The sequence below is a fragment of the Capricornis sumatraensis genome, chromosome 7 (genome assembly GCF_032405125.1).
Source record: "Capricornis sumatraensis isolate serow.1 chromosome 7, serow.2, whole genome shotgun sequence".
Classification (NCBI taxonomy): domain Eukaryota; kingdom Metazoa; phylum Chordata; class Mammalia; order Artiodactyla; family Bovidae; genus Capricornis; species Capricornis sumatraensis.
The window spans coordinates 74,126,724-74,266,748 of NC_091075.1; the positions used below are offsets into that span (position 1 = coordinate 74,126,724).

The 140,025-nt window shown below is 39.3% G+C and overlaps 2 protein-coding genes, 1 non-coding gene and 1 pseudogene across 4 annotated transcripts; all 4 read left to right on the forward strand.

The window, feature by feature from the left end:
* Positions 1–2,087: 2,087 nt before the first annotated feature.
* Positions 2,088–2,189, forward strand: LOC138082459 (U6 spliceosomal RNA). The gene has a single exon (XR_011145089.1). It is a non-coding gene; the product is annotated as a U6 spliceosomal RNA (small nuclear RNA).
* A 16,246-nt stretch (positions 2,190–18,435) lies between these two features.
* Positions 18,436–34,255, forward strand: EXOC1L (exocyst complex component 1 like). Its single transcript, XM_068974814.1, has 3 exons — positions 18,436–18,556; positions 27,682–27,812; positions 33,989–34,255. The coding sequence occupies exons 1-3, from the start codon at positions 18,436–18,438 to the stop codon at positions 34,253–34,255; spliced, it is 519 nt and encodes a 172-aa protein (XP_068830915.1).
* Positions 34,256–47,555: 13,300 nt separating this feature from the next.
* On the forward strand, positions 47,556–102,030 carry EXOC1 (exocyst complex component 1). 2 transcript variants are annotated; one of them, XM_068975007.1, is made up of 19 exons: positions 47,556–47,673; positions 52,694–52,827; positions 56,266–56,396; positions 60,366–60,525; positions 65,110–65,297; positions 67,482–67,709; positions 67,907–68,039; positions 68,645–68,754; positions 73,466–73,615; positions 80,085–80,190; positions 84,242–84,286; positions 85,558–85,721; positions 86,289–86,396; positions 87,762–87,838; positions 88,353–88,581; positions 92,129–92,312; positions 96,139–96,338; positions 98,721–98,915; positions 101,270–102,030. In XM_068975007.1, the coding sequence occupies exons 2-19, from the start codon at positions 52,704–52,706 to the stop codon at positions 101,420–101,422; spliced, it is 2,685 nt and encodes an 894-aa protein (XP_068831108.1). In that variant the 5' UTR covers positions 47,556–47,673; positions 52,694–52,703; the 3' UTR covers positions 101,423–102,030. The 2 variants fall into 2 exon arrangements, with proteins under 2 accessions (XP_068831108.1, XP_068831109.1); XM_068975008.1 differs by lacking the exon at positions 84,242–84,286.
* Positions 102,031–103,358: 1,328 nt separating this feature from the next.
* Positions 103,359–105,481, forward strand: LOC138082061 (zinc finger CCCH domain-containing protein 14 pseudogene; annotated as a pseudogene).
* Positions 105,482–140,025: the final 34,544 nt, after the last annotated feature.

The following is a 140,025-nucleotide window of genomic DNA, read 5'->3' on the forward strand; positions in this document are numbered from 1 at the left end:
AAAGGAGTAAAGATGGTCTAATGGAGCAAAGATAGTCACCTCAACAGACGGTGCTGGCACAGGTACACATCCACATGCAAAAAAAGGCGTATAGACACAGACCTTACACCTTTCACAAAAACTAACTCAAAATGGATCATAACCTAAATGTAAAACACTAAACTATAAAACTCTTGGAAGATAACACAGGAGAAAACCTAAGTGACCTCGGATGCAATGCTGTCTCTTTAGATACAACATCAAAGACAAAATCCATGAAAGAAAGAATTGATCATCTGGACTTCAATAAGATTAAAAACTTCTGCTCTGTGAAAGACAATACCTAGAGAATGAAAAGATAAGCCACAAACTGCAAGAAAATACTTGCAAAAGACACATCTGATAAAGGACTGTTATGCAAAATATATGAAAACTCCTAAAGATCAACAGTAAGAAAAAGACCAACTCAATTTAAAAATGGACAAAAGACCTTAACAGACACCTTATCAAAGAAGATATACAACCAACTCATAAGTATATGAAAAGATACTCCACATCACATGTCACCAGGGAAGTGCAAATAAACAGTGAGCTGCTACTACACACTTATTAGTGTTGCCGAAATCCGCAGCATTGAATGAGAACATGAGATGCCAACAAGAATGTGGAGCAACAGGAGCTCTCATATACTGCTAGTGGGAATGCAAAAGTGGCACAACCACTTTTGAAGACAGTTTTTTCTTGCAAGGTTAAACATATTCTTACTATACAATCCAACAACAATGCTCCTTAGTATTTACCCAAAGCAGTTGAAAACTTATACCCACACAATAACCTGCATAAGGTGTTTATAGCAGCTTTGCTGATAATGGTCAAAATTTGGAATCAACTGTGATGTCCCTCAGTAGGTGAATAGATAAACTGTATGTAGTACATCCAGACAATTGAATATTTTTCAGTGCCAAAAAGAAGTGAGCTATCAAGCCATGGAAAGACATAGAGACATAAAGTAATCAAAAATGCATAATACTAAGTGAAAGAAGCCAATCTGAAAAGGCTCTATGATTCCAACTGTTAATATATGACATTCTAAAAAAGATGAAACTATGAAGGTAATTGATCAGTGGCTGCCAGGGGTAATGGTGGGTGGGAAGGGAAATGAATAAGCAGAACACAAAGGATTTTTAGGGCTGTGTAAATACTTTGGACAATATTACAGCGATGGGATTTGTCATTAAGCATTAGTCCAAATATAGGGTATACAACACCAAGAGTGAACCATAATGTAAGTTATGGACTTTGGGTGATTATGATGTCAATGTAGGATTATCCTTGGTTACGCCAAGTACCACTCTAGTAATGTTGATGTTGGGGGATTATCCTTGGTAACACAAAGTACCACTCTGGTAATGTTGATGTGTGAGGGCAGGGAGTATATGGAAAATCTCAGTACTTCCCTCTCAATTTTTTTGTAAACTTAAATCTGCTCTAAAAAATAAAGTCTTCTAAAAAAGACAATGTTAAAAAAAAAAAAGTTCTTTTGAAAAAGAAACATGAATGTTTGATACAATCAACCAAAATTTCTTGGAAATTACATGTATAGTTCAGTTCAGTTCAGTTCAGTCACTCAGTCGTGTCTGACTCTCTGCGACCCCATGAATTGCAGCACGCCAGGCCTCCCTGTCCATCACCATCTCCCGGAGTTCACTCAGACTCACGTCCATCGAGTCCGTGATGCCATCCAGCCATCTCATCCTCGGTCATCCCCTTCTCCTCCTGCCCCCAATCCCTCCCAGCATCAGAGTTTTTTCCAATGAGTCAACTCTTCTCATGAGGTGGCCAAAGTACTGGAGTTTCAGTTTTAGCATCATTCCTTCCAAAGAAATCTCAGGGTTGATCTCCTTCAGAATGGACTGGTTGGATCTCCTTGCAGTCCAAGGGACCCTCAAGAGTCTTCTCCAACACCACAGTTCAAAAGCATCAGTTCTTCGGCGCTCAGCCTTCTTCACAGTCCAACTCTCACATCCATAGTAGCAGAAATGAAAGCTCAGTAGAAGGGCTTAAAATTAAGGAACTCTTCCAGAAAGTAGAAAGCAAAAACATACAAAGTGCTCATGTCAGCAGCACATTTATTAAATTGGAATGATATAGAGATCAGTATAGTCCCACACAAGGACAACACACAAATTGGTGACACTTCTAATTTTTTTTTTTAAAGGAAGAACAAGTAAGGATGTGGAGAAATTGGAATGCTTGTGCATTGCTGGTAGCAATGTAAAATGGTCCAGCCACTATGGAAAACAGGCTGTTAGGTCCTCAAAAAAAATTAAATGTAAGTGTTACCACTTAACACATATGATCCAGCAATTCCGCTTTCACATTTATACTCAAAGAATTGAGAACAGGACCTAAACCAGATATTTGCATATTCATGTTCATAGCAATATTATTCACAATAACGAAAAGGTGGAAGCAACCCAAATGTACACTGACAGATGAATGGGCAAACAAAACATTGTATATACAAACAATGAAATATTATTCAACCTTAAAAAGGAAGAAAATTCTGACACATACTACAGCAGGGATAAACCTTGAGGACATGATATCAAGTGAAAGAAGCCAGACACTAAAGGACAAATATTGTATGGTTCCACTTACATGAAGTTCCCAGAATAGTCAAATATGGAGAGATAGAAAGCAGAATGGAGATTTTACTAAGGACTGGGGGTCAAGGAAGCTTACACTTTAATGGGTACAGAGTTTCAGTTTGGGATGATGAAAAAAATTCTGGAGATGGGTACTGATAATGATTGTACAACAATGTGAATATACTTAATTCCATTTAACTGTATGTTTAAGATGGTTAAAATCTCAGGTATATTTTACCACAATTTAAAAATGAGAAATTTAAGCATATAACATAGAGACACAGGGGCAAATATAAAAGAAATAGAAGTTGGAAGTGTTTTCCTTTGAAGATGGAAAGTGGTAGGGGAAGGGATGCTGTTTTCAAACAAGCTTTGTAAAACTATTTATCTTTAAACTATGTGCATGTAAATTTTTGATAATACTTTAAACAAAAACCTTAACTAATTTGAAAAAAAAAATTTAATTCTTCAATTTTACAGACAACCAAATCATAGAGAGTAGAGTCCTTGGCCAAGGTGATCTAAAACAGTGAATACCACATTAAAGAGTTGAACCAACATGTTCTAAATCAAAGTTCAGCATCTCATCATCACAGCACAGTGCTCAGTATTCAGTCATGTCCGACTCTGTGAGACCCTTTGGACTATAGCCCACCAGGCTCCTCTGTCCATGGGATTTTTCAGGCAAGAATACTGAAGTGGGTTGCCATAACCTCCTCCAGGGGATCTTCCTGGCCCAGGGATCAAAACTGGGTCTCTTGCATCTCCTGCATTACAGGCAGATTCTTTATCTGCTGTGCTATCGGGAAGCCCATCACAACACATGGTACCTTATGATAGCATCTCCCTGAATATCTTAAACTTCTGGGAGTCTTGACTTAAGCCTTCCTAAATTATTTTTCTGCATGTTTTATTGAATGTACAGTAATACTACAGATTTTCCTGTTTTTCCTAGCATTATTTGTTAAAAGTAAATTTTTTTCTAATCCAAACACACATTTGAAATAAAACACATTTCCAAATCTGCTCCTCTATCCTCATAATTCAAACTGAACAGGATTTTTTGAATCCTGCATTCAATGTTGTTCTGAATAGCCAGAAAGGCTTTGCTATTGATTAAAACAATACCATCCTTTTTTGGTACTGAGTCTAAAACCTAACCATGGTGACCTTTATGGAAACAGAAAACATTTCCACTTCAATTAAACTCAAATCACCTGTTTAATGTTAATTTTAATGTTAATTTTTTCTCATTAGAAAAATGGTATAATTAAAAAGAGTAGCTACACTAAGCAATGATATATAATTTACCAGGCTTCATTCACACTTTAGAATAAAACTGCATGTGGACACTTCTTCCACAATAATCCATCAGTTATAAGTTGAACACATACTAATGAGTATGTTTAAAATAATTTTTTAAAGAACTGTAAAGATCTGTCATAAGCATGTCCTCCAACACTGACAAAAGTGCCTTTTCCCAGAATAATGTATTTGATAGGTCATCAGTCTTAGAACTCTATAAATAAAATGTATTATGATTTTAAGGTATCACTCTTTGTTACAGTAGTGTAAATTATTGTGTGTGGTTTCTAATCTTATGTGACTGCCTCAACCAGGTTGGATGGGCCTGAAGGCAAGGTGGCCCAGACTGCGTATGTAATAAATGCTCATTAAGCATTTAGAGTGGCTAAACAATGAATCAGAGTATGGAATCCTGGAATGTTAAAGTGGAATGTGTCCCAGGGATCTACAGATCTAACTTCCTCTGTTTACAATTAAGGAAATACTAAAGAAACACTTGAGTGTGTACACTTATGTCATACATTTCATGTGCATTTGCTCATGGCAGCCCTACTAGACAGAGAAGGAAAAAGAGTCAGAGAAGTTCAGTAACATGCCCGAGGTCACACAGGTAGTCAGTGCTGACACTGGGACTCTAACCAAGGTGATAGGAGACCAGAGCATGTGCTTTGATGAAGCCCACAGACAAATGTCTGCTGATTTATGGTGATCTTATAGCTTTGTCAGCAAATTTGGAAAACTCAGCAGTGGCCACAGGACTGGAAAAGGTCAGTTTTCATTCTAGTCCCTTAGGCAATGCCAAAGAATGCTCAAACTACCGCACAATTATTCATCTCACACGCTAGTGAAGTAATGCTCAAAATTCTCCAAGTCATGCTTCAGCAATACGTGAACTGTGAACTTCCTGATGTTCAAGCTGGTTTTAGAAAAGGCAGAGGAACCAGAGATCAAATTGCCAACATCCGCTGGATCATGGAAAAAGCAAGAGGGTTCCAGAAAAACATCTATTTCTGTTATATTGACTATGCCAAAGCCTTTGACTGTGTGGATCACAATAAACTGTGGAAAATTCTGAAAGAGATGGGAATACCAGACCACCTGACCTGCCTCTTGAGAAGCCTGTATGCAGGTCAGGAAGCAACAGTTAGAACTGGACATGGAACAACAGACTGGTTCCAAATAGGAAATGGAGTACATCAAAGCTGTATATTGTCACTCTGCTTATTTAACTTATATGCAGAGTACATCATGAAAAACACTGGTCTGGAGGAAGCACAAGCTGGAATCTAGATTGCCAGGAGAAATATCAATAACCTCAGATATGCAGATGACACCACCCTTATGGCAGAAAGTGAAGAGGAACTAAAAAGCCTCTTGATGAAAGTGAAAGAGGAGAGTGCAAAAGTTGGCTTAAAGCTCAACATTCAGAAAACGAAGATCATGGCATCCAGTCTCATCACTTCATGGCAGAGAGATGAGGAAACAATGGAAACAGTGGCTGACTTTATTTTTCTGGGCTCCAAAATCACTGCAGATGGTGACTGCAGCCATAAAATTAAAAGACGCTTACTCTTTGGAAGGAAAGTTATGACCAACCTAGATAGCATATTAAAAAACAGAGACATCACTTTGTCAGCAAAGGTCCATCTAGTCAAGGCTATGGTTTTTCCAGTGGTCATGTATGGATGTGAGAGTTGGACTAGAGGGTTGAGCGCAGAATTGATGCTTTTGAACTTGAGAGTACCTTGGACTGCAAGGAGATCCAACCAGTCCATCCTAAGGGAAATTGATCCTGGATGTTCATTGGAAGGACTGATGATAAAGCTGAAACTCCAGTATTTTGGCCACCTGATGCGAAGAGCTGACTCATTTGAAAAGACCCTGATGTTGGGAAAGATTGAAGACAGGAGGAGAAGAGGATGACAGAGGATGAGATGGTTGGACGGCATCACTGACTCAATGGATATGAGTTTGGGTGGACTCCAGGAGTTGGTGATGGACAGGGAGGCCTGGTGTGCTATGGTTCATGGGGTCGCAAAGAGTCGGACATGACTGAGCGACTGAACTGAAGTGAACTGATAGCTTTCTGCTGACAGAGTCAGACCTAGAGTCAGATTGGCTGACTGCCCAGGGCAATAGCTCATTGTCAGATCCATTAGTACATGTATTAAGTTAAAAATGAGTTTCTGTCTGGTGATGCTCTTGACTATAATTCCTCATTTTTATATAGTAAAATTTGAGAAGACTGTACATGTAAATTACTCCTGCAAAATGGTTTCTCTGAAACACATATCTTGGAATTGAAAAGTGTCAGCTTTGATTCTCTTTCATTTCTTAAATAAGGCAACAGAGGCTCAGAGGGAAGAAACAAATTCAAGATCATACCACAGCTAAGGGAAGACGGGGCACTGGGACTGAGTCTCCTGTCTCCTGAAGCAGGGCTGTCCTGCCCCTCCATGCTCCTTCATCTAGCACAACACACTCTTGTTCCATGTGTTAATAGAGACCTCTGTCTCACATGCTCTATAAATCCATGTTCCAGACATATGGTCCTGGAACTTTTCATCTCTCCAATTACTTTCATTTGTAATTACAAATACTTCCAACCTCTGATTTACTCCTTATCATTAATAGATGGGAAAATGGAAACAGTGACAGATTTTATTTTCTTGGGCTCCAAAATCAGAACAGACAGTGATTGCAGCCATGAAATTAAAAGATGTTTGCTCCTTGGAAGAAAAGCTATGACAAACCTAGACAGCATATTAAAAAGCAGAGACATCACTTTGCTGACAAAGGTTAGTACAGTCAAAGCTATGATTTTTCCAGTAGTCATATAAAGCTGTGAGAGTTGGACCATAAAGAAGGCTGAGTGCCAAAAAATTGATTCTTTCAAATTGTGATGCTGGAGAAGACTCTTGAGAGTCCCTTGGAGAACAAGGAGACCAAATCAGTCAATCCTAAAGGAAATCAACCCTGAATATTCATTGGAAGGGCTGATGCTGAAGCTGAAGCTCCAATAGGTTGGCCATCTGATGGGAAGAACTGACTCATTTGAAAAGACCCTGATGCTGGGAAAGATTGAAGGCAAAAGGAGAAGGTGGCAGAAGATGAGATAGTTAGATAGCATCTCTGACTCATTAATAGCAAATTAATAGCACATTAATATGAGCAAATTCCAGGAGATAGCGAAGGACAGGGAAGCCTGGCGTGCTGCAGTCCATGGGGTCACAAGGAGTCAGACACAGGTTAGTGACTGAACAACCACACTACTTTCTACATCAAATGCAATTCATGTGCATTCTCACATGGTCTCTTTGCAACTTGTCACTTGAAAAATCTAGCCCCTGCTACCATTGCCTCTCCTCCAAGCACTGCTGAAGTCACATCCTTCTAAGTGGAAGACTGGAGGCTAGTGTGACTTCCATCATAGCAGAGCCATGGCAGCTCTTACAGACTTACAGAGGCACTGGGCTGCGAAGCATGGGATACAAATTTCCCATTGGATCTACAATGGGGTCAAGCAACACAACAAAAATGGGGCAGATTTTGACCGATGGGAGTCCTAAGGAGGAAACCAACAGATAAATTCACTTCTTTCTCACAAAGAACTGCTTCAACATGCAGGGGCTCCAAATGGCCTGCCTGGAGACAGCTAATGGGACCATAGTTCCAGCTGTTTTCTGTTGAAGCCTGTGGCCAGGGCAGTAATGATCCACCCTCCTTCTCTGCCTCACACACCCTTTCCCTCACTCTTGCTGTCCAGGGATTGCACCAGCCTCCCCCTAACCCTGCCTCACAATAAAACATTCACATGAATGTCTTGGGCTCTGTATTTCAGCCAACTCATATCATAAGAGTTAAAATTCTGGAGAAGCAAATTTCTAGAAATTAAAAATATCCTTTCACAATGTCAGCTGGCAAGTATTGGGGGTAAATGTTTTTTGCTTTTGCTTTTTTTTTTTTCCTGAGATCTCCTGGTGGAGAGGCTATGGTGTGGGGGGACAGAGGAAGCAGAGAAGAGATAGAAAGTAACTATGATGCTCATCACAGGCCCCCACTTTTGTCTCCAGTTTAAAAAGTAGTTTCATATCTTTGCTATCCACAGATTTATGATATTTAATAATGAACCTAAAATCTAGAAGAGAAAGTCTTCAAGTGAGATAAGGAGCTAGGTATGTATATTCTTTTAGGATATCTAGAATACGTAAGCAATCACTTCTATTATAGAGTCTTTGAATTGTTATTAAGTTCAGTAAATAGGGCAGAAACTCTCTTCTCTTTGAAATGTATATGTTAGCTACCCTCTCTGACCCCAAAGGAGGGAGGAGGTTTATTTATAGCTCAGAAAAGCAGCTTGAGGCCCTTGGAACTCAGAAATACCAGCCCAGCTATATTTTTTACCAATAAATTATACTTCATTATTTTTTTGATGGAGATGTGTATTTTTTGTAAGTACAGTTGATTTACAACATTCTGCTTGTTTCTGGTGTACAGCAAAATGATTCAGTTATATATATTCTCATTCATATTCTTTTCCGTTATGGTTTATTATAGGATATTGAGTATAATTCGCTGTGCTATACAGTAGGACTTTGTTATCTTTTTATATATGGTAGCTTGTATGTGCTAATCCCTAACTCCTAATTTATCCATCTCCCCCCTTCCCCTTAGGTTACCACAAGTTTGCTTTGTGTATCTGTGAGATTGTTTCTGCTTCATAAATAAGTTCATTTCTGTCATATTTTAGATTCCACATATAAGTGATATGATGTGATAGATGTTGCCTGATTTCCTTCACTCCATATGACCATGTTGCTGTGAATGGCATTATTTATTCTTTTTATGGCTGAGTAGTATTCCACTGTATTCTGAGATGTACACCACGTCTTCTTTGTCCATTCAGGGACATTTAGGTTATTTCTATGTCTTGGCAATTGTAATAGTGCTGCTATTGGGGTACATATATCTTTTGGAATTAAAGTTTTCTCTGGACACATGTCCAAGAGCGGGATCACAGAATCATGTGACAACTCTATTTTTAGTTTTTTTTAAGGAACCTCCATATTATTTTCCATATTCAGCCCAGTTGTATTAATCATTATTTTTATTTTTTATATTTTATGATGCTTTGACACTGGAGTGAAGGGCTTGCAGACCCGAGGACTGCTCTTCCCAGCGTTAGCTAAATTCGAGAGATGGCAAACAACTTACCATGAACATACCTTTATATACAAAACAACCAATCCAGAGTCCACACCCCAACAACCTCCTTTATCAAACTCTCACACCCCAGCCAATATGCCCCCTGCCCCAAATCACCCCAGAGCCAGTACTTGATACCTAGGAACCACTCCTATAGCCCAGGGCCTGAATAAATTATTCAAACTACTCAATCCTAAACTGTTTAAGGTGCCCTGCCTTGCCCTTCCTGAAGAGATCACAATAAAAGCTTGTGCCCATGCTTTCTCCTCTTCCTCGGGTCCCCTGACCCACCCTGGTGCTTCCCTACGTGGCCCTGCATAGAATGTTGCGCTGTCTGTTCCCAGACATCTATAAGTGTAAACTTCCTCCTGCACGAAAATCATTTCTGTCTGCATGTCTTACCATACCCGATTAAAAACAACCCCAAGTACACTTTTCAACACACAAGTCTAACAGCACCCGTCCTCAGAGACCTGACTTTCAGCTCCAGGGGCTTCTCCTCTAAGTTTCTAGGTTTTTAATAATTTCAAATTCTTTACTTCGTTCCCTTAGTTCTAGGGTAGCCATTGCTTTCCTGCTGCATCCATGAGGCTGAGTGCTTCTTTCATCTTTTGGGGTAAAGATTCTTTATATCTAGTCAACAGTTGTTCATATTACATTTTTTGCCATAAAAATAACCCAATGTGTTTTCTGCCTCTTGACTAGACCCTGATGAATACACAGCTTTATGGTTAATCCTGGCACTTCAGTTTGTTTCAGAGCTTAATAATTTATCAACAGCTCATGAGATATTGCCAAGGTAGGGTGGGGGGAGGGGGTGTGGAATAAACCCAGCCAGTAAAAATTCTGGGAAATCAAAATGATTCAGATCAACTTACAATATGTTATTCTCAAGAAAATAATGCTAAATTCTTCATAACTGCCAATTCCTCATCTTATGCAGCAACGCTATTCTAAATCTTCACTCTTTACTAGATCGATAATGGAGAAATATCAAAGTATCTGTTGTCAATAAAGGTCATGATATATTTCTAATCTTATGAAAATCTAGAGGGTTTCAAACACTCATGTCATTGTCAATTGTTGCCATTATAACAAAATGCTATAAATTAGATGGCTTATCAACAAGCATTTAACTCTCATCATTCTGGAGGCTGGAAGTCTGAGATCAAGGTGTCAGCATGGTCATTTCTAGTGAGAGCCCTTATCTGGGTTAGAGACAAGTGACTTCTTGTGTCCTTAAATGATGGAAAGAGAGTAAGCTAGCTGTTCAGTTCAGTTCAGTTTCTCAGTCATGTCCGACTCTTTGCAACCTCATGGACTGCCGCACAGCAGGCTTCCCTGTAACCTCTTTTAATAAAGTCACTAATCCCATCATGAGGGCTCTTCCCTCATGATCCAATTACCTCCCAAAGGCCCTACCTCCTAATAGGATTTAACGTAAGAATTTTGGGTTGACATAAACATTCAATCCACAAAAACATAATATTATATTATGTTATATAATATATAACATATATTATATAACATATATATTATATATTATGTTATATATATTATATATTATCATATTATATTATTTTAAATATAATAGAGAATGAGATCTTGCCCCATGAAAGGACATCCTTAACTCCTAGGATGTAAGAATGACTCAGGAGTGCCAGCTATTACTGTGAGGGTAGGTAGTGAGAAGCTCTGGTGGAGTAGGTGGCAAAGTGCCTGGTTCTAATTCAGCTACACTACTTCACACTAACTTGGTGACCTTGGAAAGAGCATTAACTTCCCTAAGTCTCAGTTTTGTTATCCTTCAAATGGGATTATTAATACAATCTATTCCACATCCCTTACCTTCTTACTCAACTCACTAACTATTTATACATCAACTATAGGCAAGATCTTGTGGCAAGTATTCCAAGATAAACAAAGAGAGCTAAAACATGGTCCCTGACTTCAAGGAGTTTATTGTCCAGTATTTTTCTATACTGCAGTCCATGGGATTTTTCAGGCAAGAATGCTGGAGTGGGTTGCCATTTCCTTCTCCAGGGAATCTTCAGATCCGGGGCTGGAACTCACTTTACTTGCAGCTCCTACATTACAGGTGGATTCTTTACCACTGAGCCACTGAGGAAGCCCGGGAGCTAAGAACACAGAGGTGATCATGGCTCTCTCCTTCAAGGGGTTCACAGTCTGATAGAGAGCTAAAACAAGAACACAGGCGACTAGAACAAGAGGTTAAGCATGTGATTAAATTTGAAAAAAGTCAGTGTGGCAGTTCATAAAAGGGAAGACCTACACCTAGTTGAGAGGGTCAAGGGAGGCTTTGTGGATCTGGTGCCATTTGAACTGACCGTGAACAAAAACCTGAAAGAAGGAAAGATGAAGTGGGTGACCAGAAAAGTGAGCCTAGGTGAAATCAGTAAGAGCCTGAAGTAGGGTGGAGTTGGTAGAACTCAGATAGAAGCAATTAATATAAGCAATAGGAGATGAATACTGCTTGGAAATCCAGGGGGATAAATAACTGAGTTACTGATAAGGATACAGAGGTGAATAGGTGGGCATGGCCTCTTTTCCAATGATTAGTTAAGACTGGGAAACATTTTTTAATATTGCCCTAATATGGTGTTGGAGAAGACTCTTGAGAGTCCCTTGGACTGCAAGGAGATCCAACCAGTCCATTCTGAAGGAGATCAGCCCTGGGATTTCTTTGGAAGGAATGATGCTAAAGCTGAAACTCCAGTACTTTGGCCACCTCATGCAAAGAGTTGACTCATTGGAAAAGACTCTGATGCTGGGAGGGATTGGGGGCAGGAGGAGAAGGGGACGACTGAGGATGAGATGGCTGGATGGTATCACTGACTCGATGGACGTGAGTCTAGTGAACTCCGGGAGGTGGTGATGGACAGGGAGGCCTGGCGTGCTGCGATTCATGGGGTCGCAAAGAGTCGGACACGACTGAGCAACTGAACTGAACTGAATATGGTGTCTGTTTTTAAATATAATATAGAAATAGGACACTGGAGGTTCAGTAAGATCAGTAGGTCAGGAGATAATTGCCACCAAAGAGACACGGTTTGTAATATTCACAGATCTCAAGAGGAGGGGTCATGCCATGCCGCACCGCAGGGGGCCAATTCAGAGACGCACCGAGCTCTGTCAGGAGGCAGCGGGGGAGGGAAAAACCATGAGCTAGGATGTTTATTGTAGTTTTCAAAGGAAGGAACAAAATAGGGTAAGCAGGCTTAAGATTGGCTGGCTTGATTACTTACAGCAGGCGTTGGGGCTAGCAGCTATTCCTGGTGGATCAGACGGTAAAGAATCTGCCTGTAGTGCAGAAGACCTGGGTTTGATCCCTGGGTGGAGAAGATCCCCTGAAGAAGGAAATGGCAACCCATCCCAGTATTCTCACCTGAAGAATTCCATGGACAGAGGAGCCTGGCGGGCTAGTCCATGGGGTCACCGTTGGACACAACTGAGTGACTAACACTGACAGCTATCCCTAGATGTCTGGTACATGGCCTCAAATGATTATGCCAGGTGGCCCAGAGTATGAGAACCTGATGAGGAAGGTGATGGGGGTGTGACCCTTCTAGGGTCAGCAAGGCCGCAGATGTCACACCAAAAGAATACAGAAAATAAAGCACATAGTTAATACAGTCTCCTTTAAAATGTGGGAGTTTATTTAGTTTTGTGTCTCTAACATCCACCATGATCCTTCATACATAATGTGGAGAGATACTGTAAAGGTTTGTTAACACATCCCCTCTTTTGACTCTTAAACTGTTGTAGTTGGACAACTCCAATATATGATTGTGTGTCATTTGTGGTGGTCACTACGGAAGGTTCTCAGACTAAGCTAGGTGTCCCTGAGATGGACACTGCAATGCATGCCCCAGTCCCCCTTCAGTGAAGAAGGGCTCACAGCAGACACCTTCTGAGTCTGCCTTTGGGAGACTGTGAACAAGAGTTAAATGAGTGATCCTTTTAAAAATTAAAGATACTGTTAAAACCAAAAAATGAATGAATGAGTGCTTACTTCCTAAGTGGTAAAACTACTTTCTAACATAATTAGTGTTCTTTCAATTTCAAGAGACATAAATCTAACTCAAACTTGCTTAAGAAGAATAAAGGAAATTTACTGATAATATGACTGGAAAACTGTCTTCAGGCAAAGCTGGTTCTAAGGAATCAAATGACTTCATCAGAATTCTCTCCATCTTCGTTTGTCTCTCACATATATTTATCTCTATGCATGACCTCATCTTTGTGTTTGTGTGTGTGTGTTTTTCTTAACTCAAAATAGCTTCTCTGTGTTTGGGAACCATGGCCTCAAGCTTATTTTATGCTTACAGCTCTCAATTCTGTAAGGAGAGAATGACGTTTTTTACTAGAATCCCTATGTAAAATTTCAGAGAGGAAACTGATGGACCTTTTCATCAGTCAGTATCTAGTCTGGAGACAGAAACCACACTGGCTATTTGAACAGAGAACAGTTATAAAACAGCAGTTATTAACTTTAGATTAAGGATGGCTGAACAGTAAAAGTCTAAGAATTACGGGAATTCCCTGGCAGTCCAGTGGTTAGGGGGAGAAAGCAATGGCACCCCACTCCAGTGTTCTTGCCTGGAAAATCCCATGGACGGAGAAGCCTGGTAGGCTACAGTCCATGGGGTCTCGAAGATGGACACGGCTGAGCGACTTCACTTTCACTTTTCACTTTCATGCATTAGAGAAGGAAATGGCAACCCACTCCAGTATTCTTGCCTGGAGAATCCCAGGAATAGAGGAGCCTGGTGGGCTGCCGTCTCTGGGTTCGCACAGAGTCGGACACAACAAAAGTGACTTAGCAGCAGCAGCAACAGCCAGTGGTTAGGACGGACGCTTTCATTGTCAGGGGTGCAGTTCAATCCTGATCAGGGAACTAAGATCCCAAAAGTCTACCAGGCTCCTCTGTCCATGGGATTCTCCAGGCAAGAACACTGGCCTGGATTGCCATGCCCTCCTCCAGAGTATCTTCCTGACCCAGGGATCGAACTCAAGCCTCCTGTGGTTCCTGCATTGCAGGCAGGTTCTTTACCACTGAGCCACCAGAGATCCTGCATTCTCATTCATTTAAGAGACATTTATTAAGCACCTACTATGAGAGGAGCTCATCTTTACTAGTCCTAACATCTTTGTGGACACAGGCTAAATTAAAAGGTCTAAAAATGAAAAGGCAGCTGGAAAACAGGCTGAGACAAGAAAATGATACCTTATTTATAGATTAAATGTCCTAAAAGATAGATCTACACCTTTGTAGCAAAGTTTTAAAATACTACTCATGGTCAAATCAGAACAAGGCAGCATGACCCTATGGTTCAGAGGATGAATCTTGAGCACAATTGTGGCCATTCAAATCTAGTCTCATTAAAATGTGACATGAGGCAGGTAAGCAGTTACTTGTATGAAAGCTTTCTTAAATGTAAAATTTGAATAACAATAATACTTACCTCGTAGGACTGGTGGGAAGATTACATAAACTAACATCTGTAAAGCTCTTAGAATAGATCCTGACACTGAATAAATAATCAATATGCATGTGTGCTAAGTCGCTTCAGTTGTGTCCAACTCTTTGGGACCCTATGGACCGTACCCCACCAGGCTTCTCTGTCCCTGGAATTCTCCAGCCAAGAATACTGGAGTGAGTTGGCATGTCCTCCTTCAGGGGATCTTCCCAACCCAGGGATCAAAACTGCGTCTCTTTTGTCTTCTGCACTGGCAGGCAGGTTCCTTACCACTAGCCCCACCTGGGAAGCCCTAGTAATCCCTATATGTTAGCTCTTATGAAGTTGCTATTCCTAGTTGGATATCAAGTAAATGCGACTTTCTCTCTGTTAACTAATTTGAAATTTCTTCATCTCAAAAATTAAAAAAAAAACAACACCTTCTTTGGAAGCATCTAACTGCTATATTTATTTTAGCACTCACAAAAGAGGCCATTCTATAAAAAATAAGTTTATTATATTCATTACCTCTGACATTAAAGTAGTGTTTTTATGAACATAAATCATGTATTCCATGGAACCAAACTTAAACAAAACAAAAACTGGTTCCTCATGTTATTCTATAGCCTATGGAAGAAAATACAAACCTTCCCTTTTTCTTCTTTCTTTAAATGTTTGTGAAATTATATGAAAATACAAACTCTTTCCTGAAAATGGAACTGTATGTATATCTTGTCAAAAGAAAATTTTTTTCACAGAGTACTTTTAGAATTTCTTTTTCACTTCTAAAAGCAAACTGCCTCTGTAAATCCAATGCTTTATAAAATGACACTAGAGTATTCCGAGCAAGAAATGTACTCCCTCTCTGGCTGAGTCAGAGAAGCCCTTTCCTAATGAGTACTCTGGCACTGATTGTGAACTGCCGAAGCCTTCCTATTCTAACACATTCTGCAATATTAGTGATAAACCAAAGTCCAAGGTACCGAGACCCTCAGAGAGTCCTCATCGCAGAATGTTAAGAGGTCAGGGAAGAGCGGGCATGAAAAGAAAGAACTACATTTCTCTTCCTCTCAGGGACAGGGCTATGCTCTCTAGTAACTCTTACAATAGTCAGAGTTAGGGGACTATATGGAGTATCTATAACCAGAAAAAAGCAAATAGAAACAAAAGAAAATATCTTACAAAGCACATCCATTTAGAATCTATCCTAAGTCATCAAAGCATGTACACACACACACACACACACACACTCACTCACTCACTTAGCCTGTGCAAGCTGCCATAACAATACCACAGATTGAATGGTTTAAACAACAGAAATTTATTTCTCTTAGTTCTGGAGGCTGGGAAGTTTAAGTTCAAGCCAACAGATTCAGTTTCTGGTGAGGAATTGCTTCCTGGTTCTTTTCCTTCATCCTCCTCACAGAAAGGGCAAGGGAGCCCTCTGAGGTCTCTTTTTTAAGGATACTAATCACATTCATGAGAGCTCTACTCTCATGACTGAATCACCTCCCAAAGACCTCACTTCCTAATTCCTAGTACCTCCTAGTACCATCACACAGAGGGTTAGAGTTTCAACATATGAATCTCGGGACATAGTAAATATTTAGTCCATTGTACAAACTCATGTACACACACATGCACACACACATACAATATTCCTAAACTAGAATTACCAAGCAATACCTTGATTAAAGAGCAAATATTTGCTGGATTCAATAAAATATGATATAGTATAGTAATAAAGGTTTGTGTATAAAAAGGTTAAATATTTTAGTACCAACATGGTCCTCATTCCTTCAAATAAAAGTTTAAGAAATATAAAAGATTGGCATTTTCCAATCTGATATATAATCACACACAGGAAGGTATTAAGTTCAGGGTCTATGAATGGATATTTAGTTGCAATAACATTTACTACTAAAGATATTCTTACCAAAGATAGAAGCAATAAATATGAGACAGAGATGCATCATCTTCCTCACCAAGCTTTGAGGAGGGCTACCACGCTTCCACAGAGTACTCTGCTTCCACAGAAGAAAACATGGGGACAATCACACCTCTCTCTTAGCTTTCTTGAAAGATTAGATGACCTATATTGCAAAAGCCAACACACAGAGTCTGGCATTTATTCCTGCCAATTAACAGTATCTTGTCTCCTCTCCTGAAGGCTACTCCAAGACCTACTTGTATGAGGATGGACAAAACCACGACATTTTGCTGAAGCAAAAGGGCTTTGGGACGTGAATCTGATGAAGACGCAGAGTTAGGGCCACGCCTGTATTCACAGTGTTTACCACTACCTTCTCCGGCACCCACAGAGCAGCCCTGAGAAGAGCAGAACTTTTGTCAGTATTCTCCCAACTAGTTCAGGCCCGTAATTCCAGAAACCAATGAGTTATCTTAGCCCTGAGCTCTGTGGAGACCTACCCTCCTGTAACGTGCCAAAGGGAAAAGTCCTGATATCATCTGAACATTGTGATCCTGCTACTTATGGACAGATAGGCACTTACTCCCTGATTTCTTCAGCAGATAAATAATTCTGCGGTTGCAAGAGAATGTAAAAATTTTAATGACTGTGTTGGGAAGTGATTGAAGCAAGATTCCAAAACTGAAAATTAAAAGGAAAAGACTTCCTTGGTCTATGAAAAAGAATCATAAGAATAAAATAGATCTGGACATTTCATAGACTTAGAAATCAGACCCTACTCTTGTGGGTCTTTTAGAATCCAAGCTACAGTTCCTCAGTTAACACAAAAGTTCATTAATCTATGAGTCTTATAGGCAAGGAAGTCTTTTCTTCTGAGTAATTCGTCTCCCTATGTACCCGCTGGGTTATATCTACATGGACACAGCTTCACAACATTCTTTCCACAGAATATGTTCCTCCATTTAAATACTTTCCTCTCCAGATCTTCTACCCACAGCACTCTCTGATATTCTCCAGGTACAAATATCTTCTCTATATTCATTTTCCTCTTGTGCCATTTATCACTTTTATATATTTACAATTATTTGGTGTGCCTGTCTCATTAAATTACAAGCTCCTCAAGGATAGGAAATTCAGCCTCCCAAGAAACAAATACCATGTTTTGCCCCAGTAGGCACCTAGGGAATTCTTTGGGAGTAATGAAATGAATAACATTACAGGGAGCCCATTTTAAAAATAATTTGGACCCAGGAATTGATGGTGACTCTCCTGAAACAAAGGTCTAGAAGAATTGCAAAAGGGGAAAGAGAGGAGGGAAAAAGACTTGTTGGAAGTGTCAGGAGCAAGCACAGAGGCTTTTTTCTCACGAATGATAGCAAATTTCTTAATGGAAGATGATCCCAATCAATAGAGCCAGACAGCTGATTTATATAATGGAATCACGCTGAAGGAGTGGTCTTCCCCTGCAGAGCCATCTGAAAGGGGAAAAGGGTTACTAGGCTAGGGAGACCAGGGGACTCCACAAGTGTATCTGCTGGTGTTCATAAATATGTTCCCCATCAACAAACCACAGGAGAGCTCCAGAGAGCAGCCTCCTTGAGCCTGGATGCTGGAGAGTGACGGTGGGGCTGGTGCGGCTGATGTATTTTGGCTGCCGCTGCCGCTGCCGCTGCTGCCACTGGGCAGATACCGCAGTGAGGGGTCTGACCGCGCTGAGTGCTCTCAAGAGCCTGGGTCTGGCCAGGAGCGAGAAGTTGAGAGTGAGGGTTGGGAGGTGGGCAGGACTCACCGAGGAGCTGCAAACCAAAATAAGAAATCTAGGGAGCAGAAGGAGGAAAGAGAGTGAGCTGGAGCCAAGATCTCAGGCCAAGTGGAACTGGAGGAAATGTCATCATTGGTAAAGGAGGACTTGGAGAAGAAACTGTTTAAGCCACTCTCACAGAATCTGTACGAGTTTATTGAAATAGAGTTCTCAGTCCAGGACAGGTATTACCTCTGTGTGTCAGGTAATCTGTTCTTTCTGTTATCATTTCAAAATGTAAATAGCCCTGAGAGGCTTAGATGATAGAGGGGAATTTGAGGGTGTTTACTTTTCTACACAGTAACAGCACATGTATCTTCTTGTGATAGAATTTAACTATGCCAAGATATAGAATTTGGATTTTACAGCATTTTTATAAGTGCTAAAATGGAAAGCAAAATGTATTGTATTAGTATTTTGGTTAATTGTTCAGAAATGAAACTGGATATGTGCTTTTTCTGATCTGATTAGTCTCCAATCTTTTATTCAATTCACTTGCATGGCAAACAGTTTTATTTGTGTATGAGCTCATTTTAAAAATTCAACAGAAAGCTCTCTGTATATTTTTAAACATATTGGATAACTGAGTTATACAGCTCTATTTCCAACCAGTCTGTAAACTAGTGTTCTCTCTTTTCATGCTGGGACAGAAAAAAAAAGACCTAAGATTTTCTTCTGAGGTTTATTTAGACTTCCTGGTGGCTTATTTTGAAAAGAGAAATGATCTTTTAAAAATTCTTTCTCACAGTATGCTCACAGAAACAGTATTTTAATGGTAGAAATTAGTTCATGAAGATGGAACTTTAAGGAAATATTCTCTAAACTATTCAACTAAAATATTTGTCCTCATGTTTTAAACATTCGTGAAAATTGTTCAAAGGTAGGTATAAGCTTTTTCACTTATGTATGATTTACCTAACCTGCAATTATTGTGCTGAACTTAGACAAAAATGTGTGTGCCACTATTGAATTTAATATACAGCATTTTCTTTTTCTAATCCATGATTTTTAATAGTTTTCAGGGGCTTAAGGAAACAGGTTAGAAAATCTAACTTTCATTGTACACTTTGCTTTTTAAGGCACACTGTTCAACATTTTCAGAAAGTCTATTATTCTTCCCTTCCTGATACTTTGCTTAAAAGAACTTGCAAAAGTTGTCAAGAGAGAGTGCTGTAAGAGAAGTAGAACATCTTTAAAGAAAGTGCTAAGAACGCTTTAAAATCCTATCATTTCTAACAGGTATCCTAATATTTACTTAATAATAAGAATAATAAGATTTATCTTATGCTTTACCTAGTATATTTTGCCAAATAAAATGTGTGAGGCTTGGCGTATCAGCTAGGTACAAAACTTCCTCAGTCCAGGAAAAAGTCAAATTATGGAAAAAGATCAAATGAAAACATTTTAGAAACTGCATTATATTCAAACCATCAGATCACTCTATCTTAAAATATTTTGACTTAATGTATTAGAGAAAATGCTTATTCCAACATTCAAATTTAATAGCTAATTTTATTCCTATTGAAAGTCTTTATAAAGCTAATTACTCATCATGTAACATTATAGTATATACACATTGTTTTAAATCCTATGAAAATAAACCAATCATAATAATGTTTATGTATTTACCAGAAATCATATAAATCTAATTTACTAGATGTATCTTAATGCCCCCCTCCAACAATATAATTAACTAAACTTGTTCTATCTGGCATGAGGAAAAAAACACTCCTAGAATTAAATTTTTGGAAATGGATGTAATTTTTCTCCCCAATATTCTCAAGTTCTGAGAGACACTGTCGGCTGGGGTCACCTGCTGTCTTTTTTTCATAAATAACATGAATCCTTTTAATTAAGATTGGTTAAAAGGTGTTGGCATTGTTCACATGTGCGAAGGAAACCTCTTTAGGGGTCAAAGTTTTCACCTGATAAATGATCAAATAAAGTAAGTGATCACTTTCATTAGTAAAATTCAATGATTCTCTTATGTAAGAAGTAAGGGAAAAACAAGATTATCTCAGAGGTGAAGAGGAGATGGTACTGTGATATTCCTGGTAAACGTTAACATTAAAATTAATTTTCATTTACCAGTTTCATGACTCTCCTCTGTATCATGTCCATCAATTTGAGAGCACTTTTCCAAATGTAGCATCTCTTTACGACCATCTCAAATGCATTTAGACAGAACAGTAATTTAAAATAAAGTCAGAGCGATGCTTGCTACTTCTAAACCCTTGGCTGTGCTTTACTCAGAAAATAACTCCATTGAGAGGAATCAAACAGGCCATATCTCAATTGTGGAGGCAGATAACTCCAGATTTTGAAAGTTGGCCACCTTCTGGGAGTAGAGAGACACATAGTTATGATTTCCCCTTTATAGCTTCTAATCCAGCAGTTCTAAACTTGTGAGAGCCAAGAGTTAGGGTAGTTAAATCCCATTATACATTTCTCAGATTAAAGAAGGTATATTTAAATAAGTTACACTTTCTGTTTATCTGATCTGAGTCTGTCTTTTGCAGGGGTCTCCCAACCAGGTGATTGCAATTTACTGTTACCTGGATACTTTACTTCATCAAGGTCAAAAAACAAACATTACAAATTCCTCTCCCTCTCTGTAGTTTGCTAATACTTACCTTGGGAATTTCATGGCACCTCAGGGTTTACACAGTCATTTTCCCTTGGAATTGGCTTCACCTAACCCAGAATGTTATTATCCTTGGAGTTAAAAGCAGCATTTTCTTATGAAGGAGGGAGGGGCTCCATCATGTGTGGGAACAAAAAGAGACAGGTTACTTGTGCAATGATGAGAATGCAAATGAGTTAAGGAAATTCTGAAAGACTTGAAATTGCATAGAAAGCATTAGCCATAATTGGATGGGAAGTAGCATTGCATGGAGGGATAGACATTGGAATGCTAGGAGTCAGACCGAGCTGGAGTGAAATGTCTGAACTTTGCCCACCTGCCAGCTATGAAATAGGGGGCAACACTATTACTTATTCAATCTAATATTCAGTTAATATTCGATAACACCTACATTTGCACATGGACTTTCCTGGTGGCTCAGTGGTATAGAACCCACCTGCCAGTGTAGACGGGTTCGATCCCTGGGTTGGGAAGATCCCCTGAAGAAGGAAATGGCAACTCACTCCAGTATTCCTGGGAAAATCCATGGACAGGCAAGACTGGCAGGCGGCATTTCACAGGGTTGCAAAAGAATTGGACACAACTTAACAATTAAACAACAACATTTGCACACAGTGTTCTCTCTTTTTAAAAAATTTATTTTTAATTGGAGGGTAATTACTTTACAATGTTGTGTTGGTTTCTGCTGTACAACAGTGTGAATCAGCCATAAGTATACATGTATCCCCTCCCTGGTGAACCTCCCTCCCACCCCCCTATTCCACCCTTCTAGGTCCTCACAGAGCACGGAGCTGATGCTCTCTTCTTAAATCCTAACTAGGAAAAAAGCAAACTTGATCAATTATATTCCAAATAAATAAAAGCTAGGGTTATATTGTTAAAATATATAGAAAAAAATGTATTGTGAAAACATATGCCGAGATGTAGAAATATAGTATATACTGTAAATAAATATTTACAATAAAAATAAAATATACAGTAAATGCATAGATGTATATTTGTTATATAGTTTATAAATAAATTATATACATATTGCAATACAGATTATTTTTTAAGTATTCACATATATTTTGAAAAATATTCTCCATAGATAATTAATTTGAAAATAAACAGTATTTGTTAGAATTATGGAAATAGTATGCATAAATTCTCCATACATACTATATTTTGATGCCAAAAAAGAACTTCTCTGTGCATCAGAGAATTGAATAATTTTGTCAAATCATTTATAATATTAACAATAAGAGTGTCAAATAAGAATGTTAACAGGAAAAATAAACAAAATACTAGAGACTAGGTGTTTTATGAAGCACAAACATTAATTTCTCATATTCCTGGAGGCTGGGAAATCCAAGAACATGGTGCTTGCAGATTCAGTGTCTGGTGAGGACCTTTGTCCTCAGAGACCACTGTTTTCTCCCTGTGACCTTGTAGGGCAGGAAAGGCAAGAGAGCTCTCTGGGGTCTTTTTATAAGGGTATTAATCCCAATAACACCTTCCAAAGACCCCACCTCCTAATACCATAGACTTGACTTGAGGGATAGATTTCAACACAGGAATTAGAGGGAACAAACATTAAATCTGTAGTACCCAGTTATTGCCCCCAAATCAATCTGATTAAAATATTTCTAGATAATTTATTTGAAAGCTACCTTTTGATTAAAGCAATAATAACATTCTCAACAATCCCAAGACATAACTAATACATTAAAACATTTTCAGTGAGGCTTCTTGTCTTTAATATCTCACAGTAATTTCCCCCTATTACTTAATTTCAATGATGAAAGCAGTCATATAACTCTAGGATTATGAAATGATGGTAGTTTATGTGTTTAAAATATTTCTGTGCAGCTTACTTACAAGCTGCTTTTTTTTCCTCTTATCTGCCAAATTATATTGGATCATTGGCCAATTTCTTTCCACTTAGCCTCCTGAATGACACTTTTACCATGAGTGACTATTTTACTATGATAATAGAGGTAATTATTAACAACAATGTTTATTACAAAATTAAAAGTGAAAATCAATGGTTGGCATGAAGTTAAGATGGTTATTCTGAAAATGCTAACTAAAATAATAATATTGGAGTAGGTTCATTCTGGTATCTATAGATATCACCAAATCATAATTGGGCAGTAATATATCTGATGTCACTAAAACCAACCGTGCAACATTCTAACTACACAAACACATTTCTGTTTTAAGACCATATGATAAGTTGCCACTTTGCCACTGCATTAATGTGGATATGGCCACTTAATTTTAGCTGGCAGCAGAGCTCAAGCATGGAGATGAGGGGTTGGGTCCACTCCAGCCTGAGCAGACTTCTTCAACTCTTGGCTAAAGACAATTCTTGGAACCTCCTTGACTACAGAGGAGATCGTTTTGCCAAATCAAGGAGGATATACTGTCACTGTGCTGCATCATTGTATCAAAAAGTTAAATTTTAAAGCATGATTGCTGTTTTCTTAGTTTGTAGTTAGTGGGATAGTGATCACTAATGTAAGAAAACTTGATAACCAGTAGATCCTACCTTCTTATCTCTTTCTTCACTCCCTCCCTTAGACCCATCTTTGCAGCGGTCCCCAACCTTTTTGCCACCAGGGATTATTTTGTGGAAGACAATTTCTCCATGAACCAAAGCAAAAGAGGGATGGTTTAGGGATGATTCAAGCACATTATATTTATTGTGCATGTTATTTCTTATTATGATATCAGATCCAACTTCACATCATCAGGCGTTAGATCCCAGGGGTTGGGGACCCCTGCTTTGTAGAACTGCTGAAGAAAACTTTCTAAAATATAAAGTTCAGCTTGACTGTTTACTTAAAGTCCTTCGGTGAGAACACAGCCCTCTGTAAATCTCCCAACATATATAACTTTCAGGATGATATTTGAACTCCTTAGCCTAGCATTCTAGACCATTCATGAACCACGTCCTGCCTTCCCCATTTCCTATCACCTAGTCCCCCTACACCTCATGCCAACATTGGTAGATTCCTGTGAGGGCTAGAAGATTCAAGGATCTTATGCTTTTGTGCACACGCTGTTTCAGCACTCCCTGTACCCCTTTATTCATTCTGCTGACTCTCGTGGCCCTTTACAACTCAGAAAACCTGTCAAGAAGTGCTCTCAGACCTCCAGTGGGATGCAGATACCCCTTCCCCATGGTCCTATAAGACCTGTTCATTCCTCGTTCACAGGACTGTAGCCATGCGTTTTCTTTCTGAAGCCCCACACTCTGTAATCTCAGTGGGAACATGAATGGTGCCGCAGAGGAATACATTTTTTCAATTCCTAGCCCAGGACTTTGTACAAAAGGGGAACTCAAATATCAAATTAATGGAAAAACCCAGTGGGTCTGCACTTGATGAGCTGGTTATCCTAACAGGTCGATGAGACCATGAATTTGCTTCAAATGACATTTTTATACAGTATCCAGTTATTTCTCCCCATCCCCATCCTCTCCCACTTTCTAAGTAGCCAGTGAGACAGCTAGTCAGAACAAGAGTGTCATCATTTGATTCTGAGGTAGAGCCTTTGTCTGGACAGACAACTGCCTTCTAGTGGAAGCAACCACCTCTGAAAGCTTGTCCTTAGCAAGTATGACAGAGGCTACTGTGCTTCCACGTCAACTCACCAACCAAATGGCTTCTTTTCTTCTCTCTTCCTTTCCTCTTCCCAAAGCAAACATCTAGGCTGGTGGAAGTAGATCTTTTTAGGGCTGGAAAAGTATACACGAGCAGAAATCCACCAAGTTTTGCATACAATTTCAGGAGACTCACAGACTCTGAGTCAGTTTTCTTGCTGCTGCTGCTAAGTCGCTTCAGTTGTATCCGACTCTGTGCGACCCCATAGACGGCAGCCCACCAGGCTCCCCCATCCCTGGGATTCTCCAGACAAGAACACTGGAGTGTTCCTTCTCCAATGCATGAAAGTGAAAAGTGAAAGTGAAGTGGCTCAGTCGTGATCAACCCTCAGCGACCCCATGGACTGCAGACTTCCAGGCTTCTCCATCCATGGGATTTTCCAGGCAAGAGTACTGGAGTGGGGTGCCATTGCTTCTCTTACCCAGGATTAAAACCTTTCACTTAAAACCGTCCACTCTAGGTCCCCTCAGGACATGCCCCTCAATCATTCTTTTGTCCTCAAAATATGCAGTCCCTCCTCTTCCAAACTCTTGGAATACTTGCTCTAAATCATAGTCTTTATTCTCTTCCTATTTCTTGTTCTAAACCCTACATAACATAGAAACTGGTACACAGTAGGCATTCAGTGTTAGCCAGTCCATGAAGGAGGCTTCTGCAAGCTGTCTTCTACACTCCCTGTTATAGAGGAATTGCCCTCAGGGAGGAAATCAATGATCTTCCCCAAGTCAGACTGAGTGGCAGGACTGAACTCTGCTTTTTACCCAACAAAGTAACTTCACGGGATTGTCTGCAAATCTTTGAAATTCTCTGTCCTTTTCATTTCTGTAGCATCACACGGTTGGGCTTGTCTCTTTTATGATGGCTCCTTCTTAGACCTCTCTGCTGGCACCGTTTTTTTTTTTCTCTACTCCATCTCACCTTTTTCCTCTGCTTTTTTCCCTATAAACCTAGTCTTGGAAAACTGTCTACACAGAAAAGTCCTAAGTCCATATCTCCATTCCTAACTATCTCCATCTCCGTATCTCCATCTCGTTCTCCTTCCAGAAACTTTATGGATCTCACCTGTATGTCAAAAACTAAACTCACTATGCTGCCCAACCAGTCCACCCTCCATACTTTTGTGTTTTGGTTTCCATCCAGTGTTATTTCCATCAAGTGTTGTCAATGCCTCATTTAAAATCTTATTTAGATTTGCTACTTTTATTTTTACTGCTCACGTCTTATGCCTAGATTCCAACAATTTCATAAAACAAAACAAAGACAAAAACAATTACTATAAACTAGGCACTATCCCACATCATTTACATACTTTAATCTTTACACCCCGTGAGTTTGTATCACTCTGATGTCCACTTTACAGCATGAGACAGCTGAGGTTTAATCTCTCTATGATTAAGTAATATGCTCAGACCACAGTGTAAGAAGTGATAACTAATCTCGTCACCAGCCCCAACTCTAGAGCCCCCAGGGTCCAGGCCAGACTCCCATCCTTCCCACCAGAGGGAGGGCTCAACACACAAGTCCACAGTGGTTTCTGTCACTTTTCAAAACTTTTCACAACCTGGTTAACCTTATCCTGCATCAAGTCCTAACACCTATCAGTCTATACAATCCACTGTCTCTAATCCTACCTGGTGAAGTCCAGGGTCAATTGTCCTCTCAGGTTGTCATACTGTCCTTCACCTGGAAATGCCTTCAGTATCATCCCTGCCTTTCTGAAACTGGACTAATTTAAAAGCTCTATCTCCAACTCTATTTCTTCCATGATTCTTTCCTTAACTTTTCCAATCCTCTTTCTTCTAAGAACTCCTGTTGAGCATATAGTCTGTTCCAAATTGCTGATCTATTACTGTGACTATATTGTAATATATTGTTTTCATCTTAACTAGGAAGCCATGCCAAAGTGATACTTTCTAGAACCAAAAGACAGTCTTCCTCAAAGACAAATTCCAGTCTCACTCTGAGGAGACAGAACCAGCCTGCAACACTCCAAGTGACATCAACCGTCTTGAAAGCATAAGATATTCAATTCCCACTGCCACTCCTCTATGAGATAATTGTGTACCTTCATAATACATATTTTATATGACATGTCTGTTAGCCTTTTCTCTTCAACAAAACCAGAAGTTACCAGAGGGCAGGCAATCATTTACCCCCACTGGCAATCGTTAACAGTTCTATCCAGCAAATTGTGGATATCTAGGAAATACTCCCTTGATAATTCCTTGAGAACTTTCAATTCAAGAGTTCTAACATCAAGTGCTGATTCTTCTGGTGTGTTCATATGAGACCAAACTCAATGATTTTAAAGGCCAGAAAATTATTTCCCTTATGTTGTCACATAAAATAAGCAATGCTTTTCCCCACACCCTTCAAAGTATAGTAGTAAAGTTTTTGTCTCAATGGTGCATTTCAAGCACTAGAAGTTTACATACACTCTGGAGAAGATTAAAAACCTCAAACAATACCAAATAGGTTAGTAAAAGCTGTGTTACAAGCTGTCCTACATCCAAAATCTCAGAGCAACTTTAAAAGAAAGCGTGCATATTATTTGCATGCTCTCTCTTCCACAGTTGGTTGCTGGGTGAGCAGAATGATTTACTTTCCTGACCTCATTTTCTTATATTGTCATAAATTAAAATTCCAACTTGTTCTGGTAAACACTTTGGCACTGACTGTATGCTCACGCTAAGCCTCTTATTTCCTGCCCTGAGTTGAACTCCATCCTCCACCACAAAGCTCAGAGCTGAAAGCACAGAGCTCGGTGTTCTATCTGGCAGACATTACCGCAGCTGTATGTGACCACAACTATAGCAAAAATAAAGTTAACACACTGATAGAAGAACAGTGAGCAAATCTGAGGGAACATTCATGAAGCTTCAGATACCTCAGAGTTTACAGTTAGGGTGCAGATATAATGTATGTTCAGGTTCATTATATGAAAAGGAGATACATAAATACAGAAAACTATGATTTGGTGAATAATTTATTACCTTGCAAGAGTCTATGTAAACGAAGTCTTTTTCTGTCCTACAGTGACCAAAAATGAAGAAGTAAAAATAATTATGGTGAAACACTACAGAATAGGTTTAGATGAAAAATATGAAGTAACCAAAAAGTGGTCTTTGAATGATCTGCAGATGATCGATGGAAAAGAAGCAGATACAGTAAGTGTTATGTTTTGTAAGGGAGCTATGGAATCAGTATGCTGGAGATCTTAATGGTCAATATCCTACTTCATACATTTTTGACATATACTGAGTGTTAAGATGACATATTGTTCTTAAGTAGTATGGTTTAATCTATTGGGATGATCTACTGGTTTGTTTTTTCTGTTTCTATGAGTTTAAATTTGAATTTTGTCTATTAGATTTAAAAGCATCTTTCCCAAGTGCTTCCTAATAGGTAAAACAAAATCTTCTGTCTGTTTTGAAACTTTAAATATCTGACACTTTCACACCACTCTATCCCCATCCCAACTTCCTCCATAAGTTGTGGGAATGTCTTTCCTCACCTTCTTCAGATTTTACTGCCAGTTAGCCAGTTGATCCTCCAGAAGGACTGATAACTCTAGGAAATCCTACAGCCTTGGTGTTGAAAGTAAAGTGTGTAATCTCTCGTGTGACCACTTGAAAGTGGTTCTCCCAGTTTCTCCTTAAATTCTGCTGATGGAAAACTCATTACCACATGAAGAAGTCCATTCTATTTCTAAATTGCCATCCTTTATCTTTACATGTCCTACTTATGTTTTATTATTTGTTTATATTTATGTGGCTGTGCCAGGTCTTAGTTGCAGCTTGTGGGATCTAGCTCCCTAACCAGGGATGGAACCCGGGCCCCCTGTGTTGGGAGGATGGAGTCTTAGCCAGTGGACCACCAGGGAAGAAGCCCCTCCTACTTATATCTAACCCAAATCTGCTTCACTATGACATCTACCCATCAGTTCTAGTTTTTCCGTTTGGTACAACCAGAACAAACCAAACCCTGCTTTCACATAGCAGCCTTTCCAATATTTGAAGACAACTATAAGGTTCCCTCAAGTTTTCTCTTTTCTGGGTTAAATGTAACCATTCATTCTTTAAATGATATTCATATGAAAATTAAGATAATATGACAGGACCATACAAACACTAAGAGGGAATAGCACTGTTGTTATTTTATGCAATGACTTTGCTACAACACCTTCCACTATGCTATTTTCTCTCCTCTGAAATGCTTGTTTCTCCAGAATTAAATACAGTACTTTGGAGTTAGTGTGACCTGTTTATAATTCCTTTGATCTGAATTCTTGTTTCTATTAAACACTCAACTGAGCCCTCAGATCTTTTGGGCATGAATTGCCTTTTAACCTGATCCGTCCATGGGGTCGCTAAGAGTTGGACATGACTGAGCGACTTCACTTTCACGTTTCACTTTCATGCATTGGAGAAGGAAATGGCAACCCACTCCAGTGTTCTTGCCTGGAGAATCCCAGGGACGGGGGAGCCTGGTGGGCTGCCATCTATGGGGTCGCACAGAGTCAGACACGACTGAAGCGACTTAGCAGCAGCAGCAGCAGCAGCAGCAGCCATACCCTCTATGTACCTAGGATAAAATGTAAATAAAGGCTCTTGATCATCTGGCTTCTTTATCTCTGGTTATTCTCCCTAAAACTTTATACAGTGAAAGTACTTAGCTAGTGACTCTCGGGGCTTAGAATGCCAGTCACCTCCATCCCTCACCCCATTCTTAGATTCTCCCTGAAGTAAAGTCCTACTCATGTCCCCCAGCCCTACAACCCCATTGCATTATGGATTTAAATAATCCAACAAACTGCAGTTGTTGACTTACTCTGTCTCCCCTCTGAATAAAAACCTGCAACCCTTACTTTTCATCTTTTATTATAGCCTTCTGCCTAACAGATATTAGGGACTCAAATGCTTCTGTTATAGTTGGATGAATTAGAATTTAAGCTCACTTATTCTTCATCCTATTCAATGTCATACTCTTAGTTTGGTCTATTATTCCCACCTATCAAATCTCCTAATATTTTGATTCATTAACATTCACTGTAGTATGGTGCAGATTTAATTTGAACAGCATTTAGTACTTCATTCAAGTCAATAATAAAAATGGTGAAGCAGGCAGACCTAAGTATACCTTTGGGTAACTGATAGGTTATCATGACTACTACTATTATTACCATTACTACTAGTACTGCTACATGCTACCATCTCACACTTAGTAAACAGTTATAAGATGACAAGGACCAAAAAAGCTCTTTCCAGACATAATTTCATATAATTGTCACAACCCATGAATTAGATTCTAGCATTACTCCTAATTTACAGATGAGGAACGTGAGACATAAAGAGACTAACTGACTTGCCCAAGGTCAAATACTTTAGTGATGGAGGTAGATTTTACCTCCAAATCTATTAATTCATCTTCTTTGGACTTGTTGTTTACCATTTATACAAATTTTTATATTTGTTCATTCACTGAGAATTTATGGTATATTAGGTCTTGCTAGGCTCTGATGATAAGTGGTAAGTTAGATGGACACAAGCACTTAATTCTGCCTCACTTATCTAGTCTGAATATCTAAATTTTACCCTTAAGATCTTTACTGAAATCAATATGTTATCTACTGTTATCTTCCAGGAATCCTATTTTTAAAATTTGGTATATTTGACAGGACTTCTTGGTGAAAGTATGCTGGATTTCATTACTTTCTTTCCTAAGTAATCACATAGCATTTTTTTCTGGCAAGACATTCTACCTAAACATTCAACACTTTAGGGAATATTTTTGGCATGTCAACATGCTGGAACATTACATGGCCATTAAAAATCATGTTTCCAAAAGAATACCTCAGAACACAATTGTTCATCATTTAATACATTTTGTAAAAGTCATCTGATACAAAACTTTTCTATAGTATTATCTTATTTCACATATTTAATCTATCATAGTATCAAACACTTGAAAGCTGAACCTTAAATTTTAACACAAAAATATATAGATGTGTGTATATGCATATATGAAGCTAACCAGTACTTTAGCAATAACTATCCCTGTGTGATAAGATTATTATAATTTTTAAATTATTATCTTCTTTCTACTTTTATATATGTGCCAAAAGTTCTGTGTTGCATTGAATTTTATCAGAAATTAATGTCAACTTCATTAATATGTAGTTTTAGAAATTAACCATTCCCATTTCTTTTTTTTTTTTTTTTTTGACTATTTTCTTTTGTTGTAAGTTCTCAAATATTTACTGATGTCACAATTATTTTCTACAAGCTTGGTCAGTGCCCAGGAATGTATTAATCAAGCCTGTCAACTCAGATACACTGGAAGCAGCTAACTCTGCTCTATTTTATCCTCACCTGTCTAGCATTTAATTTCATCTCTATGTTGTTGATTCTTCCCTTTCACATTTGAAGATCATTATATTTCATAGTGAACTAGATAGATACAAAAGAGAAGTTGAGTATTTCTAATTTTCTCATCTCTTCAGGACCTAAAATATTAAACTGTCAGAAGAAAATCTGTAATATCCAAAGTGTAGTTCTTTTAAATATTTCTTTCCTGTGGATGAAGTAAAAATATTTCAATTGTTCTGGGAATTTCCACTTCTCTTCCCTCTTGTAATCAAATCCTCAGGAGTCAGCATTTATTATATTTTTCTCAATAGCAATGATACAGTTTTAAAGAGAGCTATTTCAAGCCAGAAAGTTGTCAACTTTAATATGGAATAGAATTGAAACTGAAGCCAATTTATATTGCAGAAATCAAAATAATGGGGGACTTGGAGACTGTTGTGGTGCAACAGGAGAGAGGATGATGTAGCAAGAAATGGGGCTGGGCTGACTGAGAGCTTGGTTCTTATCTTGGCTCTGCCAGTAACTACGTGTGACCTGGGCTTTAACCCTCTGGAAACTATCATTCACAATTAGAGTACATTATATTATAATCTATTATAAACAAGAGATTACAGAATGAACTATGAGATTCCCTTTTAGCTCTATCAAAAGAAAGAAAGAGAGAAAGGGGAAGAAGGAGAGAGGAAGGAAGGAAGGAAGCAGGGAAGGAGAGGGAGGGATGGACAGATGTGTATTCTATGTTCATGCCTGCTTAGGCTTCAATTATTAGGCTAATGGAAAAACTTAATCCTCTCCAAGTATTTCAAAGGTATAAAGCATATTTTCTACATGACAAGGAGCAAATGGTTCTGTGAGAAAACCACATAAGTGTGATTAGTATCTGGTGATGGAATGGGTGTGATTTCCTTTCATTGAGATTCTCTATAAGTATCTTTCAACTGGCAATTATGACAGAAAACATTTTGCATGGTGTGAGTTGGGGAAATGCACTTAAAATCATATCACTCTTGTACACTTTTTAAATATTGCTTTGTTTTTTAAAAATTGTAATAGTGCAAAGCAAGGTGGTATTACCACCAGTATCATAATCTCTGGCGGCAGATCTGGGAAATGGAACTATCATTCATTAAGCGCATTAAGCTCCATCCTAGTGTCACAGTTTATATGATTAACCTCATGTAAACTTCATAGCAACCCTATCTAAAAGTGAAGGCCAAATCTGATAAGGATCTTGCCCATGGTTATATCAGTGTCTAAACAGTGGTCTAACTTCAAAACCCTTGTTCTTTTTCCTGCCTGCTGCAAGAATCTTCCTATTTTAAAAAAAAATTGCAGTATATAAGTTGTTTATAAACTTTACACACTATACAGTAACAAATTATTAATACTGTTGTTTGGTTTTGTCTCTCTCTGCCTCCTTATCATTTAGGACAATGTTCACCTCCACTTCTCTTTTTCCCTTGTGGCTCAATTAGTAAAGAATTCGCCTGCAAGGCACAAGACCTGGGTTCAATCCTCAGGTTGGGAAGATCCCCTGGAGAAGGGAATGGCTACCCAATCCCGTATTCTGGCCTGGAGAATTCCATGAAATGTATAGCCCATGGGGTCCCAAAGAGTCGGACATGACTGAGACAACTTCACTTTCACTTCACTTTCAGCTCAGTTCAACACATGTTTGTTGAGATGGAGAAGCATGGATAAGCACCAGGAACACAAAAGATAAATGATTCAAAAACTCTGCCCTCAAGGAGAGTTAGAAGTTAGGCAGATAACAAATTTGAAAGCGTTTTGTAAATTGAAAAAGCACTTCATAAATGCAAGGCATTGTTGTTACTACTGTTAGTGACAGTAGCAGTTATTATTTGGAGAAGGAAATGGCAACCCACTCCAGTACTCTTGCCTGGAAAATCCCATGGATGGAGGAGCCTGGTAGGCTATAGTCCATGGGGTCGGGAGGAGTTGGACACAACTAAGTGACTTCACTTTCACTTTTCACTTTCATGCATTGGAAAAGGAAATGGCAACCCACTCCAGTATTCTTGCCTGGAGAATCCCAGGGACAGAGGAGCCTGGTGAGCTGCCGTCTATGGGGCCGCACAGAGTCAGACACGACTGATGGGACTTAGCAGCAGTAGCAGCGGCAGCAGTTATTATTATTTTACCATGTAGACCTAGATCAGATTTGATGCCTACTTTTTCCCAAAACATCTCCACTAGAAGTACAGAGCCTAAACTCAATCCAATGAGTCAGTGTCAAATTGTCAGTTTTAGTCAAATGATTTAATGATCCTTGTCATTAATTTTAAAAGTAATTCCTTGCTATTAACTTCAAAGCCAGCAAGTTGGTGACCTGCCTACCTGCTGCCTTCCTGCTAAGTCGCTCCAGTTGTTTCCGACTCTGTGCAACCCTATGGAGTGTAGCCTGCTAGGCTCCTCTGTCCGTGGGATTCTCCAGGCAAGAACACTGGAGTGGGTTGCCATTTCCTGCTCCAGAGAATCTTCCTGACCCAGGGATCGAATCACTTCTCTTGCATCTCCTGCATTCACAGGTGGGCTCTTTACCACTAGCACCACCTGGAAAGTTAGAGACTTAGCAAATATGCATGCATGTATGCCAAATGGTGATTCTGTATTTCCCCCTTCTACTGCTGAAATAGCAAAAAGGACCAACATACTAGTTGAGAAAAGGTTTCTCCTTTTCTCTCCTGTGGAAGTCTGCTAAGTGGGTTTATTCTCCATCCCCTCCATCCTCTCAAATTCACTACCCTAGAAAGACTTGATAACTACACATTCTAACATATGTTTTATTAAGCAATATGTTTGAACCAGGTAGCTTTGGAAAGCTCACTTCTCGAGTCTTTGAAATATGTTTGATATCTTACAATCAATACGCATACAAAAGAATATGAGAGAATCCAGGAAATCTAGCTACTTTCTTAGCTACAAACAAAATCTTGGCTCTCTTTTTTTTCTAGGACAATCCATTCTTTGATCTGCACTTCAAGAAAGTGTACAGTTTGGAAGCATATAGTTGTGCTTCGAAATACGCCTTTGCCCGGACTGTAAACAAGCTGAATCATGCATACCTCAAGAAGGACTTGCAGATCGTGAACTTTGATTCTACTTACATTAATGATGACTCCATTTGGTCCTCCAACAACAAGGATTGCTTGGTCCTTATGAGAATATGCTTTTATGCCTTCAATTTAGTGTGCTTGTCCTTGTGTCCTCTGCCACTCTGAATACATACACTACGTTCCTTCATCAGCGTTCTACGAAAATGGTTCCCTAAGTAAACATCGATAGTCATGATTTTGTTTCTTCCCTTTATCGGTGACTATTATTTATATGAAAATAAAGTGATGCTTTGTGAATTGCCATGAAATGTGCTTTAATGCAGTCATTCAATATTTGGGACTCTTGCCTATGTGTTCTTTGGTAACTTTGGAAGGTGTTAGATGGTTTTGCCTAAATTAGTATTCTACGAAGGGGTATCAAGAAGTATCTTGAAAGACCAAAATAAGTAGAAATGCATTCCATGTTCCTGGATAAGAAGATTTAACATTTTCAAGATGTCAATACGACCCAAAGCAACCTGCAGATCAGTATAATCCCTATCAAAATTCCAATGATTTTTTTTTTTTTTGCAGAAATGGAAAAGTCAATCCTCAAATTCATATGGAGTTACAAGGGGCCCAACATTTCCAAACAATCTTGAAAAAGAAGTACAAAGTTAGAGGACTTACCTCTCCCAGTTTCAAAACTTGCTACAAAGGTACAGTGATCAAAGCAATCTCCTTACTGGCATAAGGACAGACATAGACCAATGGAATAGAACTGAGAGTTCAGAAAAACTCTTACATCCATGGTCAACCGAATTTTGACTAGGGTATCAAGTTCATTCAAAAGAGGAAAAAAAATCTCTTCAACAAATGGTGCTAGGGCAAAAGTGGATATCTGCATGCAAAAGAAAGAAACTAAACTCCTATCTTACACTTTAAACATCCCTAAAATGGATTAAAGATTTGACTGTAAAACATGAGAGCATAAAACTTCTAGAAGAAAACATAGGAGTAAAACTTTAGAACCTTGGATTTGGCAACGGATTTTATGACATCAAAATGAACAACAAAAGAAAACGGATAAATTGGACTTCAACAGAGTTCCTTTTGCATTAAAGAACATTATTAAGAAAGTGAAAAACAAACCTACAGACTGAAAGAAAATATTTACAAGTTATATATCTGATAAGGATCTAATACAAAGAACTCCTACAACTCAGTAACAAAAAGACAAATGACCTAATTTAAAAATAGACAGGAAACTCGAATAGATATTTCTGCAAAGAGGTTGTACAATAAGCACAAGAAAAAAACCCTCAGCATTATTATTCATTAGAGAAATATAAATAAAAACCGAAATGAGATACCACTTCACCACTACTAGAATGGCTATTTATTTAAAAATACAGAAAACAAGAAGTGTTGGGAAAGGTGTGGAGAAGTTGAAATTCTCTTATATTGCTTGTGGGAATGTTAAATGCTATAGCCATGGTGGAAAACAATTTACCTATTCCTCAAAAATCAAAACACATAATTACTGAACAACCCAGCAATTTTTCTCCTAGGTATATACCAAGAGGAATTGAAAGCAGGGATTTGAATAGATGTCTCTACACCAATGTTCATTGCAGCATCATTGCTGCAGTCCATGGAATCACAAAGAGTATGACACGACTGAGTGAGTGAACTGAACCAAATTTAACATGTAAGGTACATATAATACTAAATAGAACATAATAAGTGAGTTGATATGAGTACTAGGAACTGGAAATATATCAGCAAATTAGACATAAGTCCTTGTCTTCATAAAATTTCATTCTGGAGAAAGGGAAAGAAAAAGTAGACAAATTAGCAAATAACGCATATATCAGTTCAGTTCAGTTCAGTTGCTCAGTCGTGTCCGACTCTTTGCGACCCCATGAACTGCAGCACACCAGGCCTCCCTGTCCATCACCAACTCCCAGAGTCCACCCAAACTCATGTCCATCGAGTTGATGATGCCATCCAACCATCTCATCTTCTGTTGTCCCCTTCTCCTCCTGTCCTCAATCTTTCCTAGCATCAGGGTCTTTTCCAATGAGTCAGCTCTTCACATCAGGTGGCCAAGTATTGGAGTTTCAGCCTCAACATCATTCCTTCCAATGAACACCCAGGACTGATCTCCTTTAGGATGGACTGGTTGGATTTCCTTGCAGTCCAAGGGAATCTCAAGAAGTCTTCTCCAACACCAGAGTTCAAAAGCATCAATTCTTTGGTGCTCAGCCTTCTTCATAGTCCAACTCTCACATCCATACATGACCACTGGAAAAACCATAGCCTTGACTAGATGGACCTTTGTTAGCATGTAATGTCTCTGCTTTTTAATACGCTGTCTAGGCTGGTCATAACTTTCCTTCCAAGGAGTAAGCGTCTTTTAATTTCATGGCTGCAGTCACCATCTGCAGTGATTTTGGAGCCCAGAAAAATAAAGTCAGCCATTGTTTCCACTGTTTTGCCATCTATCTGCCATGAAGTGATGGGACCGGATGCCATGATCTTAGTTTTCTGAATGTTGAGCTTTAAGCCAACTTTAAGCCAACTGTCCTCTTTCACTTTCGTCAAGAGGCTCTTTAGTTCTTCTTCACTCTCTGCCATAAGGGTGGTGTCATCTGCATATCTGAGGTTACTGTTATTTCTCCTGGCAATCTTGATTCCAGCTTGTGCTTCCTCCAGCCCAGCATTTCTCATGATATACTCTGCATATAAGTTAAATAAGCAGGGTGACAATATACAGCCTTGAGGTACTCCTTTTCCTATTTGGAATCAGTCTGTTGTTCCATGTCCAGTTCTAACTGTTCCTTCCTGACATGCATACAGATTTCTCAAGAGGCAGGTCAGGTGGTCTGATATTCCCATCTCTTTCAGAATTTTCCACTGTTTATTGTGATCTACACAGTCAGAGGCTTTGGCATAGTCAATAAAGCAGAAATAAATGCATATACCTGGTGTAATGCTGTAGTATTTCAGGATGTAATAACCACGAAGAAATACAAAGGAAAAATGGGAGATAAAGAATGCTAGATTAGGGTACTCTTTTAAATAGGGCCTTCATGGAAGGCTTCGTTGAGATAACCTTAAGCAGTGACATGAAATGGATACAGTAGTGAGCCATGCATATATTTAATGGTAAAATTTCCAAGCAAGGGAAAAGCAAGAACAAAGGATCAGTTTGCCTGAAACTTTTTTTTAACTTTTTATTTTATTTATTCTTAAAATTTTTTATTTTGTATTGGGGTATTGCTGAAAAACAATGTTTTGATAGTTTCAGGTGAACAGCAAATGGATTCAGCCATACATATACCTGTATCCATTCTTTCCCAAACTCCCCTCCTATTGCCTGGACTTTTCAAGGAACAACAAGGGGGTCTAAGGAACTAGAGTAGAGTGACCAAGGAGAGTGGTAGAAGATGAAGTCCTGGTGAGCGGGGAAAGGGGGAGATTGTGCAGGATTTCATAGGTCATTGTAAGAAATTTGAGGGTTCTGAGCAAGGGGTAACATTATATGGCTCATGTTTTTAAAAGGATCCCTCTGGCAGCTGTGTTAGGAATCCATGGTAGAGAGAGCAGCAGTAATTCAGGAGAGACAAGATCTTGGCAATAATCAAGGAAAGAGTAGCAATGGAGATAGTAAGCAGTGGTCAAATTCTGGAAATACTCTAAATGTAGAACCCCGAAGATTTCTTGAGAGATCAGATGTAGAATGTGAGCGGAAGACAGGAGTCAAGGACTGGCCTGAGCAGCTGAGATGACAGAGATAACATTAACTGAAACGGAGAAAACTCAGGGAGAAACCGTGTTTAGAAATCTTCTGCATATCATTTTAAATCCTTTCAGCCTCACCATAGTCCAGGTGCTGCTGCAGTGATCAATTTTGTGCAAGCATCAATCTGAAGATCATCTCTCAAGAGCAATATTCCATCCAGCATCTTCCCTCCCTCCCTTCCTGCCTCTAACGTGGGATACTGCAGAAACTAGCCCTCCATACACATGTGCAGTTAGAAGCATGTGGTGGTTCTGACCAATGGCAGACAGGAGCCAATGGATAAATGCTTCCTCTTTGTTCTTCTTCACTTTAGTAGAAAATATAAGACACATTTCATAAGGATTCTCAGAAAGTTCCACAGTATCAATCAACACATGGCATTTGTTAACTCAATAATGCATCCTTGTATTGGCTTTTGTGACTTCATTATTTTGTTTCCCCTGAGCCCCTTATTCTATTCCCTGAACTCATATTCTCAAACCAACCACCAGCACATAAGCCTTTGTTGGGGCTCTGCTTTCAAGGGAAGGCTTCTCTTGTGGCTCAGCTGGTCAAGAATCCACCTGCAATGTGGGACACCTGGATTTGATCCCTGGATTGGGAAGATCCCCTGGAGAAGGGAAAGGGTTATGGATTGTATAGTCCATGGGGTTGCAAAGAGTCAGACACGACTGAGAGACTTTCACTTTCACTTTCAGGGGAACTCTGGGCATCAAAAGTGACTCCAAAAAGCAAAGCCTCAGTATGAGATTTTGGAGGCAGTTCTTACACTGATTACAAGACAATAAGGACCCCTGCTGGTGGTTAAGTGGTTGTTGATAAATTCCAAGTGGTGACAACTCCTGCATACAGTAGTAGCAAAGCTAATTATAAAGACTTCACTGTAGTAGATTAGAATGAAGAGCAGACAGAAAATGAAGCATTGAATTACATGGTGGTTATGGTACTTGAGCACTGTGGAAGCAATGATACTGTGGGCTAACAATGATAGGGCTGCTGCTGCTACTGCTGCTAAATCGCTTCAGTCGTGTCCACTAATAATAATCAAATCATGGCCCATTGTGAAAGCCAGAAGCCTCTAGGGCACAGTAACCACCGAGCAGACTATGCTAAAAATCAGCTTCAGTATATAATCATAAGGGTGGCAGGGCTGCAAAGCAGTCTAAATGCACAGCCTTGAAATATCACCCACGTCAAAACTATAGCCCTAGTAGGAAAACAATGGAGTCTTGAGATCTAGAATGGGGATATTTGTGTGCCCATGTCTTATAATCTTAAATGCTCAGATTTTTTGTCATCCTCTCTGTCAACAGTCTTTCTTTTGATAAAGGAAAGCAGCCTCTCCTTGTCAGGAAATACTGCAAAGAGTATATCTGAGGCAAGTGCCTTATTTATGACCTTATTTCCCCCAATATCCTTCCAACTGTCACTGCTTCAAGCCTGTAACCAGCATCAGATCTCAGCCCAATCTACATGGGGATTGCAATCCCTGCTCCAGGGAGAATCAGACCAGAATTATTCAATCTCAGTACTAGTGACATTTGGGGCTGGGAAGAAAAGTTATGACCAACATAGATAGCATATTGAAAAGCAGAGACATTACTTTGCCAAAAAAGGTCTGTCTAGTCAAGGCTATGGTTTATCCAGTGATCATATATGGATGTGAGAGTTGGTCTGTGAAGAAAGCTGAGCACTGAAGAATTGATGCTTTTGAACTGTGGTGTTGGAGAAGACTCCTGAGAGTCCCTTGGACTGCAAGGAGATCCAACCAGTCCATTCTAAAGGAGATCAGCCCTGGGATTTCTTTGGAAGGAATGATGCTAAAGCTGAAACTCCAGTACTTTGGCCACCTTATGTGAAGAGTTGACTCATTGGAAAAGACTCTGATGCTGGGAGGGATTGGGGGCAGGAGGAGAAGGGGACGACAGAGGATGAGATGGCTGGATGGCATCACCGACTCAATGGACGTGAGTCTGAGTGAACTCCAGGAGTTGGTGATGGACAGGGAGGCCTGGTGTGCTGCGATTCATGGGGTTGCAAACAGTCAGACACGACTGAGTGATTGAACTGAACTGAACTGAATTCTTTGTTGCAGAGGCTATCCTGTGTATTGTAGGTGTTTAGCAGCATCCCTGGCCTCTACTCATTAGACGTTAGTAGAACTCTCTCAGTAATGACAATCAAAAATGTTCCTGTTGCTGCTGCTGCTAAGTCGCTTCAGTCGTGTCCGACTGCCACCCCACAGATGGCAGCCCACCAGGCTCCTCTAGACAGTACCAAATGTCTCTTGGGCATCAAAATCACCCATTGAGAATAAGTGACCTATAGATAAAGAGCTGCAAAACTGTATAACATAACCAATAGAAACCAGGGGATTATATGCATCAGTAAATATTTAGAGTGTTAAAACACAGGAATGAAGTTGTAAGGCTAGGCAGGAAAGAATTTATGACATGGGGCTATTTACTTGTGATTCTGGATTTAAAGTTTGACAAGGATACCTGGAGTCAGTCCTAATACAAACCCTTCATGCCTCCTTAAAGCTTGACTATGCTGATGGCCTGTGCTAAATGAGATGTTAGAACAACTCTGAACGAGTATTGAGAAAGGAATCAGAAGACTCAGGGGAGCAGGAGTGTTAGAATGAATTTATTATGTGAGACAAAAGAACCACCAGAATATGTTTCCCAGAAGTAAAGATGTTGAAACAAACTTATTGTAAAACTGAAGTACCTATCAGCTGGCTATGTGGCCCAGAAGGGCCATGATGCACGTTGCCTAATGTTCGGACTATTTGTTCCTGCAGATCTAATGGTACTTGAGGGATCTGTGATGGATAAGAGCCCTGTGTGAAATTTCTGGAAAGCTCCCAGTAAGAGAGTTGCAGCACAGATCCTGAGTATTCTGCAAGGCCACGTCTGAGCCAGAAAACTATTCTCCACTGGGAACACTAGAGCTATCTATCATGAGCTGGATGTTATTGGATCCACTAAGTCATAAGTGCATGAGGACAGCAGCAATCAGTTGAAGAATATAAACAGTGTAGGGCTGAGCCTGAACAGGTCCAGAAGACACAAGTAAATGACATGAAAGGGTGACTCAGACTTCTGTGGAACTTCCATAGCACTGGCACCTCTTCCTCAACTCACTCCTTTTTCCTCCTGGGGCTCCCTACAACTACCCATCTCAGAATAAAAAGCTTAAGTGTGGTTCACAGATGTGTTGGTGTGTAGGAAAAACTGAATGGTGGCTGTGCAAAGCCCCACTCAGGGATGGCTTTAAAGAACAAAGGTGAAGGGACATCTTGCCAGTTGGCAGAGCTTGGGGCAGTATTCTTCATCGCATGTTTTTAGAGAGAAGTGGCCTAATGTACAAACATCCAGGGACTAGTAGGTTTGTCTTTCTTGCCTGAGGTAACTCTGCCAACATCACCAGAATTATAGCATTCCTGACTGTTACCCTGACCGAGGAATATATTTTACAGCCGAAACAAAACGTGACAATACACACATGATCATAGACTCCACTGATATGGTCGTATCCCCCATCACTCAGAAGCAGCCAGCTTCTGATGTGGTACATGCTTCCAATCAACCAATAAAGACATAGCTAAAGACATAGCTCTGGAAAGCCCTGAATGGGAGCAGGATTGGCCCATTTTATCATCACTTCCAGTGACTCACAGAATTTGTGTTTCCTGCCTCTCAAATCCAGGCATTGTTGGATTATAATAATTAGCTCTCCAGGGGTTGGGTGGGGGCTTCCCTGGTGGTCAGTGGTAAAGAATTCTCCTGCCAATGCAGGAGACGTGCGTTTGATCCCTGGGTCGGTAAGATACCCTGGAGAAGGAAATGGCAACTCGTTCTAGTATTCTTGCCAGGGGAATCCCATGAACAGAGGAGCCTGGTGGGCTACAGTTTGCAAAAGAGTCACAAAACAGTTGCATACGACTTAGCAATTGAACACCAACATAAGCACAAGGGGTTGGGTGGAGGAGGCTTCACTGAACTTGAAACTCCCTCACTATCATTTGGTTGCTTTGAGTTTCTCATGATAGTAGTCCAGCCAGCAAAGGGAGGAGTGACTGCACTGGTGGGAGTAATCAACTGCGATTAGCAAGTTCAGTTCAGTCAGTCGCTCAGTCGTGTGCGACTGTAACCCCATGAATCGCAGCACGCCAGGCCTCCCTGTCCATCACCAACTCTAGAGTTCACTCAGACTCAGACTCACGTCCATCGAGTCAGTGATGCCATCCAGCCATCTCATCCTCGGTCATCCCCTTCTCCTTCTGCCCCTAATCCCTCCCAGCATCAGAGTCTTTTCCAATGAGTCAACTCTTTGCATAAGGTGGCCAAAGTACTGGAGTTCCAGCTTTGGCATCATTCCTTCCAAAGAAATCCCAGGGCTGATCTCCTTCAGAATGGAATGGTTGGATCTCCTTGCAGTCCAAGGGACTCTCGAGAGTCTTCTCCAACACAACAGTTCAAAAGCATCAATTCTTCGGTGCTCAGCTTTCTTCACAGTCCAACTCTCACATCCATACATGACCACTGGAAAAACCACAGCCTTGACTAGACAGACCTTTTTTGGCAAAGTAATGTCTCCACTTTTCAATACGCTATCTAGGTTGGTCATAACTTTTCTTCCAAGGAGTAAGCGTCTTTTAATTTCATGGCTGCACCATCTGCAGTGATTTTGGAGCCCCCAAAATAAAGTCTGACTCTGTTTCCACTGTTTCCCCTTCTATTTCCCATGAAGTGATGGGACCAGATGCCATGATCTTCATTTTCTGAATGTTGAGCTTTAAGCCAACGTTTTCACTCTCCACTTTCACTTTAATCAAGAGGCTTTTTAGTTCCTCTTCACTTTCTTCCATATGGGTAGTGTTATCTGCATATCTGAGGTTATTGATATTTCTCCCAGCAATCTTGATTCTAACTTGTGCTTCTTCCAGCCCAGCGTTTCTCATGATGTACTCTGCATATAAGTTAAATAAGCAGGGTGACAACATACAGCCTTGACGTACTCCTTCTCCTATTTAGAACCAGTCTGTTGTTCCATGCCCAGTTCTAACTGTTGATTCCTGACCTGCATACAAATTTCTCAAGCGGCAGGTCATTAGCAAAGGATGATTAACAAAGGATCTGGGATTGTTGCTATACAATAGCAATGGGGGGAGGGGGTAAATCTAGAATCCAAAGAATTCAACAGAGGCTTATCTTGGGATAAGTTGAACAGGCAGTCACACAATCATGGCCCAACGAGAGGGAGGGAAACAAAAGCTGAAGATTCCAGTTGCCTCACTGAGCCAACAACCTAGATCAGGTGATGTGCTGGCCAAGGGTGAAGGGAGGTAAGGGTGGGGAGTACAGCGGGGAGCTCATAAGAACAAGCACAGTCTTGGCATCAGTGTAGCAGCAAGGACTGAAGCTGTCCAGTCCTTGAGTTATTGCATCAACTTTCTTATATTAAGTCTTTGCAGAGATTGCAGGTGTCCATCACCTTGAAGGGGACTGTAAAGGACTAGACTTAAATGGCCAAGCAGGTATGAGTGGTACAAAGACTGGACTGATGGACACCATCTGTATATCTTCTGTCACCATTTCAAATCCTTCAGCCACTTATTCCAACCACTGCTGCAGCAACTTGTTCTAAACAGTCCGATGAACTGTGAGCAAGTACAATATGGCAATGCCTTTCCTCTTCCTTCTTGCCTCAGGACTTCTCTGATGTGGGAGTCAGCTTGGCATTCACAACTGTGCATTTGGGAAGTGTGGAGTAGTTAATGGCTCGGGGCCTTAACGTTTGATCAAAGGTAGACTGGAGCTGACAGATAAATGCTTCTCCCACTCTTGGTTTCAGTGGACAGTTTTGAGACTCACCTCATGACTTTTCCAGAAGGTACTAAGGGATCAAGAAAACAGACATGGTGGCAACCAACCGAACAACACATCCTTATACTGCCTCTCTCTCTTCCTTGTTTTACTTCCCCTTCCTCATCTCTCACTCTTGCTGCCTGGGATCAAAACCCCAGATATAATATTGTGCCTCCACTTTGAGAGGAATCCAGGAGAGGAAGTGAGAAATGGCAATTCACTTCTCAACTCTGAAGGGGGCTGTAAACATACAAGATAAAATAATAATAATAATATGACAAAATAGCATGTGCAATTGTCATATAAAGAGTGACTACAGTAAGTGTTCTTGGACTGAACAGGAAGGACCCAAGAGGCCTTTTTAAAGATCAGATCAGATCCTGCTCTTAAAAGGGAAGTCATTCAATGAAACTGAAAAGCATTTCAAGTAGTATTGACCAGAGTATATTGATCTCAGTAGCAAACAGGTCCCTACTATTTCTGCAGATTTTTCTACCAAATTATATCTTCAGATACACACTGAAAGATACTTTGCATATCTCATTTTGTCCCTTTCTCAGTGAACCCATCTTGAAAGAGTGAGTTACACACTCTTTTGCATTTCCATGGTGTTTCATCTCTTTTTCTCTACTTTTATTGTTTGATTCACCACAGTAGACTGTAATTTATCCATCTATTTAATTCTGTCTCTCCAATGACAGTGGGAGAGACAGACCCCCTTCTCAGTGGGATCCCCATCTTTGTATCTCAAGTCCCTGGCACTTAGGTGGCTCTGTTTCTCAAATAAACAAATGCTTGCACCAAAGGGTTCCTGCAGAACCCTTGCAAAGGATAGTATTGAGCTGAAGTAAAGAAATCACTCCTTTGAAATACCAACACATTTATCTGGCCTGTAACTCTTCTTGGTCATTTATTTTGTCTTATTTTATATGTATTTATATGTATATCTTATTTGGCCCTACCATACTATGAACTTCTTCAGGGTAAGAGTCATATCAAATCACCTCCACACCTCCATCAAAGTATCTGGCATAAAATAGGTGCTAGGAATATGGACTAAATAAATCACTTGCCTTGCAACCAACAACATTGCCATTATCTATGCTTCCTAAACTTACACCTGCATAGGTGTCATCCTGTTAAGACACAGATTACCATTCAGTAGATCTGAAGTAAGCCTGAGAGTTGCATTTTCTAAAGAACTTTCAGATGATCCTCAAGAAGCTGCTCTCAGTTCAGTTCAGTTCAGTTCAGTCACTCAGTCGTGTCCAACTCTTTGTGACCCCATGAATTACAGCACGCCAGGCCTCCCTGTCCATCACCAGCTCCCGGAGTTCACCCAGACTCACGTCCATCAAGTCCGTGATGCCATCTAGCCATCTCATCCTGGGTCGTCCCCTTCTCCTCCTGCCCCCAATCCCTCCCAGCATCAGAGTCTTTTCCAAGGAGTCAACTCTTCACATGAAGTGGCCAAAGTACTGGAGTTTCAGCATTAGCATCATTCCTTCCAAAGAAATCCCAGGGTTGATCTCCTTCAGAATGGATTGGTTGGATCTCCTTGCAGTCCAAGGGACCCTCAAGAGTCTTCTCCAACACCACAGTTCAAACGCATCAATTCTTCAGCGCTCACCCTTCTTCATAGTCCAACTCTCACATCCATACATGACCACAGGAAAAACCATAGCCTTGACTAGACGGGCCTCAGTCGGCAAAGTAATGCCTCTGCTTTTGAATATACTATCTAGGTTGGTCATAACTTTTCTTCCAAGGAGTAAGCGTCTTTTAATTTCATGGCTGCAGTCATCATCTGCAGTGATTTTTGGAGCCCCAAAAAATAAAGTCTGACACTGTCTCTAGAAGCTGCTCTACAGAACAATTTTTAAATGTCAATGTCACTACATCAGTGGACCTCTACAGCACATGAGACTCTTCCTGGAAGATATTAAATGTGCTGGTGGGGACTTCCCTGGTGGTCCAGTGGTTAAGACTCCATGCTTCCACTCCTAGGGGTACAGGTTCCTTCCCTGATTGGAGAAGGAAGATCCTGCATACTGTGGGGCCTAAAAAAAATTAAGAAAGAAAGAAGAAAAAAGTGCTGTTATCTTGGCTCCAGCAAGATACCTCCTGCCCCCTCCCCCATTCTGATTTAACTCAATTAAACTCTCCATGCTATAACCTGCAAGTATCTAGATTTAGATTTAAAGCAAGAGAGTCTGAGAAAAACATCTACTTCTGCTTTATTGACTACACCAAAGCCTTTGACTGTGTGGATCACAAAAAACTGTGGAAAATTCTTCGAGAGATGGGAATACCACACCATGTTACCTGACACCTGAGAAATCTGTATACAGGTCAAGAAGCAACAGTTAGAACTGGACACGGAACAACAGACTGGTTCCAAATTGGGAAAGGAGTATGTCAAGGCTGTATCTTGTCACCCAGCTTATTTAACTTATATGCAGAGTATATCATGTGAAATGTCAGGCTGGATGAAGCACAAGCTGGAATCAAGAGGGCAGGGAGAAATATCAGTAACCTTAGATATGCAGATGACACCACCCTTAGGGCAGAAAGCAAAGAGGAACTAAAGAGCCTCTTGATGAAAGTGAAAGAGAATGAAAAAGCTGGCTTAAAGCTCAACATTCAGAAAAGGAAGATCATGGCATTCGGTCCCATCATTTCATGGCAAATAGATGGGGAGACAGTGGAAACAGTGGCTGACTTTATTTTGAGGGGCTCCAAAATCACTGCAGATGGTGACTGCAGCCATGAAATTAAAAGATGCTTACTCCTTGGAAGAAAAGTTATGACCAACCTAGACAGCATATTTAAAAGCAGAGACATAACTTTGCCAACAAAGGTCCATCTAGTCAAGGCTATGGTTTTTCCAGTGGTCATGTATGGATGTGAGAGTTGGGCTATAAAACTGAGCACCCAAGAATTGATGCTTTTGAACTGTAGTGTTGGAGAAGACTCTTGAGAGTCCCTTGGACTGCAAGGAGATCGCACCAGTCAATCCTAAAGGAAATCAGTGCTGAATGTTCAGTGGAAAGACTGATGTTGAAGCTGAAACTCCAATACTTTGGCACCTGCTACGAAGAACTGACTCACTGGAAAAGACCCTGAGGCTGGGAAAGATTGAAGGCAGGAGGAGAAGGGGATGAAAGAGGATGGGATGGTTGGATGGCATCATCAACTCGAAGGACATGCGTTTGAGCAAGCTCATGGGAGTTGGTGATGGACAGGGAAGCCCGGCAAGCTGCAGTCCATGGGGTCTCAAAGTCCATAGGGACACGACTGAGCGACTGAACTGAACTGAACTGGTCTGATTTAGATTTAACTGAACTTTAGGTGTGCAAAAAAGAAAACATTTGATTAGATCTCTTCTTAAGTGAACTGTTGAAAATAGCTGAATAAATAAGTCTTCTAGAGAAAGGAATACGCACACCAAATCCCCCAGGTCCGGAGTCAGTCGCCAGGGGCAAGGCCCGCTCCTGCCTGTCCTAGACACGCCCCTCCGGAGAGACCTGACCCCACCCCCTTCAGTTCAGTTCAGTTCAGTTCAGTTCAGTCGCTCAGTCGTGTCCGACTCTTTGCGACCCCATGAATCGCAGCACGCCAGGCCTCCCTGTCCATCACCATCTCCCGGAGTTCACTCAGACTCATATCCATCGAGTCCGTGATGCCACCCCCACCCCCTTACCAAGGCCAAAGCCGCGACTGCTTCCTTCTCAACCCAACCGACTTCCGGCAGGGAGGTGTGTCACGTGCCCGGATATAGGAAGTGGTGGCCGGACGGCTGCTTCCAGTTCACTGCTTAATTGAGGGGTTCATCCTAGTAACGGTGGCCGCCCCAGTCCTGTCCGGTCTCCGTCTTGGAGGACCCGCCTCGGCACAGCCGGGCTCGGTCCGGCCTTGCGGTAAGCCTTCGGCCGCGGCTGCCGGGCGGTCCTGGCGGCGGCGGACAAATGAACGGAGGGGTGGACGCCAAGGTCTGAGGCGGCTCCTCAGTCCCGGTGCTGGTCTAGCGCCGGGGGCTGGGTACTGCTCCCTCCGCCGTCAAAGCCCCCTTCTCTTTCCCAGCCCTTCTGGGTAAGGCGGAGAGGCCGGTGGGAGGATCCCGTTACCCCCTTGTTATCCTGGGGGGCTGGGAGGGCAGCCCAGACGTCCTTTTCCGGTTCCGCCCATGAAAATCAGATTTCATCGTAAAAAACGGTCTTGAACAGTTTGTTCTTTGGCTTGGACCAGGAGGGGAGGGCGTGGCAGTACCTTCCCCTTCTTTGTCCAAATCCTCATTTTCTACTTCCCTGGTAGCTCAGATGGTAAAGTGTGTGCCTGCAATACGGGAGACCCGGGTTCAATCCCTGGGTCGGGAAGATCCCGGGTTCAATCCCTGCGCCAGGAAGATCTCCTGGAGAAGGAAATGGCAACTCACTCCAGTATTCTTGCCTGGAAAATCCCATGGATGGAGGAACTTGATAGGCTACAGTCCATGGGGTCGCAAAGAGTCGGACACGACTGAGCGACTTCACTTTCTTTCTTTCTTTCATTTTCTTCTAAATCTCATAAGTGCATTTCCCTGTTGCCATGCTGTGGCGTGTTATCTTCAGTGCTCCATGTACTAAGGTGTCTGCATAGCAGACAGGGTACTTAACCACACGCACTCACTCTCATGACAGTACTGCTTACAAGTTATCTGCCACATCCTGTAGTGATCCGGCTGGATTTAAGGAAACAAGGACCGACATAGAGTATTGTGGCTGACTGTCTCTGGAACGTGGTCAGACATGGGTTCTTATACCTGGAAAATAGTTTTAAAGAACTTCTAATGATTTATTCACTGACTTACCAAAAAAGTATTATAAACACTGGAGAGTTACTCACGCCATCTTTATAAAGTAGATGCCGTTGGAGGCAAGAATCTTCCTGTCTTCGTGGATGAGGAAGTGAAGTGAAGTCGCTCAGTCGTGTCCAACTCTTTGCGACCCCATGGACTGTAGCCTACCAGGCTCCTCTGTCCATGGGATTTTCCAGGCAATAGTACTGGAGTGAATTGCCATTTCCTTCTCTAGGGGTTCTTCCCAACCCAGGGATTGAACCCGGGTCTCCCGCATTGTAGACAGACGCTCTACCATCTGAACCACCAGGGACGTCTTCCTGGATATGTCTGTCATATTCACCATGGTACCTAGAATTTTGCCTCACACTTAGTAGGCATCAGTGTTTGCTGAATGTGTAGTGCTTTTCATTCTGCCTAACTCCTTTATCAACTGTGCCAAATTCCTCTCTTGTTTTTACCACTTAACCATATTGTCAGTCCTTGCTTTTGACCAAAGAGGGATTGGGTGATAGATGCTGACCACTAATAGTCATTTATTCATTTAACCAGTTTTTATAATTCAGCTTAGATTTCCTCAAGAGGTATTTGTTTAGCACTTACAAAGAACATGAAACTGCTAAAACACCTCCTCCCCCAGCCATCCCCCCATCCCTTGAAGAGAGTTCTTGAGATCCAGGAACTTGTGACTTTATGAACCAGTTGGACAGCAAGTGCTGTATGTTTAACAAATGCAATAAGTGGTATAGCAGTTGAGAGGAGAGATCAATTTGGATTAAGGTCTGTATTGAATCAGTTCAGTTTATTTGCTCAGTCATGTCCGACTCTGTGACCCCCATGGACTGCAGCGAGCCAGGATTCCATGTCCATCACCAACTCCCAGAGCTTGCTCAAACTTATCTCCATCAAGTCAGTGATGCCATCCAACCATCTCATCCTCTGTCATCTGCTTCTTCCTTCAACCTTTCCCAGCATCAGGGTCTTTTTCAAGGAGTCAGTTTGTTGCATCAGATGGCCAAAGTATTGGAGTTTTAGCTTCAGCATCAGCCCTTTCACTGAACATTCAGGACTGATTTCCTTTAGGATTGACTGTGTTGAATCAAGTTCATGTAAATTATGGAATGTTGTTAGGATTTGGGTAGATGATACCCTCTGCATGGAAAATATCCTAAGCAAAGATTTAAAGGCTAGAATCATCAGAGGGCTTGGAGTGAAAGGTTTGTCTTTGGGAGCATTAGGAAAGTGTCGAGCAAGGGCATATTATGATGAAAGGTATGTTTTAATATTATTTGTTGAGAGTTTTGGGGTTATGGAAGCTTGCAAAGAGGTAACCAGATGCTATGGTGTTAAATAGACGTAGTTGGTGTGAACCTGGATTGTACTTTGGCAGTAGGACCAGAAAGGATAAATTATGTGTAGATGAAGGAAAATTAGGAAAATGCTTTTAGCTGTCAGGTTATTTGGTACCTTCATTTTGTTGAATTTATTTACTGTCTGCTATGTCTTTGCCAAGTTCTGGGAATATAAGGATGAATAAGACACAGGCCTTGCCTGCTAGGAAATACTCTTAATGGGGAAAAGAATACAACTAGCTGGACAATATGATTTGTAAGTGCTGTGTTAACAGAGTAGAGGGGAAATGTTAGAGAAGTAGGAAAGGATTTTTTTTTTTTTTTTTGGGCGTGTGTGACTATTTCACAAAAGAGGTCTTATTTTAGCAGGATGAATTGGAATTTTCCAGGGAGAAAAGAATTTGAGAAAAAAAGAAATTGCATGAACAAAAGCCTGGAGTTAGAAAAGCAAACTGGCCAGTATCCAGGGTGGCTTCAGCAAAGGATAGAGTTGAGCTTTTAGCATATGTGTAGGATCTAGAACATATGAAGAGATAGTAACATAGACAGTTTATAATGGGTGGAATGGGGGTTAAAATGGAATGTAGCAAGATGAAGAAGTGTTGAGCAAGGGCATATTATGATGAAAGATATGTTTTAATATTATTTGTTGAGAGTTTTGGGGTTATGGAAGCTTGCAAAGAGGTAACCAGATGCTATGGTGTTAAATAGATGGTGAAGGGTAGATGGTGAAGTCATTTGCAGAGAGGGAGTAGACTGACAGAATTAGGGGTTGAAGGAGAGAAGTAAGCATTTGCAACACCGATGGAGTAGGAAGAGGGATCATCAAAGGAAGTGTTAAGGAATTGCTGAGCAACATTGAAAGTTTAGCATCGATTGGATTTAAAAGTTGTAATGAGTACAATGGACAGGGATATGAGACCTTCTTAAGTGCCATATGGTAGCCCAGGAGAAGGAGAGAAAAAAAGACAGTTGATGGAGATTGATGAGCAGGGTGAACTGGTCTACAAATGGAGCAAGATCATTGAAAGGAATGGTGTGGGTGTATGGAAATAAACACTGCCTCCAGGCTACACTGGGAAAGAAATTAAGCTTGGAGAGGCCAGATGTTCTAAGAGAACAGGATGGAAGGGGAGATCAGAAGACTGGAGGCTGAGATGAGGGGGAATAGGGATGGAAGTGGGAAGATGTGGTTTTTCTGAGAAAAGCAATTTTTTTTAGTTGGAGCAGAGATAGAAATGTTACAAATTGAGTAAAATAGAGGAGTTTTCAAAAGAGTCATTGTATTATAAAAATACATTCAAAGTCATTTATTTAAAACTCATAATTTCTTCATTTTCCCATAGAAACAGTGTTAGGAGTAGAAGTTAATTTTGTAAGCCAGCTCACATGTATTAAATACTATACACCTGCATTGGAAATAGTAATACACACACACACACACACAAATATGTATTCAGTATATTTAACAAATAAAATTGAAAAGAGATGTTAAAAAATATTTAAGTTGATATTTGAAAAAAGGACGTTGAATTAGATGAGAAAAGGAAGACGAGTAGAAAACTATTCTCTAACAACAGCTTTTTTGAGATATAATTAATATACCATAAAATTCACCCTTTTCGAGTATATAATTCAGTGGTTTTCAGTATATTCACAGGGTTATACACCCATCAATACTGTCTAATTGAAGGACATATTCATCACCCCCAAAAGAAGCCCCATACACATTAGCAGTCATGCCTGCTTGCCCCCTACCCCTAGCAACCAGAAATCAGTTTGTCGGTGTGGATTTGCCTACTCTGGACATTTCATATACATGGAATCATGAAATATGTGGCCCGTTGCAACTGACTTCTTTCACTTAACATAATGTCTTTAGGATTCATCTGTGTGTCAGTAGTATGTATCAGTACTTAGCTCCTTTTTATGGCCAAATAATATGCCACTGTATGGATATGTTTCATTTTGTTGTTCCCCAGGACGTTTGAGATGTTTCCACTTTTGGCTATTGTGAATAATGCTGCAGTGAACATTTATGGGCATGTTTTTGTGTGGACATACATTTTCAGTTCTCTTAAGTATATACATAGGAATGGAATTGCTGGGTCATGTGGTAAATTCACATTTAACTATTTGAGGAACCGCCAAATTATTTTCCAGAGCAGCTGCAGTATTTTACAATCATCAGGAGTATATGAGAGTTCCCTTACCAACACTTGTCTTTCTAATTTTAGCCATCCTAGCAGGTGTAAAGTGGTAGGTATCTCATTGTTTTAATTTATGATTCCCTAATGGCTAATGATGTTGAGCATCTTTCCATGTCATTTTTAACCATTCATATGTCTTCTTCCTTGGAGAGATGTCTTCTTCCTTGGAGAGATGTCTCCCAAACCCTTTGCTCAATTTTTAATTGGGTTATTTGTTTTTCTGTTGTTGAATTGTAAAAGTTATTTATATAGGAAATTTATATTTAAATATTGGGAATGGGCCTTTTAATTTTTCTTAAATCTTTTAAAAAAATATTTGGTATTTGGTGAGCACATCAAAAGATCTTAGAGTTTGATAATACTGGTTCTCTAATTTCTTTTCCAAACACACAGCTTTTTATCTTTATGATGTAGGTGTACAAATGTGTGAAATTATTTCCCCATGCTTATTAACCATAAATAAGGTCTTTTCCTAATCCTAAATGGAACAATATAAGAATGATTTTGACAAATGTAATAATCTATACTCTGAATTTTTCAGCTGAGTAAAGATGACAGCAATCAAGCATGCATTACAAAGAGACATTTTTACTCCAAATGACGAACGCCTGCTGAGTATTGTCAATGTCTGCAAGGCAGGAAAAAAGAAAAAGAACTGTTTTTTGTGTGCCACAGGTGAGTGTTTAATAAGGAAGGATTTCTTTTATTCCTTGGAGACAGTTCCTGGTTGTTTATAAAATATTCTCATTGTCTCTGTGATTGGAAAAACTGTTGGGCCAGCAAACTCATTTTTTTCAGTTGTCTTTAATTAAATCTTAAAAAGATACAAAAGCACTTCCGTAACATATAAAGGTAGGAACACTTGGGTAGCCACCACCCAGAATAAAAGGAATATTACCGTTGCCTTTGAAGCCTCTTGTGTGCCCTGCCCTGCTCCCATTCCCTTCCCTCCCTCATTAAGAGGTGACGAGTGTCCTGAGTTTTGATTTACTATTTCCTTGCTTTTCTATATCATTTTGCCATATATGTTTGTAATCTGAAATCATACATTGTTAGATTTGCTTTAAACTGAGCATAAATTGCATTTTAACACACGTATTCATGTGTGACTTCCACTCATCAGTAGGTTCATGTTAGTGAGTGTTACCTGTTTTTCTCCCATGGCTGGTAAGTGTTTTATTTCCACTGCTATGTAGTGTTCTCTTCTGAGAGTAGAACTGTTTACTTACCCATCCTACTAGTGATGACCAGGAGATTTGTCTCCAGGTTTTTCTATTTAGGCAACAAAACATGTTTGTCCTTGTCTGCCAGTGTATAGGCAAGAATTTTCTGGGGTAGATAGCTAAGTATGAGATTGCTGGGTCACAGGCATGTGAATGTTCAACACTATAATCACAAATTATTTTCAAAAGTAGTTGTACTGATTCCACTCCCACAGGCAGTGTGTATTTTGGGTTCTCCACATCTTAGTCTAAACTTGGTTTTGACACTGGGTTTTGACAGACTATCAGTTGTTTCCAATCTGGCAAGTGTAAAATAGAATCTCATTGTGGTTTTAAACTGTATTTCCCTAAATAAAAGTGAAATTAAGTCTCTGCTCATGAATTTATTAGCCACTTATTGCCTAAATTTGCCTGTTTAAGCCTTCTGTTCATTTTTCTACTGTGTTGGTTGTCCTTTTTGGTTGGTTGATTCTTTGAGGTCTTTATATAATGTGGGTGCTAATTTGTTGGTTATATGCATCCTGGTTTGTGGCTTGTGGTTTCACTTTTTATGATGCCTTTTGATGACATTTATAATTTCAATGAAATCAGATTAATCAATCTGATCATTTATGTGACCATTTATGGGCTTTTTGTCTCTTGTTTAAGATGTCCTTCCCTACCCTGTCATGTGTCATGTCGTGTATGAGTTGCTCAGTCGTGTCTCACTCTTTGTGACCCCATGCATTGTAGCTCACTAGGCTCCTCTGTCCAAGGAATTCTCCAGAATACTGGAGTGGGTTGCCATTCCCTTCTCCAATGGATCTTCCCTACCGAGGGATGAAACCCACGTCACCTGCATTGCAGGTGGATTCTTTACCATCTAAGCCACCAGGGAAGCCCTTAAAAGTATTCTGTATTACCATCTACAAGTTTTATAATTTTACCTTTCATATTTCAGTTTTTGATTTACCTGTGTCCACGTTTGTAGTGATGAGTGTTTGTTTTTTTCTGGGCACTTTCTTATATCTGGTTTTTATGTTGTCTTGTGGGTATTTTGTTGTTTTATCTAAATTTTATAATTAACCTGTCATGTTCCAAATTTTGTTAGGATTTTTATTGGATTTGTTTTGAATCTATAGTTCACTTTAGAGAGAACGTGCATTTTTATATAAAATCTTGTTCATGCATATGGTGTGGTTCTCTTGGTCTTCTTTAATACCTTTCAACAAGGATTATAGTTTTAAAGACTTTCCATAAAGGCTTTTGCACATGTGTTGTATTTACTCCTAGGCATTTGTTTATTCCTAGATTTTTTATACCCTCATAAATGATCATTCTTATTAGCATTAATACATTTTAAGACTTTATTATTTTTTTAGAGCAGTTTTAGGTTTATAAGAATATTGAGAGGAAAGTACAGAGAATTCCCATATACACCTTTACCCTTACATGCATAGCCTTTCTCTACCACTCACCACAATGGTACATTTGTTACCAAGAATAAACCTACATTAACAAATTATAATCACCTGAAGTCCATAATTTACCTTAGGGTTCAATCTTGGTGTTGGTTTAGACAAATGGATAATGACATATATCTATCATTATAATGTCATACAGTATTGTCACTGCCCTAAAAATTCTCTGCTCTGCATGTTCATCTCTTCCCCAGTTCCTGGTGACCACCTATCTTTTTACTGTCCCCATAGTTTTGCCTTTTCCAGAAGACCAAATAGTAATTGGAATCAAATAGTATGTAGCCTTCTCAGATTGGTTTCTTTCATTTAGTAATATGCATTTAAGTTACCTCCACTGGTTTTCATGGCTTACAGCTTTCTTGTTTTTAGCACTATGTAACATTCCATTGTCCAGATATACCACAATTTATTTATCCGTTCACCTACTGAAGGACATCTTGGTTGCTTCCAAGTTGTCAGTTTTGAATAAAGCAGCTATAAACATCTGTGTGCAGGTTTTTGTGTGGGCATGTTTTCAGATTCTTTTAGTAAATACTATGGAACATGATTGCTAGACTGTATGGTATGAGTATATTTAATTTTGTTAGGAAATTGCCAAACTGTCTTCCTAAGTGACTATACCATTTTTAGTTCCCACCATCAGTGAATGACAGTACATGTTGCTGTACATCCTCACAAGTGTTTGGTATTGTCAATGCTCTGGATTTTGGCCATTCTAAGAAGGAAATGACCACCCACTCCAGTATTCTTGTCTGGGAAATCCCATGGACAGAGGAGCCTGGCAGGCTACAGGCTATGGAGTCACAAAAGAGTCAGACACAACTTAGTGACTAAGCAACAGTAGGTGTGTAGTGGAATCTCACAGTTGTTTTAATTTGCATTTTCCCCATGAGAAATGATGTGGAGCACCTTTTCATATGTTTATGTACCATTTGTATATTTTCTTTGGTTGGATGTCTGTCAAGGTCTTTGGCCCATTTTTTAATCAAAATATTTTATCTTATTGTTGAGTTTCAAGAGTTTTACTAATTAAGGAATCTGCCTCTGACCCTCTAGTCTGATTTAGATTCTTCTTTTAGTAATCTGTGTATTCCTCAGTCATAGCATTTGTTATGAAATACTATTCCTGCTTTAGTATCGTGTGGTGGCAATAAAGAATCTGTCTGCCAGTGCAGGAGACAGGGATTCAGTCCTGCATCAGGAAGGTCCCCTGGAGAAAGAAATGGCAACCCACTCAAGTATTCTTGCCCAGGACGTCCCATGGACAGAGGAGCCTGGCAGGCTACAGTCCATGAGAGTCAGAAACCGCTAAAAGGGTCAGAGTCCGCTTAGCAACTAAACAACAATAGGCATCTGACAGCTATTTGCAATGAATGAAGAATGAGGAAATGAATAATGTCTCTATTGAAAGTGTATGTTTTATTCAACAGTGACAACTGAACGCCCTGTACAGGTGAAGGTGGTCAAAGTCAAGAAATCTGATAAAGGAGATTTCTACAAAAGACAGATTGCTTGGGCCCTTCGAGACCTGGCTGTGGTAGATGCCAAGGATGCTATTAAAGTATGTTTTTCTTTTTTTATTTGACGTCTTTCATTTTATAACATAGTATGTTGACTTCTAAGATGATCTAAACTTATTTTGTGACCCAGTGGTTCACCACCTAACATTGAATTAGTCTACAGTGTATTGTCCAGCCTTCCATTCTCCCACTTCTCAGTCTCAGGCTACTAAAAATAAGTAAATATGTAAGCTTGTTTCATTGTTGGTGGGTTTTTTTGAGCTGCAATTGTTTGTTCACAAGCTACATAATTAGAGCAAAATAACCTTGACTGTTGGACTGCAAGGAGATCCAACCAGTCCATTCTAAAGGAGATCAGCCCTGGGTGTTCTTTGGAAGAAATGATGCTAAAGCTGAAACTCCAGTACTTTGGCCACCTCATGCGAAGAGTTGACTCATTGGAAAAGACTCTGATGCTAGGAGGGATTGGGGGCAGGAGGAGAAGGGGACGACAGAGGATGAGATGGCTGGATGGCATCACCAACTCAATGGACGTGAGTTTGAGTGAACTCCGGGAGTTGGTGATGGACAAGGAGGCCTGGCGTGCTACAATTCATGAGGTCGCAAAGAGTCGGACATGGCTGAGCAACTGAACTGAATTGAACCTTGACTGTACATTTCTTTGTTTAAATTAGGTATACTTAGTATAGAATCCATGAATTAGTATGAATTTTAAGGTGGTTTGTAGTGTGAGTTTTTTTTAAAAAATCGTTGTTTTGGTAAATCCTCATTCAAAATCACGTAAAATATAATCAAAGTGAATCTTCCTCCCGTAGCCCTCACAAATTAATGCAGAATCATCAGCTGAGGCAGCTGAGCTGGCGCTGTGAAGCCATGATTTGAATATTGTGGCTCAAGTGATAGCACTGAGTTACACCCCTTATTCTAAGGACTTTAAATGATATGATTGTTGTTACGTCACTAAGTCATGCCCAACTCTTCTGCAACCCCACAGACTGTAGCCCACCAGGCTCCTCTATCCGTGGGATTTTCCAGGCAACAATACTGAACTGGGCTGCCATTTCCTACTCCAGAAAGAATAAAATATATTAAAGAATAAGATATCACACCTTTCACTTAAGTCACTCTCAAATTCCAAGAAGGTTGAATAATATGATAATCATGATAAAGGAGCACCTTTATTCCTGACAGTTCAAGGCTTTTCACAGCAGTACCCCTTAAATTAAAAAAAAGAAATCAAGTAGAGCTCTTCAGGTTAAAGCATGTGCTTCGTCCTCCTCAGCCTCTCTAACCCTGCCCTCATCTTCCTCCACAGCCCAGGGGCCCTTCCAGAGCTCTCAGGGGTGCTTTGCAGCATGTCCTCTGTGCTGTGGATGGGGCTGTAAGCAAGGCTTATAGTATTGCAACTGCAGGTGCCCTTTCAGTGAGTTCTTCAAGTCTTGACATTGATTCAAAAGGCACAGAGAAGTGAAAACTACCTTTGTAGAGCAGTCTGATAAAATAAAAGTCTGGTTTAGGCTGACCCTGATTCAGACCTCTGAGAATCTAAAAGCTGGACAGAATGACAAGCAGTTGAGTCAGGTGCAAACAGAAATTTTTTAAAGAAACAAAAACAAGTCTAGGAGAGTCCTGCGTATCTGTAGAGTTGTGATTTCTTTCAAAGTGGAGAGAATGCCTTTTCTTTAAGTATTTTAGGGAAAACTGGGCCTTTGTTGATTCCTTCAAAGCACCCAATTTTTAGAAAAATGTGGAATGTAGAAAACGGGGTCTGATAGGTGCTTTGAGTGTGGGTGCATGTGTATATATTTGAAAAGAACACAAAAATGAGATTTTAAAAAACACCATGCATTATATAATAATTTCTGTTATTATGGGAAGGATCAAGAGGAAAGATTTTCTGTTTAAGACAAAATACTTTAAGGGCTTTTTAGAAACTCACCTTTATTAAAAAGCTTTCTTCTCTTCAGTAGTTTTACATTTCATTGACTTGTGTAATTCACTAACATTGCTAAATGCTTATTTGAATGCGTTCCTCAGCTGACACCTCATTGCTGACTTGCTTAATGGATTTTTTTTTTCATTTTATGCAAGCACCTTGGTGTATGTATGCTATATATGGATATAAAACATAAAATTTTTATACATAGCCTAACAGCCATTTAGCATCACACATTGATTTGTGTGAGTGTTGCTGCTGGAGCACTCAGCTTCTTTTATGGCATTATGGGAAATATTCCCAGGAAAGAGATCATTTCCCATCAAGTTTCATGTTGGTTGCCAAGACTATTAGATTTCTTTATAGATACTAATGCAATTACCTTTTTTTTAAAGTGTATTTTACTGAAGTACAGTTGATTTACAGTGTTGTGTTAATTTCTGCTGTACAGCAAAGGAATTCAGTTAGACATATACGTACATTCTTTTTCATATTTTTTCCATTATAGTTTATCGCAGGATACTGAATATAGTTCCCTGTGCTATACAGTTGGACCTTGTTTATTCATTCTCTCTCTCTATATATATATATAGTTTGCATCTGCTAATCCCAGACTCCCAACGTATCGCTCCCCCACCTTTCCTCCCCCTTGGCAACCCCAAGTTTGTTCTCTGTGTCTGTGAGTCTGTTTCTCTTTTGCAGATAAGTTCATTTGTGTCATGTTTTATATTCCATATATAACTGATACATGGTATTTGTCCTTCTCTGACTTTCTTCACTTAGTATGATAATCTCTAGTTGCATCCATTTGTTGTAAATGGCATTATTTCATTCTATTTTATGGCTGAGTAGTATTTCAATGTATATATATACCATATCATCTTTATCCATTCATTTGTTGGTGGACATCTGGTTGTTTCTATGTCTTGACTATTGTAAATAGTGCTGCAGTAGACATTGGGGTGCATGTATCTTTTCAGATTATAGTTTTGTCCAACACATGCCCAGGGATGGGATTGCTAGATCGTATGGCAACTCTGTTTTTAGTCTTTTGAGGAGACTCCATACTGTTTTCATAGTGACTGCAACAATTTAATGCAATTACTCTTTCATTGTAAATGAAAGTTTTTAATCTCTTGTCATTTTAGTTCTGCTTACTGAGCTATAAACTAATTAATACAACCATCCTACTATAATATGTCAAGTCTTAATCCTTAAATTATCTCAGATCTTCATAATAAACGTCTGGTATCACTTTTCTTCCATGTTTGTGGTCTTTATTTACATTTTATTCCCCTAAACAACACTTTAAACTAATCGAATGTATGATTAGCCTTCTATAGAACATTAAAAACATTTGAGACTGTTTTTTAATTCCATAGATGTAAAGAAAAGTATACATCTATATGTTTTCATTTTTTATATAGTAATCAAGTAGTTCTGCATTCAAGGGAGAATATCAAGGCATGAAATTATGTCTGTAATTTGACTTAAAAGACATATAGAGAGCATACTGCAGTTCTCTCACATCAGTTGAACTTTTTTTTCATTAAAATAAGGCCACCAGTATTTTTTACTTTTGAAACACTCTTAATTATTCTGTGTTTTCGGAATTGAAAACAGGAGCAGTCCCTGCTTTCCACCTCATGTGTTCTTGGAAACCACACTCGGGTATATATTGTATTTTTTCTCATATGTTGTAAGGAATTAGGGTCAAATCACAGTTAAGAATAATAGCACATTATTAAAGAAAAAGTGTAACTCTGAAATCCCCAAAGGCAATTTAAAAAGAAAAATCAAAACTCAAGACCATTGTCATCTTATAAATTAGGAAGCTGAGACACATGCCATTAAGTAGACATCCTGTACTTTCACATATAGACCTAACGGATATAGAAGGGAAATTGCCAACTATGTTGTTTTTAATCCAGCTTCTTTTGGGAGGCAAATACATTTTTGCTATAAATTGAATTTTCTGAACCATTTTCTTCAAGTCACTTAGTTGATTTTTAATGGTGATTTTAGCTTTCTGTTTTATTGAAATATAGATATCTATTATGTATTTTTATTGCAGGAAAATCCTGAATTTGATTTACATTTTGAAAAAATATATAAATGGGTTGCCAGCAGCACTGCTGAAAAGAATGCATTTATTTCATGCATTTGGAAATTGAATCAGCGATATCTTCGGAAGAAAATTGATTTTGTCAATGTCAGCTCACAGCTTTTGGAAGGTAAAGTTAAAATGTATATGTAAAATAAAGTATATCTAAGTGAATATATAACTTGGCATTCTTCAAAGTAATTAAAACTCTGAAAGATCTTTTTTAAAAAATAATTTTCCTTATTGCAGAAGTGATGCTTATTTGTTATAGAAAATTGATTCAGTCACTTAATAAACTTAATCCTGAAATATAACTACTGTTAAAATTTTGTTAGATGTTCTTCTGGTCTTTTTTTCTATGCATATTTAAATACCTGTTTTTAAATAAGTTTATGTTGTTACCTCCCGTTCTTTTTCATATAATGTATCGTGAACATTTTCCTTATTAAATATTTACTCAACAGTATTTTTAATGGCACCATAAAATTCCATTGTATTGGATATTTTTTAACTGGTCACTTTTTTAAAGTTTTCCAATCTTTGCTTATTTTAAACAACTCTGAAATGAATATCTTTATAGCTGTATTTTTGTGTAGCGTATCGGTGTAGTATTTAAGAATACAAGTCTGGAGTCAGACTGCCTGATTCAAATCTTGCTTTTGTCCCTTACTATAGTTTTGTGACCTTGGTTTACTCTTTGTTTCAATTTCTCTTATCTCAGAAACAGAGATAATAGTATCAACTCCATAAGATTATTGTAAGGATTAAATTACTTAATATATGAATGTGATGAGAACAATGCCAAAGCTGTAGTAAGTACTCAGTTGTATATTAGCGATTATTATTCTTTTATCCAGGGTAAAGTCCTTAGACATGAAGTAAATTAAGGTATTTTAGATCATACATCTTCAGGAATATTACTAGGGATTATTTTGTGTTATAAAACAAAAAATCTGCTGTTACTGAAAATGTGCAATGAGTTTTTTTTTAACTTTAAAATTTCTTTTATAAGGGCACACATGTTGTGAGAAGATGCTTCTTTGTGTCTTGCAGATACAATTTGTTGTATTCCTCATCTCAAAGAAAGTAACTGAAGTAGCAGCAGGTGGACAGAGTTGTAGCCCCTCTTTACTAAGGGGAAAAAAATAAGTAGATTTGTCCTAAGTTGTATATTAGTATTTAAAAATAGAAGCTTCTGTTCTGTCAAGTTGAAATATCTGAAATTGCCAATATTCAACCGTTTTGACCTATAAAAATGTCAACTTCAGGTGCTTCAGACTGTTCTTTGGCTTAGCTACTGGCCTCTGTCCTTTCTCCATTTTGTTTTACTTAATTCCTTTGCTGTTCAGCCACCTGTCTTTCTCTCCTTAAATGTAGTATTCTTGTCCATCACTTATTAATTAGTGAGCTCATTACTGGTTTCAGGCTTGATGCTTGGAACTGGCAGGGGCATCTCTCAGGCCCTGTGCTCCTCCCTACAGTGGGGCTGGCCTTGTGTCCGAGGCCTCAGGGCTGCCATCTTGCCAACATTAGCCTCTGATGATCTTTAAGAAATTTATGGTAATTTTCCGTGCCTTGAATAATAGCCCAATGTGCTCTGAGTGAAAGTGAAAGTCATTTAGTTGTGTCCAACTCTTTGGAACCCCATGGACTATACAGTCCATGGAATTCTCCAGGCCAGAATACTGGAGTGGTTAGCCGTTCCCTTCTCCAGGGGATCTTCCCAACTCAGGGATTGAACCCAGGTCTCCCACATTGTAGGCAGATTCTTTACTAGCTGAGCTACCAGGAAAGCCCAAGAATACAGAAGTGGGTAGCCTATCCCTTCTCCAGCAGATCTTGCTGACCCAGGAATCAAACCGGAGTCTCTGACATTGCAGGCAGATTCTTTACCAGCTGAGCTATTTAATTTTTTTTTTTTTCCAACATTTCAGGATTGAACATTCTGGTCAGTGAATGATTCATAAGCTTTCTGTTCCATTTTCAAATATTATATATTTCAAGAAGTTACTTATTGCCTAAAATGTATTTTAAATCAATATATTTTGTTCAGTCAACAATATGGGAAAATACATACCCTACCTGTATTTATCTCATTGAGGAATAGCACCAATATCAATAAGAAGAGTATTGCTGTTTATTGAGAATAAGGTGACTAGCTTTAAAAAAAGAAAAGACATTTAATTTTTCAGAGTCTTAAGCAAAGGTGTAGATATTTTTATAAACATTAACCTAATTGAGATCAATTTTAAGAATACTAAGATCCTTAAGGATCTCATTTTGAAAATCACTTTCTATAAATTAGTAAACATTGCTTTGATTTAATGGAGTTTATATAGTAGCTTTATTAATGACTATAAACTAGTTTAATGTCTTACTGGACTTTAAAATCATGACCACTAATTTTTTTTTTTTTAAGTCTCTAAGCTTTGGGTTATGTTAGAAAACAAATGAGAAATTGTCACCATTTCCTTTTAAGAGCTAAATAATCATTCAAGTAAGACTGTTCATTGCAGTAACAGCTTTAGTAGTTTTCCTTGGTGACAACTGAATGTTCATGCTAGTAACTGGGGCTTCTTGGTAGAATAATATTTTTAAAACAGGGCTTGGTTAACAGGTTAAGTTGGAAAATTTTGTTTGGCCTTTTCTTTTTCATTCTTACAGCTTGATTTTTTTTTTTTAATCTTTGACTTGAATTCTTAAAAGCCACCTTGAACTGATATCTTGTGTGTTTTTTAAATTGCTTCCATCTTGTCCTTTCTAACAATGTTTTATGACTAATCCATTGGGAGGGAGTGTCTGGGTAAAGGTTTTGGGTCTTGAGTGAAAATAACTAGACTAAATACATGAGTCACAACTGACCTAAAAATAATCCCCAGGACGTAATCTGTTTTCTAGTTTTCTCCTCCAAGGTCTCGGCAGTACTGTATGTTACTAAGAGAAAATAGAAAGATAAATGTATTTTAGTCACTGTCAGAAAATGAATAAGAAAAATGAACTCTGGAAATTCAGCTTCTTATGAATATTTCCAGTTGGTAGTTGTATTTGACATTGTCTTTTAAGCTTTAATTTAGCATGAAGTTCAAATGAGATGTGGGTAGTATTTTTAATATTTAAACCTGTGTACATTTCTACCCAGCTAATATTCTTTGCTTACTTTCCTCTGCTTTTTTCATACCTTTTTATTCTCCAGAACTGCCTAAAGTTACAGAAGGTGCGTAACACCTTTTCTTCTTATTCTATTCCATATATTTTTATTACTTGCCATTGTTCTTTACTATTGGTTGCATATTTTATGAAATTGTATGCAGGGAAAAATGTATTACAACAAAATCAATATGGTAATAAAAATTAATGATAGTATTCATTATTGACTTCCAAAGAACTTTTATGGAAGAGAAAATACTTCTGAAATAATTATGATCATTTAAAATATTTGTTTATTTTAAATATTTTCTTGTGTAAAGAGTGTACAGAATGATTTGGGCATTCCCTGCCCCCTAGTGGCTAAAAGGCTGCACACATGACACTTCACCATTTCCAGAGGGACTGTTTCAAAGGACTAGGAGCTTGATGATGCTACTCTAAGGAACTTATATTTGTATACTGCAGTCTGTAATTGCCTGTACCAAAAGTTTTAGCCCCTCCCTTTTTTCTGGTATGTTATCTAAACCTGCCTAATTAACATTCTTAAGAGTAAATCATTTGTTACTTTGAATTAAGTGTGTTTTGTTCAAGGACAAGTTAACATATGTCAAGTCATGCTGAATGTAGATTCTCATTTTCATACAAAATAATGAATATTTAAAACACTTGGAATTTGTGTTTTAAATCGTGTCCCATGAATTATTGGAAATAAGTAACTTTGTTTTGAGGTTTATTTAAGGGTAAAATTATTTTTTTCATTTTATCTCTCTTAACTTCAAGATTTATATAAAATCCCATATGCTGAGTGTATTCTTTCCAGAAAGTGAACTGAGACATTTATCTAGAAAGCATCTCAGTTCTGACCTCATGGTCTTTTGTTTTGAAGCAGGAAGACAGTTGAAATTTTTGTAGTTTTACACAGCCATGTTGTTGTTCTTACTATACAGATATTGAGGAAGTTTCTATTAGCTGATCCTTAGAAATTTTATAAACGCATGTGAAAATTTTTTAAAGAAAGAAATGGAAAGTTCAGTTAATATTTTCATTGCCCCAAATAAATTATGAATTGTAGATGCGCTTTTAAAATTTCAATTGAAAGTTATTTGGAGGAAAACATAAAACATAACAAAGACAAAAAGAACAAAAATAACAGAAGAAGATGTTACCTAGAAAAAAAGGGAAAGCAAATTGTTGCTCATGAATCTTGAATTAGAGCAACAGTTACCTCAGGTAGGAAAAAAAAAGGCTAGGCTTGTGCATGTGTTTCATTTCTGGTTTTATATTTGTTTTGTAGTTTAATTATGTTTTAGGAAAGTGTGACTAAGGCCTGTTTTAACACAAGTCAATAAATTAGACTGCATGCTTTTGTTATAATAGACATTATGTTAATATAAGCAGTTCTTCATAAAAATAAGGCTTTTTTTCCATATATTTTGAATCATTTTTTTTCCTATTTTTCAGCCACTAAATGTGACCTGTGCTTATAACTGACCTTACCTATAAGTACAGTGCTGTTATCCTTCCTAGTTTTTTACTACTTTATTTTTAATTTTTACCCTCTTTTAAGAATCTGTTCCAAGTGGAGAAAATCAGAGTGTGACAGGAGGTGATGAAGAGGCAGTGGATGAATACCAAGAGTTAAATGCAAGAGAAGAGCAGGATATTGAGATAATGATGGAAGGCTGTGAATATGCAATTTCCAATGCCGAGGCCTTTGCAGAAAGGTTGTCCAGAGAGCTGCAGGTGCTAGATGGGGTAAGCCTTTCTTGTAGCGTGTGACTAGTGATGTGCGGTAAACTGAGGAGACTGGTGATGTCCATATTCTACGGCCTCTGCACTTAAGCCTGGATAGTGTGATTATTGCTGTATTTCCCTAAAAGTGCATTACCAGCTGCCCTCCCTCCATCTTTCATTGTTCTTGTTCCAAAGATAGAATCATTCCTATTAGGCCAGTGAAGGCAGTTGGCTGAGGTTCTGGATTTGGGGAGGTTCTTGATATGAAGTGATGGAAGTAGAAAGTAGCCAACCTGAAACCACCCTGGGGGTTGATTCTCCCAGCCTCTGAAACACTTCAGAATAGTTCAGGGCAAGAGAATAACGTTTTTGTGGTTTGGGGGAAAAAAATAGGTACAAGTTAGAAAGAGAGAGAGTGAGCTGAAAGAAGTGAATCCTTTACCCAGAGAGAGCAAAATAGTGTAGTGAAAACAGGAGAACCAGGGCAAGAGGATGTTCGACTCCTTCTCTGAACTGTGGTGTTGGAGAAGACTCTTGAGAGTCCCTTGGACTGCAAGGAGATCCAACCAGTCCATTCTAAAGGAGATCAGCCCTGGGATTTCTTTGGAAGGAATGATGCTAAAGCTGAAACTCCAGTACTTTGGCCACCTCATGAGAAGAGTTGACTCATTGGAAAAGACTCTGATGCTGGGAGGGATTGGGGGCAGGAGGAGAAGGGGTCGACCCAGGATGAGATGGCTGGATGGCATCACCGACTCGATTGACATGTGTCTGAGTGAACTCTGGGAGCTGGTGATGGACAGGGAGGCCTGGCGTGCTGCGATTCATGGAGTTGCAAAGAGTCGGACACGGCTGAGCGACTGAACTGAACTGAACTGAACTGAACTGCTTTGGAATACATCCTGTTTATTTGTGTGCACATATCTGAGCTGGTATCTAAATGTACATCTTTAGGAAATAAAAAGCTACAAGTAGTACCTCTCTTGTGAGAAAAATCTAAAATGAGAATATTTTGGTAGGGGGTGGGGTGTTGTTTTGTTAGGCAAAGTATGCATTTAAGAAAAACTCAGAGAATAAAGAATGTTTTAAAGACTTAAAACAGTGTTGGCATTTTATACATGAAAGGTACAGAAGTTGTAAGGTTGAACTGAGGTTCAGAGATTACACCAATAGTCCAAGCTTACAAATTTGTAAAACTCTCAGGAAGTAAAGCCTAGAAGAGACTTCAAGATGTTGAAGTGAAAATTGTCCTGAATCAGTTCAAGTCCCAGCGCTGCTGCTTAAGATGTCAGTGGGTCTGAGCTCTGCTGCCTTTACAGTTGGGCTGCACTTACAAGTGAGTTATTATGAATAGTATATAAAATAACATGTGCAATTTTAGCATCACTCATACAATGATACTATTTTAATTCTTTATCCAAATTTTTTCCTCATATCATGTTATCTGCCTTCTTAATGTGGCTTTGTGGTTTGTGTTTTCTAGTTAATGTTGCATCTATGTTCTAAGTCATCATATTACTTTGCAGTTTAATTTTGGATTTAAAAGCTTCCATTTTTCAGGGAATTCAGAATCAATAGTCAGAATCTTTAGGAAATACTAATAAGAGGTTGGTGGTTTGTTGCTACTTTGGGGAAAAAAAGTAGTTGCAAATGAAAGAGAAAAGAAAGAATACTGTAGAAGGAGCTATCTTATGGCAGTAGGGTCTTCCACATCCTATTAGTACAAATCATGCTACAGTTATAAATTAGTTCTATGTATCCGTTAAAGACTGGCATGCTACTGCTACCCTCTTAACTAAGGTAGTAACATAGATGATTATTATGCTTTTGTTTAGGGTTTTATGTAAATATTGCAGATTATAGAAAATGTTTATAGTTGATAGAGCTGAAAGAAGTGTCAGAGATGATATAACTTAATGCCAGTTAGTCTACAGAAATGAGAGTACACCATTACTGATGATACATCATGGGGATACCCTAAATATGCAGTATTGAGGTCTGGTCCCTAACCTCCATATAAGGGAAAGTGTGCTTCCCTGAAATACTATGTAAAAAAAGTGGAATGTAAACACAAAGTAGCAAATTAAAATAGATGTGTATATCAACCTTTGTTGCTGCTGCTGCTAAGTCACTCTGCTGTGAAAGAGATTTATGGATATTTCATTTAAAGCATATGAAGTATTACTTCTCTTTTTAACTTTGTAGGCCAACATCCAGTCAATCATGGCCTCCGAAAAACAAGTCAACATCTTAATGAAGTTACTGGATGAGGCTCTCAAGGAGGTGGATCAGATTGAATTGAAACTGAGCAGTTACGAGGAAATGCTCCAAAGTGTAAAAGAACAAATGGATCAGATCTCTGAAAGCAACCACCTAATTCATCTTAGTAACACTAACAATGTAAAACTCCTATCTGAGATAGAGTTCCTTGTGGTAAGCATGATTATAAAGTATTAACAGCAATTTTTTAAAAATCTAATGATCTCTAAAGCCCATTTGTAAATATTTTCTAATTTCCTTAGGAGAGCAAGATTTAAAAATACTGAAGTTTCAAAGACCCAGTAATAGGATTGAGTAGCATCTTACCTGTAAACTTCCTAAGACAAATGGTGTGTTTATTTACATTCCAGAACCACATGGACCTGGCCAAAGGTCATATAAAGGCACTTCAGGAAGGAGATCTTTCTTCTTCCAGGGGCATTGAGGCCTGCACCAACGCCGCAGATGCCCTGCTACAGTGCATGAATGTGGCTCTTCGACCAGGTATGACCATAAAATCTGCCCAAGAACCTGGGACTAAGCTTCTGACTTAGTGTAAAGCTTTTGACAAGAAGTCCACCAGGCAAGTGGTTTAGGGTTAGATTATTAGCTATTGAAACAATTTTCACTTACTATCAAACATAATTTATATTGGGACGAAGAAATTTTTTGTTTCAGTACCTTCTGATTGACTGTGGTGACTCTAAGTTAACACCAGGATTTTTCTTCAGTGCTGTTCACAGGACCTAGCACAAAGTAGATGCCATAAGGCTTTGCTAGACCAGGTTCTAAAACTTGAGCTTGTATCAGGATCACCTGGAGGGCTTTTTAAAACACAAATTACCAGGTGCCACCACAGAATCAGTAGGTCTGGTCTGAGGCCTAGAATCTATGTCTCTGACTGTTCCCAGGTGATGCTGAGGTAAGACCGCATTGTGAGGATTGCTGAGTTATACTGTTTGTTCCCCCCTTACCTTTCTTTTATAAACACACGAATAAACCAGTAAAACTTTGAGTTCTTCAAAACTGAAATACGGCTTCCGTTATAAATGTACTCATTAGACATCCAGGAGCTCTTTTACCCATTAAATAAGTTGTTACAATTTCAGGCCATGACATGCTTCTGGCAGTTGAACAGCAGCAGCAGCGTTTCAGTGATTTGCGAGAGAATTTTGCCCGGAGACTGGCTAGTCACCTCAACAATGTTTTTGTTCAACAGGTAATTTTATTTTATTATAATACTGTCATGTTCCTGTAGCTTGAAATGAAATTGTCACAGAAAAAATTTTGATGTATTTAATTGGGAGCACAGTATGTTCCTTTATATATTTATTTGATTTTAATATTTTTAGATATGTGTATATTTGCTCATAGATGTATTTGCAGCCTCAGTGGTCTTCTATGAAGACAGTTCCTTTTAGCTAAAATTCCCTAAGTTTTAAATAATTAGGCTTCATATTACATATACCCCATTTAGACAATCTTGTTTATAAAAATAAGTCCAAACTTGTTATGTGTTTAATGTTTGGCCTGTTTTATTTTTCAGTATTTTCAAGTGAGAACTAGGACTTGATTCCATGTTTTAAGTGTTTCATTCACTCCATGTACTTATAAGTACGAGAAAAATGGCTAACTCAAGTGTAAATTCTAGTTGATTTAATCTTATATAAAACTTTTGTCTCAAAAAAAAAAAAAAACTTTTGTCTCTATTTTTCTATGGAAAGGGTGTTATAATTAAGGTTGTGGCAATGATATAAATGTTACTATTAAGTATACCTTAGAGGGATTTGAATAGAAGGTGTTTTATTTAATAAATAATAAATTAGACTTAATATTTATCGAATAAATTAGGTGTAATAAATTAGATTTTGTGTATTTATCATCTCTTTAATAGGGATTTGGGGCAAAAAAAAAAGTTTGGTGAAATTTTGTTCATCAAGAAATTCTGTCTGAAATTCTAGGTTCTTATTTTGTTTTCACTTTGTAGTATTCTGAAACAATTGTGTTTACTCTATTTTATTTCTGATTAGTTTACTCAGGCCCTCCTTCAACTCTATAACAGGTCCTACTTTCTTTCGGTGCCTGTGAGTACATCAACTTTGGCTCCAGCTTCTCTGATTCTTTTTTTTTTTTTTTCCTGTAAAGTTTACTAAGCTTAATAGCAGCAGAATCTTTATAGTTATAATTTACTGATTTAAGCTACCTGTTAACCATATTTGTAACAGTTTATTTAGATCCAAAAGGCATTTAATCTCATTCTGCTTGCCTTTCTTTCTGTCACTCACTCACTTATTCTTTTATTTAGAAGTCATTTGCCAAGTGATTAAAGACGCATTCCTGACATTGCATTGGAATAGACGAGAGGCTGACTCTTTCCTCTAGTTGCTCACCAGTCTAGAGAAGGGACGCAAACAGACTGAGGGAGGGTATATGTTATGGTGGTACCATGGGAGCATAAAGGAAGATCAGCTAGCTGAGCATGCACGGGGGAAACAGGGGAAGACACTCTTAACATTCCACTGGACTTAAAAAGCATCAGGAAAAAAGTAAACCTAGGAATCACATAGGAAATACTAATGCACATTTTTCTTACACTATTATTTCAATAATATCTATTTCTACACAGTTCCCTAGTTTTTTAAAATAATCCTGTTGGCAGGGTTGTAGTCCACATTTGTAGATGGTACTGAAAATACCAGTCAGTAAGTGATAATCCTTTCTCCACCCGTAATTGTTTGCTATAACATGCTGCTATTTGTGATTTTGCTTCCTTGCCTTATAAACTAATGGCTTTGTTTAAAATGAATGCTTCCCAGTTCTGAAAATCTAATATGTGTTGTTACATGTGAATAATGCATGTTAAAAACCAGAATGTTGCAACAACCTGGAATGTGCTGAAGAAGATGAAAGATGATGTCCCAAGTACAGAAAAGAGATTTTCTTTATGTTAAATTTAATGCTTTGTGTCACCTAGCAAAGAATTGGGAAACAAGAGTGTTTCTATTCCTGGTTGTGGGACACACTGTCTGGGAAGATTTGATTACTGCATTGTGTTACATGTCTTTGTCTGTCATCAAATTTTGATTGTGCGTCTGACTTGTGTGTCACATTGTGTGACAGTACTCACTGTCCTCCATATGTAAGAATAAGAAATGGCTCCTACCCTCAAGATGCTTGTGAGGATGTGTTAAAAGTAATGTACTTAAAACTCTATAGCAGTGTATACGGGATACCTTGGAGACACCACGATAAACTGAATGTGTCAGTAAAGCAAGTCACACAAATTTTTTGGTTTCCCAATGCATAGAAGAGTTATGTTTACACAGTATTGTAGCCTATTGTGTGCAATATCATTATGTCTAACAAAAGAATGTACACACTTAAAAAATACTTTATTACTAAAAATTGCTACCCACCATCTGAGCCTACCATCCGAGTCACAATCTTTTTGCTGGTGGAGGGTCTTTCCTCAGTGTTGATGGTGCTGGGAGACCAAGGCACTGATTACTGAAGATTGGGGTGGCTATGGCAGTTTTTTAAAATAAGACAACAGTGAAGTTTGCTGCAATGATCAACTTTTCCTTTCTCAGACAGTTTCTCTGTAGCATGCAATGCTGTTTGATAGCATTTTACCCACAGTAGAACTTTCAGAATTGGAGTCAGTTTTCTCAAATCCTGCCACTTGGTTTATCAACTAAGTTTATATATTAATTATAGTCTAAATCCTTTGTTGTCACTTCAGTATCCTTCACAGCATCTTCACCAGGAGTAGATTCTATTTCAAGAGACCAGTTTCTTTGTTCATCCGTAAGAAACAGTTTCTCATCCATTAAAAAATCTGTTACATGAGATTATAACAGTTCAGTCACGTCTTTAGACTCCACTTCTAATTCTGGTTCTCCTGCTTTCTACCACATCTATAGTTACTTCCTGTACTGAAGTCTTAAACCCCTCAAAGTCATTCATGAGGGCTGGAATCAGCTTCTTCCAAAACTCCTGTTGTTGATATTTTGACCGCTTCTCATGAATCACAGTGTTCTTAATGGCATCTAGAATGGCCAGTCCTTTTCAAAAGGTTTTCAGTTATCATTACTAACTTATTTATCTATAATAAGAAACTTTAAACAATGTCTTAATTTTTAAAGTATATAAAGAGTCAAATTCTTAGCACAATTGAGTTCTAGATATGATAGTTATCTATATTATTGATTGAATGAAGCAATTTAAGTATTTGATTTTCTTCCTTCCTATATATATTTTGGAACCAGTTTCTCTAAAATCTTTCTGTTAACACTAACAATATTTAATATATCTTAACAGTCTGAAGGTAATGATGTTCTTTATATCAGTGAATTTTCAGGTGATGGTGATCTGAAACTGCTACTTGCAGTAGAAAGCTTTGAATAATAATAGATGTAAAAGAGCTTTGTAAACTGTAAAATTCTCTATAAATGTTGATTCTTCCATTTTGCAGAAGAGATGAAGGTTTTTAATTGAAGAGCTTTCCTGACATTAAATTAAATAATATAACTTAACATTCAGTGACCTGAGAAAACAGCTATTGAAGAACATAAACCATGATTTTGAGTCTTGAATCATTGAAAAAATTAATTAGGAAGAGTGAGATAATGGAAATATATCTAATATTATTATTGATAAGGGCAGAATATTTGAAAAACATTTATCAGCAATAGTAAGTTTGTCAAATACTCCTTCCTTTTAGTCAGTGTAACTTAGTTAAGACACATTTTGGAGACATTAACAGACTTAAAACTAATCTCTATCTGTGTACAGTATCTGATATCTGTGGTTCAGTGGAATCTCGGTCATCCTGATGTGGCAAACATTTCTGAAATGTAATGTTTGTATTGACCTTCAGCAATTTTTGAGTCTGGTTAAAATGATTTTGTTTGGCATGTTTTTAAAAGAAAACAGAAGTGAGACTCAGGCGACTAAGGTTCAGATTCTAGCCTTCCTCCTGTGTGACCTGTGTAAATCACTTAACCCTTTGAATTTCAGTTTGTTCTACTGGATCAACTGATCTGCTGGATCCATACACTCTAAAACAAAGTCAGGATGCATCGTCTGTCTCAGGCAGTTTGAAAACTTACTAATTTATATAAGTCATGTCAAGGATTAAAAACAAAATTATATAGTTGCTTGTTTAGCAAATTAATGGAAAAATTAAAATTACTTTATTATTATTAGGGATTATTAGGGCTTCCTGGGTGGCTCAGTGGTAAAGAATCCACCTGCAGTGCAGAAGACATAGGTTCAGTTCCTGGGTGGGGAAGATCCCCTGGAGGAGGAAATGGCAACCTACACCAGTATTCTTGCTGGGAAATCCCATGGACAGAGGAGCCTGGCAGGCTTATAGTCTATAGGGTTCACAAAGAACAGGACATTACCCAGCAACTGAGCACCAAGTGCTGTCCTGGAAAGCCCAGGAAATAGTCATCTGTAGTCCTTCCTAGTTCTGAAATTCTGTATCCTGTGTATTTTCATCTGCTGTTTTAAATACTGTAGACTCTAATGGAAATATCATAGATGTAATTAATTTGTTTTGAATGACTTCCCCTGTTTGGTGGGTATTTCTTAGTAACAGTTTATATCATGATATTTATTTGCTTAGTAAATTGTAAAATGATAGGGGAGAGGTGAACTTGATTAAAGCATTCATTCTCAGCTACTTTAAAAGATAAAATGAGTCAATTTATGAGAGAGTCATTCTTGTGTGTTTATGACTATTTTATGGTGGTGGTGTTCAGTTTGTATACACGCATGATAAAGACAAGTAAGTACTCAGTTCTTATATTTCTATGTTCTGTTGTTTTTGCTTGGCCATGCTTGATCATTATTAAGGATATTTAGTTACAACAATGTTTCTTTATACTGTCAGTGATATTTATGTACTTATTTATTCACTCTAGGGTCATGATCAGAGTTCAACTCTTGCTCAGCACTCTATTGAACTGACTTTACCTAATCATCATCCATTTCATAGAGACTTACTCCGATATGCCAAGCTGATGGAGTGGCTAAAGAGTACCGATTATCGAAAATATGAGGGACTAACAAAGGTATGGATTTGACGTCAGTTACTCACTGAGTATAGAGCATTATCTTTTAGAATCAAGAGGTCATGTGTTCCATTCCGCAAGTGACATTTGAAACACTCTTGTATGTTCTTAGAAAAGCAGCAAGTAGTTGAATTTCTGGGAGAACATTTATTTTATTTACTTGGATGGAGCATAGCTATATTTTGAACTTCAATATAGTATTGGGCTGTACTGCAGCTTGAAGCATCATTCAGTTTAGTTAAATTATTATTTTCTGAGTTTCTTTATGTGCCGTATAAAAACTAGAGAGTATGAAGATGTTTTCAGTGAGGCATTTGCTTTCTTAGAATCTGTAATCTGCTCTTTTAAGCACATGCAGTATGCCTCTTTATTAAACAAACATTCCACTGTTCCAGGCACATAGAAACATAGATATTTCTGTTCCTGATTGTGGAACACACTAGCTGGAAAAATTGGATTATCATATTATGGTACATCTCTTTGTCAGTCACCAGATTTTCACTGTGTGCCTCTTTTGTACTCACTGTAATCAATATGTAAGAATAAGAAGTGGCTCCCACATATGCTCCTACTTCCAGAGAGCATCAGGTCTGCCAGGGAAGAGCAATTATACTTAAAACAGCCGGCCATAGTTAAGTGCTAAACTGGAAATGAGTTTAAATGTATAGCCGGTTAGAGAAAGGAAATTCATGACCTGAAGCCACAGGAGAAAACTTCATAGAAAACATTGGATTTGCCCCTTTTCCCAGGATTTTAAGAAGGCCAGGCTGACTGAAGCTGAAATTCCATATTCTAGAAGAGTGAGAAGTTAGGTTAAAAAATCTGAGCTGTGAGTCCTAACAGCATTCTTCACACATAGGAAAAGACTTGATAGGGGAAACTAATTAAGAACCTAATATAATAATGAACTGAAATGAAATCTTGAACGAGGAAGATGATAGTAGGAATAGAGATTATAAATCACAAGAGAGAATCCAAAAACAAGGGACAGGATGGTGCCAGACTTGTGAGACGTAGAGCTTAGAACAGTGATAAATACCACTTGGGCTTCCCAAGTGGTGCAATGATAAAAAAAAATCCACCTTTCAATGTAGGAGATGCAGGTTTGATCCCTGGGTTGGAAAGATCCCTTGGAGAAGGAAATGGCAACCAACTCCAGTATTCTTGCCTGGAGAATCCCATGGACAGAGGAGCCTGGTGGCCACAGTCCATTGGATCACAAAGAGTTGGACATGACTGAGTGACTGAGCACACACATACACATAGATGTCCGCAGTTGGACAAGAGAAGAGTCATTCATACATTCACTGAGCAAATGAATTGAGCATCTGTTGTGTGCTAACACTGTTTTATGTGCTAAAGATAACAGCACTGAAGAAAACAGGCGAACACTTGACTGTTCAGAGTACATATTCTAGTGGAGAAGGAGCAACACAAAAGTCAATTTCATAGTCTGCTAGAAGGTACTGCTGAGAGCTCTAGAGAAAATAAAGCAGGGAATGCTAGGACATCAGAAAGGTTGCAGTTTCAAAAAGGATGGTCAGAGAAGACAACATTTGAGCACAAATTTTAAAGGTAAGTAGGGGTGAGCAGTGGGAATTTCCGAGGAAAACTCTCCCAGCGCAGCACATGTGCCCCAAGGCAAGAGCAACCTGGAGCACTGGAGGAGCAACCAGGAGGCAGTTGTGGTGGGAGCACAGCGAGCCAGGTTCAGGATGAGAAGGGCGGGTGTGAGAGGTGAGGTGAGGTGGGGCAGGGCAGATCTGGAAGGGGCTGTGCGCCATTGTTAAGAATTTGGTTTTTGCTTCCAGAGAGATGAGGGATGGGTGTTGATGGGCTTTGAGTAGCAGAATGACATGATCTCACTCATTTAATAAATGCCCATTGTAGCAGGAGCCCATGGGTTCAGTACTCTATTGATGTGTTGTATTCTGGTTTGTTTTGAGTCAGCAGAATTCTGATTTGGAGATAGCTTCAGTTCAGTTCAGTTCAGTCGCTCAGTCGTGTCTGACCCTATAGCTTACAGAATAATATTTGTGTGACTGGAATCTTTGCCTTCTGAAGTTTTAAGAGGATTAAAACTGTATTTTGAATAATTAAATATTGTTACATCTTCAGAGTTTTGTGCCAACAAATGCTTTGTCCCCTAGTGAATATTCAAATGAGTAAAATAATCAATAAGATTTTTGCCTGATTGTGTTCTCAGTGAGTATTATTGCCCTATCTTCATATATATGTATCATTCATGAATATAATTTAAAGTGAAGAAGCAAGACAGTAGCCAGTCTAGCACTGAATTATGGGCTCATTCTCTGCTCACAGTATATTTTCAATTGACAATATTGATGTGCTTTTTAAAATGAAATTATCTTATTTCCAAGGAATCTTACTTTATCTTGTATTTAAACTTGTGACAGACCATGCAGTTTTATGCCTGATAATCTAATTTGGTTGCTCAAGTGTTTTCAAAAATAGGAATTTTATTAATATGACAAAGAAAGGAATGAAAGGAAATGGAAAGAAAGGAATGAAAAAAAAGAACCTGACAAATCAGTGTTTCTTTGGTAAGAAATAATAATTAAATCCAGATACTATTTATACTTCATACTTCTCAGGTAGTATGTGGTAAAGAACTCACCTGCCAATGCAGGAGACGTAGGAGATTCAGGTTCAGTCCCTGGTTCGAGAAGGTCCCCTGGAGAAGGAAATGGCAACCCACTCCAATATTCTTGCCTGGAGAATTCCATGGACAGAGGAGCCTGGTGAGCTATATAGTCCATAGGGTTGCAGAGAGTTGAACCCAATTGAAGTGACTTAGCACTCACTTTTGTACTTGGTTAGTTGTACCCAGCTCACACTTTTTGGCAGGACCAGGAAAAGCTTGTCTTCATTTCTTTAGGGATAAGAATAACTAGGCTCTGCCCCAACTCTACTTATGGCTGAATCTAAGCAAACCCCTGATTTGGGGTATATGTAATTAGAGCCTAAGGAAAATAGTGGTGCGTTGGACATGTAATGAGCTCGGCTGCCCAGAATCCCTTCTCCCTAGCTGGGGCTCTGAGTTAGGCATGTAGAGCGGTTGATCAGGAAGATGGTCTGTCCATGTTTAGGTAGGAATGATCTTTCCTCTCCTAATAGTCCCCTGAGGCTGACAGTCTTGAAGACTGCTCAGACATCGTCTCTCAGCCTCAGTCCCATATTTGTAAATATAGAAAATAAAACATGGTGTTATCTGTAAAACTCTACAGTGAGCACAAAATAAAGTTGGAAATACTGCCCGAGATAACAGTAGTTAAACTCAAGATAGTTGGATTTTAAGTTAGGTGCTGTATACAGGGTGCTAAGAAAAATACGTACTATGAGAAACATCTTTCTGAATTTAGTAAATGAATGAACTGAGAGTCACACCTGACTGTGGCCTTTCCCACCCCTGAGTTTGTTGAGAACCTGGGGGAAGGTATTGAGTCATTTGAATTGTATTGAAAAAGAAGGTGATTTTCGGTAGTCTGCTCAAATCACTGTTTTCAAAATAGCAAAATAGCTGTTTTGAGACTGTTTAAATTGCTTGGGTAATAGTGTGCACTTAATTTGGGTATTGGAATGCAGTTTGTTATATTGAGTGAGTTGAGTGGAAATCTAATGAAGATTTTATGGATTATAAGTTGGTCAGTCATTTACATTGATTTCCAGTGATCAGTGTTTTTGTGAGAATTTAAAATTCAAAGAATGAGATGCTGAAAAAGTGAAATAGCTAAATGAAATAGGAATAATTTTAGGGTCTGTTTAACTTTAGATTTACTTTTAAAGTTACACACAAAGAACACAGGAAAAAATTTCCTATTTAACTTTCCTTACGGAGAATCTGTGGGAAATGTATGTGGCATACAAATTGGAATAAGCAGGCTCTATATTATGTTTCATCCAAAAATATTTTATGAAGACGTATCTATTTATAAAATATCTAAATATACCTTATATCTAATATATATTTTATATATTTATAAAATATCTTAAAAAATCAATAATGAACTATGAGTCAGTATACAAATAATTTAAATGATATACCTTTGAAAGTTACATCTGATGTTCAAAGCAAAGTAAACTGTTATAAAACTGAATGTGTTTGAAATTGAAGTGTAGATTCCGTGATAAATTTAAAAGAATAACTAGGCATAGGAGTTTTTCTGCTGTGGATTTATTTAAATTTAGTGAAACTCTACATAAGGCATTTAACATAGGGTTTGGAAAAATACATGGCCTCCCACTGTTGAATCTTTTGAAAGGGTATAAAATATTTTTGTATGACAGTAAGCATATATGATGAGGGAATGAGTTTGCCTGTTAAATAATAGATGTTTTCACTTGAATTAGAATAAATTTTGTTTTTTAAAAATAAATTATTTGATTATGAAAACTGTAAGATGTAGTAATTAAATTCTTATGAAGTGAAGTCGCTCAGTCGTGTCCGACTCTGCGATCCTGTGGACTGTAGACTACCAGGCTTCTCCATCCATGGGATTCTCCAGGCAAGAATACTGGAGTGGGTTACTATTTCCTTCTCCAGGGGATCTTCCTGACCCAGGGGTTGAACCTGAGTGTCCCGCATTGCAGGCAGATGCTTTAACCTCTGAGCCACCAGGGAAGCCCTAAATTCTTATGAAACTAACCTATTTTGGGTTAATTTAATGCCCCATGCTGGCAAGGTATGGTAAAACTCAGTGTACTGCTTCAATGTCATTGATACTGTCTATTGGTATAATAATTTTTAAAACAGCATGGCAATATAGAGGAAAAGTTAAAAGATTCCCTTACTCTTTGGCACTGTAATTTTACCCTTAGGAAATTATTCCAAGGAAGCAGTTCATTAGAGATGAAAAGCTTATTGTAACATTGTCTATCACAGCAAAACATCGAAACCACTTAAGTAGTCTGTGTTAAGAGGATGGTTTACTAAATTATGAACATCAACAGAGTGTAATACTGTGCAGTCATTAGTGTATGACACTGGAAAAGCCTGATTGTGCTGACCCAAACACCCTATATAGTATGAATGCAGCTATATTTAAAATACATGAAAGGTAATGTGTAAATTACCATTGGATCATTGAAAAAGCAAGAGAGTTCCAGAAAAACATCTACTGCTGCTTTATTTACTACGCCAAAGCCTTTGACTGTGTGGATCACCATAAACTGTGGAAAATTCCTCAAGAGGTAGGAATAGCAGACCACCTTATTTGCCTCCTGAGAAATCTGTATCAGGTCAAGAAGCAACAGTTAGAACTGGACATGGAACAACAGACTGGTTCCAAATCAGGAAAGGAGTATGTCAAGGTTGTATATTGTCACCCTGCTTATTTAACTTATATGCAGAGTACATCATGTGAAATGCTGGGCTGGATGAAGCACAAACTGAAATCAGGATTGCCGGGAGAAATATCAGTAACCTCAGATACGCAGATGACACCATCCTTATGGCAGAAAGCAAAGAACTAAAGAGCCTCTTGATGAAAGTGAAAGAGGAGAGTGAAAAAGTTGGCTTAAAACTCAACATTCAGAAAACTAAGATCATGGCATCCAGGCCCATCACTTTATGGCAAATAGATGGGGAGACAACAGAAACAGTGAGAGACTTTATTTTTGGGGGACTCCAAAATCACTGAAGATGGTGACTGCAGCCATGAAATTAAAAGAGGTTTGCTCCTTGGGAGAAAAGCTTATAACCAACCTAGACAGCATATTAAAAAACTGAGACATTTCTTTGCCAACAAAGGTCCATCTAGTCAAAGCTATGGTTTTTCCAGTAGTCATGTACGGATGTGAGAGTTGGACTATAAAGAAAGCTGAGCACCAAAGAATTGATGCTTTTGAACTGTGGTGTTGGAGAAGACTCTTGAGAGTCCCTTGGACAGCAAGGAGATCCAACCAGTCAATCCTAAAGGAAATCAGTCCTGAATATTCATTGGAAGGACTGATGCTGAAACTGAAACTCCAATATTTTGGCCACCTGATGCAAAGAAGTGACTTATTGGAAAAGACCCTGATGCTGGGGAAGATTGAAGGCAGGAGGAGAAGGGGATGACGGAAGATGAGATGGTTGGATGGCGTCACCAACTCAATGGACATGTTTGAGCAGACTGTGGGAGTTGGTGATGGACAGGGAAGCCTGGCGTGCTGCAGTCCATGGGGTTGCAAAGAGTCGGACATGACTGAGCGATTGACCTGAATTGAATGTATAAAAGTGAAAATGTGAGTGTGATTATTCAACTTCATATTTTTATAAATTGTTAATATTATGATGCCAGTTCAGTTTTTTTAAAAGACGGAAAATAGCCTTCTTGTGTCCTATGAAATGCATCAAATATTTTAAGACCACAAAATTCAAAACAAGCACAAAGGATATGGGGGGATTGAGAAATGGAAATTGCTATATTTGTTTTATTAATGAGTATGTGTTGTTTTTACTTTAAAGAATTACATGGATTATTTATCACGACTCTATGAGAGAGAAATTAAAGATTTCTTTGAAGTTGCAAAGATCAAGATGACTGGCACAACTAAAGAAAGCAAGAAGTTTGGTAAGCTTAGGCACCTCAGTCCCCTTATTTTCTTTCTATTCTATTAAAAATTGTTTTATTTGTGACAAATAATTTTAAGACTTTTTAGGCAATGTGGAAGGAGATACAATAGAATTAGTAAAAGAATAAATTTAATGCATTGGTTTGATTAATAGGTTTTTCATGGAACAAGTATGCCTCTAAATACTTTTACTAATTAAAATTCTACAGCATGTGAATTTGACAGCAATAAATACATGTCATGTCTAATAAAAGTACAGTGCACCTCATATCCGCAGATGCGGAACCCATAAATATGGAGGACCAGCTATGAGACTTGAGCATCCATGGATTTTGATATCCACGACAGGTGCTGGAACCAACCCTGCACAGATACCGGGGACAACTGTATATAGTCATAGAAGAAGCAGTTGGCCAGAAAATGAAGTGCAGCTGGTAGAGAAAGTACTAGATTAAGAGACACATGTTGGAAGTTCAGTTTCTGATTTCCTAAAAGACCTTTTATAACAGTTGGAGGCAAGTCTGTGATCTCTTAAGTCATTGCACTCCACAGGGAGGTAAAAGTGATTCCTAGCTTCTTACTTCTCACTGGCTATTTTGAATCAAAAAGAAAGTTTCTAAGTGTATTCTCCCCTGTGAAGGGGCTATAAAAATGTCACCAAAATTTCTCCTGTTATTATACTTTATTTTTCTGAAGAGTTATTTTTGAAACGAGGCTTTTTTGTTGCTTCGAAATATGTTAAATAAACAAAAGACTTGATTTAAAAGGATAACCAGTGAAAGTATCAAGTTGCAAGGAAATGATTTGCCGAGGCCACATTCTGCTCTTGCATGTACCCATCTCTGGACTTCTTTTTGGATGGAGTTCTGTGCCTATTGGAGTCAAAACCTGGCCTTAAATGGCTACAGTTTGTCCTCTGTGTCTGCATAGTTCCCCTTTAGAACCATGAGTTTAGCATTTACTTGTTGAAAGGAGCCTGTGCCCTGATTGAAATTGATAGCTCATCTTTCCATTCTTTTCTTTAGGACAAAGAAGACTATCTTTAGTAGTGGGTAATTATTTTGTGATTCACTGGTTTGTGGTTTTTGTTTTTTTTTTAATACAACACTAATATATTGGTGATACTAGTTCAGATTTTTTAAATGGTTTGAATCTGTGTGTTACACTTCTATAAAGATACTGATAAAAATATTGGGACAATAGGCTTTTGGAAACAGAAATGCTAACTCATCCTAAAGGTTAATTGTTCTTAAACAGTGTGTTTATATCCTTGTTAATGTTTCACCATGGATATGTTAAATCAATTTTTCTTTTTAGTAAACAACATATTAATACAGTTACATGTTTAATGTTTTCATTTGGTATATTTGTCATCACTTGTTACTGCAATAAAAGGGAAATCTTTCTAAAACTACCTCCTTGGGAGGTTATTAATGCCATTATCATAATATTAATTTATCAAGCCTAAGATTCTCACTGAGATAAATGACATAATTGAAATATAATTTAAATCAAGTACAATAGTATCTTAATGATATCATTGCATTAACCTAAAACCTTGATTTTTTTTCTTATCCCTTGAAGTTCTTAAATTATCTTGTTAAAAAATTTTTAATTAACCTAAGACAAGTTTAGAAGATACTTTTAAAACAGGGTTAAAATTACATCTTTCATATGTATCTATTATACTTAATAAGGAATAGGAGAGTAACCAAAAAATTATAGTTTCTATTACTATGATGTTATCAGTTACAAGAAAAGAAAAACTAAATAATAAACAGAATTCAGAGGTTAAAAACTATTTTGTTCATCTTTGAAAATGTAACTTGTTGGTCAACTTTTAAAAATAAATTTCAAGTTAAATACAAATGACTTCAGAAGTTCTAAATAGGTAGAATGTAAACTTTTTAAAGATACTTTTTCAAGGATTCAAACTACGTTTAAATCAGTTCTTAATAGTAATTACAATTAAAAGAGAAACCTAAAATTTGGGGAAGATAACTTTTCAATGGATCAAAATTAAGTAATTATGAATAAAATTTAAATTTGTTTTGTTTTTCCCTTGCTCTGAAAATGCTGCATTGTAGATACTAATAAGAATAGAAAGTCAGATTGAATGTATTTTACAAAAGGAAATTGTGTAGACAAAATATAGTCATAGAGATTCAGGGGAATTCTCTCTTTTTGAACCATTCTTTACTCAAGTCTTTAACATCTACTTAGTTCAGATAATTTAAAATAATGTTAAAATGCCAGTAAACTACTTTTTCTTTGTAGTAAGGTTTTTATAAAGTCTTTGCCTTTTTTAGATCAGAAGGTTTACCCTGGTATCTTCAGAGGTGTGGAATTGTCCCCCCAAGATTATTTGTTTTGTTTTTCTTTTGTGTTCCTCAGATGTACTTAATGAAAAGACAGGCAAAGGATATTTAGTAATAATTTTTTAAATCGCTCATTTTTTTTCTTTCTACTACTAAGATAAGACACACATGTATTAGTTGAGCCTATTTACATAATAACTTCCTTATCTTTATTAATCCAAAACTTTAAAAATTATATGCCAAAAACATTTTTTTCAGTGTTTCTCCACTAAATTAAGAAACGTTGTTAACTCCAAAGGGAGTCTTGAACACAAGACTAAATTCAGTCCTGACTGGAAGATTCATTCAGTAAATGTTTATTAATTACCTATTATATGATAAGCACTGCCCAGTACTGAGAATGCAGCAATGAGCAAAGACCCTACCCTCTTAATGCTTATACTCTAGCAGAAATTGTTTAAGGATATTTAAAATTTACCAGAATATTGTTACTTCTTGCTGATAAATAATACAGACTTTTTTATGAGCCCAAATAGGGCACTGGTAGTATTTATTAACTACTTTAAAAAAAGAAAAATATATGCAGCATTAGGCTTTGCTCTGAAACTGATGAACTTAGTAGAGTGACACCTTAAGGCCACCAGAAGGTACTGTTCAGATTGGCCAGCTAGTGGCTCCAGCGCATCCCTCCCTACTGGTCGCTATAATGTCCAGCCTTATCATTTCATATTCCTTTAAACTTCAGGCAGACAAGGCTAGGAAGATTTACATGTTTTTGCTGTGGCAAATTAGTAGTTTATACTCGAGCTTTTGCCTGGCGATAGCAGCTATCACTATCCCGGTTTGGCACGAGTTGACACATTGTTTTCTATTTCTTAAATATTTCTAGAGTTATATCCATTAATTTTCTCTTTTATTTTGTAATTTCTTTCTTTGCCTTTCAAATTAGCTTCTCATTTGGGTTGAGAATGTTTCACAAGATGATCTCTACAATTGATCTAACAAATACTAAAGAGAGGTTTTAGATAAAGGAAATACCAGATGACCCTGAAAGAGCTCCAGTTCCCAATTAGACCTCTTTCCTCACCTTTACCCTTCTACCTACCCATCTCCCAATAATTAGTATTTTGATACATATGTTTTATTCTCAGTATTCACAGAGCCTGTTGTTACTAAATAGTTTAGCTTATTATTCTAAAATGGTTTTAAAACCCCACTCATAATTTTTTATCAGAGGGAGTATAAAATTATTTAGTACAGTGGAGATTCCTTCCAAGAGCTTTCAGTGAATACAGGATTGTTAATGCATTTAATGTTTAAATGTGCAACTTCATTCTATTAAATTTTCACTGTATTAAATTATTTACTTGAACTCTGTTTTCTTCAGAAATCAGAACTTGCAAACATAGTCTTTAAATTTAAGTACATCAGCTTAGGAGACTTAAAACATCATTTAAAAGTGTGGGGGAGGTTTACAAATGTAGATATTTTTACCTGAATATTTGCATAAAATAGTACATTAAAAGACTAGTAAAGTCTTTTCTCTCATGTAATTTCTCAAGCAGTAGCTGACCAACTAAACATATGTTGCATCTCTCGTTACTTGATGCTCATGGTTCTTTGCATGTGTCTTTTAAACTAGAGCTTTAACTTCCTCTTGTGCATGGTTTGTGCAAATTGCAGTTTATTAACTTGTCTTTGTCTTTGATGCTTGCAACCTAATCCATCACAGCTACACTGCCTCGAAAAGAAAGTGCTGTCAAACAGGAAACAGAGAGTGAGTATGCTTAGTGTATTAGTAGGTATTCTCAATGCATGTTTGTTTAATGTCTAGAAATTAGTTATTTATCTTGAAAAAAGTTACACCAGAAATATTGATTGCTCTGGGTTGCCAGGTATTGATGAAAGAAAACCAACAGAAGGGAAGTGGTATGACTACATCCAAGAAATATGTAATATGGTTAAACATGTATGGTGGGTAGTCAGAAATTTATAAAAAATCTTAACCATTATACTTTTTTTTCAGGCTGTGTTTAGAAACTATAAAATTTCTTGTATGTGTGGTCAGATTTTGCATAATGAAACCAAAGTTTGTCCCTAGCTAACTATATATCATATTTTTTATTACTTATTTTATTATTTGTCCCTTCTGACCATCAGCGAATAATACAGGTTAGCTAAGAAATAGTCAAGAAGAATAAAAATGCTTTACTGTTTAAATTTAATTCTGAATAAAAATATCACATTTTCTTGTAAAAATAGAATCGTTTAATTATTTGATGTATGTAGGATTTGTCCAGACATATTGTTCTCATTTTTCCTCATGGCTATGATAGATACCTGTGTTTATACCTAAACTCAGATGTCCCATATTAATATAGTTAATAATGTATGTGTTATATTTTAGTTGTATTTTAAATACAACAAATATTCAGGGTTTTTTTTTTCTCCTTTCATTTTGTTTAGTTTTTTAAAGAACTTTAATCAGTTTACTTGCTGAAAAAACAAGAGTGTCTGAGTTCAGGAATGTATTGAGTTATGTGTAATTGACATTTTTAGTAGGGCAAGAATAATTGAGTGTTGGTAGTTTCACATGGTTCAGCCTAATGTATTGATTTAATGTTGAGGCAAATAATATTGAATATGGCAGTTTTTTTCTAGAAATACAACCATCATGTTAGCTAGTATTCTAGGGGGTCAGTGACTTTCATCCATAGTCATGTCTTCTGAGTGGAAAAGAAATCCTCATCTACTTTAGAAAAATCATCAGGCAACTGTGATGAGACTGGGCAGGGCACAATGTGATCTTTAAGATCCCTTTCAGTCTTACTCTGTGATTCTGTGTGCTTTCACCTATCATTACATATGCTCAGAAGTAGAATACAAATCTTAATGAAAGAGAAAGACTGTACATCCTTTTCATATGGTAGAGTTGTGCCCTAACTAATATGAGCCCCAGAAGACCAGGACAGTAGAAAAGAGCCTTGATTATGCCATGGGTCTTTTATTCATGAAGGTCACAACTTTTAAAGTTTTATCATTTCTTAGGTCTTCATGGAAGTTCCGGGAAATTAACTGGATCTACTTCTAGTCTAAATAAACTCAGTGTTCAGAGTTCAGGGAATCGCAGATCTCAGTCATCTTCCTTGTTGGATATGGGAAACATGTCGGCCTCTGACCTCGATGTCGCGGACAGAACCAAATTTGATAAGGTAAAATAAAATAACACATGTTTCTTAAACATTACTGTCAGTTTTCTAGCACCAGTTTGTTATTGCTTTCATTGTATTCAAAGATTTGGGCTCTATTGACTCTTTTAATTAACCATGTCTTACTTTCCATTTCTGAATCTAAAAAAACAAAATACCGGTCAAATGGCAACTGAAATGTGATTCATCAATTAAATGACGTAACAGCTTTATTAAAATTTGTTATAAATCATAAAGAGCTTGCATTGTCAATCCAGTTATTTGAGTGACTACAAAGAGGAAACAACTTCTATGAAGCTAAATTGTTTAAATAAAAAGTTTTATCACTATGTTCCTTTTTCCAGATTCCAAGTGAATAATTGTTGTCAGTTTTGTTTTAGGTATGTTCTGACCCTGTTGTACCTCATTAATACTGCATTGTCCTGTCAATCTTGGAAGTATTTGTTTGGGGGATTCCATTAAGATTATAGATAAAGCTTCCCTGGTTGCTGCCAAAAAGTGATTAAATGTGGAATGTTATTTTTAAGCATTTTGTTCAGTTCTTTGTAGGATCATTTTGGTTTTCTTCAGATCTTTGAACAGGTACTGAGTGAACTGGAGCCCCTGTGTCTGGCAGAACAAGACTTCATAAGTAAATTTTTCAAACTACAGCAACATCAGAGTATGCCTGGAACTGTGGTATGGGTGACATTTATTTATTAGCTCATATTTAGGATCTATATCATAATTAGCCTAATCAGTATGTTGTCATAATTTCAGTATCAGAACAGAAAGAATTTACATTGTAAGGATTTTTAAAATAATTTTTATCATACAAGATAATAAAAAAAGGGATAGGGTTTGGACATCTAATCTAATACTCTAGACTATCTTAGGCCTAAACATTCTCCAAATTGATGAGTGGGGAAATGTCTGAGTTTACTTGGCAAAAAATATTTTTAAAAAGCAAATGTATTGTTTTAGTGATCAAGAAAAATAGAATTAAAAAAATTTAAAAATGATGTTTTAATGTACATTTGTTATTTAGTCGCTAAGTCGTGTCCGACTCTTTGCGACCCTGTGGACTGTAGGCCACCAGGTTTCTCTATCCATGGGATTTCCCAGGCAAGAATGGATTGCCAGTTCCTTCACCAGGGGATCTTCCCAACCCAGAAATTGAACCTGTGGCTCCTGCATTGGCAGGCAGATTTCTTTACCGCTAAGCCACCAGGGAAGCCCCTGTGGTCTTAAAAAATAAATGAAAGCAAGAAAGAAAAAAATGGTGAGGCCTCAAATCAGAATCTTTCTTATGGCTTTCTTACTATGAGACCTTAAACTAATTATTTAATCCCTATTTTTCCTCATCTGTATAATGGGTATAATAATGCCTATTGAACATGACTCTCTGGTGGCATAAATGTAAGAAAATAAAATGAGACATTTGCTAGAGTATTTTAAAGAACTTAAAAGCACAATGCAAATCGAATAGCTTTTTTAAAATTGAGATGATCTTTAAAAGAACCAACATATACAAACAGTCCTCAAATGACTGAGAAATTAAATCTTTCAAATGGTTAGAGGATTTGTTCCTGTAGATAGTATTGCTAGTAAATTTGTTAGTTTCTATAAGAACTTCTGACAGCATTTTTTATGCTTGAGTTTTATTAGAATGATTAATTTTATTAGAATGATTTTAATTTTCAAAATTCTCCCTTGAACATGTTCCTAGATGTGTTCAGCTTTTTATTAAGTTGCCCTCTCATTCCTATACTCCTTCTGAGTCTCCTCTACCTTTCTTTCCCGCCCCACCCCGCCAAATGTCCTCACACACAAACACAACTTCTCATTCTCAGATAAAATCTAAAAACAAAGCTTTTCGTGAACATTCTGAAACAACATATTAAATTATATGATTGCATTGATAATACTACCTTTAAAAATCATTATTTCTCATAATATATTCTCTCCTAAGGATTTTAAGACCGAGCAGGCTATTGCTATATAAACTAAACTAGTCAATTTGTTAGTCTTTTATTATGTAAAGTACCTGAATAATTTTTGCAGACGGAAGCAGAGGACACAGATGGAGGAACTTTGTCACGGCAACATAATGCTGGCACACCACTGCCTGTTTCATCTGAGTATGTGTTTGTTACTATCTGTTGTTTATTGTGAAAAAAAATAAACTTTCAATTGAGCAGAAAGGAATACTGCCCAGTGAGGAGTCCAGATTCCTGACCATAACTGACAACACTCAGAGCACCTATCTGTGTGCCCAGTGTCTTATGGAACATCTCAGGAAGTAAAATTGGTGCTGTTTATGGCTGTTCAGCTTTTCTTTGCTCTTGTAAACGCACAAATGCAGTCAATTTTGACGTTTGCTGGTAGGAAGTAGCATTTGAATTGTAGTGTATTTCTCAAATCACAAAGCACATTTCAGGACCCAGTTCTACAAAGGACAGTGTTATTTTGAGTGATAAAATGCAACCTCAAAAAATATGTTAATATTGGAAACCATTCTAGAATAATTAACTATTTGGACAGTGTTAGTTGAAATATCAAATTTTAGTCATTTGTGTATACTGAGGGGATTAAAGTTAAAGGTGAATACACCTGAAGCTTGTAATAACTTTTCTGTTTTGTATTTCTGAACAGGAAGGATATGATCCGCCAAATGATGATTAAAATATTTCGCTGCATTGAGCCAGAACTGAACAACTTGATTGCATTAGGAGACAAAATTGATAGTTTTAACTCCCTTTACATGCTAGTCAAAATGAGTCATCATGTGTGGACTGCACAAAACGTGGACCCTGCTTCTTTTCTGAGTACTACATTGGGAAATGTTTTGGTGACTGTCAAAAGGAACTTTGACAAATGTATTGTAAGTTGGGTTTTTTTTTTTTCCAATAACTTTGAACTGTTAACCATTGCAAAATATCTGTGTGTGTGTGTGTGTGTATGTGTGTGTGTGTGTGTGTGTGTGTGTGTGTGTATTTAAAATATTCCCAGTTTTCCACCAGGGGATCTACTATTCATATCCCCCAAGCCTTGAAGCAAGGTATTGGCTGCAACATACAGGAGCAGGGTTAGCTGGATGGTGCTGTGCCAAGTAGAGTCCCATCTACAGTGAATCATGGCAAGTTCGGAAGTAGCTGACATAGAGGCAGCAGTTATTATACTTGAGATCCTCTAAGTAACTGAAATCCCAGTTGACTGATTAGTGACCACAGATTTAATGAAACAACTGAAACTTGAATTTATTGTTTCTCTTCTTTTAACATATTATAATAGGATAATTAATATTTGGATAATTTTAATTGATTAAAGTATTTTTTTAGTTTAATAGCTTTAATCATATTACCTTAAGAATAAATTGTTCTTATGAAAACTTTTGGCAGTTATCATTTTTCTCCTAATAGGAAAAAAATCATTAACTTTATTTTTTCTGTTAGGTTTTGGTAAGCTCATAGATATGAACAGGATTGGACCAGGTTCTAAAAAGAGTTTCATTTTATTAATGTATTTAGTATTAATATGTAAAAGTAGATATTTATCATCTGAATTATTCTACTATGTAACCTCTAAGTTAAATCCAGTGCTTGAATAGCCATAGAATGAGTGAGTGAAAGTCGCTCAGTCATGTTTGAGTCTTTGTGACCCCATGGTTGGTAGCTTACCAGACTCCTCTGTCCATGGAATTATCCAGATAAGTATACTGGAGTGGGTAGCCATTCCCTCCAGGGGATCTTCCCAACCCAGGGATCGAACCCAGGTCTCTCGCTTTGCAGGCAGATTCTTAACCAGCTGAGCCACCAGGGAAGCCCATAGAATAATGAGAGAATAATAAAAATATTAAGGGTAATTAAAATCCACATCATCTTTTATACTTTTTAAAAATAATATTTACTGATTTCTGAAAGTTTAAAAGCCATCTGCAGAAACTTAAATGTCACCTCAACAGACTTGTTAGCCCTCCTTCCCCACCAAATGACTGCACTGGCATTTGAAATATTATGAAATTTGGCCACTTATCCTCTTCCCTGCCCAGCTTTCTTGAGAAGTGATGATAAACCTGTAAGGTCTGATTGTAAGCTGATAGCCAAAAGGAAAATAAAGAATTACTAAAGTCTAAGATAATGAGTCCCATGTGACATAGAGTAAGAATAGCTAGAACACTAATCTTGAGAACACTATACATTTTTAGAATATGAAGATTTTGTTGCTCTTATCAGTAAAATAAAACTATTATATAAAACTTTAATATAATACCTCTCAATCCAGTTGAATGTAATTATTAAAAGTGTAAGATGTAATAGTATCAGGTAGATGTAGGCATGGGTTCAAATGAAGTGCTTAGCACATTGCCTGGTACAGAATCAGAGCTTGTAACTGATCACTTGTAATGGTGATGATGACAGTAGTGAAAGTGAAAGTGAAGTCTCTTAGTCACGTCCAACTCTGTGACCCCATGGGCTGTAGCCTACCACACTCGTCTGTCCATGGGATTTTCCAGGCAAGAGTATTGGAGTGGGTTGCCATTTCCTTCTCCAGAGGATCATCCTGACCTAGGGATCGAACCCGGGTTTCCCACATTGTAGGCAGATGCTTTACCATCTGAGTCACCAGGGAATAACAGTAGTAATTAATAATAGTTTGCTGAAGAATGTTCATGTTACTCTCAAAACTGGGAAGTGAAGAAATTTAGTAAAATTTACCTAGACAAAGGTATAAAGTCATGTTTTTTCCTAAATTGCATGTATTTCTAAAAGCTTTACCTTTTGTCACTAAAGGGAGAAGGATGGTTCCTTCTGTTGGTTGTCATCAATGTTTCTTATTTTAACTCAAGTCTTTTCACAGTGTCCAGTCAGTTGTGCGTGCTCAGTTAAGTGTTACATGTTTTGGTACTTGGGACAAGATCTGGACCTAAGGCATACCTTGAAAAAGTAGTGAATGGTTCTGTGTGTATTGAACCAAAGAATGAATGTCAGACGACTGCAGAAAGTGAAATAAATAGCATCTGAGTTTAGTACTTTCATCTGGTGGCCAAGCCCAAAGTGTTCTTTAAGGAACAGGGCTAAAAAGATTAGCCTACCAAGAACTAGAGATAAAATTAGAAACATATCAAGTACTACCAAGCTGGACACTGCACTCCAGTACATTTCTTACCTGAATTTACTTTGCTTTTCAGAATTCCTCACACTATAGTGATGTGGTTTTCTACTCTTTAACCTTTGAAAATGATATGATTTGGGTGCCTCTTCCTCATTGTATATTCTTGCCTTCTTTGTCATAGATTAATTAAACATATAAGGATGGGTTTATTTCTGGGTACTCTGTTCCGTTGATCTACATGTCTGTTTTTGTACCAGTACCATATTGTTTGATGACTATAGCTTTGTAGTATAGTTTGAAATCAGGGAGCATAATACCTCTGATTTTGTTCTTCTTTCTTGAGCTTACTTTGGCTATTATGATCTTTTGTGTTTCCATATAGGTTTTAGAATTATTTGTCCAATTTGGATTGCTTTTATTTATTTTTCCTGTCTGATTGCTAAGTCTAGAACTTCCAATACCATATTGAACAAAAGAACAATTACTTTTCTAATCTCTACATGTCATATGGTTTTCAGGTTATATCCCCAAAATCTCAGCATAATGACATTTTAGGTAGGAGTTGAAAATGATTCAACACTTTGGCAATGTACTTCTTACTGGAAATAGAACTAGATCCCCTGGAAGTACACAGAATCATAATTGATTATTTTGAACCAAAGTGTCTATATTCTGTCTGTATGTCTGTTTGTACTTTGTATCCATCTTACACAAGTACTTTACTATACAGATTTAGAGTAAATAACTAATAGATACATGGAAAACTATGTAATGCAAATCCACAGTAGAAATACCTGATCTCCTTCTCTGTTCTCATACCCCCAAAATATAGAACTTCTCTATCCAAACAAATTTTAGGCTGTTGAGATTTGGAAATGGTTGTGGTTCTCAACTTGACTGTATAGCCACCAACCAGAAATAATCGTGAGAGATCCTGTGTGTGCTCTGGTATCTGCTCTGCCCCAAAATGGGCAATCACTATATACTTACCTTTTATAAATGATAGAAGTGTTCACTAGTTGTTTTTACTTTAAACAAAGACCTGAGGTTCACAAGCTTTGAGTGCATTTTGTTTTGGATAATTTTGATTTTTTTCCTTGATTTTAGTTTCTTAAATATTATATATGTACTTTTTAATCTCTAGAAATAGTTTTTCTTAGTTATCCATATTGTATTACTCTTTGGTTAGTAAATGTCCAAAATGTTCTAGGTATTAAATTACGTCATGCCTTTGTGGTATATATATTTGCTTTTAATTGTATGTTGTTTCTAAGTTGCTTAGCTATTTTTCTCCCTTGCTTTCTGCCTAACTTTAGAGTAACCAAATAAGGCAAATGGAAGAAGTAAAGATCTCAAAGAAAAGTAAAGTAGGAATTCTCCCATTTGTTGCTGAATTTGAAGAATTTGCTGGACTCGCAGAATCAATCTTTAAAAATGCTGAGCGTCGTGGAGATCTAGATAAAGCATATACTAAACTTATCAGAGGGGTATTTGTTAATGGTAAGCTTTTGTTACATTATGAAGACGTTTTTGGTGGTGGTTTTCCTTATTTCTGGTATTTTTGGTCGGTTTTCATTATTTCTGATTAAGTTAGAAGTTGGGGGACAGATCTGTTCATTATTTTCCATAGTCTATAGTCTTTTTTAAGTTTTCTGAAAGTAAAGATTTCTTAAATTTGAAAAACAAACAGTACGTAAAACCCATTTGTATTTACCAGGAACTACTTATATTTTAGGGTTCATATGGGCTATCATTATGTAAAATTGAAATTCATTTTTTAAACACAAAAATGACCTTGTGGATTACATTTGCATTTTAGCAAGAGTCTTCTCGAGATGATCAACAGTGATGTCTGTACGTGTGTGTGCTTAGTCACTCAATCATGTCCAACTCTATGCAACACCATGGACTGTAGCTCACCAGGCTCCTCTGTCCATGGGATTCTCGAGGCAAGAATACTGGAATGGGTTGCCATTCAGTCTGCCAGGGGATCTTCCCAACCCCGGGATCAAACCCAGGTCCCCCATATTGTAGTTGGATTCTTTACCATCTGAGCCACCAGGGAAGCTCAAAAATACTGGAATGGGTAGCCTATCTCTTCTCTAGGGGATCTTCCCGAGCCAGTAATTGAATCTAGGTCTCCTGCATTGCAGGCCAATTCTTTACCAGCAGAGCTACCAGGGAAGCCCCAATTAATGCTAAAATAGTATAATTCATCATCTTCCTATGTCACATCACACAGTTAAGTTACAGAAACAATGTGGATGTGTTTAATTTGAAATAAACAATCTGACTGCATTAATTCAGGAATTTTTAAAGCTAAAAAAATGACAAAAGTAGAATTATCTCAACAGTTACAGATAATACATTTTTGGTGGAAACAGATTTAGGGGAAAGATGATAAATTATATGATTGAATGTTTATATGGTTGATATTTCTTTTAAAATTCAAAGTAGCTTTGCTTTGTCCGATTGTAAAGTACTATATGCTCATTACATACCCCCCAAAATCAGCAAACTGACTTTAAAAATCAAGAAGAAAGTAATTTGTAATCTCATCATACAAAGGTAACGTTTAATTTTTACCTGTCTAAACTTTTCAATATATCTCTCTCCCTGGTATATAAGCACATATTGTGTATTCTCTAATTTAAAAATGTTTTATCATACCTTACACACTGTTTTGGAACCTGCTAGACTCTATGATTCTAGTGTCTTTCCTTGTCTACTAATATCAGTTCAGTTCAGTTCAGTTGTGTCCGACTCTTTACAACCCCATCAATCACAGCACGCCAGGCCTCCCTGTCCATCACCAACTCCCGGAGTTTACTCAAACTCATGTCCATCTGAATGCTGAGTTCCACAGAATAGCAAAGAGAGATAAGAAAGCCTTCCTCAGTGATCGATGCAGAGAAATAGAGGAAAACAACAGAATGGGAAAGACTAGATATCTCTTCGAGAAAATTAGAGATACCAAGGGAACATTTCATGCGAAGATGGGCTCAATAAAAGACAGAAATGGTATGGACCTAACAGAAGCAGAAGATATTAAGAAGAGGTGACAAGAATACACAGAAGAACTGTACAAAAAAGATCTTCACAACCCAGATAATCACTATGGTGTGATCACTCAGCTAGAACCAGACATCCTGGAATATGAAGTCAAGTGAGCCTTAGAAAGCCGAACAAAGCTAGTGCGGGTGATGGAATTCCAGTGGAGCTATTTCAAATCCTGAAAGATGATGCTGTGAAAGTGCTGCACTCAATATGCCAACAAATTTGGAAAACTCAGCAGTGGCCACAGGACTGGAAAAGGTCAGTTTTCATTCCAATCCCAAAGAAAGGCAATGCCAAAGAATGCTCAAACTACTGCACAATTGCACTCATCTCACATGCTAGTAAAGTAACGCTCAAAATTCTCCAAGCCAGGCTTCAGCAATATGTGAACTGTGAACTTCCTGAAGTTCAAGCTGGTTTTAGAAAAGGCAGAGGAACCAGAGATCAAATTGCCAACATCCGCTGGATCATCAGAAAAGCAAGAGAGTTCCAGAAAAACATCTATTTCTGCTTTCTTGACTATGCCAAAGCCTTTGACTGTGTGGATCACAAGAAACTGGAAAATTCTGAAAGAGATGGGAATACCAGGCCACCTGACCTGCCTCTTGAGAAACCTATATGCAGGTCAGGAAGCAACAGTTAGAACTGGACATGAAACAACAGACTGGTTCCAAATAGGAAACAGAGTATGTCAAGGCTGTGTATTGTCACCCTGCTTATTTAACCTATATGCAGAGTACATCATGAGAAATGCTGGGCTGGAAGAAGCACAAGCTGGAATCAAGATTGCCAGGAGAAATATCAATAACCTCAGATATACAGATGATACCACCCTTATGTCAGAAAGTGAAGAAGAACTAATGAGCCTCTTGATAAAAGTGAAAAAGAAGAGTGAAAAAGTTGGCTTAAAGCTCAACATTGAGAAAACGAAGATGATGGCATCTGGTCCCATCACTTCATGGGAAATAGATGGGGAAACAGTGGAAACAGTGTCAGACTTTATTTTTGGGGGCTCCAGAATCACTGCAGATGGTGATTGCAGCCATGAAATTAAAAGACCCTTACTCCTTGGAAGGAAAGTTATGACCAACCTAGATAGCATATTCAAAAGCAGAGACATGACTTTGCCAACAAAGGTCTGTCTAGTCAAGGCCCTGGTTTTTCCAGTGGTCACGTATGGATGTGAGAGTTGGACTGTGAAGAAAGCTGAGTGCCAAAGAATTGATTCTTTTGAACTGTGGTGTTGGAGAAGACTCTTGAGAGTCCCTTGGACTGCAAGGAGATCCAACCAGTCCATTCTAAAGGAGATCAGTCCTGAGTGTTCATTGGAAGGACTGATGCTAAAGCTGAAACTCCAGTACTTTGGCCACCTCATACGAAGAGTTGACTCATTGGAAAAGACTCTGATGCTGGGAGTGATTGAGGGCAGGAGGAGAAGGGGACAACAGAAGATGAGATGGCTGGATGGCATCACCAACTCGATAACCATAATCACTTTTAATGATTATATAGAGTTCCATCTATCATTATTTACTTAGCAGATCTTCTGTTAACAGGCATTTGGTTCGTTTCCTGTTTTCTGTATATTTCTGTATATTATCTAATAATTTCCCTAGGATCAATTATTGGAAATAATTACCAAGTCAAAAGTTTTGTGTCTGTTGAGTTTCTGCCAAATAACCACACAGAAGGATTATACCTGTTTAGTCCTTTGAGGGTCTGGTGAAAGTTTCTATCACATCTGCCTCGATACCCAGTATTTCTCAGTATTATCAGTCTTGTTATCCTTTGTTAACCTAGAAGGATATAAATCAGTTGTGCTTATGGTATGTTTTACTGTGTAAGAGCTTCCAAATTATATGTCAACTTTATTCATCTTTTTCTTTATGACTTCTAAGTTTTGGGCCATTCTTAGAAAGTTCATACTATCACAGAATTATTTCTTTAACTAGGTTTATTTTTCTTAGTACTTAATGATTGCATTCATTTATTTGCTTTTAACATTTTAAGCACTTGAACAATTTAGAATTTGTTTGGCTAAAAGATGTGAAATGGGAATCCAAATTTATACATATATATATATGACTGTTTTAGAATGATTTTTTATTTAGGTTTGGGTAGATCCTTCAGTACATTATGTTTTATTTGATTAAGTGCAGAAAATGTGCTTACTTCTTAAACTTATAAGTGAAAAAAAAATTTTTTTCCATAGCTAAATGTGGTCATATTCATACGAGGGCATTGTTATATTTCTTCCATTTTTGTTTAGTGGAGAAAGTAGCAAACGAAAGCCAGAAGACCCCCAGGGATGTAGTCATGATGGAAAACTTCCACCATATTTTTGCAACACTTTCTCGTTTGAAAATCTCATGTCTAGAAGCTGAAAAAAAAGAAGCCAAACAAAAATACACAGATCACCTTCAGTCTTATGTCATATACTCTTTAGGACAACCTCTTGAAAAACTAAATGTAAGCATATTTTCATTCAGTATATTTTTTCTGGTTTTGGACCTGTGTTTACATGTGAGTAACACAACAGACATTTATTTTTAAGGTTGCTCATTCATTGGTGCAGGAGGATAAGGAAGGATGGACTGAGATACTGAAGCTGCTCAGACACTGCTAGATGTTTTATATACATTTCTTTTAATTCTTGTAAACCATGATGTGGGGTAAGATAGCATTATCCTTGTTTTACAAATGAAGAAACTGAAAGTAAATAAAAAGTTATAATAATTGACAGGTAGCAAAGCAGGGTGATTAACCATAGATTTAGCCTTTTCCATTATACCAGTCTTCCATTTCTTACCTCATAAATGGCTAACCTTTATCCCTAGCTCAGATGAAGATTTTGAAAACTCTATCAAGATAAAAAGAAAAAAAAATTGTTTTATTCATTGCCTTTTCTTTATCCTTCCTTTCTTGACTTGTCCTTCCCCAGAGCAAATCTGATCTTTAAACATGAGAAATGGTAGTTTTAGAGAACTTTGCAACATAGTAGAAGCTTAAATGGACCCTTCTAACAAATTATGTCCACAATGTGGTTAGCCATCTTCTATGTTTTGAAATTAGAGTCAAATAAAAATTGTCTATCTGTTGTCAGCAATTCAAATGCAGAACCAGTGTCTTATAAATTGAAGAACAGACAGATATTCCTTTAGGGTAAAGGGTCTGTCTCAGACCTAAAGCCTGCATGATACGTAACTGCAACATAAAGGAACTTCCTTTGAAATCAGATTTAAAGCAGAAACATTGATAAATCCTTTCACATTGTTATAGAAGCTCTAGCCAATGCAGTAAGACCGCAACATAAAGATATATAAAAAGAATCATACTGGAGTGGACTGCCATTTCCTCCTCCAGGGAATCTTACCAGCCCAGGCACCAAATCCGTGTCTCTCGTGTCTCCCGCGTCGGCAGGCGGAGTCTTTGTGACTGCGCCACCTGGGAAGCCCTCAGGGTTACAATTACCTGTATATAATATGTTGAGGTTATTTTATCTGGTAAAGTAAAATATGTTTTTTAACCTAGTCAAGATATATATATATATCAAAAAATAATTTGTTTCCTGTATGTTATAATAACCAATTAAAAATCTGTGTAGAAAAATAAATAAAAAATAAAAATCTGTGTAGAAAAAAATTTTTAAATATCCAGAACAGATTTGTCTAAAAAATCATTATTAAAAATGTAATAATTTAATGAAGAATAAATAAATAATAGCTAAGAAAATTTTAGAGACTAGTAGTGAGGGGATTTGACCGTGTTGTGATCAAGTAAAGACTTGCCAATCAATATGCATGTTAAAAAACCAATTACACTTAAAAGGCAACCTGAGAAGAATATTTATAACAGCACAACAGTCAGTATACTTAATATAAAAGATCTTTTTAAAATCAATCAGGAAAGCACTAAGATCCCAATATATAAATGGGTAAGGGTTCTGAATGTACTTACTGAGCATATGAAAAGCAGATAAACTTCATTTCTAGCTGAAGAATATTGAAATAAAATGACAAATAAACCTTTCTTACTTTCTTTTGGCTATACCACTTGGCATGTGGGATCTTAGTTCCCCCTTCCCATCCCTCCACCAGGGATCCAACCCATGCCATCTGCATTGGAAGGGCAGAGTCTTAACCACTGGACTGCCAGGAAAGTCCCCCTTTTTCACTTTTCAAAATGACAAAGATTTTTTTTTAAATTATGATAATGCTGATGATAGTATGATAAGATAAAATAGTCTCGTATGAGAGAAATATAAAGTGATTGAACTTTTCTGGGAAGCAATTTGTGTATATGAAGAATCTTCAGAATACTTAACAATTATATTCCTCAACTGAGGAATTATAGTCCTAGAAATTTATGCTGGACGGTCATCAATAATGTGGGTAAATATCTATGTATAAAAGTTATTTATAACTATATTTATAATAGATTTTGGTTTTGATGAATAGATTTTGTCAACTTCAAGAAAAAAAGTAAAAAATATTAAATACTTAATACTGGAAAAATGAATAAACATAGTATAGTCATTGGATGGAACATGATGCAGCCATTAAAATTTATACTTTGGGAAAAACATATAAAATATTAAATGAAAAATATAGCATACAAAAGTATAACCTCATTTTCATACTCACACATCAAAAGACTAGAGGGAAATCTAGTCTTTTGACAGTGCTTATCTCTGAGTAGTGTGATAGCAGCTGATTATTATTTTATCCTTTATATTTTCACACACTGGTTTTTACACAGTGGATATATACTATTTTATAATCAGATTTTTTTTTAAATTGAAGTGGTAGTGAGAGCCGTTCTTAGCCATTGTTTCTTTTCATTTCCTTGAAGCATTTCTTTGAAGGTGTTGAAGCTCGGGTAGCACAGGGTATAAGAGAGGAGGAAGTGAGCTACCAACTTGCGTTTAACAAACAAGAACTCCGAAAAGTTATTAAAGAGTATCCTGGAAAAGAAGTGAAAAAAGGTCTTGATAACCTCTACAAGAAGGTTGATAAACATTTATGTGAAGAGGAGAACTTACTTCAGGTATGCTTTAGTTCTTTTAACCTACCTACATTGCACATCCTTATATATATCTATTTCCCCCAAAATAGTCCTCTAGAAATGCTATACATTTTCTAATTTTAGTGCAGGAGGAAAGCGCCATATAAAATGCAGACAAGATTAGTAAATTGTGAGGAAGAAAGGAATATTTATGCAAGTTTATATGGCTATCTCTGTGTATTTTATATTTCTCTTGTATCGTTTTGAGACATTAAGTTATTTTGCTTTTGTTTGGGGATGGGTTTTTCATTACCTTTTTGTGTTTTGTTTTAGTTTGGAGGGTAGTAAGGGAATGGAATGGTGTATGGTACAGTGGAGTGATTCTGAGAATAGGAGCCTGGATATGGATTCATAATCTGCCTCCAGGTAAAGCTACCTGGTTTGGAGCAAGTTAGTTAACCTCTCTGAGCCTCAGTTTCCTTATTTGAAAAGCAGAAATAATACGTCTACTCTGTAGGTGGGCACTAATATTATTGCCATTGCCATTTTATACATGTGAAAATCAGAGCTTAGAGAGGTAGAGTAATGTGACCATGATCCCATACTTAATGTATGGTAGAGTCAGATTTAAACCTCAGTTAGAGATGAGAATTACTCTGATTTTAGCATCATGGAAGGGTTCATGAAGGAAAGCATTTATGTCAGTCTCTGAAAGTCAGATACTAACTTAACAGATAAAGTAGAAGTGGCTTCCCAGTGGAAGAAATACTGTGAGCTAAAAGAAGAGAAGCAAAAAGTGCAAGTAAAGCTGTTTAGTAAAATAGTCTTATGCTGACTATTAGGAATTTAAGATTTGTGACATTTAGGATTTACAAGGAAAAATCCTAGAAGGCACTCTTTGAACTGGCAGATAGGAATGGTGTTTGTTCATAGTACCCACCCTCACCAGGTTGTCATAAGACTTAAATAGAATAATACATACATAAAGCACTTTGTACTGTGCTGATATGAAATAAGTTGAATAAATATAACCTATTGATATTACTAATATGTCAGTGTGTGTGTGTCAAATTCTGTCTTGATAGTTGTCTAAAATTTATTTATGTATTTATTTTATTATTACTATTATTTTTAAATTTTTTGTTATTTTTTTATTAAATTTATTTTTTTATGGGACTGTTCATTCGTTTACTTTTTTTTGACTGAAATATAGTTGATTTACAGTGTTGTGTTGATTTCGGCATTTTAGTTTCCACTTCCAGATCATAGAATCCTTTGATTGCTCATGATTAGTCTGACTTATCTTGGTGTCCTCCATGTCATGAAGAAGTGTTTTGCATCGTTAATTTTAGATAAAGAAATTAAACTTCCATCTGATGTGAAATTTCATTTAATCCTCAGTCTTATTTCATACATAGTTGTGCATAGCCACATCTGTGTTGGATACTGGAACAGATATAATAACAGCTAAAATGTAATAAACATTACTGAGTCGAATACTGTTCTGAGCACTTTGCATACATTCACTCATTTAATCTCATTTGAACCTGTGAGGAAGGTATTATTATCACCACCCAGTTTATAGATAAGGGGCTTGAGGCACAGAAGAGTAGTGTAACATACTCAGGGTCACTTGAGGAGTTAGGAATCTCGCTTCAGAATGTACATTCTTAACTGTTGTTCAGTCACTCAGTCCTGACTCTGTGACCCTATGGACTGCAGCACACCAAGCTTCCCTGTCCTTCATTCTCTCCCAGTTCAATTCAGTCGCTCAGTTGTGTCCAGCTCTTTGTGACCCCTTGGACTGCCCAGAGTTTGCTCAGATTCATGTCCTTTGAGTTGATGATGTTACCTAACCATCTCTTCTTCTGCCACCATCTTCTCTTCCCACCCTTAATCTTTCCCAGCATCAGGGTCTTCTCCAGTGAGTTGGCTCTTGCATCAGGTGGCCAAAATATTGGAGCTGCAGTATCAATCCTTCCAGTGAATATTCAGGGTTAATTTCCTTTAGGACTGACTGGTTGGAACTCCTTGCAGTCCAAGGGACCCAAGAATCTTCTCCAGTACAGTTCGAAAGCATCCATTTTTTGGCACTCAGACCTCTTTATGGTCCAAGTCTCACATATGTACTTGACTACTGGAAAAACCATAGTTTTGACTCTACAGACCTTTGTCAGCAAAGTGAAGTTTTTGCTTTTTAATATGCTGTCTGGGTTTGTCATAGCTTTTCTTCCAAGGAACAAGCATCTTTTAATTTCATGGCTGCAGTCACCATCCACAGTGATTAACTATTATGCTATCCTAAATGCTTAGAATATGTCTTGACAATATTTCTACATTCTTGTTTACGTATTATTTCCATTTGTAATTTAGTGACTCATTTTCATTTTTTATAGGTGGTGTGGCACTCCATGCAGGATGAATTTATTCGCCAGTACAAGCATTTTGAAGGTTTGATAGCTCGCTGTTATCCTGGATCTGGTGTTACAATGGAATTCACTATTCAGGACATTCTGGACTATTGCTCCAGCATTGCACAGTCCCACTAAACCTTATAAAAGGAGAAAAGATAAACGATAAGAAACATTCTGAGCACACCAGACACTATTCAGAAATACCAAGCAACCATTTTGAGAACTCAGACTTGAAGTTTTACATATCACTTAATGTCAAATAAGTGGGTAACGCATGCATGCTCAGTTGTGTCTGACTCTTTGCAACCCCATGGACTGTAGCCCACCAGGTTCCTCTGTTCATGGAATTTTCCAGGCAAGAATACTGGAGTAGGTTGCCATTTTCTTCTCCAAAATGGGTAATACCATACCACGTATATTCAAGAGCAAAACTACCAACCTATGTGGCAGTTTTATTCGCCCAGTAGGTTGTATACTAACTTAAAGCATTTATCTCATCATAAATGCCTTTATCATTTTTCTACGACTGAACAGAAAATTTTCCTTTGTTGTCTCACTTCTTGTATTTGGGAGTGGTCATCCTATATGTAATTCATTGAGAGTTTGTCAGCTTTCAGTAATTCAGTATTGGTTGCAAATCATGTAACTACTAAAATACTGTATTGAATTTTTCTTCTGAATAACTAACGTGTATATGGATAAGGCTCTTGTGAAGATCAGTTGTAAACTTGAATTTTGAGGGTCATGTGATTCTGTGTAACAGTCCGAAATACATTTTCCAAAAGGTGAAATGTGGTAATATTATTATTAAATTTATCATGTGCTTCATTTGTGTGAAAGCAAGTTCTTATAAAATCAATATATAAGAATTACTACATGTCATTTACCATAAAACATAGTCAGTGGTACTCAGGACTGAGAATCACTGCCATAAAGAGATTCGTGTCCTTAATGTATAAACACAAAGACCCTATCAGTACAGTGGCTTCATTTTTTTTTAACATTTATTTTATTTTTGGTTACATCAGGATCTTCATTGTAGCCTGTGGGCTTCTCTCTAGTTATGGCACTCAGGCTTAGTTGTCCCATCGCACATGGGATCCCAGTTTCTGGACCAGGGATCAACCCACATTCCCTGCATTGGAAGGCGGATTCTTAACCACTGGGCTGCTAGGAAAGTCCCTCAGTACAGTTTTAATAGCAAAAAATTGCAAATAATCCAACTTTCCATTAATAGTAGATTGATAAATTAAGGTATATTCATTATTTGCCAATACAGTGGTGAAAATTAGTAAATTTTATCCACAAAAAATAGTGCAGATAAATACCAGGAAAATAATGTCAGGTTTTAAAAAAAAGAAGTCAATCACAGTATATATACCATATGATTCTATTAATATAAAAGTTCAAAATAAACAGTATTTAGAGTTACAAGTGTGGTATAACTGAGAAAAAGCAAGGAAATGGTCATAAAATTCTGGAGTGATTAGGGAGCAGGAAGGGAAGATTATGGTATCCAGCAGGGGCAGGATTTTAAAGGTATGTTATTTTACTTAAACTGGGCAGTGGCTACATGGATTTCATTGTACTATGATACTTTATACCTTACACATACCTTATAAATTTATATTAGCTCAACATTTAATTTAAAAACAAAATCAAACTCATATATGTGTGTATATATTCTTTATTGACATAGGAAAAAACCTTAACATTCGTAGATCATCTGGAGCCAAAGAAGATACAAGGTTGGTTGGATTGCTCAAGGTTCAAGCCAGGTATTACCAGAGCTGATATTCCACACAACAGTGACCTCCTTCTCAAGAATGTTATAAATATATTTAAACATCTAAAGACCAAACACTGTCTAATATTTCTGTTAACAGGCCAAGGTTAATTTTACCTGAGGTGGTATGGCTCTTATTTAAAGAGAAGGCAGAGGCGCGCGCGCGCGGCGGGGCTCGAGCCTATGGGGGCGGGTCACACAGGGCGCGCGGCCGGGAGGAAGCCGGCGCTGGGCCCCTGGTCCGCGGGACGCAGTGCAGTGCCCGCCGCTTCCCGCCGCGGAGCCATGGAGATCGGCACGGAGATCAGCCAGTGCCATTAAGGGGAAATTGCAAGAATTAGGAGCGTACGTCGATGAAGAACTTCCTGATTACATTATGGTGATGGGGGCCAACAAGCAAAGTCAGGACCAAATGACAGAGGACCTGTCCCTGTTTCTCGGGAACAGCACAACTCGATTCACCGTATGGCTTCACGGTGTATTAGATAAACTTCGTTCTGTAACAACCGACCCCTCTAGTCTAAAGTCTTCTGATACCAACCTCTTTGATGGTAACGTACCTTCAAACAAGAGCAGTTTCAGTCGAGGAGATGAGAGAAGGCACGAAGCTGCAGTGCCACCTCTTGCAGTTTCTAGCACTAGACCTGAAAAAAGAGAGTCCAGAGTTTCTACAAGTTCACAGGAGCAGAAAGCCACTAATGTCAGACAGACTTACGATTGTGGAGCTGCAACCCGACTAACGTCCACACTGAAACCTTTGAGGGAGCTAGCACCCTCTGAAGATGTGATTGATATTAAGCTAGAATCAGATGATCTCAATGATGAAGACCTCAATTTTGTGCAGGAGAATCCCTTATCTCAGAAAAAAACTACAGTGACACATACCGTTCTTCTTGCCCTTCTATTGAAATCTATTGACCACCTGCAACTCGAAACACAGACAGTGGTGCTCATCTAAACAGGCTGCAGTTTCAGCAGCAGCAAAACAGTGTTCATGCTCCAAGCCTCTTGATGTTCAGAGCAGCCGGGTATATGAAACAGGACGCTTGTGTGAGCCAGAAGTGCTTAACAGTTTAGAAGAGACTTACAGTCCCTTCTTCAGAAGCAACGCAGAAAAGATGAGTATTGAGGAAGAAAACTTTCGGAAGAGAAAGTTGCCTGTGGTAAGTTCAGTTGTTGAAGTAAAAAAGTTCAGTCACGACGAAGAGGAGGAGGAAGAGGATGATTGTGGGTCCCGTACAGGAAGCATCTCCAGCAGTGTGTCAGTGCCAGCAAAGCCTGAACGGAAACCTTCACTTCCACCTTCTAAACAAGCTAACAAGAATCTAATTTTGAAAGCTATATCTGAAGCTCAAGAATCTGTAACAAAAACAACTATTCTACAGTCTCACAGAAACAGACACTTCCAGTTGCTCCCAGAATTCGAACTTCTCAGAAAGAATTGCTAGCAGAAAATGGTCCATGGACAAGGCAGAATCCCCAGGATAAGTTCTCCTATTAAAGAAGAGGAAGCAAAAGGAGATAATATAGACAAAAGTCAAGGAACTCAACAGAGGCAGTTGCTATCCCAATTGCAAATTGATCCCGTAATGGCAGAAACTCTGCAGATCAGTCAAGACACGAGATCATTTATTCTGAAGAAGCTAGTAGTGGCAGCAAACCAGGAGTCGGGGATGATGACGGCAGATGCCCTTTGGGCCCTTTCAGGACACCTTGTACAGACACGAGATCTTGTACAACCAGATAAACCTGCGAGTCCCAAGTTTATAGTGATGCTGGACGGTGTCCCCAGCCCCCCAGGATACATGTCAGATCAAGAGGAGGACATGTGCTCTGAAGGAATGAGACCCACACAGCACCCTGCAGCCTCACACGGGGGACTTGCAACCCAGCAGTTGCACGTGCTGAGCAGGCAGCTTGAGGACCCAGATGGTAGCTTTGCAAACGCTGAGCTGAGCGAGCTGAGCGTGGCACAGAAGCCGGAGAAGCTGCTGGAGCGCTGCAAGTACTGGCCCGCCTGCAAGAACGGGGATGAGTGCACTTACCATCACCCCGTGTCGCCTTGCAAAGCCTTTCCCAATTGTAAATTTGCTGAGAAGTGTCTGTCTGTTCATCCAAATTGTAAATATGATGCAAAATGTACTAAACCAGACTGTCCCTTCACTCACATGAGCCGAAGAACCCCAGGACTGCCTCCAAAACCAGTCACAGCAGCAGCACCGCCTTCCGGTAGTCAGCTGTGCTGCTAATTCCCAGCTTGTAAGAAAATGGAGTGTCTCTTCTATCATCCGAAACACTGTAGATTTAACACTCAGTGTACACGGCCTGACTGCACATTCTATCATCCCACCATTACTGTACCACCACAACATGCCTTGAAATGGATTCAACCTCAGACCAGTGAGTGACACCCAGTCCTACCTGACACTGTGCCATTTGAGAGTTTCCGTCTACTGATGAAAGACGCTCTGCAGAATCTGTCAGATCTTTGAAACTTGGAATATATTGCTTTCATAATATGAAGTTTATTGCCTACCTGAAGTGTCTAATTTTTCAAGTTTGTAAGTTTATTAAGTGATTTTAACATTGGGTCTTTTTTTGTTGTTTTGTTTTGACTGTGGAAAGACAGTTTAAGGAAAAGCTGAAATCTATTAAAACACTTGAGGCATGTTTGTACAAAAAAAAAAATAAAGAAAAGGCAGACAGCAAAATACTTCTTAGAAAAGAATCCAAAAAAGTAAGCACCTCAAATAACAAAATTATCTAAATAACTGGATAGAAATTTTAAGGAAGTAAGATGTACATGATTCCTATTAAAGATATACATTGGTTAATTAATATGTCTCCGTTTATTTTTGTGTTAGTATCTGTTTAACAAAGTTTAATGCATACAGCTTTTCAAAATTAAACAATAAGATATTTTGAATGAAAAAAGAAAAGGCAGTGGATGACTCTCATCAGCTACAATTTTCTAGATCTTAGAGATCTGTAATATTGTATGCTACAGATGGGATAGGAGAAGAGCAACATATGATAACTTAGAGAATATATAGAAATGAAAAAGTTCTGGGAAAGCAAAAATGGCTATGCCAAGAAGGTTAAATATACAGTGGTGTCTAAGAAGTAAGATTGTTAATTCTCATAACCCTGATGCTGGGAAAGATTGAGGGCAGGAGGAGAAGGGGATGACGGAGGATGAGATGGTTGGATGGCATCACCGACTCGATGGACATGGGTTTGGGTGGACTCCGGGAGTTGGTGATGGACAGGGAGACCTGGCGTGCTGTGGTTCATGGAGTTGCAAAGAGTTGGATATGTCTGAGTGACTGAACTGGACTGAACTCTATTCTATGTTCTGGGATCCTCTGCATCTGCAAGTCCCCAACTTTAATATACATATGAAACAACCAAGAATCTTGTTGAAATACAGGTTTTGTGTGATCTAAGACTCTGCATTTTTAGCAAGATACCAGGTAATATCAATGCTACAGGTCTATAACTCACAGCTGAAGTTGCAAAGTTTTACAGTGGTGTCAGTTCAATTCAGTCACTCAGTCATGTCCAACTTTTTGTGACCCCATGGACTGCAGCACACCAGGCCTCCCTGTCCATCTCCAACTCCTGGAGTTTACTCAAACTCATGTCCATTGAGTCGGTGATGCCATCCAACCATCTCATCCTCTGCATACAGATTTCTCAAGAGGCAGGCCAGGTGGTCTGGTATTCCCACCTCTTGAAGAATTTTCCACAGTTTTTTGTTATCCACACAGTCAAAGGCTTTGGCATAGTCAGTTACAATGGTGTAGGCTGCTTCATTCATACCTCTGAACCAATTAGTACAATTTGGGGGTTTTTTGTTGTTTGGTTTTTTTTTTTTTTTGGTCCTTTGGAAGACAGCTCACGTGTGTGCTTTTGGTTTTAAGAGTTCTCAGTTTTTAATATTTGGCACCACCATGATATGGTATGCTGGTATGTGTAGGTGCTTAGTCATGTCCATCTCTTTGCAACCTCACGGGTTGTAGCCTACCAGGCTTCTCTGTCCATGGGATTTTCCAGGCAAGAATTCTAGAGTGGGTTTCCATTTCCTTCTCCAAGCATGGTATAATGCTAACTTAATTTCTGAGTGAGTATAGTACTAAGTGCATTTAGGAGTAATTCATATTTTGAAAAGAGGAAGACAAAAGACAGTGGGGCAGATGGAAAGGGGGAGAGGAATATATGAAAAAAAAAAGGAAAATCAGGTGACAAGACACAATGGAGAATAGAGCAAGCAAGACAAGGAAACATCAGTCTATGAGCACATGTCTTGCCCAAAAATCTTGAGAAGGCAGCTTCTCTGAGATAACATCTCTATCAATTTCACTTGCAAGATGGTGAGTCTTTCAAGAAGTTCCAGCGTAATTAGCTAGAGAAGGTAGTGGAAAAGAAATTAAGAAATTGAAGGAATGTGCTTTAATCTGAATTTTGTATTTGTCTCCATCTCACTTTAGACAATTAGCCTTTCTGGATCTCCTTTCATTTCAATTATATTGCCCTGTAACTCTCTCATAAGAGCCTATTCTTTTCCTTCATGGCACTTAGTATAATATGAAATATGTTTGTCTCTCTACTTCTTTAGTATATCTCCCCTATCTCTAAGCCTGCAGTCTTTATGACTAGAATTATTTTGTTTAACAGTATCTGTCTAGAACATGTACGTACTTAACAAATACTGAGTTTAAAAAGTAGAAAGTGAACAGGCAGACTTGAATTGTTAATTCATGGAAGGAGGAAACCATCACATGTATTTCTTTACAATTCTCTTCAATGTTTAGAGCACAACCGTATTCTTGAAAGTAAGTTGCATTAGGGCAGAGGCTCTTGTTCTCTGCTTGAACCTAGCGCCTAACGTAACTAGATGTGGATCTCATTCTAGGTGCTGAGTGAAGGTTGTTACAAGGAAATTGGACTTACAAGATAAAGTGTGCTCTACTCCCAGTTTTTACCTTATACGTATACAGGGTCTTCACAGTGGTATACATTCTATAAAGACTGACGAATTAAATTCATGAAGGGCCTAAATGAACAATGTCTTCTGTAGATTTCAGATACGCTGTCTTAGGGAGGTGGGTTTACTTAATCTACTGTCAGTTCCTCTGGCAGACACTGTGAGGTATGGGGTCTGCCTGCTCCTCCTTGCTAACAGAGCTCTGCTTTTTACAGAGTAGGAACAGGCCAGACAAAAGTGGAAAAGCTGGCCATAGACCCTTGGATCCTGACCTGCTGCATATTAGAGTTGTTGGGAAATGTTTTAAAACCCTGATATCTGCACCCTACTCTAGCCAAATAAACATGAATCTCTGAAGATGGGCCCAGGTTTTTACAAGCCTCTCAAATCATAATGGGCACCATGCTTGCCCTGGCCTCAGCTGGCCATGACAGTCCAGCTCTCCTTTGCCTATGTTTGACTGAGGAGTACATGTTTGTGTTAACCCAGGGCTAGTCAGTGAGATCTAGGAGGAAGTCTGCTAAGAGATCCCCAAAGAGATTGTCCATCCTGAAAAAAACAGAAGGTTCCTAAGGCATACAAGGTATTTAGCCTCTATATCTTCTTCCTTCTTGGTATGTTGTGATAGGAGATAATGAAAACCATGGCTGCTGTGATCATGAAGTAGGAGGATTACCTAAGCCATCAAAGAAAAAAGTAAAACATGGAATGACATTTGTGTATTAAAACATGCAAACATGTCAAAAAATAATATGTACATAAACAGAGTAGGTGTAATTGTATGAAAATTTAGGGTATTGAATGTAATTTCTTTAATGATTATCCATATGTTACTATTAATCTTTAGAGGTTTCTATTTAATTGTCATTACACAATCATGATCATTATAGTTTTGCAGATGATTTAAAAATATGTGCAGAAAGGTCTGAGAGTTGCTTGGCAGAAATTTTATATTGTTTTGTTAGATATAACATATCCTGCTTTTGCTATAGTTTAAAAGAACCCTTTATCTTGGGTTGTTTTTCTGGACCAACAGCTCTTATCTTGCCTCCCAATCTTTGCCAAGCTATAATTAAGGCAACATTGATCCTCTGCAACTACTTTGAGGTCAGGTTGACCAGTCAATACTGTAGCACTTAGGGAAAGAGAACTCTCTAAAAGGGTTTCTAAGTAGTGGAATAATACAAAATTTAATCCAAAACACCACCTGCTTTCCTAAGACAGTTTGTAGACCCTAAATTTAATTTGAAAAAAAAAAATCTTGAAGTGGTATGTATTAAAATTCACTCATTATAATTTTACTTAGTTTTTTTAAAGCCAAGTTTATTTAACTATAGCTATAAATGAACTACATATAACTTGTGTTCATAAAAATTCATTTCCGTATTTGTTTATTCAGGAGGAGTAATCTGCTGTAAGATTGTTCAAACCATAAAGTTTATCACAGGGAGCAGTTCTCTAAGTAGAGGAGAGCAGAGGAACAGCTAAGAGAGTGCAAGAGATGAATACTTTAACTTTTACTGATGGAGGCTGAAATTATGTACCTCTTCCTAGGGCATCATCATTCTAAGAATTGTGATTTCTCTGCTTATTCTCTGGGTCCCTTGTCTTAATAATGTCCTGCCTCTTAGCCTTGTCTTGTACCATAGATTGTCTTTTCTGCCTGAAAAATGATAATATTGCATCAGGGGAAATAAAATTAATCACAGTAATCTAGACATGGATTGTGTCTCTTCCTGTATCACAGTAGGATCATTTGGCTCCTGTAAGATTATCCATCACAGTCCCCATGCTCTACAAAGATTAGGCAGATGATTGGACAAGCTGGGCTAATCAGACTCTCCATCTCTGCCAGCAGTGTGAATCTTGGGCAGGTGACACTGCTTGAATGAAGGTATTTAGAGTTAAATCATTCCCGTTTCACACCAAAAGAGAACACCCATAAATGTCTTCTATAAAGATCTCCAAAGTTACCCTTGTTTTTGATCTTCCCAAGATCAAGTGGTTCTCTTCTAATTCTGTGAATCACCCAATATTCTTCCCATATTGCAGATGGGGAGTAGTAGGGAGCCCTTACGTTAGTTAAAGTTAATTTCTATACCTTGCCACTGAAGATCCCCAGTTAATGCAGACAATAAACTGTGGAAAATTCTGAAAGAGATGGGAATACCAGACCACCTGACCTGCCTCTTGAGAAACCTGTATGCAGGTCAGGAAACAACAGTTAGAACTGGACATGAAACAACAGACTGATTCCAAATAGGAAAAGGAGTACGTCAAGGCTGTATATTGTCACTGTGCTTCTTTAACTTCTATGCAGAGTACATCATGTGAAACATTGGGCTGGAAGAAGCACAAGCTGGAATCAAGATTGCTGGGAGAAATATCAATCACCTCAGATATGCAGATGACACCACCCTTATGTCAGAAAGTGAAGAAGAACTAAAAACCTTCTTGATGAAAATGAAAGAAGAGAGCGAAAAAGTTGGCTTAAGCTCAACATTCAGAAAACGAAGATCATGGCATCCAGTCCCATTACTTCATGGGAAATAGATATGGAAACAGTGTCAGACTTTTATTTTGGGGGGCTCCAAAATCACTGCAGATGGTGATTGCAACCATGAAATTAAAAGATGCTTACTGCTTGGAAGGAAAGCTATGACCAACCTAGACAGCATATTCAAAAGCAGAGACATTACTTTGCCAACAAAGGTCTGTCTAGTCAAGGCTATGGTTTTTCCAATGGTCATGTATGGATGTGAGAGTTGGACTATAAAGAAACCTGAGCGCCGAAGAATTGATGCTTTTGAACTGTGGTGTTGGAGAAGACTCTCGAGAGTCCCTTGAACTGCAAGGAGATCCAACCAGTCCATTCTAAAGATCAGTCCTGGGTGTTCATTGGAAGGACTGATGCTGAAGCTGAAACTCCAGTACTTTGGCCATCTCATGCGAAGAGTTGACTCATTGGAAAAGACCTGGATAGTGGGAGTGATTGAGGGCAGGAGGAGAAGGGGGCGAGAGAAGATGAGATGGCTGGATGGCATCACCGACTTGATGGACCTGAGTTTGGGTAAACTCCAGGAGTTGGTGATGGACAGGGTGGCCTGGTGTGCTGTGATTCATGGGGTCACAAAGAGGAAGTCTATCAAGGCCTTTGTCTGTGAAGCCATTACCCACAAAGTCCTTAGTAACTTGCTAATGTTGTTTCATTAGCCTTTCAAAATCCTATGAGGCAAAGCAGAGAAGAAGGCTTCTAGCCTCAACCAGCCTTCTAAGAAATGTTAATAAGGTTAATATCTTAGACGTTATCAACAAATTCTGCTAAATGACCTGGGAAAGAACCTCATTCACTGATCCTGGAAACTAGATATGAACTGGGTCCTGTTTCTTACTCATAACACCAGTAATCTATTCACTAGATTGGTATGTCTCTTCCTTCATTTTAATCAGACTGCCAAAGTTATGTCTTTTTTAATTTAGAATTGTATTACTACTTTTTAAAACATTGACAAATCCAAATGATCAATCACCACAGTTCATTTTACTTGAGCATATTAGATAACAGAGTATGTATTGGCTATGCTTTATAACACATCAAAAATAAAATAAGCCATGAAAGCTCTGGGCATTACTCCTACAAGATCAGATAGTCACATAAAAACATAAAAGCCTTAATGAAATGCCTTGTCATCATCCAAACTTCTCATTCTATTACTTAGTATAAGGTTCCTGAAGCATCATGGAAGCATTTAAAAGAATACTGTAAACAAAACATCATAATTAAATCACTGTTGTATTTGATTCACATGTAATCCTATGGAGAAAGTCCAAAAAGTAACTAAAGTAGCATCTTAACAAGTTTACATAACAATACATTTTAAAGATATTTCATTTACTTATATTATTTGACAATTCATTATTCAATCATTTATTCATTCATCAAACACTAATGACGTATAAGGCTACAAAGACAAGATCAAAAACTCATAGTGTAATGGTAGAGATAGGCAAGTAAAAATATCTAACCAAAATCCTTACAGTCATTGTTTTTAGAGAAAAGTGTAAAATAGCAGAACAGAACAAATGAAATTTTAAAATTTTATTGGGACTTTAGATTTGTAATTTCCTATATATTTTTAATTCCTCTACAAGCATATACTAGTTGATAATTTTGAAATATGGTAAAATGAAACTAAAAAGCCTCTTGATGAAAGTGAAAGAGGAGAGTGAAAAAGTTGGCTGAAAGCTCAACATTCAGAAAACGAAGATCATGGCATCCGGTCCCATCACTTCATGGGAAATAGATGGGGAAACAGTGGAAACAGTGTCAGACTTTATTTTTCTGGGCTCCAAAATCACTGCAGATGGTGACTGCAGCCATGAAATTAAAAGACGCTTACTCTTTGGAAGAAAAGTTATGACCAACCTAGATAGCATATTCAAAAGCAGAGACATTACTTTGCCAACTAAGGTCCGTCTAGTCAAGGCTATGGTTTTTCCTGTGGTCATGTATGGATGTGAGAGTTGGACTGTGAAGAAGGCTGAGTGCTGAAGAATTGATGGTTTTAAACTGTGTTGGAGAAGACTCTTGAGAGTCCCTTGGACTGTAAGGAGATCCAACCAGTCCATTCTGAAGGAGATCAGCCCTGGGATTTCTTTGGAAGGAATGATGCTAAAGCTGAAACTCCAGTACTTTGGCCACCTCATGTGAAGAGTTGACTCATTGGAAAAGACTGTGATGCTGGGAGGGATTGGGGGCAGGAGGAGAAGGGGATGACAGAGGATGAGATGGCTGGATGGCATCACTGACTCAATGGACATGAATCTGAGTGAACTCCAGGAGTTGGTGATGGACAGGGAGGCCTGGCGTGCTGGGATTCATGGGGTCGCAAAGAGTCGGACACGACTGAGAGAATGAACTGAACTGAAAATGAAATGTTAATAAGGTTAATATATTAGACATTGTCAACATGATTTTTCTCTTTTGCTTTTCCTAGCACATATTCTTCTACGTGTTAGTCAAAGACATCAACCAGTCTCAGGATACTAAAAGATCTTTTACAAAATGAGACTATTGATTGCTTACCAGGCACCAGGCACTGCTCTAAGCAATTTACATGTAATGCAAAGAGAAAGACATAATTAACACTCAGTTTCTGACCTTAAGGGAAGTCCCACATGGCACTAGTGATAAAGAACCCACCAGCCACTGCAGGAGACATAAGAGATGCATGTTCAATGCCTGCGTCGGGAAGATCCCCTGGAGAAGGATATGGCAACCCACTCCAATATTCTTGCCTGGAGAATCCCACGGACAGAGAAGCACAGGGTTGCAAAGAGTCGGACACAACTGAAGCCACTTAGCATGCATGCACAACCTTCAAAATAAGATTGTACAGCTAAACAATAGTTTAAAAGCCAGGCTATTACATTGGGAAGGGATTTTCTAAATTCTTTTATCTGCCTTCATCCTCCATTCATTTGATAGCCTAGATGACATGGCTCAGTCATTTCTCTCCTGGAGTGGAACTGAGGTGTGTTACAGAAGAACAGAGAGGGAAGCCATTACTCTTCAGCCCCAGGAGTGTGGGAAGAAAAGAGCAACAGAGGAACAGAGCTGCCAGACACAGCCCAGGCACGTGATATGAAATTGGGGAAGACATCTAAGGTGGAAGGAAGTTCTTATCTCCACTCCCCATTTGAGACTCTGAGAAGAGGCCTCATTTCAGGCTGCTTCATATCAACCCTGGAGGGTCCAGCATGACCAGACAGAGGGAGGTCATAAGGTTTAACTTTAGAATTGGCTATACTCTCTTCACTGGGTCCTGTGACTGAGACTCGCTGAGAATCTGGTGGGGATCCCCAGTGCCAGTGAGGTAGGTAAGGGCCTGCAGGATGGGCTGGGAGGAGGTGGGAGTCACAGCCGGAAGTCAGAAGAACAGGTTGTTTTGGGAGAAGCCCTGAGGAGGCAGAGAGAGTCAGAGAGGGCCAACTAGAAATAGAAGGAGACCCAGACATCACACCTGACACAGGCATCAGCTGCAATGCCAGAGACACCAAGAACAACCAGGCAGACCTAGCAGAGGTTCCCATGGACCACAGTCTTCCTCAGCTGCAAGGTCAGGCAGCCTTCCACCCCCACATGCACACAACCTGTTCACATCTTAGAGCCCAGAGGGTGAGAAATCTGACCGACTGTGCTCTTATCTACCTAGACATTCTAACATCCCTCATGAAATGTATTTCAATTACTCGGTTAGATTTTGTTAATTGTTTTTACTCCTTACCAGCAGGTAGGGATGGGGGAAGAAGGCTGGACTAGTTAACAAAGGACCACACTTGCTCCAAACTTCTGAGATGTGATGTAAGTTAAATTCACAGTCCTGCTAAGTAAGTCTAAAAATCAATTATGATTCAGCTCCCTATGGGAGCTCTGTGCACAGAAATAATTAATGTATCAGATCAGACCCACAGAATATCCCCCCAGGATTTGGTCCTCCCAGTGAAATCAATGTACATGTGCTGAGGGGCTGAGAGAGAGAGCATGGTTGATTTTGAAATGACTGGGCATGTCATCAACTGAAAACTTAAGGATATTCCTTAAAATATCACTGGTTGGGCCTCCAATGATTTCTAAAACTCTCCTTGAGCATTTTTTCCCTTGAGCATTTTTAAACATCAAAAGAAATCTGAGCACTGAAGAACTGATGCTGTGGTGCTAAAGAAGACTCTTGAGAGTCCCTTGGATGGCAAGGAGATTCAGTCAATCCTAAAGGAAATCAACCCTGAATATTCATTGGAAAGACTGATCCTGAAGCTGAAACTCCAATACTTTGGCCACCTAATGTGAAGAACCAACTCACTGGAAAAGACCTTGATGCTGAGAAAGAATGAGGACAGGAGGAGAAGGGGGCAAAGAGGATGAGATGGTTGGATGGCATCATTAACTCAATGGACATGAACGTGAAAGTGAAAGTCACTCATTTGTGTCTGATTCTTTGCAACTGTATAGTCCACAGGATTCTCCAGGTCAGAATACTGGAGTGGATAGCCATTCCCTTCTCTAGGGGATCTTCCCAACCCAGGGCTCAAACCCAGATCTCCAGCATTGCAGGTGGATTCTTTTCCATCTGAGCCCCCAGGAAGGCCCAAGGTTACTGGAGCGGGTAGCCTATCCCTCTCCAGAGGATCTTCCCGACCCAAGAATTGAACTGTGGTCTCCTGCATTGCAAGCGGATTCTTTATCATCTGAGCTACCAGGGAACACATGAGTTTGAGTAAACTCCAAGAGGTAGTGAAGGACAGGAAAGCCTGGCATGCTGCAGTCCATGGGGCCTCAAAGAGTTGGACAGGACTTAGCGACTGAACAACAACTGTAACGCTTCTTTGAGACCCTAAATCTCTGTAGAGGCTATTCCTGAAAATTCTGTTCTCTATCACCCAATTTTGGTGAGTTAGGAAGAGTGAGGTAAGGCAGGTTTCCTGTGTATCAGAAACTTCCTCTTCACATGATTTTTCCTGACTTTGAGAAAAAAAGCCAAAAGAAGTCACCATGCTTATTTATATCAGAGGTTTAGATAAGAAGTATATAGTTTGCTTAGAAGGGCTCAAAATATAAGTTTTATTTCCTCACATCCAGTTCTTCTTGGCCCTGGATAATAACTGAGGCAGAACCCATGATTTTTTTTGGTGTCTGTGAAGTGGAATAAGTCCTTGGTCCGTCATTGAAATGCCTATGGCAGTTCCCTGTCATAAGCAGAACTTAAAACATGGCTCAGTAGTCAATATTCTCACCCTTTGCCAGCTTGGGCCCAACCTGGGCAGAGAAAGAAGTGGAAGTGACCCTTGCTTTCTCTTTCCCCAGGCCCACTTCAATTCCTCCTCTATCCAAACTGCTAAAGGAGGGAGAGGAGGGAAGAGGCTGGGAAGTTCTTACTTGACCAGCATTTCTGGGCACCAGCTTCTGCTCTCAGGTGTTTAAACCTGACTCTTTCTTCATTGTTTCGAATGCTTTAGAGACACTCCTTCCTTCCCTGAGTGTCTGTCACCTGCAGCTCACCTGCCAGGAGTCAATGCATCTCATTGGTCTCTTACTCCTTCCTCTGGCCCTGGACTGGCAGCAGCCCCAGCTTCCCTCAGCACAAGACTCCTAGTCTTCCTGCAGACCTTCCTAGACAGGACCTTCTTCTGTTAGGGTTTAGTTGTAGGCCAGGGAAATCCCTCTAGATCCCATTTCAATGGAAATGGACTTAAAACCAGGTTGTAAGACACTTACAAAATTTTATGCAAAGGTTGGAAGAACAGGCTCTAGGAAATGCTTCTAGAAACAGCTCGCACTCCCAAGATCACACCTCCTTTGTGGTCAGGCAGTCCTGAAGGAAATCAATCCTGAATATTCATTGGAAGGACTGATGCTGAAGCTGAATCTCCAATACTTTGGCCACCTGATGCAAACAGCTGACTCATTGGTAAAGGCCCTGATGCTGGGAAAGATCAAAGACAGGAGGAGAAGGGGATGACATGGTTGGATGGCATCACCAACGCAATGGACATGAGTTAGAGCAAACTCCAGGAGATGCTGAAGGGCAGGGAAGCTCGGAGTTCTGCAGTGCATGGGGTCGCACAGAGTTGAACATGACTGAGCTACTGAACAACAGGGCTGCCAGCAGTGCCTGAAGCTGCCTGCTGCATCACCCATGCAGCCAAGTGGATGCCTCCATCCCACGCTTTCCCTCCTCCATCTGGTTCCTAAGGTGAGTCTCACATAGCTGCAGGTGACGGTGGGACCCCTGCTGAAGGCAGTCTGGGAAACACAACCCTCAGCTTTCTAGCCTCTCAGACATGTCAGAAGCCTGGAGTGGATGCCAAGCGACCCAATTCACAGGATCTGGTACAGGAACCAAGATCTCACATCTTGTGTGGAGAAGGTACCACAAAGTTTGAAAGGGCACCCTTAACTGACGGTTCTCTCCTTTGTTCAGGGGGGCACAAATTTATGTCTTGGTTCTCTTGATTTGAGATGAGGAGAGAATTTCTCCAAAAATTCATGGATCACTTCTGACACTTGTTAATAGAACCCTAGCTTGGTGTGAGACCACGTCATAACCAATTCACGTTTCAGCGGCCAGTGACTGCTCTAGGGTTGGGCCTGGAACCTGGTTCTGGCCCATAAAGGAAACGCCACCAGTTGCTGCTGGGAGACATTTCTCTTTGATGAGAAAGAGGCCTATGAGGAAAAAACCTTGTCATCAAATCCCTGTTGCCTGCCCTCACTTCTTGTTTTTGGTGCTGATACATGCAGGCCCGTTTCTTAGACTTGTGGCAGCTATCTTGTGACCATAGGCAAAAGGTCCGAGGATGAAATTCACCTACTGAGAAGAAAGAGTGGAAGCAGGACAGCTGTCAGGTCCTTGATGGCTCCACTGAACTGCAAACCAAAGCAGGACTGGCTACTGTGTTAAACTATACTCGCTACTGTACAAAGTACTGTAGGTATTTTGTCGAGTGGGCTTCCCTGGTGGCTCAGACTGTAAAGCGTCTATCTACAATGCGGGAGACCTGGGTTTGATCCCTGGGTCGGGAAGATCCCCTGGAGAAGGAAATGGCAACCCACTCCAGTACTCTTGCCTGGAAAATTCCATGGACAGAGGAGCCTTGTAGGCTACAGTCCATGGGGTCACAAAGAGTCGGACATGACTGAGCGACTTCACTTCACTTCACTTCTTCATTTTGTCAAGTGAGACCACAAAATGCTTTTATTACCTAACCACTTCTTAGTCACACATTCTGATGCTTAATCAAATGCATATTGACTGGTGAAAAGTAAAAGTGTTAGTCACTCAGTTGTGTTTGACTCTTTGTGACCCTACAAACTAATAGCCCGCCAGTCTCCCCTTTCCATGGAATTTCCCAGGCAAGAATCCTAGAGTGGGTTGCCATTCCATTCTCCAGGAGATCTTCCTAACCCAGGGGTCAAACCCTGGTCCCCTGCATTGAAGGCAGATTCTTTACTGTCTGAGCCACTGGGGAAGCCCATATTGATTGGTACTCAGGCTGAATCCCTGGAAACCATGAGAAGTGAGAGAATGACAAAGAGACAGAGAGAGAGACAGACAGATTTGGAGCCCAAGTCAGCAAGTGAGTATTTTCATGTTTCTACAGTTAGGACTTTCCAAGCAAGTTTTACCAGAACCTGGCTTAACAAGCATTGAAAGTTAAATTATGACTATGACAGAATAGATAGTGAGACGACTCTGGAAAGATTTATCTCCCTGGAGGTATGTGTTTACATTTCAAATGGGGAAAAAAATCTGGAATCAGGACCTGTAAACCAGAGAGGCTTCACTTGTCTTCCTTCCCCCAGAGACATCTATTTATATTCCAGAAGGTAAGAGTACCGGACCTTTCCCTTATCTTCCCAAGGAAAATTAGTGTTAATTAGGCAGAAGAGCTTTCCCTCCCTTTCTCTCCCTTTCCTCTCATCCCTGAGATTCTTATTGGGGTAGGGGATTACTCTCCTGCAGTACAGAGTCAAGTACATACAAGGGAGCATCTGACTCCATTCATCTTACCCTGGGCAAAGATAGTAATTGATGTTATAAAAACTGATCTCTGCTCCAGAAACCCCATATTTGCATTCAGGATAATATAAATAAATATAGATATTAAAAACCGATCAGCTGTAGAAAGAGGCTCATGCATGGTTCTTCACTGGAGAATGTGACTCAGTGATACTAGGACACGTTGGAATAGGTTGAAAGTACTGTGCAGATATAGCAAAGGAAACAGATATACCTCTGGCCTCAGTTCTAATCTGATTCAATCATTTCTGGGTACATTTCAATGAGAAAACCGAGAAACTAGAGTATTTCTAATCTAAAGGAGATAGCTGGAGAAGTGATGGGCTTGGAAACCATATCATGTGAGCAAAGGTGGAAGAATCTGAGTACTCTGGTAGGTCATCCCACAGATAAGGGGAAAGGTTCACTTTCTTTTGATTTCTCACATACAAGAAGAGGCATATTTTAGCATTGTATAAATAAGACTTTTTCTAACAGAGATTTCAGCAACACAATGAGCTGCTTTGAAAAGTACTGCGTCCTCTTGTCATTGGAAATAGTCAGGTGGCAGCTGCGATGGCCATCTGTTGGAGGATTTGCAGAAGAAATTTGCATTTGATTTAGAAAGTTGGTCTGTTTGAGATTTTAGGACCCTGACAATTCTAAATCTCCACCAAGTTTAATTGATCATCATCTGAATATTCTCTTTCTAGCCATTATCCTGTAGAGTTCTCTTCCTTGATAGTCTGCCAAATTCAGAGTTGTTTTAACTTCTGGAGTTGAAGTCAAGACTTTATCACTTACATTGTGATTTCTAGTAAATTATTTAATCTTGTCTGTAAAAGGTGGATATCAATACTTCCTGTTTTACTGGGTTATTATAGTGATTAAATGAAATAATACCTGTAAAGCATGCATAGCACTTAGAACAGAACCTAGCAAGCACTCAGTACCCAATGGCTATTATTAGTTTGTTAGCCTCTTCACTTGTCTTACTCCGTCTTTCGTTTGGCTACCTACTCATCCTTCACTTGTCTATTGTTTAATTTATATCCCTTACTTTCAGTGAGTTTCTCTTGCCACATGATTAAAGAACCACTTGAGCAATTGAATTTTCACACCTTTCCCATTTAAAAATTGTTTTCCTGATATATTCTATCATGTTAGTCATTTTACTATCAATTTATAGGAGTTTTTTATATATTAGATCTATGGAAATAGTTGTAACATTTTCCCCAGCTTATCCTTTGTCTTTTGGCCATAGAACTATTGAAGGTTCTTTTAAAAGTTAGAGCATGTAGAATATTTTCAAAATATATAATGTTTATCAATCTTTTTATTCATGCAGAGCCCCCACTCTTATCCTTCCTCTTACTGACTCCAAAAGGGAATTTTTAAAATATATATTTTTTTTTATTGAAGTATAGTTGACTTACAATATTTCAGGTGCAGAGCAAGGTGATTCAGTTATACAAATACACATTTATTATTTTTAAAATTATTTTCCATCATAGGTTATTATAAGATATTGACTATAGTTCCCTATGCTATACAGTAAACCTTTGTTGCTTGATGCCTATCTACAAAAAGGGATTAAGAGAAGTAGCTCCCTGCATTAACATTATTATTATTATTTTTTTTTTTGGCAGATGGGTTCTTTATTTATTTATTTTTTTTAATTTTAAAATCTTTAATTCTTACATGTGTTCCCAAACATGAACCCCCCTCCCACCTCCCTCCCCATAATATCTCTGTGGGTCATCCCCATACACCAGCCCCAAGCATGCTGTATCCTGCGTCAGACATAGACTGGCGATTCAATTCTTACATGATAGTATACATGATGAAATGAGCAGTCTGATCTCTTACAAAATGAAGTATTCCATCATCAAGGTGCTTTGGCATTGTGCTTTTAAAAGGGCCTCTCCCTTTTTGACAGTAATTCTCCCAGTGTCTCTGCTGCTAAAGAATAGCTTTTCTTAACATTTTGTAGCTAAGTCACTACAGAGGCTCACTGCAAGTCTCCAGACAGACTGGAACTATTGTAACCATTATCCTTCAGTTCAGTTCAGTTGCTCAGTCGTGCCTGACTCTTTATAATCCCATGGACTGCAGAACCCAAGGCCTTCCTGTCCATCACCAACTCCTGGAGTTTACTCAAACTCATATCCATCGAGTTGGTGATGCCATCCAACCATCTCATCCTCTGTTGCACTTCTCCTCCTGGCTTCAGTCTTTCCCAGATTTAGGGTCTTTTCTAACGAGTCAGTTCTTTGCATCAGGTGGCCAAAGTACTGGAGCTTCAGCATCAGTCCTTCCAATGAATATTCAGGACTGATTTCCTTTAGGATTGACTGATTTAATCTTGCAGTCCAAGAAACTCTCAAGAATCTTCTCCAGCACCACAGTTCAAAAACATCAATTCTTCAGCACTCAGCTTTCTTTATGGTCCATCACTCACATGCATACATGTCTACTGGAAAAACCATAGCTTTGACTGTATGGACCTTTGTCAGCAAAGTAATATCTCTGCTTTTTAATATGCTGTCTAGACTGGTCAAAGCTTTCCTCCCAAGGAGCAAGTGTCTTTTAATTTTATGGCTGCAATCACCATCTGCAGTGATTTTGGAGCCCAGAAAAATAAAGTCTCTCACTGTTTCCATTGTTTTCCAATCTATGTGCCATGAAGTGATGGGACCAGATGCCATGATCTTTATTTTTTGAATGCTGAGTTTTAAGCAGCTTTTTCACTCTCCTCTTTCACCTTCATTAGTTCCTCTTCGCTTTTTGCCATAAGGGTGGTATCATCTCCATATCTGAGGTTATTGACATTTCTTGTTAAGTACCATTATCCTTAACTGCCAGTAAATAATCAGATTGCCAGCCAGACCTACACTTGCGGCAACAGGAAATTAAGTCCCTGCTGCTTAAACAAAAGGACCTGAATTAGTTTGCAGTAATGCTGATGTTTTTTAGGTCCATCTTCAGGCCAGTCACTGAAAGGAGGCAGCTGTGCTATATGCTGGACTTGTACGGAGGCCAGGTTCACCCAGTTCCATTCAGTTCTGTTCAATTCAATTCATACTTCCTGATCTCTCATTAAGTGCCAGACACTCTGCCTGAGTTATGGACACAAAGAAGAACCCGTTAGTCTTCTGTATACTGTCAGGAGCTCACAGTCTAAAAGGGGAAACAAAATAATCCATGACAACATTAGAGTCAGCAACATCCAGATATATAGAATATGTTTCAAAAATATAGAGCAGAAACCTGAAAGAGAAGCCTCAGTTTACTTCTAGATTTCTCCTTAATGTCACCTGCATACAGCCAACTCTTTCCTGGTGAGTTATCTTTACTTACAACATTTTAAACACCAAATGAGACTTTGTTTTTTGTTTTGTTTTGTTTTGTTTTGTTTTTCTCCTCCTAACATTCAAATACATGGTATCTTTTCCAAAACCACATCTCCAACTCTCTGAACACCAGTTGGTCCAAAACTCCATGTCAATTGTGACATTAACTACTTGGAGTTAGGACAGACCCACAGGTTAAGGGCTCAGTCCCACAGGACAGTCCTACTTCTGATGCCTGTCACAAGTTCTGGGGCCCGCATACCTCTCACTGACCAGCTATAAATTGGGGGTTCCCATTCTGAAGGAGATCAACCCTGGGATTTCTTTGGAAGGAATGATGCTAAAGCTGAAGCTCCAGCACTTTGGCCACCTCATGCGAAGAGTTGACTCATTGGAAAAGACTCTGATGCTGGGAGGGATTGGGGGCAGGAGAAGGGGACGACCCAGGATGAGATGGCTGGATGGCATCACAGACTCGATGGACGTGAGTCTGAGTGAACTCCGGGAGATGGTGATGGACAGGGAGGCCTGGCGTGCTGCGATTCATGGGGTCGCAAAGAGTCGGACACGACCGAGCGACTGAACTGAACTGAACTGAACTGAATAACCACCTATCAGGTTAGATAATTTATTAGAACAAAACTCAGGAAGACACATTCCTACTATACCAGTTTACTAGCAAGCATACACTTCAGGAACAGCCAAAATGGGAAAGATGAACAGGGCGAGGAAGCAGGGAAGGGGCAGGGAGAGCCCAGGCCCTCTTGAGGAACTCCGCCCTTCCTGTTCCTGATGTGTTCACCAACCTAGAGGCTTTCTGATTCCCGAAGTGTTGGGTTGTTATAGATTTCAGTAGACAGGCATGATTGTTTAAATCATTGGCTCTTGGTGGTTAACTCACTCTCCAGCCCCTCTCTCACTTTTAGAGACTAGGGGTGGGGCTGAAAATTCCAAGCTTCTAATCAAGCCTTGGCCTTTCTGGTGGCCAGCTCCATCCTGCAGCGATGGAGAGTCCTGCTGGAGTCATCTCATTCGAACAAAGTTGCTCCTCTTACCCTGTCACTCAAGAAGTTCTAAGAACTTCAGATGCCTTGTTCCAGGACTGAGGAAAAAGACCGAACATCTTTCTTATTGTGCCATGCCAGGACATTTTTCGCACTACATTGAGCCTCTTACCTCCCAGACCACACTTACCATCCACCTCTTACCCCTTTCCTGCCCCAATGCATTTCTTTTTCTTCTTCTAAAAGATTGATTGATATTATTATTATTATTATTATTATGGCTAATAGTGGTAGGTCTTTGCTGCATGAGAACTTTCTCTAGTTGAGGTGAGTCAGGGCTGCTCTTCATTGCAATTTCTCATTGCAATGCCTTCTCTTGTAGCAGCTCACGGGCTCAGTAGTTCTGGCGCACAGGCCTCGTTTTGTTGCCCCACGGCATTTGGGATCTTCCCAGACCAGGGAATCTAAACTGTGTCCCTTGCATTGCAAGGCAGATTCTTAACCACTAGACCACCAAAGAAGCCCCCCATCACATTTCAAGGTGGCCTCCTGACTCTATACCCAGGGGGTTGCATGACAGCACATTCTTCAGTTTCTGAAACTGAAGACATTTAACATTTGCCTTAACATAACATAACCTTTACATTTGCCTCGATTCCTTCCACTACTTCTCTTCGAGAGGCTGACCCCTCACTGTGCCCTGCCCACTCTTTCTTTGTAGTATTTCTCACTTTTCCCTCAGGCCTTAATCTCATCGTTAAAATAACCTCTTGTCCTAGATAATATCGTTCTCTGCACCATTCACCCTTCCATTCGTCTACTACTCAGATTCACTTTCCCCAGGCTAATTTCATCTTGCAATTTTCAGTTTAAAACATGTTGAATAATTCTCCACTGTATATTGGGTAAAATTCAAGCTCTGAAATCCATCCACAACAGTGAAATGGACAGGAAGGGTAGGGGAAATTCCATATGGATGGAGAGGAAGGGAAGCCTAAGAAAAGTACTGGCAGTCTCTGCTTTTCTACTCAGAATGGATGGAACTGGGCCACTGGTGGCACTAAGACAGGAAAGGGTGTTTAAAATATGTGTAATAGTGAAAAAATGCTTATAATGGACACCTGAATATGTATGTCCTCCAGGCTCTGTAGGACATCCTCATGGTTGATCCCTAGGGGAGCAGAGGATGGCCTCACCCAGGTGGGAAGAGATGGGCTCCATCTCAGGTAAAGAGCACTGAGCCCCAGTCCTCAGTGACCTGGTCACAGGTGGCTCACCGCACAGCTCGCCCCTTATTCTCTACAGCATCCCACCACTCATCTGGTTTTACATGAAAATCACCCTTGGTGTGAGCTTCCAGTTTTTGCTTTGCTTTGTTTTAGCATTAAGATAGAGAGTATTTGGGGGTGCACTGGAGCAAGAATGGATATTCTGTGCTAAATTCACCGGATTCTCTAATTTTGAGGTGTCCAGGGATTTTGGTTTTAAGCACTGGCATGCACTCTCTTTGGGCATTTCAGTGTGGCCAAATGACTCCAGCATTACAGCAGCTCTCTGCCAACCTCCCACTCAGAAAGGAGGCAGGGTGAGAGCTTCGCTTTGCTTTGTTTTAATGGAAATATAGTTGATTTACAATATTTTGTTAGCTTCAGGTGTACACCAAAGTTATCTGTTTATATATATATGTGAATCCACATTTTCCTAATTCTTTTGCATTATAGTTTATTACAAGATATTGAATATAGTTCCCTGTGCTACACAATAAACCCTGCTGTTTATTTTATATATAGTAGTTAGCATCTACCAATCCTATGCTCCCAATTTATCCCCCCTCCCCCACCTTTCCTCTTTGGTAACCATAAGTTTCCTTTCTATGTCTGTGAGTCTGTTTCTGTTTTGTAAATAAATTCATTTTTACTATTTTTTAGATTCTACATGTAAATGATATTAGGTAGTGTTTGTCTCTGACTTACTTCACTTAGTATAATCTCTAGGTCCATCCATGTTGCTGAAAATGGCATTATTTCATTCTTTTTTATGGCCGAGTCAGGATGAGAGTTTAAATATACCAGAAAATGTGTTTCAACTTGGTAACATTTTCCATGGGGCATTCATACAGAATAATTTGGCAGGGCTGCACCACAGACTGTCTGAATTGAGACTCAAAAGACTCCTAAATCTAAGCTGTGTCAAAAGAGATCCATCTCCAAAACCAGCCCAGAGGAAGGAATTTAAACCCCTGAGTTTGGGGAAGTGACGTGAATGATTATTTCAGAAACCAAGAATGTGTCAGTCATCCTCAGAGTCTTCAGTAAGAAGTGTCTGTGAGAGAGACTGCTTCAAGGAACTCCAATACTAGATGGAGAAGCTGGAACTAGAACCGGAAATGCCCCCAGGGTAGAAGCATTCTGAAGAACCATGACCCAACAGCTTCAAGATCTGATTTTATCTTTTATTAAAAAGTGAGAGGTAAAGGAGGGGGCGTATAATCACACTCCCTTCAAAATCCAGATAGAAATTACCCTCCTAAGAAACGACGCTTCTTTAAAGAAATATGTTTATTTATTTGGCTGTGCCAGGTCTTCATTGCAGCATGCAGCCTGTGAACTCTTAGTTTCAGCAGGAAGCTGCATGTGGAATCTAGTTCTCTGACCAGGAACTGAATGCTGGCCCCTGCATTGGGAGTGCAAAGTCTCAGCCAATCGACCACCAGGGAAGTCCCTTAAATTTTGTGTTTTTCAATTTTTTGGCCTCAATGTGCAGCATATGGGATCTTTAGTTTCCTGACCAGGAATCCAACCTGTACCCTCTACGTTGAAAGGACAGAGTCTTAACCACTGGATCATGAATGCTTCTTTTTTATACTTCATTTATTATCAAAGTATAGTTGAACCACAATGTATTAATTACTGCTGTACAGCAAAGTAACTCAGTTACACACACACACACACATATTCTTTTTCATATTTTTTTCCATTATGGTTTATCACAGGATATTGAATATAGTTCCCTGTGCTATACAGTAGGACTCTATTGTCCATTCATTCCATATTTACCAGTTCTCATCATCTAATCCCAAACTCCTACTATTACCCTCTCCCGCCCACTTCCTCCTTGGAAACCACCAATCTATTCTCTATGTCCTTGACTCTGCTTCTGTTTCACAGACAGATTCATTTGGATCATATTTTAGATTTCCTATATCAGTGATATCCTAGGGTATTTGTCTTTCTCTTTCTGACTTACTTCAAAACAATGCTTCTTCAAAACAAACGCTAGCCTCTCCCAGTGGGTAAGTGATTAGGTTTCACAAATGAATAAGTAGCTATGCACATACATGCAGTCCAGAAATGTGCCAGGAAGGGGAAGTTCCAAACCAGACAGAGAAAGGCAGGGGACCTTTTCTCTGAAAGGGAATGCAAACAGCCAAGACTCTTGATACCCCATGAAGCATCAGAGATGGGGAGAATGGAAAAGGATTTTCTTTCTGGGGTTCGCTGCCGACACAATGAGCCCCTGACACCAGGTGCTTTGATTCAAAGCAGACATTCATTCTGCACTAGCTGAACTATGGACTTTGAGGGGAAGCCCCCGGAGCTAGCAGCCCGCTTTCTAATGGAAATGTTTGAACTGGGACAGTAAATTCTGAGAGTCCCCAAAAGCTGATACCCAAAACAGCAAAAATAGAAAGACTATCTATTCATTTGAAACTGCTTAAAGATGAGTTCCTGACTTGTGGAAGTTACTCTTCTTTCTTCTTTTTTAAAAAAATAAGCTGCTTCAGCAGCAGTGTTTCTTATTCAAGTATTTTCTAGAGCAAGCAAGGATATAGATAAGGCTACTATGGTAGAACAGGCAGAGCATCAATCCAAACAGAAACATGCATCTTTGGGATGTCTGAAATCTCTACAAACTTGGTTGGTCATGGGAACCAGAAATATAGGAGACATACACTAAGAATGTGTTGAAATGACAGGCCTCATCTAAGTTTCTCTTGAGAGTGAAGAACATATTTTCCACAGGAAGCCCAAGGCAAGGAGGACCCACAGAGTTAAACTGAATACTAGATTTAAAGAAGGAATCAAGTACAGACAGTCATTTCTAATTCCCAGATGTTCCCTAATTTTTTGAGAAGTGGTTTCCCAGATGGGAGCACTGGCTTAAGATTGTTTAAGCTAGTGTGGCTGGAGGGACCAAGTACCCAGCATTGATTCTGGTGGGGATCTGAATTCCAGATACTCTCATCTATTTCACCCAGAATCTGAACTGTGAACTCTTCCTCAGCCCAGTAACCTAATATCTAATTCACATTTTCTCCCTTTGCTTGACAATCCTCAGTTCAGTTCAATTCAGTCGCTCAGTCGTGTCCAACTCTTTGCAACCCCATGAATCCCAGCACGCCAGGCCTCCCTGTCCATCACCAGCTCCCGGAGTTCACTCAGACTCACGTCCATCGAGTCAGTGATGCCTTCCAGCCATCTCATCCTCTGTCATCCCCTTCTCCTCCTGCCCCCAATCCCTCCCAGCATCACAGTCTTTTCCAATGAGTCAACTCTTCACATGAGGTGGCCAAAGTACTGGAGTTTCAGCTTTAGCATCATTCCTTCCAAAGAAATCCCAGGGCTGATCTCCCTCAGAATGGACTGGTTGGATCTCCTTGCAGTCCAAGGGACTCTCAAGAGTCTACTCCAACACCACAGTTCAAAACCATCAATTCTTCGGCGCTCAGCCTTCTTCACAGTCCAACTCTCACATCCATACATGACCACAGGAAAAACCATAGCCTTGACTAGATGGACCTTAGTTGGCAAAGTAATGTCTCTGCTTTTGAATATGCTATCTAGGTTGGTCATAACTTTTCTTCCAAGGAGTAAACGTCTTTTAATTTCATGGCTGCAGTCACCATTTGCAGTGATTTTGGAGCCCCCCAAAATAAAGTCTGACCCTGTTTCCACTGTTTCCCCATCTATTTCCCATGAAGTGATGGGACCAGATGCCATGATCTTCGTTTTCTGAATGTTGAGCTTTAAGTCAACTTTTTCGCTCTCCTCTTTCACTTTCATCAAGAGGCTTTTTAGCTCCTCTTCACTTTCTGCCATAAGGGTGGTGTCATCTGCATATCTGAGGTGATTGATACTTCTCCTGGCAATCTTGATTCCACCTTGTGTTTCTTCCAGTCCAGCGTTTCTCATGATGTACTCTGCATATAAGTTAAATAAGCAGGGTGACAGTATACAGCCTTGACATACTCCTTTCCCTATTTGGAACCAGTCTGTTGTTCCATGTCCAGTTCTAACTGTTGCTTCCTGACCTGCATACAGATTTCTCAAGAGGCAGATCAGGTGATCTGGTATTCCCAACTCTTTCAGAATTTTCCACAGTTTATTGTGATCCACACAGTCAAAGGCTTTGGCATAGTCAATAAAGCAGAAATAGATGTTTTTCTGGAACTCTCTTGCTTCTTTGATGATCCAGCGGACGTTGGCAATTTGATCTCTGGTTCCTCTGCCTTTTCGACAACCATCTTGAACATCAGGAAGTTCACGGTTCATATATTGCTGAAGCCTGGTTGGAGAATTTTGAGCATTACTTTACTAGCGTGTGAGATGAGTGCAATTGTGCGGTAGTTTGAGCATTCTTTGGCATTGCCTTTCTTTGGAATTGGAATGAAAACTAACCTTTTCCAGTCCTGTGGCCACTGTTGAGTTTCCCAATTTGCTGGCATATTGAGTGCAGCACTTTCAAAGCATCATCTTTCAGGATTTGAAATAGCTCAACTGGAATTCCATCACTTCCACTAGCTTTGTTTGTCAATCCTGACTCCAGTTAAATCAGCTTTAGTGGTTCAGGTGTGGTGGTGCTGGTGCTCAGTCACTCAGTCATGTCCCAATCTTTGTAAACCCATTGACTGTAACCCACCAGGCTCCTCTGTCCACGGGATTTCCCAGGCAAGAATGCTGGAGTGGGTTGCCATGCTCTTCTCCAGGGAATCTTCCTGACCCAGGGATTCAGCCCACGCCTCCAGCATTTCCTGCATCGACAGGTGGATTCTTCACCACTGAACCACCAGGAAAGCCTGCTTCTGTGCCTTCATGTTGTCTCTTCTCTGCATGTGTCTATTTCTCTTCACATAGTGTGTTCTTTTTACCAGTACATCAGGCATACTGGATTAGGGGTCCATTCTATACCAGTGTGACTTCATCTTAATCAGTGACACCTGCAATGACTCTATTTCCAAATAAGATCACACTCTGAGGGGCTAGGACTTCAACATATGAATTTCAGGGAGGACATAATTCAACCCTTAACACTACATAGAGTTCTATCAAAAAGCACTCATTTAAATTCACTGACATGCTCTCAGCCAAGGACTATAAAAATAAGAAGAAAGGAAAAACACAATTGGAATAATCTGGGCAGTTTTGCCCACTATTTTACAATACTTTATGCTATCCGGGGAGACTGAGAGGGAAGATGAGACTCTGCTGTTCACTCAGTCAGATGCAATTTCCTTTTACCTCTTGGGAACTCAGCATGAAGTCACTCAGAATATGATCTAGTGTTTAAAAATACGTATTTGGTAATATGTGATATTTTCCCTAGAGGCTGGCTTTATTATTTCACTTTTGATGAGAGGCTATTTCGTATTTTGCTGGGCTGCTCTAGTTCGCTCTACAGGGATGGTAGGAAAATGCTTTTACACTTCATTGAATTCTTTCACTTTTACCTAGACTGCCTCCTCCATCCCTCTCTCACCTCAGTCATAACTAAACAAATAAGCCAAGGTGGAAAGCTTTCAGTTTTTCAGTGAAACAAAGAGGGAGTGAAGGAGGAAAAAAAAGAAGGAAACAAGAAATGAAAAACCTCTATGCAAGTGTAAGGCTCTATAGGCTATTTGATACAGTCTTTTGTCTTCCTGCTCACCCAGACTAAATAAAAATGTCAAAAGCTAGGGGGATATGGTGGTGTGAACGGTAGCCCCCCCAAGAGATAAGTCCATGTCCTAATCCCCAGAACAAGTAAATGTTACCTTATTTGGAAAAAGGATCTTAGTAGATGTAATTAAGTTAAAGACCTTGAGGTGAAGAGATTACCTGGATTATCTGGGTGGGTCCTAAATCCAATCATAGTCAGTCAGTCAGTCAGTTCTGTTGGTCAGTCGTGTCCGACTATTTGCGACCCCATGAATCGCAGCACGCCAGGCCTCCCTGTCCATCACCAACTCCCAGAGTTCATTCAGACTCACGTCCATTGAGTCAGTGATGCCATCCAGCCATCTCATCCTCGGTTGTCCCCTTCTCCTCCTGCCCCCAATCCCTCCCAGCATCAGAGTCTTTGCCAATGAGTCAACTCTTCGCATGAGGTGACCAAAGTACTGGAGCTTCAGCTTTAGCATCATTCCTTCCAAAGATATCCCAGGGCTGATTTCCTTCAGAATGGACTGGTTGGATCTCCTTGCAGTCCAAAGGACTCTCAAGTCTTCTCTAACACCACAGTTCAAAAGCATCAATCCTTCGGCGCTCAGCCTTCTTCACAGTCCAACTCTCACATCCATACATGACCACAGGAAAAACCATAGCCTTGACTAGATGGACCTTAGTTGGCAAAGTAATGTCTATGCTTTTGAATATACTATCTAGGTTGGTCGTAAATTTCCTTCCAAGGAGTAAACGTCTTTTAATTTCATGGCTGCAGTCACCATCTGCAGTGATTTTGGAGTCCCCAAAAATAAAGTCTGACCCTGTTTCCACTGTTTCCCCATCTATTTCCCATGAAGTGATGGGACCAGATGCCATGATCTTCGTTTTCTGAATGTTGAGCTTTAAGCCAACTTTTTCGCTCTCCTCTCTCACTTTCATCAAGAGGCTTTTTAGCTCCTCTTCACTTTCTGCCATAAGGGTGGTGTCATCTGCATATCTGAGGTGATTGATATTTCTCCCAGCAATCTTGATTCCACCTTGTGTTTCTTCCAGTCCAGCGTTTTTCATGATGTACTCTGCATATAAGTTAAATAAGCAGGGTGACAATATACAGCCTTGACATACTCCTTTCCCTATTTGGAACCAGTCTGTTGTTCCATGTCCAGTTCTAACTGTTGCTTCCTGACCTGCATATAGGTTTCTCAAGAGGCAGATCAGGTGGTCTGGTATTCCCAACTCTTTCAGAATTTTCCACAGTTTATTGTGATCCACACAGTCAAAGGCTTTGGCATAGTCAAGAAAGCAGAAATAGATATTTTTCTGGAACTTTCTTGCTTTTTCCATGATCCAGTGGATGTTGGCAGTTTGATCTCTGGTTTCTCTGCCTTTTCTACAACCAGCTTGAACATCAGGAAGTTCATGGTTCACGTATTGCTGAAGCCTGGCTTGGAGAATTTTAAGCATTACTTTACTAGCATGTGAGATGAGTGCAATTGTGCGGTAGTTTGAGCATTCTTTGGCATTGCCTTTCTTTGGGATTGGAATGAAAACTGACCTTTTCAAGTCCTGTGGCCACTGCTGAGTTTTCCAAATTTGCTGGCATATTGAGTTCAGCACTTTCACAGCATCAACTTTCAGGATTTAAAACAGCTCAACTGGAATTCCATCACCTCCACTAGCTTTGTTCGTAGTGATGCTTTCTAAGGCCCACTTGACTTCACTTTCCAAGATGTCTGGCTCTAGATTAGTGATCACATCATCATGATTATCTGGGTTGTGGCTGGGAGGAGACGCCCAGCGTCTGAGGTCAGGGGTGGCCAGGAGAAGCCACCTCACACCCGAGGCCAAGGGAGGTGACCCTGAGGAGCCATCCCGAGCCTGAGGCCAGAGCCGGTGGCCGGGAGGAGCATCCCGAGGAGTGGTGGCTGTGCAGGCACAGGAGGGCCTAGAGGAGCTATCCCACGTTGAAGGTCAGGAACGGCATCGGTAAGGAGATACCCTTCATCCAAGGAAAGGAGCAGCGGCTGTGCTTTGCTGGAGCAGCCGTGAAGAGATACCCCACGCCCAAGGTAAGAGAAACCCAAGTAAGATGGTAGGTGTTGCAAGAGGGCATCAGAGGGTAGACACACTGAAACCATACTCACAGAAAACTAGTCAATCTAATCACACTAGAACCACAGCCTCGTCTAACTCAATGAAACCAAGCCGTGCCTGCGGGGCAACCCAAGACGGGCAGGTCATGGTGGAGAGATCTGACAGAGCGTGGTCCACTGGAGAAGGGAATGGCAAGCCACTTCAGTATTCTTGCCTTGAGAACCCCATGAACAGTATGAAAAGGCAAAATGATAGGATACCAAAAGAGGAACTCCCCAGGTCATTAGGTGCCCAATATGCTACTGGAGATCAATGGAGAAATAAGTCCAGAAAGAATGAAGGGATGGAGCCAAAGCAAAAACAATACCCAGTTGTGGATGTGACTGGTGATAGAAGCAAGATCCAATGCTGTAAAGAGCAATCCAATGATAAGTGTCTTTATAAACACCACCCTTATGGCAGAAAGCAAAGAAGAACTAAAGAGCCTCTTGATGAAAGTGAAAGGTAAAAAAAAACTGATTTAAGAGTCAACATTCAAAAAATGAAGATCATGGCATCTGGTCCCATCACTTCATGGCAAATAGATGGGGAAACAATGGAAACAGTGAGAAACTTTATTTTTCTGGGCTCCAAAATCACTGCAGATGGTGATTGCAGCCATGAAATTAAAAGACACTTGCCCCCTGGAAGAAAAGCTATGACCTAGGCAGCATATTAAAAAGCAGAGACATTACTTTGCCAACAAAGGTCTGTCTAGTCAAAGCTATGGTTTCTCCAGTAGTCATGTATGGAAGTGAGATTTGGACTGTAGAAAATTGATGCTTTTGAACTGTGGTGTTGGAGAAGACTCTTGAGAGTCCCTTGGACTGCAAGGAGATCCAACCAGTCAATCCTAAAAGAAATCAGTCCTGAATATTCATTGGAAGGACTGATGCTGAAGCTGAAACTCCAAAGCTGAAACTTTGGTCGCCTGATGCAAAGAACTGATCCATGGGAAAAGACCCTGATGCTGGGAAAGACTGAAGGCAGGAGGAGAAGGGGATGGCAGAGGATGAGATGGTTGGATGGCATCACTGTCTTGATGGACATGAGTTTGAGCAAGCTCATGGGAGTTGATGACGGACAGGGAAGCCTGGCCTGATGCAGTCCATGGGGTCACAAAGAGTTAGACATGACTGAGCAACTAAACTAACTAACAGAGGATTTCTCTGATGGTCCAGTGGTTAAAACTGAGCCTTGCAATGCAGAGAGTGCAGGTTCAAGCCCTGGTTGGGGAACTAAGATCCCACATGCCTCAGGGCCAAAACACCAAAGCAGAAAACAGAAATAATATTGTTACAAATTCAATAAAGACTTTAAAAATGGTACCCGTCAAAAATATTAACAAATCTTAAAAAAAAAAATAAAGACATGTGGGATATTCAAAGATACAGAGGAGAAGAAAAGGTGGAGGCAGAAATGGGAGTGATGTTGTCACAAACTAAGGAAGCCAGAGAATGCCAACAGCCACCACGAGCTGGACAAGGGAGGGAAGGACACTCCTCCAGAACTTCTAGAAGGAGCACAGCCATGACAACACTTTGATTTCAGACATCTGGTCTCCAGACCCCTGAGAGGATACATTTCTGTTGTGGTAAGCCACCTAGTTTGTGATCATGTATAAGGGCAGCCATGGGCTTCCCAGGTGGTGCTGATGGTAAAGAACCCACCTGCCAATGCAGGAGACATAGGAGACGTGGGTTCGCTCCCTGGCTAGGGAAGATCCCCTGGAGGAGAGCATGGCAACTCATCCAGTATTCTTGTCTGGAGAATCCCATGGGCAGAGAAGCCTGGCGGGCTACAATCCATAGAGTTGCATAAAGTCAGACACGACTGAAGTGACTTAGCACGCTCGCATGCACATAACGGCAGCTGAGGAAGCTAAAACAGGGAGTAAAAGTATGGAAGGGACAAAATGGAATCAGTGTCAAAGCCCAGAGTCTAGGAAATCCCTATCTTCCACACCCCACACACCAAGCGAGCAAGAGCCATACACACCAAGTGTGTGTACTACCATGTCTAGAAGCTTTCTCAGCCATCTTTCTCCTTACTATTTGGAGAGGCTCACACACTGATAGCAGTCAGTAAATAACTTGCTGATGTCCAGTATGAATAATGCCTGTTTGTGTTACCCACAGAGCTTGCTTAGCCTGCCACTGATCCATCCTGCTGCGGACGTGTAATGAAGTAACAAAAGTCAGGAGGCAAAGCATCTACTCCTGGAGAAGGCGAAACCACACAAAACCAGCTACAGACTGTCTGCGGAGCAAGACAGCAGGAAGCATTCTACCAAAACCAGCTGTGCGCTGTTGGCTCCAGCAGGGCTACCTGGTGCCCCCAGTCCCCAGGCCTTTGAGGTCTCTGCAGAATAGTTAGGTGGCTTCTTCACTTTCCCCACTGCTGGTTGGGATTCAAATTTTTCAAGCCTGAGAAGTCAGTTTCCTGCTGACAACTGCTTGCCAGCCCCGAAATTTTATTGATCTCGTCTCCACTGCTATTCTCTTTGTTCTAAAGCCTTTTAAAACCTATCTTTAAAATTCCTTTATCATCATTCTAGAAGGATGAAGGAGAGAGGGATGAAGAGAAGGAAGCAATGAGGGAGGGAGGGAGGAAGGGAGAGAGGCTAAAGTTAACGTATACGTTTAATCTGCCATCTTTAACTAGAATGATGCAAATTTTTCATCTGAAGATTTGTACCTTGATTCAGTTTCGGAAAATTCTTAGCTATTATCTCTTCAAATCTTGCTTCTCTGGTGAGTCATTTTTTTCTTTTCCTACAGTAACAAGTCACCATAAACATAGCAGCTTAAGACAACACAAATTTATTATCTCATAGTTCTGTAGGTCAGAAGTCCAAGTGGGCTCTGCTGTCAAAATCAAGGTTTCAGCAGTCTGAGTTTTTACCTGGAGGTAAGAAAATAGAGGAAGAAATCTGCTTCCTCGTCCATTCCAGTTGTTGGCAGGCACTCAGTTCCCTGTTCCTGGGGCTGAGGTTCACGAGTCCCTGTGGGCTGTTAGCCTCCTTCAGCTCTCCTAGGATCCCCGCACTCATCACATGCACCCACCATCTTCAGACCCCCAACATCTGTCAAGTCCTGCTCACACTTGTTTGCTTTTAAGGGTTTGTGCAAATACATTGGGCCCACCTGAAAAATTCAGGACAATCTGCCTATTTTTAGGCCTTTAACAACCTTAATTACATCTGTAAAGTCCCTCTTGCCAAGTAATATAACATATTCATAGGTTCCAGAAATTTGGGTGTGGATATCTTTGGTGGGGAGGTCTGCTTGCCATAGCTGCTATTCCCTCAAGTGCCTCTTTTGAATCTCTCAAGCTAGTATTTGTATTTCTTAATTGTATTCTAAATATATTTGTCTGCAAAGAAATGGGTTCTAGGTAAATTCTCTGATTCTTTTAACTATAATCTACATTTCATTCCACTTAATAATGTGAAGTTTTTGATGACTATGATTTTAATTTCCAGATTTCTGACTGGTTCCCTCTCATATGCATCTGTTCTTGTTTCATTTAACAATTCTTGTTCTTTCTAATGGCAGTTACTTCTTCCATCTATCTAGACCAGTAATTCTCAACCAGGAGTGGTTTTGCCTCCCAAGGGACAGTCGGCAATATCTGGAGAGATTTTTGGTTGTCACAACTTGGTGGATGGTACTGGCATCTAGTGGATAGAAGTCAGGAATGCTACTCGACATTCTACAATACACAGCACAGGCCCTCTGAAACAAAGAATTATTCAGCCCATAATGTCCAAAATGCATTGAAAAACTTTGATCCAGATCACTTTAAATATATGCATTTTAAAAGTTTCATCAGCCTGTTTCATCTAGAGAGAATTCATGGGTTTTAAAATTTTTATTTATTTATTTACTGTTGGCTATGCTGGGTCTTTGTTGCTGTGCAGACTTTTCTCTAGTTGTGGCGAGTGAGGGCTGCTCTCTAGTTGCTGTTTGGGCTTCTCACTGAGGTGGCTTCTCCTGCTGGGGAGCATGGGCTTGAGGATACGCAGGCTTCAACAGCTGGGGCACACGGGCTCAGTAGCTGCATTTCCCAGGCTCTAGAGGACAAGCTCAGCAGTTGTCGCCCATGGACTTAGTTGCTCTGAGGTATGCGGAATCTTCCTGGATCAGGGATTAAACCATGTCTCCTGCACTGGCAGGCAGATTCTTTACCACTGAGCTACCAGGGAAGCCCAAGAATTCATGTTTTGATGTTTTATTTTGTTGGCTTATGTTAGCATCAGCTTTCTTGATTGTTTTTGGTTTGCAAGCTCATTTTCAGAGAAAGGTTCTTTTTCTCTGGGGCTTCCCTGGTAGCTCAGCTGGTAAAGAATCCACCTGCAATGCAGGAAACTCCCTTTGGATTCCTGGGTCAGGAAGTTCCCCCAGAGAAGGGATAGACTACCTACTCCAGTACTCATGGGCTTCCCTGGTGGCTCAGATGGTAAAGAATCTGCCTGCAGTTCGGGAGACCTGGGTCTAATCTGGCTCTACGTCCTTCTGATTATCAATTTTGAGGGTAGGCCTACAAGGATTGACCCCCAATTCAGGACTCCTGTCCCCTGGTGATTTGGGGAGAGCCCAGAGCAAGCTCAGTTTCTACTTCTTTCTGCTTCCCTAGCCCTGATGCTCCCCTAAAGCCTAGGACCTGGGTGGTGAGGAGCAACAACTTTAGATGTGCACCAGGGACACTGACCCCAGGCCTTGCAGTCCAACAGTGAACTTGCTCTGGTCTTCCATGTTACCTGGAGCAAAACTGGTCTATAACTTCAGTATTCCACTTACCTTTCAAAATTTCTTTGACTTTGGTTCTTACATTTTCTAACTGCTATGCATTTGGGACAAAGAGTTATCTGGACTGGATGGCCACTGCGTAGTCATGTTGATGTGATTTTAAAAAAGATATTTGTTGTTCAGGAAAAAAATGTATTTAAATGTACATCTTCAAGACTACAAAAGCCATCTACAGAGCTTAACTCACTTCCTCTTAGAAATTCCACAAAACAACTTTTTTTAAAGCATGCTGGAAGGCAGACAAGACACAACAGAAATGGTTAAAACAATGGGTACAAAGTATTCACAACCCACAAAGCAGTTGGGTAACATGCGAAGAGCTGACTCATTGGAAAAGACTGATGCTGGGAGGGATTGGGGGCAGGAGGAGAAAGGAACGACAGAGGATGAGATGGCTGGATGGTATCACCGACTGAGTTTGGGTGAACATGAGTTTGGGTGAACTCCGGCAGTTGGTGATGGACAGGGAGGCCTGGCCTGCTGCAGTTCATGGGGTGGCAAAGAGTCGGACGCGACTGAGCAACTGAACTGAATATGCAAAGACAATACATTTTCAGAATGAAAGTCCTACTTGCCAGAGCAGTAATCAGAAAGGAGGAAATGAGCTCGTCTCTGATCATCTAGAAGTTTTCACGCGAGAAACAGAATTCTACAATTTGACCATGTGTTTTCTGTTTATGAACAAGCTCTGTAAAACTAGTTGATTTGAATTTAATTCCATTCACAAATGTTAATTGCGGTTAGTGCTAGAGAAACATAGCTGAGTAAAATAATCTCTTACTCCAGGAATTCACAATTGGGGACGGCAGGAAGAGACATACTAATAATTACGTTTTGAAGGGATGAGTTATAACTGACGGGATCGAAACATCATGATGTTATATCATCATAGCGGGTTGAGTATATTATAAGGGTCTACACATCTGGGCATGGGTGTGGGAGCAACAGTTAATTGTGTTGGGTGGCTGACAGGGAAAGTTGCAATTGCGCCTGTCGTTGGAGTTTAGGTGAAGGCGTCCCCCTAACGGGTGAAGGCTGATCCGCGGTAGGGACCAGGGCCGGGCAGGATTTTAATCCCGCGCCAACAAGGTCAAGCGAGGCACGTGATCGACTTGGAGGAGTCCTATCGCCGGCACCCGCTGAGGTTAGGGGTTCGCCGGCCGCCAGGGGGCGCCGCGGCCTCGCGCCGTGCGGGCCGTTGCGTTTCCGGGCACCGGGGCCTAGCGCCGCCATCCCGGTCGGGCGCGTCCCCGCTGCGCGCGGCGAAACGTCGGCCGCTCCCGTTACCGAGGCAACCGCGGCAGCTCTTCCGCGCCGGCCCCGATCGTCTCTCCGCGCCATTTTCAAACTGTCCTAGCGCTGAAGCCGGTGTCTGGGCGGAAGGAGCCAGCGAGGGAGGCGAGGCGCGAGGGAAGATGCTACCGCAGGCAGAGGGAGCGGCGGCCGGGGCTGCGGGTGAGCGCGGCGCGGGGCGGGAGGGCTGGGCTGGGCCCCGCGGCGCCTCCGCCTCCCGGGCGGTCCCCGCGGGCCTGGCCCGGGCGCTGCCGGGAGGGAGGCCGCGCGGCCTCGGGAGGAAGTGGGCCCCGGGCGGGCGGCCGGGGCGCGGAGTTCGTGTCGCCTCGCTGCGGACACCTCCTTCCCTTCAACACCCGACAGCGGAACTGCGGCCCGGAGGTCGACCTGGGGTTGCCCGGGCTCCTGCTTCCTCCGGCCGCGATCGCCCCGGGTCTGTGCGGTTCCAGCAGATCCGCCTCCTACAGAGTGATGGGTTGATTTAAAAGTTAAAATACCCTTTCGTATAAGAATCATACAGGCTCTTTGTAAAACAAAAGTGCCCCAAAGCCTAGGACGAGTCATTTATTAACCTTTGTCCAGCACCTTAGTAAACATCCCCTCTTCCACTCTCTACTGTTTTTAGTTCAGTGAGGGAGGACTCGCGAGATAACCTAGTTAATGTTGGTTTGGGGTGTTTTGTTTTTCTAGCCCTTGCGCATATATATTATATACATAGGAGATTACACACACACAGACACACGCACAGGCTACTTTTGTAAAAATAAGGTGCACTGGCTTTCAGACGTAAACTCCCCAGAGTTAAGCAAGCGGGTAGTTCCAAAAACGTTTGCTTGGAGGACCTCCAAACCTTACCTTTTATGTGGTTCTGCTGGAAACCTTTCAGTATGGCCGCAGTGTTGGGATGATGTAGATGGGCGTGTTGTGTTGGTGGTGAAGGACAGCAGCCCATGCATGGGTGGGGAAAGCCTAATACATGTTTTTTTGTCCTTCCTAGGAGGATTTTAATCTTTTTCATCTGTCGTATCTGTTGATTTTTTTTTTTTTTAATACTTACTCATATTGTCTCTCAGAAGGATGTGAGGGTGTATTTGGGGTAACCAAAGTTGGTACCAGACAAAAAAAGAGACATGTTTGAATTGTGAGGCCCTGCTAGTTCTTCGGAGAAGGCAATGGCACCCCACCTCCAGTACTCTTGCCTGGAAAATCCCATGGACGGAGGAGCCTGGAAGGCTGCAGTCCATGCGGTCGCGAAGAGTCGGACAGACTGAGCGACTTCACTTTCACTTTTCACTTTCATGCATTGGAGAAGGAAATGGCAACCCACTCCAGTGTTCTTGCCTGGAGAATCCCAGGGACAGGGGAGCCTGGTGGGCTGCCGTCTCTGGCGTCGCACAGAGTCGGACACGACTGAAGCGACTTAGCAGCAGCAGCAGCAGCAGCAGCTAGTTCTTGGTCCGACAGGTGCACTTCTGACTTCTTCAGGACTTTTTCTAGAACACCCTGCATCAGTCAGGTACTTCTTGTGGAAGGAACCTAGAAAGAACCTAGTGTGGAATGGGAACGTCATTCAGAGAAAAGGCTAACAAGAATGTGGAGGAGAGATTTGTAGGAAGGAGTTATCAAGGAGTGGTACTAAGTTGAGGCGGCATAATACAGAAACCTGAGTAGTGGGTCAGGACTCAGGAGACCTGGACTACCCACCTTCTTAGTGGCCTTGTGATTTGGAAAAAGTTACTCTCTCTAGGCAGCCTTTCCTCATCTTTGAATGTGGAGGGTGTCCTTGACCCTTTTCCCCTCATAGTAGTTGTGAGGATCAAATTTTGCATATATTCATATCCATGCATGTTTTATATAAATTGTGAAGAGCAATACTGATGTAAATCAAAGTT

Bases quoted from the DNA above. Each gene is read 5' to 3' on its own strand.
- EXOC1L (XM_068974814.1), top strand. From the start codon at position 18,436: ATGTCATCATTGGTAAAGGAGGACTTGGAGAAGAAACTGTTTAAGCCA. The intron at 18,557-27,681 runs GTAATCTGTTCT...TCTGTCCTACAG, and splicing joins GTATTACCTCTGTGTGTCAG to TGACCAAAAATGAAGAAGTA. The intron at 27,813-33,988 runs GTAAGTGTTATG...TTTTTTTTCTAG, and splicing joins ATGGAAAAGAAGCAGATACA to GACAATCCATTCTTTGATCT.
- EXOC1 (XM_068975007.1), top strand. From the start codon at position 52,704: ATGACAGCAATCAAGCATGCATTACAAAGAGACATTTTTACTCCAAAT. The intron at 68,040-68,644 runs GTATGACCATAA...TTACAATTTCAG, and splicing joins GAATGTGGCTCTTCGACCAG to GCCATGACATGCTTCTGGCA. The intron at 80,191-84,241 runs GTAAGCTTAGGC...AATCCATCACAG, and splicing joins TAAAGAAAGCAAGAAGTTTG to CTACACTGCCTCGAAAAGAA.